This window comes from Pocillopora verrucosa, chromosome 6, assembly GCF_036669915.1.
Source record: "Pocillopora verrucosa isolate sample1 chromosome 6, ASM3666991v2, whole genome shotgun sequence".
Lineage (NCBI taxonomy): Eukaryota > Metazoa > Cnidaria > Anthozoa > Scleractinia > Pocilloporidae > Pocillopora > Pocillopora verrucosa.
In genome coordinates this window covers 19,021,565-19,162,734 of record NC_089317.1, presented here as the reverse complement: position 1 = coordinate 19,162,734, position 141,170 = coordinate 19,021,565, and the positions used below count along the sequence as shown (strand labels likewise).

The window sequence follows — 141,170 nt, the reverse complement described above, 5'->3', positions numbered from 1 at the left end:
AAAGACAAAAAAAAAACGTGCTGTTCACGCTTTACCATGGATTGATTCGATTCAGTTCTGGAGGGTATTATTTTCTAGGGAACCGCGACGAAGAAGGTTTAATTTGTTATGAATGAAATGCCTGGGGCGAAAAAAAATCTGGCGGAAAGTCATTTAGAATGAATAAAAAGATGGCTCTATTAATATCACTTTACAGCGATTCGCGATGAAGCGGGGAGTTAGGACGTTCGCTTGTATTTTCTGTAAAGAGCACAACGAGACCTTCTACTCTAATTGATCGAGAGAAAAAAAAACCAGGCAGGCAAAATCGGTTTTTCAAGTCGAGATGCAATATAATGAGAACACATAAAGCGCTGTAACTACACGCATGACCGCTTTTGCTGAAGACAAGATTTCACAATACTTGCATCACAACTCTTACAGCTACTGAACAGTGACTAATTCATCTCGGTCATGAATCCAGCCACCCACTTACTGGTTAAGAACCCGTTCATTAATCATGGTTCCTTTCAAGCCACACTTATCTAGGGTAGGCATTACCATTAACTTCACCACTAATACCTTTGGTGCCATAAAGTATCCAAAAGTACCTCTTGCAAAGATATCGAAATGAAACCCTTAACAGAAGAATCTTTGCGTTCAGGCACCAAACGCAGTTCTGCTTGGTTTTAAAACGAAACGTGACCTTCTGAGAAAAATTGGCCAAAGTGACGGGTGGCAATTAACACTTGGGATTATATTCGACAGGAAAACAGGTTGTTTTCATTACCACAAATCATGGCTAAAACCCGTAAAATAAATCAAGTTAGAAAAGAGAAAACCCCATTGACAATCGACTAAATTAGCAAAGTTTATCACTTAGTCACCTTTAACCGTCGTGGTTTTCGGCATTTAAATCTCAGAAAGGCCAAATCTGCCAGAAACGAACAAAAATAAATACACTGACACGCAATTGGAGGGAATCTCAAAATAATTTATTGAACCATCTTTGGACTGTGTTGATTACCAAACAAAACTGACAAGAGCAAGAATTCGCGACAGTTTTTGCGACTTAGACGTTCACTGAGTTGTGGCGGGAATCTGAGGGGTCTACTGTAGGCGTACACTTTTTCCCGCCTTGGGTGTTTCCATGGCGCCTTTTTTTTCATCGATTGAAATTAAGAAAATTATACAGCTACATACTTAAATATCGTGTAAGACCTTTTCTCGAAGAAGTTGTAGGAGCTAGTTGTTCTTTCAGTACTTTCGCGCATCGATCAACTTATTTACACCTTTCAGATTAATATCTACTTCGACGATGTGGTCGTTTTAAATAACGGTCTAGAGTTTCTGAAAATACTCTTAAAAGGTGGGACCAATATTTCATGAACAAAACGCTATCAGCCCCTTTCAGTCAACAGCTTACTGTGAGAACAAAGATCTCAAAGTGGTTGTCCACGTTTACAGGGTTGAAATGAATGGATTCTATAGAACACCGGACATTTGGAGAGGAAACCACACGTTTTGCAACAAAACGCAGCGAAATATCACCAATCAAACGTGCTAACCTTTTAACTATAACGACTACCCCGAAGAATTGAAACAATCGCAAGGAACTCACGCCCACCTTTAGATCATTTTACACAAGAAAAGGGTTGTGGGTGGATAGCTCTAACGGCCAACGTGATTTGTTTTTTATCGCAAACGAAAGAACTTTTTCACCCTCTATTGTTGCGTGACGGACACACAAATATTACCAAGCAGAGGAAAACAGCTTATATTGTCACTAAAGAAAAGGAATATTTCATCTATGAGTCCATATTTGCCAGATTAATATGCAGCACACGATTGACAAACAAATCAAAAGAAAGAGGGTGGATTTCGAAACAGCATCGGTAACAATATAATTTTTTTTTTCTTATGTGTAACAACAGTGTGGACGTGCTCGATCAAAAAAAACTAGATTTAGTTGACGAGTGTTTTTCGTTGACCGCGGAAACTTGAAAACAGTTAATGATAAACATCGACAATGCCACTTGAGTAATAGAATCGAAGTAAAAGTTTCATTTATTCCTAATTTCTTATCACTGACCAGACTTTTTTCCACAATTAAATTCAACTACAAGATTATCTTTCCAATCAAGGAAAGTGTGTCCATTTCTAAGTGTCTAATTTCCTGTGTTTTTCTCGTTTAGTTTCAAACTAGCGGAACTCGACGAATTTTTTTTTTACTGTTCTCCTTCTTTCATGCGAAAATTTCTTCAAATAATAAAAATCCCACCTTGAAGAGACGTGAGGTCTGTCTAACCGCAGGAAATTCTAGGTTGTTTAAAGTTAGCGTGATTCCCTCAAGAATTGAGCGAGAGAAAACCAGATTAAGTATGACGCAATTTGACAACCACGTGAAATTATAATCTCCCAGGTCGACTCCAAAATTGAACCTGTTTTGTCTGTTTATTGAAAAAATGCACTGTAATTCCTAGACGTGCATCTTCTGACACAAGGTTATTTCAAAAGGGGCTTCGCGACTTAGTAAAAGGTGTAATAAAATCCAATTTAAATAAATGTTTTTGTTCTTGACAACAAATTCGTAGCGATAGTTCTTTAACTTGACCTTGTTGATTACGTAAATCTTCTTGGCACAAGACAAGCTCAGTACACAAAAAAATTGAATGTTTCGTGACTTTTGCGCAATGAGGAAAAAGCAGACGAATGCAAGATTTTAACCAACAACTTCGAGGTAATTTTCTTCAAATCATCTATACCCTCTTGAAATACCACATAACTACAAAATATTCTAATAAAAACGGTTCAGAATACTCAGGACGAGAAACTTAGCTTTTAATCTTTGCTCAATTCAAAATTAGACACATTAAATTAAAAAGGTCACCGCCCGCGCTAAGAAAAACACACGATCAACGTAATGAAAGTTAATTAAATTTATTAGATTGCAAATTAATACAAAAACCGCACAGTTATGCCAAATACAAATTTGGAAGTAGAAACAAAACAGTTTCACGCCTTTCTCTACTACTTTATGGTGGAGGTTAAACTAATTCGGACGATGATACACACAGTGTCATTTTACCTCGGGCAAATTTTGGTATTCAAATGATATTCAGAGCAACTTTTCACCAAATTCGAGACTTCTGTCTCTGAATTCGAGTTCGTGATAAATTGTCGGACCACGTTTAATCACGGCCTTTGTGATGAGCCTACTGAGGAGTAGAGAGTCAGAGGGGGTAAATCATTCGAGCGCGAAGCGAGGATTTGGAGGAGGGGGGCGGGGGAGGAGTTTCGAGTCCGGTGATCACCGCACCGCACATCGCGCTTCTAGTAATTTCTCTTCTCGCCAGTTTAAAACGTAGGCTACGTCATTTGCAAAAATCCACACACACACACCAACACAAAATCATACAAAGAAAGCGATAAGCTGTTGTAATAACTCACTTAGAGTAACTACATTTATCCGCAACGCGAATACGTGAGAAACTCCGCAAATACTCAATTGGAAAGGAAAAGTCCAGAAGCGTAACAATTCTCTCTTTTTGAACATTGTACCTTCGCGTTGGATGTTTATTACTCACATGCTGTCGAGTTTTTTGATCATTTTATCTTCTCGAAACTAGTGCGGCGTGAAAGAAAAAGTTGATTATAAGTTATAAAGGATATCTGAATGTTATAACGGGAAAGGATCGTAACCTTTTCCAAAGCGTTTCCATTTACAACTTAAATTTCAAAGCAGGATCAGATTTATAACTATAAAACTTCACCGTGATCGAGTATTTTATTTGTACGCTTTAGGAATGGAAGGTGCGACCGGTCTCACGAATTTTTCTTAACAGGAACCGGCTTTTTGCGATTCCGAAGGTAATAGTAAAGATTGAATTCAATATTGAAAGGAGCGTTTCTCGAGGTTTACGAACTTACAGGAGATGAGTCCACAATGATTAAGAGTTTTTTTCGTCCCTGAAACTCGTTGCTTATAGAAGGGAATCTTTAAATGATACCTCGCAGGTGTAGTCAAACTCAGTGGAGAAAGGGAAAACTAAACGGGAACAACGATGGTCGAGGATAGAAAATATTAAAACGGGTTGGAAATTTAAGGCTTGAAATTACACATATACAACTGAGTTCTCTGTTCAAAAAGTAACAGTAACCTCCTCAGAGACTATACTGCTCTTACTTTCCGGTTGGTCAGCTTAGGGAAGAGTACACTAGGTTATTTACTATGTTCCGCAATAAGAGGAAAAACAAATATTAAAACTAAGATAAAAAACGTGGGTACTTCTGCGAGAAAATAGAAAGCTCGCGCCGGCGCAGTATAAATAAACTTTAGTAAAATCGTTAGCATGAAAGATTAGAAAGGGAAATCATGGGAGAGGATTTAATAACCGAGTTGCCACATGCACCATAAGTTTCGTTAAGAACCAAATAGCGTTATTCATTTAATTTAATTTCCTAAAATAATCACTTTTGCGCCCGAGTTCAAGTGGTGGTCAGTGCTTTCAGTTGGGCCGCTAATTATAACTTATGGTGTTTCATAAGAACACTTGCACTTAATTACTCCAATTACAGTTAGACACTCGAGTAAATTGGCTGAGGAGGTTGAGCCCAGGTTCAAGAAAAAGAGTTGAAAGACAATTTGAATCAGTAGCAGCCACGAATCTCTTTCATTATTTTCAAATGACCCCGTCGCTCAAGGGAGTAAGCTATAATCAACACACCTTCTTAAAATCGTCACGTACAGCGAGGGAAAAGTATTCAATATGTTAATACGATTTTGCAAAAAAGAGAATAAAACTTTAACCCACATATTGTACTTGCCACATTCTTTTCATAGTTTTAGTGATCTAAACAAACACTGGTTGCTCCTAAAACTGAGACTACGATTTCCTGTAATACGACGAGTTCCTTATTTAGATCAACCTTTTGGATCGCAAACAAACAGCCATCTGTTAAAAATTAAAGGTCTTTCCTCATTGAAGACTCCTTTCACTGCATTTCGGGGCTACATTCTGTCAATAAAGTGTTTCTCATCGAAAACAAGTAAGTGACAAGGAATCGGTTGTGCTTTGTTAAGTGATTACTAAGAAAGGAATGCTTTGTTTTGAAAATGATCAGTCCGCACTTCCTTTCGTTTCAAGGGCACCTACCAGATTCCCTTCTGACGACATTACAAAGGAATTTGAGTCGTATCATTTGAAACCTAAAATAGCTCTCCATACGCAAAAACCCATGTAACTGTTTTAGAATTTGAAAGTTCCTGTCCTGCTTTCGAATTTACAACCACAAGAAATCGTGTCCTTTTGCCAGCTATGACAACTGGTCAAACAGGATCAAAGATCCTTTTTTTTAGTTTTTTTTTTGGCAGAGTGAGAAAAATGATCAATGAGTGGTGAAAATAAGCAGTTAGGTAAATTCGATATAATAAAATCTTATTAAGTAAAGGCCTTTTTTTTTGTTATTTCTATCATTTCTTAGGAAACAACGGGCGAAAAAACCACAAGGAAAATTCTTATAGGTTTCCATTCCCTACCCCTGACTCTGTTCTGTCACGTCACTCCTAACGAGTTGTAACTCAATTCGTTTCAGCATTCGAAAGGTCGGAAATGAAGTAAATCTTTTGCGCAGAGGGCGTTAAAAATGCTGACACAACACGCAAGAAATAATCCTTTCCGTCGTCAAGCAAAACAAACAAGCTCCAGGGAGAAAATACATTTTTCCTGTCAATGGAGCTGAGGAAATGATTCAGCAACAACGAGAATCCGTTTACAACACCCTAGGTAAATAAACGACCACTTGAACTGCTGAAAAAACCGCTTACTGCGTATTAGTAAAATGTGTACTGTTATAAAATACTACACATTCCTAAATGACAAAAATCGTCTCTCGGTTCAAGCTTTTGTCGACCACTTGCGCGCATTTAACTTTAAAACGAATTCAACTACTCAACTAAATATCTAAGAGATAGTTGATAAAAAGCAAGAGGAAACCACCTCCAATAAAATCTGTTTTTGAACTGTAATTTTTGCATTCGTAAAACAACTAGAGTAGACTAGGATAGACAGGAGAGAACAGTGTTTTACCTTAACCGTGTGCAAGCGAGCGAAATTCCGCCGAAGAAACGCATTCCGCCAGATAATCGTATTCTCGGTAGATAAAACTTAACACCGTAAACTAATCGCGACTCTTCGTTATTTTATCTTCTAACTACTGACAACAACAAAAACAGTTGTCCTCTAACCCAGCGAACGTTTCAAGTGCTGTGTATCCGCCCTCTTTCATTGACATGGTAGAAAAAGTCGTAGTACTGTAAACATTTTACTGAACTTTGATACAATGGGGACATCGTTTTCAAACATCTTGGTTGGGATAACACATAACAAAAAATATTTTCAAGGACGTATTTTTCTAATTTGCGAATATGAGGCAAACAAATCACTTTGCAAAGACCAATAGATTTCGGTCTGTGTGTTATAAAACAACCCGAGTTTCATTTTTTCCAAGGAAACCCTCAAGGAGAGGGATCGTTCTATTCAAAAACTTAGGCCCAGGTTGACCGAACTATGACAGTAACGAGGCAATAAAATTGATCGCCTGTCCCCATATACCGTCGTCTTACTTGTGGTTCTTCGGAGGGAAAACGCACCATGAGACTTTCATGAATAGTTCTGTTGTGGCCCTTTTTTTCCCTTGTTTATTTTATATTTAGAGCGCCGTTCTAGACTTTAACATGAGCTTGACCTTTAAAGATGACAAATCCGGAGAGTGTGTTTGATAAAATTCCCTCGTATGCGGTAAGATAACTCCCTTTGAGTGTAATGCGGTCTTTCAATTTGGTTTAATAAGTCTCTGGGAATCGAATCAATCAATCCCTAGTAATACATTTAGCATGTTGTTTAAAACGGGACTCGTCCCCTTAACTTCAAAGTTTCTCTGCCAAAGAGGCCGAAATACGTCACATTACTGTAACGAGTTACGAATTCAGTAAAACAGCTGTTTCTCAGAAAACAGAGGAAATTCGACGGGCAGCAGCCTGTACCCAACCGAAAGATCATGAGATCAGATGGAGGAAAACGATTGTTGACAAAAGCTTAACTAACATTTGCGTGTAGAACAATATTTGTCGGGAAACAGATGTCAAAAGACTTCAAACCTTTTTTGGCTTGTGGTCAATGTTCACGGAAGTTTTCATTTCAAAGTAAGATTGCCGCCCCACCCAAAAATAATATCAAGATCGTAGGTTACACTCTGAACTGGACTGAATTCTCTGGAAAAAAGAGAAAGAAATCTTCCTTCTCTAATCTAGAGTAGCGGAATGGTCCGTCAAAATCCAGCCGCCGATGAGAAAAGCCAATTATTTTAAACTGTTCTGAAATATAAAAACGATGATAGAACAGGTCTTTTAACGGTTAAGGGGTTGATGAAAATCTGGTTGAGATGACCTACGTTCGCTATGGGTAATCATTTGATTTCACTTGCGCCACTCCGTACGGCCAAATGCTATGACAAAAATTTATGTCGCGGCTTGAGAAGTGGTTGTAAGCTACACGCATAAAAGTCAGTACAGGGTTGATTTGCAAGGAAACGATAAATAACTTTGAAACAAGCTTGCAAGTAAAAAATACATTACCCTTCTCGTGAGTCAACCTCCGATCTTTCTAGTAAACATCCTGCCCGCGCAAACAAATGTTTTATTCGTTTAGATCACGAACGTGGGACCCAAAAAAACAAAAACAACAAAAAACAATCAAAGTACCCCACGAGCAGAAAAAAAAAACCTAATTCACCCCAAAGAGGAATGGAACCTCTGAACTTCGGATTATCATGATCTTGTGCTTTTCCACTAACAGGGTAAATGTTAGTATTATCAACCTGAGGTGATAACGTAAATTAGCCACACGTAAAGAAGTTTCTCAAAGCTGAAGTTTCAAGCGTACTTAGCCCTAGCCTTTCGCTCTGACGAAGGGCTAACGCTCGAAACGTCAACTTTGAAAACTCTTTACGGAGGCCAATTTACGTTATAATCTCAATAGATAATTACTAAATTACCCAGTTTATACTCTCCCACTGAAGCAGCACCACAGTTTCTATAGAAATTTACCCCCTTTATTCTACCTGTTCTTCCACAAACGTTCGGCACATAGGTGGCGTAGAAAGCTACGCTATATTAGTTCCATATGTGGAGAAGCTCTTCTGCTTACTGATTACTGGGATCAGACAAGTCTAGTGCTAGAGACTCTATGAGCAGTCAAAACTTTTCTGATCATATCAATTAATTTCTACCGAAATCTTGCCTACTACTCTGACAAATTTTACTAAAATATCTACGAAGGTAAGGAAAACTCTTCAACAAATAAAGTTGTGCAGTCATTTTCCTCTGGTCTGCTTCTTTCTCTCTTGTTATCGTAAGCGCCCATAAAGAAAAGCCAATTGTGAAGGTTGGAAGGTCTGCGGTATTTTTGAGAATTGCCTTTGTGCAAAACGTTGATTCTTCTTGAGAATTGACTTTTCAGCGGAGAGTTGAATGCTCATATGGGCTAAACAGTTTTAACATTAATAGTTAGAAGATACTCCATGCGCTACGAGTCTGATAAGATCAGTTTCTAGTTTGCTCTACTTTTTTCGGTTAATCATTTAACCCTAAGAATGATTGGCTGCTAGTTTCATCCTAACAGTTTGTCAACCCTTAAACTCAAATTATAAAGGTCAATGAGAATATAAATATTGATGTTAGAGTGTGAAGGCGTTAGAAGCAAAGCCTTATTTAGCAGAAGTTGATCAACGTTATATCTTGTTTGCAGCATCAGAGCAGGAGCCAAACGCAACTGGCTACCCATCACAGCGAACGATGCGATTCCACATTCTAGACATTCATCCTTAGCTCAAAAATTCAACGTTCTTTAAAATGAAAAAAAAAAGGGCACCCTACACTAGAAAGCAAAAATACATGGCAAGAGGAACGTCCGCTTCTAACCATGGAATGCAACTAATAATTTTTGACGATTGGGGGTTTAAAAAACGCTCTAGACTATGAAGTACGTCAACTACTGTGTGTGTTATTTAATCTTCTTTATCTTAACCCAGATTGTAGCCTAAGAGCGACCCTGTTCTGAGGCAAATTTTGTACTAATTTACGGCATTTTGCACAAACGGACAAGCCACGTAATAAGGGCTGCAGGATTTTGTGCTGTTCTTTCTTTATCTAAACTTGGCTCGAGATCGGGAACGACCCTCTTATTGCGAGTTTCTTGGTGTGCGATTGATGACAATACACTCAAGTATTCAACCAAAGAAAAAAGATCAAACGGACAGTGTTCTGAAGTTAAGCACAAACTTAGAAGAAGGAAATTAGTCAACACAATTTTGTTCGCATCTTGCATCTCAAAAATCATTGACTTCTGGAGGACTTTTTGCCAAACAAGTTGCGCGCTTTCGCTAGAATTTTATGACGATATTAACAAGTTCTTTACGTGACAAAAGATAAAATTAGTACTTTGATAATACCTTAGCCGCCGTTTCTACCAGGACCTGCCCTCAACAATTTGTACACCCTAAAAAATCCTACGATCAAAGAGGATGAAATCCATGAATACGTTCGACTGTGACGAGTTTCAAGTTCAAACTTAGGAGAGATAGAATTTCAATCCACTATGTTCTACATTCTACTCTACTTTATTACAATCATTTACAAGCTCGTTCCTTGACACACGAACGGTAAACAGATATATAGACGTTTTGTCCTATCTGACTACATTCATGGACCTCTCCAAAGTTACTTCCCTTTCTCTTCGTAGGCTCGAAATTTCCTCTATTTTGACGGAGTCAACCTACGAATTATGCCGGAGAAGGAACTCAGTTCGGTGGAAAGACTGCTGGGCTCATTTCCCAAAAAGCGTTTAGTAATCGGGCCTAGTCATTCGATTTTAAAAATTTTTTGCTTTTCTCACTTCAAGGTTTTGTTCCATCGAGTTCTTTGCCTTCGTAATGCCAAATAAGCTGTTTTCGGCCAGCAGTTGCCGAATGGGTGAAAAATACCGGTCGTGTAAAAAGGCTACACACCAATATTGAAAGCTATCGCAAAACCTTACGGGAGTCACAGGACATTGACAAAGGGTTTTGTTAAATAGACCATATAGGATGCTACTTTGGCGGCGAGTCAGGAATCCCGGGTCCTGGCCAAAAAACTTTTCCCAAAACAGAGGCGAAGTGGGAGGTAGGACAAAAGATGCTTGGCCGGCGGCAGTCGGTGAGAGTGGCATGCCCGACAGAGAGGTCGGAAAAGGCGGATCGAGGTGGGCGAAGACATCAGAGGATTCATCAATGAGTGCATACAGAAGTATGGGCGAACATCAAAAATTTTCCCCAGTGCTCATAATTTTCTTTGGGATAGTAAACTTTCAGGAAGACACATTCCCCGCAATATCCAAGCCCTCTTCAAGCGATTTGCCGGATTCAATTTACCATTAAAAGGGTAAGAGACTTGCTCTAGAAATGGTTGCTCCTAACAATAGTGCCCCTTCAGTCTACGCGACAACTCTAGCTCTGGCAATCCTCATCCATCGTCATCATGTAACTCGAGGACTTCAAGACGAAAAATTAGTGGACAAAATCGCAACGGCCGCGACCAATTTAGTGCACGTGTTACAAGGCCCTTGGGGAAGTTACTTCTTAGTGATAGGTTAATGAGGATGCGCCGATGGATGAGACCGCAATGGATTGAATATTATGGGGTTGCATTTTTTCGGAAATTTTTGGAGGTAAGATAATTCTGGTAAGCGGGGATTTAAAAGAGGAAGATTCGCGTGCTACCAAAGCAATGATTCCAATCATAGGGTTGAATGGGAAATCTCTCTAAAAAGGATTCAAATGAATCTGCGATTGCTTCATGAACTCAACTACGCTTGGAGGTTGAAAGCCCTGAGCAAGTTGGAGGTGGACGAGACGTAGACTCTATCAGGAGAAGTCTTTTCTGTCTCCTTGCCCCAGTACTATTTAAAATGCCGTATCTGCGTTGGTGAAATTTCTTGATACACAATTGATTCCTTTCCCCCAACTCCCAAATAATACAAAAGACAAATGATGGAAAAAGTGCCTAGTTTTTCTGACAGGATCACCCAAAATGTGATATGGCGTCGTGCATGCCTTTGAGAAAGAATTTGGCCGACGGTTCGAGGGTAATTGATGTTAATTACAATCGAACGGAAGACAAACGGGCAGTAAGAACTGTGCAAAGCTCGAATCGCGGCAAAAAAAAAAGTCGTGTGTATAATCCTGTCTTCTTTTTTTCAGAAGTATCAAGGGAATTCTGCCACCCTGGACGAGCAAAACTGTGACTGGACTTCACCAGAAACTTTGAAAAGATGCGGTATCCCATTCACGTTTAGCGGGGGAAAGGGGAATAACGTTTACCGCTCTGAGCTTCAGCCAGAAACATTTTCAAAGCTAAGAAACCTACCTGGATCCATTTCGGTGTCATGCTCTAAGCCATCAAGCTGTGTGCTTGGACTAGGACTACAGAGTCCTGGGGACGAGAGAGGAGTGATGGTGGACGCCAGAGTCAGCGGTCCCATGTCTGGATCTACAAGATATAACACATCAACTTGTAACCACGCCTTTTTAAAGGCCACGGCTCTCTGCCCACGCACGAAGTAAAAAGGGTTTGTGACCTCTTCGGCATGTAGGTATGCAGAGTATGACATTATTTATCCCTACCCAGTTCCCGGATGGGATGCCATTTCAAGCTATTTAAGCCCACCACTGCTGATGGTGTAATAGGCGGCTGTGTCCGGAAAGGGGGGCCGTAAGGCACACGAGAGCCTTCTCATAGGCAGAACAGACGCCGATAGACCGCCGGTAGCCTGCCTTTATTGAAACTCCTGGGCTGTAATCAGGAGCAATTACTTATTGGTCCTTCCAAGCGATGGAAGAGCTAATATCTATAAATAATCATCATAGCTCCGTCTACCTAAACTTACCAATCATATTTCTCACCTTTAAACATTTCTTCGTCGTGGTCAATTGGCTGACTCATCGTTTGATTCATTGCCCGGTCTATGGGCTGTTCCATCGCAGAAGAGGGATGAAACGTGGTCATTCCTGCTGGCATAGGATCGTCTTCGTGCAAGCTGGCGATGGAATCGTCCTCAACACCGGAGGGGATTCCCTGAAGGACACCTGATGGATCCGGAGTAGATGAAGAAGAAGCCTTTCCCGCTGGAAGGGAGAAAACCAGAGGCAAAAATAAAAAGATGCTTAAATAAATAAATTTAATTAACACTTACATGCCACAAACCATGCACATTTTTTCTATAAATGTTCCAAAATAATGTTGTCAGTTTAAGGGGCACTATTACTGGTAAGATCACATGGCCTGAGCACAACATTGGTTGTTCAGAGTTTGCCCTAAAAAACTAATCAGATCGCTCTTACGAAAACATCAACAAAAACAACAGCAATATACTTGCTGGGGTTATTTAGGTACATTCAACAACATATCAAATATTTCGCCCAGTAATCAAGAAAATCCCTAGACTTCTCCACAGTTAAGGTCGGAAGTCGAACCACATTTTTCCAAGAATTCAACACTTTCAAAACTCCTGGGTGTTCTTGGGTAAAACAAACAAACAAACAAACAAACAATAAAAACAAAGCAAAAACAAAAAGAAAAATAAAACACCGATACACCAAAGAAAAGACAGAGAACGAAAATTCAATAAATTTTCGCTTACCTTGTTTACTTTGCGGTTTTGGTAATTCAAACTTCACCCACTGGTACTTCGTACATTTTCGCGCCCCGGGCAAGCTTTGAATCAAATACTGAATGGTTGGGTGAGAGAAACCGAAAAACTCTGGACCCGAGCCTGTATTAGAAGCGTCCCTACCCCTGCCGGGACAAAAAATGTCGTAGGTGAGGCACAAACATTTCAAATTAAACGAGCTACACTGTAAGTGACATAGGACGCAAGAAATCTTTAAGTAGCAGAGAGCAAGTTCTCAGATTTCTAACGCAACCTTCTCCTTTAACTTTCAGGATGAGTAAAATCAACAGCTTTCCACAGTCACATGTACCTGGCCTTATTGACCGCCTTCAGCACCACGCAGTGGCAAGCTGTGGCTGAAGAGGCTACGATTGGGTGGTCTGGGTCATCTTCAGGACACATCTCAAACTGGAGGCAAATAGAACGAAGCAAAATTATGAGAAAAGTGGGATCACTTTGAGTATCTGAGCAATTGCAGACCTACCCCTCCCCTAACCCAACAACAACAACTGATAATAAGCTAACAGAATTGGGTTACGAGAGGAGTAGGAACACAGTTGCCCACATACTGACATTGATCCGATACATGCAACACAAACTACAGGTATGTAAACATGACAGCTTTGGATTTTCAATAACGTTTCGAAAGTAGTTAAATAAAGACATCTTAAGTGTTTACGTGTATAAATAAATTACTTACTTAGTACTTACTTCCAGTCTGGGGGCCGTGGATACCGATCTGAGGGACCGGTCCAGGGACTTTCCTCGTTATTGCTATCTTTGGTTTCACAGTCAGCAAGATAGCTATAATAGTTTGAATAGGATAAGCGCAAGTCGCGTTGAATGTAAATTGGGCATACCTGCGGTCCGAATCCCCCATCCAGAATCTTGCAGGTGTAAATACACTTCTTCTCTGGATTACGCATACTCGGATACGTCCTGGAACTGCAATAGCCCACGGGCCAAATATAACGTTCAGAGTGGAAACCAGGCCGGTCAAAAACAATCTGTAAAGCAACGAAAGCTGTCACAAATTTACGATAAAATTAAGAACAGTGCCACCCATGTGCCGCACATTATCTAACTTGATGAGAAACATGATTAATTTTGAGCTTGGTCCTTAAATTAACCCTTAGGGTAATTTTTGCTGGGTATCTGCCGCTGGCCTCTTAGAACTCCATCCCCACTAAAGTCTATTCTGTAGCCAGACCCCAACTTGGTCTCTTTTGGTAATACGGTAACAACTTTTATAAATGCGAATCTTTCCATTCTTAAATCCATACTTAGCAGAATTTTCTTGCCGACCAAGATCCCTAAAATTTGTGCGACCCCATTCTAATAACTCTATTGACGAAGCAACCCCATTATGGTCAATCCAACATGCGACCCTATCCACGGGCGAATCCCTGATAGCCTTGAAAGTATCCTTCCGGATAATTCTTTTATTTCGGACATCTCAGGGGGGTCTATCCATTACCAATCCTGTGTCGTGAATTTTGCTCACGCAAAGACTGAATTTTCCTCAAAGAAAAGGATTCATCAAGGAATATAACCCTAGTGGGGCAGCTCAGTCCCAGTCCCTGACATAGAAAGTACAGAGATGTTTCATATGACTTACCTCGCCAAGACTGTGAACTGTGAGACCCCCCAGTACAATGGGAAAAATGGGTTTGCCTGAGTAAAGAGAGATAAAAAGGCCTGAGTACAAACATTTGAAACTTGATCGATATTCTGCACTAACATTGTTCATTTGTAAACACGTTTTCTTTTTGGTTCATTTGTTGTTGTTGCTTTTGTAGGGGACTTTTTACCTTTTGCATCCACTGCAATGGGCTGCACCTTCCTCTTGATGGCAGTGCCTGGCTTCTTTCTCTTAGGCTTCACAGGAGGAGTACCTTGATTGGCTGTCGTTGCGGCTACAGTGAAAGATAAAATATGTGAACCTTATTCTCAAACTGGGTAATGCTGATAATACTTAATTACCCTGTTATACTCTCCCACCGACGAAGCACCGAAGTTTCTTTAGAAACTTACCACCTTTATTCTCTATCAATCTGAGATCTCATTATTTCTCACATTACAGCAAGACTAACAGGCACATCAAATGTATGTTGTTTTATGGTACGTGGGTAGTATCCATGTAGCGAACAGCAATTATCTTGGGCACATAATCAAAACTGTCATTCGTATAGTGTGATCGTTCTGATCTCGTGAATCGTACAACCCTACAATATCTGCGTCAACACAGCAGTCAAAGTCTCCGCATGAGCGAACGTTGTAATGACTAGATGGCGTGCTTTCAGGCCGTCAGAACAAAGTTGTCTCACAAGAGTTACAAACAACCACACAAGCCAGTAAGACATGGTGCTTTAAAAAGCGTTTAACTTTTCTGTTAAAGCTCAAAACAAAATGGTAAATCGACAGAAAACCCGTACTTGAAAAAGCTTTGTGTTCCATAAGTCTCAAGCTTTCCTTCTCCTTAGACTTTTCTTTCCTTCTACAGATATCTAGGTGCGTTTTAATTTTTGTTCGTTCATTTAGTGAGAGCGCGGTTTCCTTTGAAATTTTGGGCGGGAAAGTGGCTCGCAGCCGGCCAGAAGTGATCCCCTCACGCATGCGCAGCGTTTGACCGCTGTGTTGATTAACACCCACCTTTTGATGATACTGCAGCAGAAGTAATAGCATTTGCAGCGCTAGGTGCGGAGTTCTCAGGTTGTGCTTTAGGCTTCTTTGGTTTAGCTGGCTTTTTCTTTTCTTGTCTCGCCGGCTTCTCCTTCTCTTTCAATCCGTCCTTACCTGTTAAAGAGGGGCAAACAATATTCATCTCCAAACCAAATTTTCTTTAAGTGTACCTATCCCCGGTCTAACCATTTAGCACGAAAAGTATGGCCCTTCTTCCCAGGGGGCATAAGTAAGGGGAAATTCTGGGGAATCCGTATGTCCCCCCTTGCATTTGAGAGATGGTTTCATACTCTAAGTTTACAAACTTATTAAAGAGGCAAAGGAACGCGAACTCCCTCCCCCTCTTTGGTAAATCCTTGCAACGCCCCTATCTCCCAACCTTAGCTGTGATAAACCAGACAAGACAAACCTGCACCCTCTGTAGCAGCCTTCTCAGCTTTTGTTGCCTTTCCTCCAGAAGACTTGGGTTCTTTCTCTGCCTTTGGTTTCACTGCGGTCTTCTTTGCCTTCACTTTTGGTGGCTTGGCCTTTTCCGCGACAAAAGGAGGGTACATCATCGGCGGTAACATGTCCGGAGAGAAGGGAGGGTACGGTGCAGCTTGGAACATCCCTGCCTCAGCAGCGGCTTGATACTGAAACAACCTCTTGAGAATGAACCTTTGAGAAAATGAATAAATAAGTGCGGAAATGAGTTGTAGATGTAATCAGGGCTGGTGACTACTTTGCATTCCTGTATTTCGTCTAGATATGTTTGTTTGGTTGCGATATTCAGACGGGCTGGCCCAATTCAGCTTTAAATCTGGTTTACATGGGGTCTGTATAAACAATAACAGGGCCAGTCTACAACACCAGGAGCTACATGTACATTCCCCACCCATTGCGAGAAGTGCGTGGGTTCTTCCCCAGCTAACCAGTACAGAGGTGGCGCAGGAGACGGGGCTTATGGATTATCGTCCTTTTCCGAGAAAATAGAATGTCTAACAATTTTCGGATGAAGTAGCAAAAGCAGCAAGTTATCTTCAGTAACTTTAAGACCCTGAGTGTTGGTCTGGTCTGAGGCTGGAACCCTCGACCTTCCTTGCGGCACTGAGTCCAGCGCTCCACAACATGAGTAAATCAAGCGCAGTAAACGGTAGAACTTACAGAAACCTTTACAACATCATGCCCCCTTTTATTAAAAGTTTGGTTAGTTAAACAACCAGTCTTAAGCCTAAGTATCTATTAAACTTAGCAAGAACAATAACAAATTACTTTACACAGATAAGATTTACCTTCTCTCTGCTTTTGCTCTTTGAAACTTTACCTCCGTTCTTTGAACTTCGTCACATAATGCTCCATTTTCCTACAAAAAATGTCATTGGAAATGGGACTATCAGTGGATTTTGACAACCCTGCTAGGGCAACGCATTCTCAGATAGCTTTCGATACTCAGTTCAAAATTGCTCACGTAGATAAGTAATGGCCGTTTTTATGCAAGAGACGTTAAAGTTGTCTAATGCCCCATTCACACCAAAGCTTAAACATGTTGAAAAGTTGTTTTGTTAAACACAGTTTAATTTTTTTTTTCTTCATAGAAACTATTTAACCGAATATTTTTGACTTGAATGTAGCACATCGGAAATACAAGTTAGCAAGTACTTGAATCCTATGGAAAATCAAGTTTTTCAGTTCTCTGCTTATAATTTTTATTCAATGAAAACCAGTTTAACAAAACATGTTTTGCTGGTGTGAATGGGGTATAAGTCGTTAAAGTCGTCTCGAGACGAATTTAACGTCTTAGACAACTTTAACGTCTCTAGCATAAAAACGGCCAATATTTATGAGTTATTGACCATGCGTGAAGTCACGATGGCTGGATGTTGGCCGAGTACTATTTTGAGTTGGTATGGACCGAGACAAAGGCGAGGTTCATAAATACGCAAAAAAAGGACGAGGCTAATATCCAGCCATCTTGACCAAACAAGCTCGGTCAATAACGAATTTTCTATAATTATTGCAAAAAAAATTTCGCTTAATTGAGAATGAAGGATAACTTGTTTATTTCGAGAGCCTGGAAAGAACGCCTGTGTGTGTTTGTAGCACAATAAACCCACAAGAGTCGTTTTTACGATTTCTTTGCTTTAACTGTCTTCTGCCGCTGTTTATGACTCCATCACCAATTCTGTCCAAAAATTACGAACTTTGTAAGTACGCTCAACGCAATTTTTTTCTTACACGGGATCTTGGCGGGCAATCCTAGGCGACAAAGATGGGCCCATCTTGCCCACTAGGGTAGCCAATCAGAGCACGGGATTCGCTTCATATTGCCCACGGGCGTTGCCAGCAATAAAATAAATCAAATAATGTCAATACTTACGAAGACCAGCTGTTTGACCAAACGTTTTATCCGAAGGTATTTTCTGTTGTAGTCAATGGGTTGTTTTGAAGTGGTAGTTTTAACAGACTGCAAATAAAAGAAGTTGTTAATGTTGTTGTTGTTTTTTTTGTGTTGTTGTTTTTTTGTGACAGTTACCTCACCCAAAATCCTGCTTTAAAGAAAAGTGTGTTTTTACCCCAGGTAAATGAATTACCATGTGTACCACATGTACACCTTTAAAAGTGTACAAGAATTGCCTTCTATAAAAATACAGTGCATGTACATATACATGTAGTTTTTAATGACAAATCTCAGAAATGTTAACCTGTAATTGAAAATTTGCACAATATCTATCAACTTCATTTTTCTGCATCAATTTATTTGCAAAGCAAAAAAAGGGGTTCATAACTTACACTTCTAACCTCGAACTCCATTTAGTTAGTAAGAATTACTGAATTTTGCATGTACATAAAACTTTGGTCGGTTATAGATGTAAGGAAAACTGAATGAACTTTGGCTTTGATTTTTCTTGCACTTGAGCTTGGTGAGTGCAGAGCTTGATTAAATGTTCATCCCTATTGGCCTAAAGGCTAGGTTTTTTCTTTTTTTTTTTTGGTAATCTCACAAGCTCAAGATAAAGGAAGTTAAATACATGTAATTATGGTTGATTGCTGATGCCTCTCAGCTTTATTTCAAACTCAGTCACCTGATCATCACCCTCTGTTGTCTCATTATCCATAGAATCATCATCATCTTCATCATCATCATCATCTTCAACCTCAACTTCCTGTGTGATTTTGTTTATCAGAATATTAAGTGTTAGAGGAGACTGACTCAACTGTTGCAGTTTAACCCCAACTTGTCAGTTATTCTATACCACAAATTGATATTGGAACAACTGATAGACCCCTCATTGATATTTTTCTATATTCTCATCACTTGTCTGCTTAATATTGTATTGATATTTTAAGGAAAATTTCTGTCTTGGTCACTCCAGGAGTTAAAGAGTTAATGAATAATTAGTCAATATTAATGTTATTAACAAAATAAAGAACTCACCATCAAGGCAAACCATCCAAAGCGATTATCAATTCTTTTAAATCTGGAGCTTTCACGAAAAGTCTATAAGGGAAAACTCATTCTAATCAATGAATAGAAAAAGAGATTGTGCATATGGATTAAAACATTAAATCCCATTTCTCACTACACAAATCCAGAAAAAGTTACTTTCATTGTGATCTACAAGTTATAAGTGAAAGAAGTTTACTTGCCTCACGATATAAGATTGATTCTAGACTGTTCAAAGCCTTTGATCTGGAATTAATCAAACAAACCATCAGTTCATGAAAGTTAAAAAATGTGTAAAAACTTTTTAAATACTGTATTTCCTTGAATAAGCACCCACCTTCTGATGGGCACTCTTCCCCAAATAAGCCCCCATCCCCTAAGCTATAGTGCCAAACAAGTGCCCCTCTCAAATTAACACCCCCCCTTACTTTCTTAAATAACAGGAATGCAAGAAAAACCTGTTTCTATTGCCACTTTATTCATAACCTTCTAAGCCTCAACTACAGTGGAATCAGAACTGGTGAATAACAAGGACCTCTCTCTATTAAGCACTCTCCTTAAAATAAGCACCCCCCCTTAAGCTGAAATTTTAAATAAGTGCCAGAGGTACCATGTTTCTAGAACACTGATATACATAAAAACTTCTGAAAACTGACATCATCAAATCCATCACCATAAAATTGAATTCTACTAGTAGTGTATAAGTACATTTAAAAAAAAACATTTTTACATTGAAAATATGTATTGAAATAATATAAATATCTTTTGTTTTCTTCTCAAAAATTGTCTCGTTTTTTATGAGCAAAGAAAAGGTATATATATTTGATATATATTTTGAATATTGCAACCTTGTTGTAGATAGGTATATATATATATATATATATATATATATATAATTTATACACATACACAGGTGAGAAAATCATGTTCATGGTGTTAGAGGTGGTACATATACATTGTAGGTAATAATTATAGCCTTTAGAGCACATGTTCAAAGAACTGACCTGGGTGGGATGAGCCCACTTTCTACAATTCTATCAGCAATATCTTTGACATGTAATTTTCCTCCACTTTGAAGCAAAATTTGCTGAAATCATAATAGCAGTACTTATCATATACAAGATTTCATTCATGAACATTTCCGAGAGCTCTGGTCACCTTTTTCAGCTTGAAACAACTGCAGTGAATGAACCTACGCATATTGAACTGCAGGAAATCAGTGAATGTTAGGTTCTCTAACTGATACTTTTGTTAAGTCTCTCTAACAGTTTCCCTATTTATCATAAATTGCGAGTTCTTCTAAACCCTTAACACATTCAATTCAGTATGTAAATTCTCTACACTGCTTTCCATTAATTTCTTAAGAAGCTGACAAGGAAAAAACCAGCTTCTTTAGCTGCTGATCATTTCCTTTAATCTCACGACCTTAATGTTTGATTGGTGGGTAATATTGTAAGGAGAAATTACATGTAGATGCAAGTCACTCTTGGGGGGTCAAAGGGCTCAGCAACAACATCTGATTTGTGGGTGATGTTGTAAGGAGAAATAAGAGGCTGGTCACTTTCAACGGTCAAACAGTTAAAAATATGCTAAGACAGGTTGTAATAGAACCAAAATGCCTTACATGTTGAGGACTTTAATAAGACACCATCAAGTTTGTTCAGAATGTCTCAAATTCATTGATATGGGGTTGCGTTCGTTTATAAAAGTTGTTACCGTATTACCAAAAGAGACCAAGGTGGGGTCTGGCTACAGAATAGACTTTAGTGGGGATGGAGTTCTAAGAGGCCAGCGGCAGATACCCAGCAAAAATTACCCTACGGGTTAATTTAAGGACCAAGCTCAAAATTAATCATCTTTCTCATCAAGTTGAGGACTTTAATAAGACACCATCAAGTTTGTTTAGAATGTCTCAAACTCATTGATATCGGGTTGCGTTCACAAAGCTGGTAGTCAGCAGATGACAAAGAGTTAAAGAAAGAAGAGGGGGAGATTAACCCTTTCACTCCCAAGATCTCATTAGCAATTCTCCTTACTGTCTGTCATACAATTCTTATGATGTTAGTTCTGAGAATTTGGTATTGAATCAATTAATAATCCCCTAACTGGTATTTTTCTTTATTCTCATCACATCTCTGTTTGATATTGTATTGATTTGGTCAGGAGAAATTTCATCTTGGTCAATCATAGGAGTTAAAGGGTTAAGAACAAGATCCAATTCACAATTTCTAAAGTATTTATGCCATTAATAAAAGGTATAAATAAAAATGGTCAAAAAAGTTCCAAATTTGCTCACTTCAGATGCTCTCAACAGGGTTTTTTCCATTAATTCTGCCTTGGTGGATTCTGCAGCATCAGCACTATTCAAAGTGAAAAGTAACATTAGCTGCAAGTTCTCTTTAAATTGTACATCTTCAAGAAACGGTTCAAACACATTGTAAATACAATCTGTAGTTCCACTAACGTTATTTTCATCATGAAATCTACAACAAATTTACACAATGGACTGTGCCTCAGTCCATGGGCCTTTGATTAACTTGGGAAATGGGTGATACAATGGCACTAGCCTACAAAGCTTTCTGGACGAATGTAAGTGCTCGGTCGGAGCTCTTCTCTAAGATAATCGTGTTCAGCTTTCGACTGAAGTAAATTCCCTCAGAATAGTAAAGCAAAACCATCCTAGCTGTCATTAGCACTTCAGTAACTATGTACGATTACCGAACTCTTACGAACTCAACCTATTTATAGCCTGTAAATTGATGAGTGGATAAGACTGGGACCGCTTACTTTCGTATGTCTTCACCAGAAATGAACAGATGAACAAATATGACAAGCATTATAACTCGATTCCTCTGAATTTGAGATTTGCGGCTCGATTCATAAACTAACACATTCATAAAACACGAAAAACACAAGCACAACACTTTTTTTAACTTACTATTCATTTTCTTCCCCTTCGGGTTGCTCGTCAATCTCTTCTGAAGTCATGCCAGAAGTTGAAAGGCCTGTATCAAGCGATGGAAACAGGGCCGAGGAGCCGATTTCTTCCGAACTAGCTGGAGACGGCGAAAACATATTCAAAGCGGTAGGCGATAACATCGTTGCGGGTGGTAGTGTAATGACATTTGTATCAACGAAAGTATTGTAAGAAACCGACAGTGATGATATATGATAACACCAGGAAAACACAGACGCTTAAGCCGCCATGTTTTGTTAAAGCCAGGCGTGGTTACCGAGGAAAAATGAGCGGAGACTGGGGATTATAAATTTGTTTAAAATTTATTTACTAATTTTACTTTTTTTGTCTGTTTAGAGCGTTCTCAAAAGAAATGGCCCTTTTCACGTACCATTCGCAACAGATTAGCATAACCAGGGTCTGATCTATTGCTACAAATCCTGCACTAGTATCGCCTAACTGGGGATTGAGGAGACAACACACTTTAAATCCAATCGCTGTGACGAGGGGCGAACGCTCGAAACGTCAGCCTTTAAACTTTTTACGGTGGCAAATTTACGTTTCCAACTCAGTTGATAACACTGAATTACACTTTAAATCAGTTGTTCACAGAAACAGAGGTGAGCCCGAAGGCTAAAGCCCCCCTACCCCACCCCCAAGAGGTCGTGTGGCACATGGCCCAAGTGAAACGTTAGCACAGTCATTTTAAGGATGTTTTACGAATTTAAAAGAATATCTAAGCAAGCAGAAGGGAAAATAAACGTTCAGAGTTTTTATTAAAAGGTAAAACAGAAAAGTAGAATTAAATGATTGAATATGTTCTCGGATCAAAACAGAAAACCCATGAGATAAATATACACTTTAATTATTATTGTTTTTAGTCGAAATGATTTATTGTATTGTATCTTAACTTCACGTCTTGAGCTACACAAAAATATCATGGAGGTTCTTCCAGTCGCTGTCTTCCTTTCCTTCATATAAATGAAACAAACAGAACACTACGCGTATGATTTGTTCTAGAAGTTTTGTGCCAATATTGATATCACTGGATGGCAGGTTGATTTCACTGGATGGCAGGTTGATGAAAATCCATGGATATTATTTTTTGGTCAATCCTAACATATATCCAAAAGAGTTTTTTTTTTAGTGAGGTGCTGTGCAATAAAGAATCAAAAATTCTCACGTAAACGAGGCATGACCCCCTAGAGAAAACACAAAGGAAATTCTTTCAAAACACTCAAATATGCGCATAACTAAAACGCTACAGTCAATTCGTGACCGAACAAGTTAACTCAAAGACTTTGGCTGTTAACTTAGAAACTCGCGGAGGTTTCCAAGATGAGGACAAAACCAGAGAGAACATTTCGTTTGATATCATTTCTCCTCCTCCTCCTCTTCTCCAGTGTTTACGCTAAAACTGCCGCAGGTAAGAAGACTGCTGAGAAATGAAACGAGTTGTTGCTTTGTGTCGACCGATTCAGTGAGTGACATGTAACTTCGCTGCGCTCTTGTATTTCTCCTTAAAATATTTATTCTTGTTATCCGTTGCTCAAAATGAATCATGCTGAAGTCTGCTAACTTGTTTACCAAAAATACTGTTAACAGGTACAAAAATTCCGACAATTTTAACAGCTTGCTGATTTATTTAATCATTAAGATAAATAGTATTTTTTTTCTGAAGTGGTGAACCATGTTGGCTTGTTGACTGGCTAACAAATTGACTGACTGATTGGCTGTTGGCAAGTCAAGCACCTGGTTAACAGATCGAGTTATTCACTCCCTTGGCTTTCCAGTCAGCTTATATCATGACATACGTTGTTGTTATTATTATTAGTTATGAACTTTATTTTCATTCATTTGCATTACGATCGTCTTTCCAATTTCACTATTTTAAAACAAATTTGTGTTCATTACCAAACGCACTTCGATTGTCCAATGAAGGTCATTTAAAACAATTTTTTCGAAAATTTCTATGGCATTTTTTCGCTAAGAAAGTGAAGCTTATGACGTGAGTCAATAATAACAACTAACACCTCAAGTGGAACTAATCGGAAAATGTTTCGAGATTATTCCACCACATGTTAGCTGAGACCGCATGTTCTTTAAATGCTTCGAAGGAACAAAAGCAATCATTCAGTTCGATGAACAACTGCACGGTTGGAAGTCACACCTCTCTCTATGAGAATATTGTCTGTAGATTTAATTTTCATTATACCATACTTAAGTGTACGTTTAAAAATAGTTGAATCTAACCATACCCATGAGAAATGACCTTTTTTAATTTAATTTGTGAGTGAGTCGAGTGTCGGTCGCCCTTTGCGCTCTCCTCGCTCATAGTTCATAACTTAAGATGCCTCTTTCTCTGCAACATTTGGCTGTAGTTTATTTCGAGTTAATGGATAAATGATCGAAAAAATGAGATCAAACAAATTTTCATACCTCTGCATTTTGGTGGCCAGGATTGCTTTACTGTTAAAGTAGTCAAGATCACAGATTTTCACTATGTTGAAGCTAGGAAAATGAAATATGTCTTTCTAAGAGTATATAAGCTGCCCTGTCCTCTTGCTCTCGACTCATTCACAAGTTCCAATGTGCCGAGAAGAAGAGGGAACCTGGGGACAAGGTTGTAGGGTTTGTGAGGTGTCTGGGAAAACTTTTCTTTCTTCTCTCTTTTACTTAAATGTTGTTATCATGCATTATTTCTTTTGTAGAGGAGGATCGAGACTTGATAATCCTTTTGGCAGCTGTAGCTTTGGCTGTTCTCGCTGTGGCTTTGATTATTCTTGTGGTCAGTTGCTGTTGTTTCTGGAAAATGTAAGTGAATTATTGGAAATTAAGGGCCGGTTAAAAATTTATCGGAGGGGGAGGGGAAGGGGGAGGATTGGTTCTTAGGAAGGCGCGATTGAATTTTCTGGACCAATCACAAAACATTTTGAAGCAAAACCAGTGAATGCAAATCGAGATCACTTTGCTTCCAGTCCTTAACTTCAAGTGTTTCTTTAATTACAGGTTAAAGAAGAGAGAGCGTGGCTATTAGTAGCCATAGAAATAACAAATCGGAACTCTACTGCCTCAAAAGCTTTTTGCTTGTGTCTACCATAGATTATTATACGTGCTGATATTGTAAAGTATCTGCTCAATACGAAAGATTGTATAATACAACTTATTTTACTACAAACTGTATATTACAATACCATATATGTCGCAACTTTTTGATGCCATCATTGAATTGGAACTATATATAGTTATGCTTTTTTAAGACTATCTTACACATCAAAATAGATCAGCCTCATCACTAGTGAAAAACTATTGCAGAACTAAAGAAGGATCGTAGAGATTGTTCATTTGCTGTAATGCTACAACGTTTAGGAGAAATTATTGCGTGAACTGCTCAATTGTAAAAAAAAGTAACTTTAACAATTTTGTGGATAGCAGGGCCGAGATTGAAAAATGCCGAGAGAAATGCCCCAGTAATGGTTGACCTCGATGAGTCCATTATTTTATCATAATGTACGCGAGAGAAGTCAACATATAAAATAGATTAAACTGAAAAACCTTGTTTCCACACAACTTGGAAGTAAAGCAACCTTTCGACTAAGAGTACTTGAATGTTAACAACAGAGCCGAAGAGTCAGCTATGAGGGGGTGATCTCGAGAGAAATCACTATTTGCGCACTATTTTCTCGGCATAAATCATAGCTGCCATCTTTGATTTTAACACCAGCGGTAGGCTGGGGAGAGAAAGAATTTGTACCCAGGGAGTGAGCGACGGACAAAAATAAAGAAAACAAAGTGACCAAACAAAAATAGAAGCAGAGCAAAAAAATACAAATAGAAAAACAAAACAAACAAAATAAACCAAAATTAACTGCATCCTGAAAGCCAAATAACAGTCAAAGCATTATGCAAGTAATGCAAGTCACCTACGGAAGGCAAGGTCCATTACGATTTTCCCTGTAACCACTCTCTCCAACTCCTTCGTAGTTAAACAGTGTTGGGTCACTTTTACCGGGTAGCTCTTACAAACTAATTCACCTACAAATTATAAAGACCCTCTGTTGCGAAAAAAAAAAGACCAAGGCCTTTCTTGTGAGAATGAGTTTAGGAGCATGGAACAGGTAAAAAAGATTCCTTTCTCGATGTCAAGGGTTTTTCTCTCACTCTAGCTTTGGGTATATAGAAAAAGGCCTTCCTGTTGCTTTTTAGGAAGTGGGTACTTACTAGGAAGTGGATCAGGGTGTTATGATTTCTAAGGACGCAGTATAATTATTAACTATTTAAACTCGAAGAGTGGTCAGCACCTAATTTTTCCCCACAGTAATACTGCTGAATCGTTCATTAACCCTTTAAACCCTAACATCAGTAGCCATACTCTCCATTCTGTTCTCAATACATTTCCTAAGGTGCTGACAAGGAGAATTTGTATAACAGTCAAGAGCTTCTTAATTGGTGAGCACTTCCTTTATTCTCATGACCTTAATGTTTGATTCAGGGATGATATTGTAAGGAGAAATTAGATGTCAGTCACTCTGAGGGGTTAAAGGGTTAAGTAGCTTGACAAATGATTTGTCTGACAATCAAAAGCTTGTTTGGTTGGTGATCATTTTCTTTTTTCTTGTGATCTTCATGTGTGATTTGGGGTTGATACTGAAAGGAGAAATTAGATGCTTGTCACTCTTGGGGGTTTAAGGGTCAAGGTCATGAGAACAAAGGAAATGATCGCCATCCTAAGAAGCTTTGCTTTTTAAACAAATTCTCCTTGTCAGTACCGAAGGAAATGTAAAGAAAAGAGTACGAAGAATATGGATACTGATATCAGGGTGAACATATCCTAAAGGCTAACGCAACTTCTAAGAGAACTGTTCTTCCTCTCACCAACTGGTAACCGACAGTTACTTATTTCTTCCTAGGACAATTTATATCCACATACACCTTTGCTTAAAAGGATTAAAAATTTTCCTTTATTCATAAAACTTTAATAACTCTATAAAAATCCCTCCTACAAAATCACCGAAGCCATGTGAAACTTATGCAGCCGTAACAGCAATATATTAAATTACATGTTAAACTCAAATTTTTCGCTACAAACTCTACAAAACAAAAGTTTGTTCAAAATAGACTCTGCTAACACTAACTCTTGATCAATGTACTCATAGGAATATTCCAGTACTTAATTTCAGTAGAGCACTACCAGCCTCCTGCCTGTGTCGTTAAATTAAAACAAAATTAAAACAGAGTGTTTGTAAAACCTCAACAAACGCAAGGTATATGTATGCAATATTTTAATTTCTGTTTTTATTTAGTGGAATTTAAACTGTTATATTTTTTTTTTCTAATTGTCTTTTTTGTTTGATTTTTTTCTTAACTTTTTCTGGTAGTAAAGATTGGTTAAATATCAATTCTTTATAAATATGACATATAATTCCACACCTGTCAAATCATTGGTGTTTCCTATAAAAGTCCAGACCCAACAATACTTAACTGAGTCCATACCAAAACTGCTTTCAGAAATCAAGCCAAATTTCCGGTTGCAATTCAGAGATGACAACAATGTAAATATATATATTAATTTTCAGATTCTCATCTTGTCCAGAGAGTTTATAAAAAGCCTACAAAAATGGCTAAGAAATAGTAAAAAGGCCTGAGAACTTTAAATAAGAAAGGTTCAATATGAACAGTTTGAGGAAACTCACTGTATAATTAGCATAGCGCAAAAAATTGGATGAACGTGATTGAAAATGTCTTGAAGAATTGCTGTTTTGTGTTGCGAAGTGACTGTGCTTTACTTTTGAGAATTCGCATGAACGCAGAACTAAAAACGGTATTAAATAAGTGCAAGTGGCACCACCAGGATCAAAATTTGGAAAAAAGAGCCCGCTAGTATTTTAAACAATTTTTTTTCCAAAACAATTTTGCGATTTACGATGTGGAGTCCACTACGTGCTTACAAAAAGAAACTGTTTTTTCTCCTTTGTGTTGAGCCTGGAGGAAGTTTCATCTTAAATATAGGATATTTAACGAAAATCACTGAACTCTTAACTAATCTAATAATTTGCTAAACCACTTAACGTTGTTTTTTTTTCTTTGTGCAACTTATGCTTCTGAGAAATAAATAAATATGATCGGCTTACGTATTCCTTTTTCAAATAATAATTTTTAAACGTCTTTTGCCGAGTGGCTGCTTTGCCGAGTCCAAGAGTGTTGTCACACGAATGACGGAAGCGGTACCATATTGCGTGACTCATCTTTCGTGACACAAGAAGTTTGTGGGAGTGACACGTGAATGGTGCTCAAATACAATGAACGTTAACCGGGAAGTTCTTGACCTCGTAGTACAAGATGGAACACACAGGCAGAAATTATCTGCTATCTTTAGCGTTAAAGGGAGAGGGTTCTGGGCGCCATTTTGAATCAAACCATTTTCTTCGTTCTCAAACCTGAGAGACCTTCTCTACCACAACTAAGACTTCTTTTGGCGGCTGCAGCGGCGAAAACGACAAAAGGCTTGCCATGCTCGCACGCATGCTTGTTCTCTTTGGCATATCCCAGTACCGATTTAGGTAAGATTGGCTCGCTGTAAGATGCAAGTTACTATTCAGTTTGTTGCACGAGCCGAGACTGGCTTTTGTGGAAGTTGTAGGAAGAGAGTCTGGTGAACGGATACCATCCAGCGGTTGCTCTTCGCTGCTACCTTCGTAACTTTCTTTGGGCATGAGGACTGGCACGAGAAATAACAAACACGTTGCAACAGTGGAGCAGGCGCCAGCAACGTAAAAGGCGATCTGATAGGACTTCGCGAGATCGTAAATAACGCCTGGGATAAAAAATACGATTAAGAATAAATAATCTTAAAAAGGACATTAGAAACTCTCTTAAAAAAAGCACCTACATTTAAGCGAAAGTTTTGTCCCGTCGAAAACAAATGTGCCTGTAACTTTTGTATCGACAGCCTTCATCCAAGGGTCAGCTCCATTTATGGGACATTTTTCGAGGTTCCGACCGAGTCCCTCGACTGGAGGACCCGTACTTGACCAATACGTGAAATCAGTGGAAGTCAAATGCCATGAAGAATACGAGACTCCAATTTTTCTTACAGGGAAGATGATTTATGCTTTGTTACGATAGTAGTAATTATCATAAAGATAATCCTGGTAAATTGTTTTAGTCCCGCTTTGAGAGTTACCCGCTGAGAACAAAGAGTGAAGGCGCAAGTTAAATCAGTGGCCATGCGTTCAGCGGGAATTACTTAAGATCTTCTGCAGATGAGAACGGGTCCAAAAGTAACTTAAGAGTGAGATGATGGGATTAATTACCTGCTAAAGGAGGACCAGCAATAGACGTTATGGCCATGAAGAAGAATTGAATGCCAATTCCAGCAGCAACTTTGTCCACTCCGACAATGTCCGCGCAAAGAACAGCCAAAAAGACTACAAAACAACCATCAAACACACCAAAGACTAACATGTACACAACCAGGCCGGCGTAAGATTTGGTCAGCGTACTCAACGTATCGGCAACCCCAATGAGTAGCATCGCCATCTGGAAACAGTATAGTCGGTTCACTCTTGGGTGATCTCCGAGTTTTCCGAAAAGAAGCCGACCAAAAGTCGAGCCTACTGACATCATGCCAACCAGCGTGGAAGACTGCGAGTTTGGTATACCACATTCTTCGGCGTACGCCGGCTGTGCGAGTAAGAAAGATAAATCAGTGTTTAATGATGGATTCTCAAGACTGACTAATGAGCAGACATCTCCTTGCTTCATCCCCAAATTAAACAAAAAGGAAAAGGAAAAAAAAAAAAAAAAAAAAAAAAAAAAAAAAAAAAAGGCAACTGCTCTCGTTTGCTAAGTGAACCAAAACAGTGGACCAGAATCTCCCACTTTCTCGCAAGAGAATGTTAACCCCTTACACCCTAACATCAGTGTGCATATTCTCCATACTGTTCTCTATACAATGTCTAGGATGCTGACAAAGAGAATTTGTTTTACAATCAAGACCTTCTTTAGATCATTTCCTGTATTCTCGTGACCTTGATGTTTGACTCAGGGGTGATATTGTGAGCAGAAATTAAGTGTTTCTTACTCCTAGGAGTTTAAGGGTTCACAAAAGATGTAGAAAATGGCAGCCTGCAGACACTGCGTCCTGCCAAAGTCAAGTTGGCATTCACAAGGTTAACCTCCTGAATGTGGAGAAAGTGATAAAACACAGAGGAAAAATATCTTCCAAAACCAAGGGAAGATAAAGGGCTGGGGCGGATCAAGTCCATGCCCGCGGTTATGCAAATTTGTCGTGAAAGACAGGTGCGTATAGCGTGCACAATACATTTCCTACGCATTTGACTTACCAAATGCACAAAAGGAACAAAATATCCCATCATAAATGCGCTCAAAGCTATGCACCAGACCAAGAAGGCTTTGTTCTTGAAGACAGTAAAGTCAAACAAAGGCGGTCTTGAGGGTTTGACGGCTTCTTCTGCTTTCTCATCCTTATGCTCAGTTTGACTGGGAACTCTGTAAAGCAGAGAACCGATGGTACATATACACAAAACTCCACCGAGCACCCTTGCCGCATTAGCCCATCCTAGATTGTTCACGACGAGCTGCATGATGGGACCCATAGCAATCGTACCTACGCCACTCCCGGCCGTAACAATTCCATTTGCCAGACTTATGCGCCTGAAAGAAAAGTATGAACAAAAGTATTTCAAAACAACTTTAAGAGCATTAAATTTCTATTAATTACGTATATTCAGTTGATAGATAATCGGCCAAGGTTTAGCCGATTATCTATCAACTGAAAAATGGTGTTTGGCCGCCGACCATCATCGATGAAAGAAAGTAGTTCTCATAAATTTTAATAATTTACCTTTCAAACCAATACGGAAGCGACCGAAGGGTTGGCAAATAGCTCATGCTCGCACCAATCCCCCACAGGACTCCAAACGTCAGGTAAAGTTTAGGAATGTCGTTGACAAACGAGGATAACACAAATCCCAGCACTCCTAGCAAACCACCAACGAATGCTACTACCCGACAACCAACGCGTTCACAGAAAGCTGACGTCACTGGCGCAAAGAGAAACATCATGCCCAAGCCGATTGAAAGAACCCACGCTGCAAAATAATAATAACAATAAAAAAGAAGTGAATTAAAATTGGCAAATTTCACAGGGCTCCTTATGGAACAAAGGGCATTAAAAATAATAAATCGAACAGCTTGTGCAAATGAAAATTAGTTTTTGTTCCACCAAATTCGTTGTTTGTGTAGTCACTCAACAATTTTAAAGGGGGCGTGACGTCTGAATATCAGACTGCCGACCGATGGATAATTTTATTTCATTCCCAGTAATAAAAAGTTCAAAAATATTTTATAAGTATCTAATAACGCAAAAAGAATATGAGTATGTTTCATTTTAGGTTTAACTAAGAAACCGTAAACTAGATCTTTCTTTACAAAAGCAAGCACTATTCCTGGTGCATTTTAGCCTACGTGTACCCACACCCTCCCCCCACCAAGGAAAATCGGAAGGATGGGGGGGGGGGAGGGTACAGTTACACGGCTACACCGGGGCTAGGTGCATTTCCATTGATAGCGCAGGCGATTACGTGCATCGTGAGTGAGAGAAGAGCAAAAAGTGATGTGAATCATTGAAAGTGTTTGTTTATTTCTTTCCCGACGTGGTTTCCAAATCAAGGAGATTCACATTGCTAGACGATCACGGAATTTTATATAAAATTCATGGCGCAAATTTATTTTTTTCCTTTGGTTTCAACTTCTTGATTCGATAATGGCAAAGATTTTAACATATCCCACACAAAACAAGTAAGGTAAAATGTGGGTTTAAGCGCTAGGAAAGTATCTTCGAATTTCGTACGTGCTCAAATTCCCTCATAAGACTACGAGGGGAGTTGCTTTGTAAACAACCCTAGTTTACCTCTAAGGAAATTCATGACTTATCCAATCAACGAATTTCGCTTGTCTCTACGGAAATTTATGACTAGTCCAATCAACGAATCTCGTACGTGCTCAAATTTCCTAATTAGACGACCAGGGGAGTTGCTTTGTAAACAATCCTCGCTTGTTTCTACGGAAATTCATGACAGAATCAAAACATCAAAACGGAACTCTCGAGAAAGAAAATGGATTGAAAGCAATTTAAGATTAAGAAACAGCAAATTGCGTGGCTTTAACCACTAATGACGAGAAGATTAGAAGCGACAACGGACTGGTTTGAAGTGGTCACGGATAAAGTTTGCCACACGAGATTAAAAACAAATCCCTAAGAAGCTTTTTCATGGTTACTAAGGAAATCTTGAGAGTCAAGGGAAATGTATCGACTGAAATATACGAATAGATTGCTGGAGTTCCTCACACACGAAATAAATAAGAATAAAGAAACATCATTATGTATATTCGCTATACTGTTCTCTATACATTTCTGTGGGCACCAGCTAAAAGAATTTGGTCAACGATCAGGAGCTTCTTTAGTTTTGGATCATCTCCTTGATTTTCAAGACATCAATGTCAACACAGTGGGAACAGTGTTAGGAGAAATTAGATACTAGTCATTCTTAGGGCGAAGTAAGGCTTGAGGTAACGATGATTGACAAGGATTACAAAATGATAGTAGGAGGTTAATTCTGTTTCGAGCCTAGTGATGCATGCAGCCGGAGTTAATCCCGGTTTCCACAGCATAAAACTACAAGAGTGTGGCTTTGTCCTCCTTAATGAATGCCAGTCCACCGTAGGTTGCTGTAGTTAGTTTTACTGTTTTAAAACTACTGTAATCAATTTGTCATTAAAAGTTTTACTATTCTAACGCGCTATAGCCAATGCTACTGCTGAAAGATATGAAATCTTGCTGAGATAAGGCGGCAATAGCTGGTGAAACAAAAGCTTTTCGGTTCACATGTGTGAAAGGGCTTCCTTAGGCGTCACTCAACGCATCAGTACAAACTCGACGGAGGGTATGCCACTCAAGTTTTCTCATTCTCTTTTTTCTTGTAAGGATATCTTACATTAAAGGCACCGTTTTCCGGTACAACTTATTAGAAGCGCTCTGTTGAGATTACTTCCCTCCTTCGCGGGTGTCCTTCGGGGTAAAAATTCGTACGCGCGCTAGTTTCACTAAAATCCTAGCAAACTATACGTCGGAGGAAAGCTTACTAACGGTAATTTACGATTAAGATAAAATTTAAGCGACTTTTCCTTTAAGGAAGAGTCAGGGGCCAGTTAGGCGTGAAAAGACCCAGGGTTCTTCTTCTGAAGGGTATCAGATGCCGCAGCACGAGCAAAACTGGCTGAACAGTCTTATTCACAAGGCATCAATCAATTAATCAGGCTTTTTCGATATTCTGATTGGTTATCTAGATATCGGCATCTAAAGTTGCAGTAGCTAAAAACATGCGAGACGTGTTGCGTAAATGGACACCACGGGACGAATATTTCAAATAACAAAATTTCCCGACACACTTTCGTTTTTCATTATTCCTAGAATGTTTCGGCGGAATTTGAAGAAAATCGGTTAAATCTATAAACCCTATAAATTCGCTCAAAGTGGTTGTATTCTTCCCAAAATCAAGTGCGAGATTTTAGCTCATAAAGGTTCGCAATCAACTCACGCCACGCCAGGAGATTATTTCGCCTCCTAAAACCGCAAACCAATGGGACAACGGAACTTCCTGGTGTCAATGACGATGGCTCAAGATTTCCAGGGTAAAGTAATTACCCCATTGCAGTAACTCTCGATCGCTCCGTGGAGCGTTGAGGAGGACGACACAATAATAGGCAAAGTTGCCAAAGAAGGAAAAAACCGTGCCAAAAATGGAAAAACCAGAAATGTGTTATCAGATCGACAGACATATTTAAAAATTACGATTTGTAACGAGCCCCAAGATGAGCGGTTGCCGCGAAAAATCCTCTTGTGGATTCCTGATTTATTAACTCTTATTTGAAAATACGTTTTCCCAAATAACTCGGGCGCTTTTAGAGATATTAGAAAATATTTTTATAAAAACGTCAGTTTAGTCAAGTAAAAGAAAAAATTGATTTCTTTGGCCTCTGAAGGTGGGAAGTAACCTTAAATGTCAAGACGCTTTATTTTTTTTAAAATATCGTCCGATCCTCTCGCAAGTTAAACCTCAAAATCCCAGACGTGACAGCAATAAATCGTTCAGCTGACAGGCTAAGATTTGAGAGGAGTGCTGTAGTTTGTTATTTTGGTCAAAAGCTGAATTCTCCTAACCGATCTTGGCAAATATACCCCTGCCCCGCCTCCAACGCTTGCTGGATTATGTTCAACCATAGGGTACCCATACGAACAGTGTAATTGATGAGACAGAAAAAGCTGCTAAGATACTTCGGAGCTGAGTTCGTCTCGCGCTCGAGAAATATACACAAAAATGAAGAGAGCTTCCTTTTAAAGAGTTAATCCGCCTGCTTAAACAGACCAATCTTGTTTTTGATATTCATAAATACGAAACGCAAAACAAAACAAGATTGATTGATTGGTGCGTGCAATTGACTTTGGAGCTTGCGGAAAAACAAATATTTCGACATGTGTTCTAACATAACATTATTACGAAGTCTCCTGCAAAATGCGGCAAGGTTACACTAGAAAATAACAGCTACACATAAGCAAGATTCTAGAATTGATATTGCATGAGTGGCTTGTCTATATAAATACATCTGTTGTTCTGACAAATGACAAATGCATCTTAAGGTACAAATGTACATTAAGTGGTCCTACGTTGCCATTGGCTGAAAGAACAAAGCTAAGATTTCTTTAAAAAGCGCAAGTTGCAAAGATATCGTTGCATCATCGCAAGTGCAAAGAACATTTTGCGGGCTCTAAGAAACTTGGATTACTGAGAATAATTTAGCTTTAGAATAATCGATCGTTAACTTTGCTAAAAACACAAGCCAAATGTTGTCAAAAAACTGTCAAGATTTGCATTTGATAATAAAACCTGGAGTTGTTATTGTTACATGCAAATCAGGGGCTGTTTTCGACTCTCAACGCGTGCAGGTTATATAACAAACCAAAACCCACACTTTAAACCAAAATCCGAAAATGTGAAGGTGAAAACCAGGCAGGGAACAGAATTATTTCCTAACAGACCGAAAAATTATTTTATTCTGTGGCCAATACGCAAGAAATGGGAAAAAGCACCAGCCAAGATAGTGAATGTTGTTAACAGTGCTTTGTTTTGAAGTCCGATATGCAAAGTTATATCTGGCCCTGGGAGAAGGTCAGGGAAAACAGGGTATTAAGGACTTAACAAAACCGTATTTACCTCTAACAGAAAATCGCAAATAAACGGTGTTTTAGGTCAAAGAGGGACTCCCCTCTTATTCATAGCAAGGGTAGAAGTTGTTCTGCAGTGCGTTATACAACAGCGAGCCGACAACACAAATTGTACAAAAATAGATAATTCACAGTGTTTTGATAGCTCAAAAGACCCGTGAGTGTTATTCATATCGGCAGTAATCGGAAACTGCAGATTAGATGTCGCAAGAACGAAAGGAGTATATAGAAAGCGTAAAATGGTGCAGACGTAACCAGCAATCACAACGAGCTCTCACAATATTTTTTGCAACTGGAATGGGCAAAAATTTCAACCTTTCTTCAGCCCTCGGCAGAGACTCAATTAAAATTTGCATAACGCTAACCTTGGCTTTGCAAACTCACTTCCGGTAATTATTTGCTCTCGAGTTTGTTAACAAACGCAACTTTTTTTTACCACATAATCTCTCTCTCCTTTCGTATCGTCCTTGAACCACTAGCGATTTGACAAGCAGAAAAAATCAAATACGGTCCCATTAGAGTACTGGATAATCTAATCAACGGCAGATGGCTAAATTTCTGACATCGAATCATTGCGCGTAAGATTTTCGCTCTCGATCGCAACTCAACTCTGCCGATGACAGCTAATACCGCAAGATGCCATCTCCTTCTATTCACAACGGATAGTTTAAATTTCGGATATATTTAAACTGTTAAGGAGAAACACTATGGATGGCGTTGTTGATTCAAAGCAAAGAAATTATTGGTCGGTTTGACGTATCCGGTAATTTCGCGGTTCCTTCCAAAAAAAATTCGTCCAGTGTCGCAAATAATTTTTCCTCTTTAGCGAAATCGCATCAGCGTAGAAAGATGGGGTAAAATCCGGCGAATTTAAGACGAAGGAACTGACCACACATCTGATTTTCAACTTTTTTTTGCTATTTATATAAACCAGTCCTCTACCACAATTCAAATGACATTTCGAACGGAACAAGAGCTCTCAACAGCGTGTTCATAACGATAAGAGACTTACCGATCGTTTAAAGATTGAGGATTGAAGTCATATTAAACATAATTGCCACACTGTACCTGTTTCTCCTTTGCTTTGCTTGAATTCCTCTAACAGTGCCTTGTAAAGAATGCCGGTGTTGTTCTGTATTCCCAACACGACGAACTGAGCGATGAAACCGGCAAGACAAATGCTCCATCCCCAACCGCCATCCGGTACGGATTGGACCTGTATTTGCACTTGAACTTTTTCGATTTCTTTGCTTTCTTTCGTATTCTTTCCCATGATGTCGGTTTATCGTAAAGTTCCTTTAAAAGAGAGCTTCAAGACCTGACGATGTGATGTTGTTCACCGCTCTCCCACAGCAAGCACCTTTCCCCAACCGACCAAATATCAGGTGGAGCAAAATTTTTTCTTAGCGCTAAGCATATGGAAACTCTAGATAACATATGACGTAACGAAAACCCAGCGTTAGAAACACCCTGCCATTGGCTAAAAATATGGTATGATCAATTGACGAATGACAGGCCAGCTCTATTGTTTGAAATAACATTCGCCCTTCTCGAGAACGACGCTCATGAGTTTTTCATGTGACCGTAGGTAAATACAGTGTGACATGTAATTTCGCATCTTTGGCTTGTTACTTTCTTGCTCACTGTGGATTCACAAAAAATTCTGGCGGGCTTCGCATGCAAACAGTACCTGCTCTGACAGGCTTTGCTTGTGACGTAAACAACACAGCGCTTCAGTTGGCGCTGCCCTTAAGCTATGAAAGAAATAAACAAGTATAATTTTAAAAAAGCCTGGGCTTCTTGTATAATGCAAACCCATGTATGTTACATGTAGGCCTAGATATAGAACGCGGAGAGGCGAAAGTTCCAGAATAGCTATCTCCTGACTGGGGTTTTCCCTGAATCGCGGACTATTTCGGATCATGATATAAAAAAAAAAAAAGAAAGAAAAAAAAAAAAACCTTCTTCGTAATAAGATCCCTTAGGCAATAAATTATTCATAGAATCTGTCACGAAATGAAATCAGTCAGCGAAAAAAGCAACTCTCCCTGATTCGTGAAAACCTTTTTCGGCATAATGCCCTCAAAAACTTTCAACCCATCCCTGATTTTCCGTTCGAGCTTTTCTTCGAGCTGCATCATCGAAGAAATTCTATTCGAAAAAATTATGCTTTGAATAAAAAGATAATGATGTGCAATTGAAATATTGTGGGTTGTATTTCCGCATAGTTCGAGTAAGTGCAGTTTTACATTAACGCCAATAATCACTACTAATTCAGCGACGGCGGTATATTGCTTCAGCCTTATATCATGATCAAGAACAATAACTCTTTAATTTTGAATTAAAAAATTAGGAGAAAAACGTTCCTTTTAGAGGAAAGAAAAAGATGAAAAGAGATAAAGTTTGGCCTTATCGGGGTTAACGTATACATGAACACGTTCCCCAAAATTAAACGCCGGAGGAAAAATAATTCACAACATTTTAAAATAAAATCAGTTCTCGCGATCGTAAAATTCAATTGAAAGTTGAATCATTATCGAGAACAATAATTCTTAAATTTTTGAATAAAAATGAATTGACAGGAAAACGATCTATGCCAGAAATTCCACCTTTATAGGAGTTAAATAAATAAGAAACCCTCGTATTTCGTCAATTCTGGATTGATGTATTTCCGTATCAACACGTTCTGAAAAATTTAACGTTTGGGGGGAAAGAATTCATCTTAATAAAAAGTAAAATTAGCTTTCGTGACCGCCATAAAATTAACTGTTTCTTGCATCAGAAGAGCACGTGGGCAGATACGGAAATTCAACATTTCTCGGAACACGGCACGCGTCTCAACTTGGTCCACCAGACCTCCCAAAGTTTATCGGCAGAAATTTAACCTTTGAAACCCAGCTAATGATGCAATTTTTATTTCACATAATGACTTCGTTCGAATGGACGGAAATCAAACAAACGCAGCTTTATTTTTCCCCGAATGTTCACGTGATATGTAATTTACGCTGAGTAATACTTTTTCTAATCTCGGTTAAAATTGGACTGACTTTGATAAATGAATAATTTCGAGGAGAGCGTAAAAAGGGTATTTAGAGTGCTTTCGTGATTATTGGAAGAGATATATATTGAAATCACGTAAGAAATCGTCGCTTTTAGTTTCTCTAATTTGGAGAGAAAATTAATATCAAAATTATTCCAGTACAAAGGTTAACACCGAATTTTAAAACCGACAGAGAAAGCAGAAGACAAAATTCAAAGTCAGTTCTCATTATATTGATTCAATATCGGATAATGTTTTCCAAAAACTGAAAGAAAAAAAAATCAAATGGGCCAGCAGTTTCCTGGAAACCTTCGGGTTGTTCACATGCATTTAATCTCAAGAACACGTTTATCGCTCAATCTTCCTCAGCAGAAAAAACAAGGTGGACTTTGCGTGCACGAAAACATGGTGATATAGGCGACTTCTAGGTCGGTTTGACATGGTAATCGACAAGTCCTGGAGGAATAAATTAAAAAGGGCATTTTATAGGGCTAACATAGGAAATATGAGAAGCTGAAAGTTTGATTATCATCGTTTCGTAACCACTGTCGTTTCGTACTTAGCGAGGTCGAACCCAGTCAGCTGAGTCGTTTTGTATCTATACAAAGGGTGTTTTCCATGATTAAAAGAAGGAAAGAATAAATGAAGAAACGATAATAACCGAATTTATTACCGTCGATAACAAAGGAAGAAAAAAATTACATTTACACTGGCTGCTATTGTTAAGAAAAGTCATAAATATAAACGATAGATTATTCAACCGGGGAGGGGGTACATTTGATCGTGTAATCTGATCATCCGGATGAGGGTAGTCCTTACAGGGACTATCGTCGGTGGTGGTGACTGACGTTTGAGCAACGTAGGGGAAAGTCATCATCACAGTTGGGTTGGACTTAGTAATCCTACAGCTAAAGCAATAAGTAGACCACAGCCATATCTCTATTCGTTTATTCTCATTTAAGAATGCCCAGATACTTAAAGTTTTCGTGTTGTCAATTAACCCTTCAACTCCCAGAAGCGATTGACATGCAAACTTCTCCCATTAATATTCTTACATAATCCTGCAAACAGATAATGAGAATACCCATATTTATCAGCTAAAATTTGTTATCTTGATCTAGCACCAAATTCCCGTTACTAAATTTTAAGGAAATCTGTAACAGATAGAGGGGAGAATCAACAATCAGATCTTGGGAGTTAAAGGTTTTAATTCCACCTCATATTCCGTTCCGTCATGATGAGACCTCGATGAGATCATTTTCAAACATTCGGAAATTTTAATGCTGCTGACTAAAAAACCGCAGTTATTTAATGACGTATGGCGTACCATAGTCAGAATTAAAACAAACTTTTCAGTCAAGAATAAATTAATCACCAATACGTAAACACTACGATTTGTTGCCAGAAAATGGATACGAGATAGAGCATTAGAAGCTACAAGTAGAAAGCTAGTAGACTACGAGCCGTCCCTTCTTTCCGGCAAAGTCCGTCAAGCGAGTCAGAAAAAAAAGTGGAAAAAATGGCCTCAGCGCGTCCTGCGGAACTCTGTGAGTGAGGCGCATGACTTTTCGCACCGCAAAGCAGGGACTACTCGGAAACAGCGGTCACAATAAGCTAAACTGGGGGATGAATAGATAAATAAATAAAGAGAAACCTAGAACTTGACTAAAAATGCCTAGAAACTGCACAAATGATGAAAAAAATAACTTAACAAATATCTTTAAACCTAGAAATATATTAATTTTTTCATGCTATGTATGTATATGACAAACACTTCCGCAAAGAGAAATCATTAAAGAAGTTGAATGCAGTGGCGAAAAATGAACTCTCGTTGATATGAGTATTTTTGCATCCCCGTCTGAGCCATTCCAAACATATCTCTATCCCTTTGCCTCCCTAAAGAGATGAACATGTATCTTCTCCTTGCAATATGTATACATTTAAACAAGCAAACAGGTTATGGGAATTGAAAAACTATCAGCTGATGCGAATTATCTCAACATAGGCCAAGATTTTCTGGACTGGCATTGGTGAAATTGTGTAAAACTTCAATGGAAGAAACCTGATCAGATTATTGGGGTTCTCTTAGGACTGGACCAAATATGTTACACGCAATTTTTCATTTGTCGGAAAAAAACCCATTTTGGAAAGAGCAGAGTGCTCGGCTATCTTCCTAGAAAATCTGGCTTGGAATTTTAGAGAAGGCCATCATGTAAACTGCAGAACAGGTTAAGTAAACGAACGAGAAACCATAACTGCAGGCTAAACAATTTCACTAGGAGACGCAGTGGACTCCGGGTCGAGAGGTCTGGGTTCGAGACCTGGCCGGTTCACCGTGTTGTGTTCTTGGGCACAACACTTTCCTATTAAAGTGCCTCTCTCCACCCAGGAGTATAAATGGGTACTGGCTAACTGTTGGGGAAGCCTTATGAAATGCTGAGGGATAATCTTGCGATGGATGAGGTTATTACGAAGGAAAAAGAAAAAGAAAACAATTTGCACACAACTTCATTTCGAAAGTGAGCGTTTTTGAATCTCCAAAGCGGTGCATGAGACACATCCAGACAACGCTGATTTTTTCCTTTTTCTCCATTCAATCCGTGTACCTCCCTTTTCATGCAAAACTCAAAACGTTTGATACTCATATCATTTCTAAAAATTCATCGCAAGAATTTTCCCTTTTTCGTTCTTGAAGTCTAGTACAGCTACCTGATGACTCGATGCCTTCCACTGTCACGTGTATTTCTGTAGAATATATTCTGTGTTTGTTTTCAAGTCCGCTATTCGTCTGTCCAGAATTCGTTCCAGTTCTTTTTCCCGCCGATTTTCCTCCGCTAAGAAATCCGATGTAATAGAGGATCGCCTGGCACCAACCGGGGTGGCCGCACGCTGAGGGAAAAAGATGACAGGCGAACAATAAAAAAATAGAATGAGCTGAATTTTGTATGCAGGACTCGTACGTTATCATGCCTTGATGGCCACGAGAAGTGATCGACATGAAAATTCACAGATTCAAATTCAACATCCATAGAATCTAGCAAAACGTTTGGAGGAATAGACGAACTCGTTAGTTAGAAGGCATTACCCTGATAAAACATTAAATTCCCCTAACTTATTTACAGGGAAATAACTATCAGTCTGGGGTAGAATTACAAAACATATCTTAACAGTTAATTGAAGGATTAAAAAACAGCCTGAATAAATTTTCTAGCAATCATTTAAGAATAACCACAGAATAAAGGAAGGTGGCCAGAATAAAAAGCATGCTGAATTTTTAAATAAACTATCCTTTACGAAAAAATAAAAACCGTTTACAATTTTCACTCTCTGTTTAATTCCCATAATTCATTTTTCTTTAAATACCTCGGTATCTGAAGGACCTGGGCCTGCAGTCAGGTCAGCGTACGTCAACGCTTCGGTGTCTGTGTAACCGCTTGTGGTGCTAGTGTGACTTAAATCAACAGGCCTTCTAGGGACATATTCAGGGAGGACCTTGCTGGTTGAGGACATTAAAGGATGTGGTACACCTGAAAGGATTGAATTAAGGACCATTCACAAGTGCCAAACAAATCTTAAAGATGAACTGAGAGTAGAAACTAGAGGAAGAGAGGATAAGCAGTAAGCACATGGGTTATTTCTACACTTTTTTCCCAAGGAAGCAAAACCAATAGCACAGGACGACATAAGCAACAAAACGTGCCTTCATAAATCAAGCACAGGTTTTCAACATAATGAAGTTTATTTGAAAAGAAATCGTTACCACTGTCTCGATGCTCCGATGCCTCACTTTTCAGTCGTTCGTTTTCCATTTGCAAACTGTGTAGTTGCGTTTCATATTTTCTTATCTTAGCTTCAAGGCGACCCTCTAAAGATGCCACTTTACGCTCAGACTCTGACCGCAGCTCGCTATGGCGTCTGTTAGAAAGGAAAATGGAGTTACTATACACTTGGCACTTTCTGGCAAACCTACTATCTGATTAGCTACATAGCAAATGAGACACTTAAGTGAAAAGACTGCAATTGTGCGATGTTCATCTTTTCGTTGCCATGTCACCTCGTCCGCTCTTACTTACCCCTTTCTCGCACAAACAAACCAAGTCTTGTTACAAAAAGAACAGCATTGTTTCGCGAGACAATTCTAACCACGAAGATTACGAGTTGACATTTAATTAGCGTGGCTGAGAGAAGTGAATTTATGCGGCGTGATTTTTTCCTTTCTGCAGGAATTTATCTGTGCGGGTTGCAACATCCGCAAAAAAAACCCCTAAAATTTCATGCTACACACCATTTCCTTTCAACCAATGACCTTACTCAACACATGCTATTACTCTTACCACGGAAAGTCTTCCTCACCTGAACTCGTTATCCTTGATGTCCGCCAGTACATCTTGATTCTTTTTCAAAGCGTTCCGATACTTGTCTTGATATTTAGCCTCCAAAGTTGTAAGCTCTTCGCGGAGCGTGGCTACCTCTGTACGTAAGTTTCTGTTATCGTCCTAAACACAAAAACGGAAGAGAAGAGTAGCCACGGAGGTTTCAATGGTCTACGCTCGGTGTATTTGGACGAGATACAGGGAAACTGGTTTGAGTTAACGGTGATTAATTAAGATAAAAACCAAATTATCTCACCTCAAGCTGGCCAATGAGCTGCAGATTGCCACTGTAAAGGTCAGATAAATCCTAGAACAACCAAATGCAACGATCGCATCATACGGTTTGAATATTTGAATAAGCGTGTATTACACTTGTCTACATTTAATAAATGACAATTCAGAGAAAGGATTTAAAGAAATTATCCGGTTTACATGTAAGAAAACATTGTTGACTCACCGTTAACTGATCATTAAGTGCAGTGTCGCGCAAATGTCTGTTTTCAATTCGCAAAGCTTCTAGCTGCGCGTTCGTAACCTAAGAAATACAGAAGAAATGTTGATGAAAGCCCGTATTTTGAATGAAATGGCGAAGCAAACGAACGGTTGCATAACAGAAATGATTTCGAAGTAGTATGTTGCGATTAGAGTCTATCCCACTCCACTGGCTTTCGTGGGCACGCACTCCACGTGCACTCCACGTGCACACCAAAAACACGCTAATGCACAAGGCTTACCTGTAGTTCAGCAGCTGCTCTGTCGTGTTTAGCTGCGGTTTCTCGAAGATCTTTTTCCATTCGTTGAGCCCGTTCCGTAATGGATGCCATTGCAGAGTCCCTAAGAATAAACAAATTGACATAAACCACAAGAAGGCTGCGAGGCATCTGCAAGAAGGATATTTTATTTCAGGGGCGGCAAAACACGTTGGTCATCATCATCGTTGTTGGAAAGCCATGCATTTGGGAAGCGGGGAGAGGAGAGTTATGCAAGATATTACCAAAAATGAGTGCGGGCTTGGGGGGCAGGGAAATCGGGGCACTTCACTATCACATTACTGGCCTACGAGATTGTATTATTATTATTTATTAATCTAATTAACTTTTTATTGGCAAAGTGGAAGGTAAACAACGGTAGCCTTCCAAACCCCCCCCCCCATTCTGTTGTTACGCCCTTCCGTTGTTGGACCTTTTCCCACGAATAATAAATAAAATTCATCTTAAGAAACTGAAATCTGTGAAGCAAAATTTAAAAAAAAGAAAGTTTTCTCCTTGATATACCTATGACTGTACGCGCGTGCTATTTGTAATTTGCACTTTTGGTAGAACTTTGCACTTGTTTTACATGAAAAACGCACTCGTTTTCAGCCAATCAGAAGCGCACAATTTTTTCCAGGTTAATTATTACTACAAAAACGAACGACGGAATTGAGAAGAAATCAATACAAGCAAAAGGTACCTTTTATGGAGTTCAGCAGTCATGTTGGCAATCTGTTCCTTCATTCCCTCCACTTCAGCCTGATGACCGTCGTCTCCTGATGAAATTCTCTCTTTCAGCTGAAGATTGTATTAAGTATTTCTCGTGAGTTACAATCAGCCAGAACTTTCGTTATTTGACTAATTCGATAACAAAGAAACCGAAATGGGAAAGGGCCTACTCAGTATTTTCGCTTTCTAGAGCAGATCAAGCGATTTTGTTATCTGACAACTCCAACTCGCGGTTTGTTTTACAAACTTACAGAAAGACTTCTAGAAGCCCTTGTGTCATTCAGTTGGTTTAAATTGGTTTTGATGTTGGAATAACGCTGCCAAACGGGAGAATTTTCATTGTTTACTTCTCTAGAGCTCGTCAGTAAAGAAAACAAGACAATACAATTGAAATGAGTTAAAGTTTCAAACTGTCAAACTAAACTCCGCCACTTTAGGGTTTTTTTTTTGGAAAGCCGCCTTCTTATCGAAATAATTTCCTCTTCGATGACCGTAGGGAGGTTAGAAGCAAAGTTATTTCAATCTTTTCAGTACCAGTTAAAACTTATCAGTTGTATTACGAGCAATCCCTCATTTTTTGCGAAGTCTGTCTCGCGAGTCAATTGTTAATTTGTTAATTGATGTCCGCGTGTTGCGTAAAGCCCTGGAAGTGAGGCGCATCAAAAGTAGCCTCGGCGCGGGGCAGTGCGCTAACCTAATTTTTTTTCGCTGATTATTTTTGGACGCGCTCACGCAACGGATGTAGCCGAAAGAAGGTTCTCATAAGCTACCAATTAGTTACTATTCACGTCTAAGAAACTTTGCTGCTGCGTCGGTGGGGTTTACAAGATAATCTGGTTTTATTAACTGAGTTGATAAAGTAAATTGGCCACCGTTAGCCTTTCACTATTCCCTTGATCCGACGAAGGACAAACGATCGCAATGTCAGCTTTAGAAGCTCTTTACGGTGACCAATTTACATCATCAGCTCAGCTGATAAAACTAAATTATCTTGTGTACACACTAGTTTTGTTAAGTGCCTGGTTGTCATACCTTTGAATTTTCCAAAAGGAGCTGTTTTACGTCATTGTCCTGAATGAATTTCACCTCTTCTTGCTACAAGTTTAAAAGAAAGCATCCGTATTAACCCCTTACCCTCTGACATCAGTATGCATATTCTCCATACTGTTCTCTATACATTTCCTAATGTGCTGAAAAGGGGAATTTGTTTCATAATGAGTAATTTCTTCCGTCGGTGATCATTTCCTTGTGTGATTTAAGGTTGATATTAAATGGAGAATTTAGACTCCAGACAATCTAAGAGTTCAAAGGTGTTAATGAATCGCTTTTTAACCTCTCCAGATTTCTTTAGCAAGACATCCAACTCATCGACTCAAAGACCTATCCCAAAACATGACACAGAAGTAAACATAAATTACAGCGTCAAAAGAATCCCGTACCTTCCTGCAGAGTTCAGCTTGTAGCTTTGAAATTTCATTCTTGCTATCTTCCAGTCTGGTTAAAAGAAACATACGTAGTTCTTACATAAATACTGACAGAAAAGTAAGAAGAAACGTAAGTTTGCCTTTTTTTGTAACCTTACTTTTGATTAAGGTGACTCAGCTCATCCTTCTGATATTGACCGGCGTCAAGATGCGACCTGAGATCAGTGTTAAACAAAAAACAATTTTAAGATAAATTTTAAAAACTGCAAAGTCAGAGTGTATACTGTAAAATACCACTTATAAGCCTCCCACTCATAACTCCCCTTTTATGCCCCCCACTTATAAGCCCCCCCTTTATGTCCCCACTTAAAAGCCCCCACCCCCCACACCCCCTTATAAGCCCCCTCTAATTTTTCGTGTTTTGAGAGATAGGAACTCTGCTGTGAGTTAGACATCAAACTTTTGATAAAGGGAGAGCAAAAATTAACTTCAAGGGAAGAGTCTGAACTTCCGCTTTGCTACGTTCCACTGTTGCTCGTGTTATTAGTTTTAATTCTATTCCAAATAAATTGAAATTAATTTGATTTGTTGTGACGTTTTAAAGCGTGGTCAAAAACCAGTAATCTGCACTTTTGTAGCTCGTTTCGAAGCCCTTTTTCTGGTCCACTTGTAATATAAGTGAAACAATCGAATAAGGCGTATGTATTGAAAGTCAACAGACGTTCACTTACTGTATTTCCATCCTGCTTGTTCTGAGATCTTCCTTCAGTCTCCTCACCTCAATATTTTCTGTTCGCTTGCCCACCTCTTCAAGTTGTCTGAAAGTCAATGAAAACAAAACTTACTCAAAGACTTTCAACACTGTAATGGCATGACATTTCCCATCAGAAAGAAACGCAAAGAATCTGTTGGTGTTTACCAACTATATTAGCTATCAACATCACTGGTTCGGGCTGCACAAATAATGTTGCTAAAAATACAAAATGAGACGTCAATGTCCATGCGAGTCATTCTCGATTTACTTCAAATGGTATTTGCCAAAAAAATTTATCTAAGTTTTGAAAAAGGCAGGAGACATTTGATACATAACAATTTCTCTGAGTTTATGCACTTGACGTTGCAAGGGAAATTTGGTACAGCGGCGGAGAGTGTGAAAAGTTGTGGACTGTCTCCGATTGGCTGCATGTAGTTCTGAACATGCGATAGCTCAAAATTGAGTTGGGCATATGCCACTCTGCAAAATACCATAAACTTGTCTATCAGTATAAATCTATTCGCGCACTCTCGCGAATCTGATCAGCTACGCAACTCGGTACCTATTCCCTGATAGACAGTGAGTAGCCTAAAAATATGCAATCTTAAACAAAACTAAACACGAAAACAAGAGTGTCTTGTTTTTGAGTTTTCAGCTTTTAAAAGATTCATCTTAATACTCTCTCTCAATAATTTCTATGCATGATAGTTGGAAGGGGCGAAGATATCGATATCTCATAAACTACGTTTTAGATTAGCGGGTTTCTTGCTCATCCTGCATATCAATAAAAGTATCAGTGACTGCGTTTCTCTGGAGCAATGAGCTATGTCCTTTCTCGAAACTATTTCTGTAGAATTATACCTGATGATCTCATCTTTCATTATCAAACTCTCTTCCATTTTAGACATGTCCTCTGAGTGCTGCCTTTGGTCGTCCTCTGCTGCCTGAAGTCGAGGGAAAAAAATAGGTCTGCAATACGTACATAAACAAATCGACTACTAACAACTTCGTCTCCTTTTAACCGAAAGACAAAGACCGTGGCGCAAGGCAAGAGGAATCGGCTTACGTAAAATTCCCTGCACCGCATTTACTATCGACTTGCCTACTCAACCTTCTGTAAGCAGTAATAATAATAATAATAATAATAATAATAGTAGTAATACAATAATAAATAAAAAATAAAAACCTACTCTTATGAGATCATCTCTTGATTGTAGTTCTAACCGTAGATGGGCATTTTCTTCCTCAAGACGCTGTGAGAGAAATAAAAATACGAAAAAAAAAAGATAGAACGGAATTCATTTCTCATATGTACGTGGCGCATAAAGTAAAACGGGAAATATTGATTAAAGACGTTTGGAAGACCAAGGCTTAACCTTTAATTTTAGATTTTTTAGTTATTTCTCCCCTCAAGCCCCAATGCCTTTCCTGTGAATGAGTACTGAGTATTTAGTCATCTATTAAACCGACGCTTCTAAGCTCTCAAGCCTGACTCTTCATAAAACCTGTTCTTCTGGATAATATGTTAATATTAAAAGAAGGAGTTGAAAGAAGGTAAACACCATGCAGCTGGGAAATAATACTACCTGAAGAGATGATCGTGTCTTCCTGAGTTCGTCTTGCACCTTGGCAATATCAGAGGCTTGCTCTCTATTGGATGCAAGAGCTTCCTCCAATGAACTCTTCAACCTGACAAGGAAATAAAAAAATTTGCTTCAAGTTGTTGGAAGTGACTCCCGCGAAGGGTGGGGGAGGGGAGAGGGGAACGGGGGGGGGGGGGGGTGAAGAATCACTAACAGATAGCACAGAGAGTAAACTTACTGCTGAACAGTATCCTCAGAATCGTCACATTCACCTTTAGCACGTCCAAGCTAAAATCAAACAGCAGTACAAATTCATGTACACATCTCTATTTCATGTACACGCATATGCGTTCGGTGAATGACAAAAAGATAATTAAAATACACGCATTTGCGTGTGTACCTCTGTAGGCGTGTAATTTTTTTACCACACACGCGTAACTACACGCGCTTTCAATTCTCACGAATTACACGCGTTTTACGCCCGTGGGGTTGCTGCAGTACACGCGAGAGGTACTGTACATGCGAAAATTTACTCTACCGGAAGTACACACCACTAAAGCATCTCAGCCAATAAGTTCTGAAGAACATATCAGCAAAGATTATTTTGAGAAAAACTCCTTGTTGAGTCTTCACCAATCTACTCTTAACATGAATTCAAATGCAGAAGATAAACAGTTTACATGACATACCTGGGAATGCAGCGCAGCCATCTCTTGTTGATGGTCACGCTCAAGGTCTTCCATCATCTGTCTTCTCTTGTTCAGCTGTGCTTGGTATCCTAGTAACTGTTGCTAAAGTATTCATTGAACATATGCATAAAAATCATTAAAGAAATGAAGATGAAGGCGATCTTCGCAGTAATGAACACTACTTAAGCAAAAGTGAAAATAAGGCCTGAATTTTTACGAGATTTGAACCCATGGCCTCTGCGATACGGATGCAGTGCTCTACCAACTGAGCTAACAAGCCACCTGTTGACTAGTAATAATTGGTAGTGCAATGCACTGGTATCGCTGAGGTCGTGAGTTTAAATCCCGTACAGACCTGAGTTTTTTTCAGGCCTTATTTTTATTAATGCTCAAGTAGAGTTCATTACGGCGAAGATCGCTTTCGTATTCATTTCTTAAAAACCGCAGTTCACATATGTGATTTTCATGTATTCACAGTCAATCGTAAAGAGGAAACGTCATCTAAAAAAAATTCACAAAACAATTTTTTTTAAAATTATGTCATCAACTTATACATCGACATGATAATTCATATCCACGGTAGTAAACAGTGGTTGAAAAAGACTTATCTCAATTAAAATTGTATGACATTTACGGTAACCCTATTGAGACTAATTTTCCTGCCCGTCAGTGCACTAAATACCATTCAATTGAACTGGATTACAGGGTGTTGAGGGTAGGCCCCCCCTTCCTTTTTGTTACCCTCGATAATGTGGTACACAAATTCACACCTGCATCAAATCACTCTTCTCGATCAAAGCTTTCTTCTGACTCTCCAGCCCTCGGATGCGATCATCTCTTGCTTTCTTTCCACCTTCCAACTCATGCATCTCGGCTCTGTATTCCTACAGTTTGTAACGCACACTACTATTATGTGTTTTCCCGTAGCTGGCCTTATAGCAACGTCTACAAACAGCATTAAAATGTATGGAAAGCCATAACGATGAACAGGGGTAAATCACAATTTTTCCCTACAGTGGGAAATTTTATCTGTAGTCAAAAACATAAGGATATCTTTCTATAGGTCTACAATCGGCAACAAAATCGTTGACACATTCAACCCCTATTGATTCAATTTTATCTCTTTTGCCCTTCTTAAGTTGACCTATTTCCCGCCCCTCTCCCCCCCCCCCAAAACAATGTTGTATCGTGATTCCTGAACCTTAAGCTACATACAGGCAACATTGAATGGGTAGTGGGCATACTTATGGTCACTAAGGCTTTCAATACAGGATTTTTGGAAACAGGAGAACATTAGGACAAGGAAGAAAATCTCATCCAGTATTTCTTTCCATCAATTTCCAAGGGTTATTTAATATTCAACAATACCTCTAATCTTTCCTCCAGTTTATCCATTTCAGAATCTCTGGACTTCAGATCAGCTAAAAGCTATTACACATAAAGTAAATATATAGTTATGTTACTAACGGCTTAGCAACTAACATTCAGGCATTTATCTAGTTTTAAAAAATTTATGGAACTCAAGTTAATAGGGGCCAAATCTAGAAATACACCTGTAATTGCATAGTGAACTAAAACTATTGATTGAGGACAACATTTCAATGTCCTCTTGTCACACTAGTTAAACTTTTTGACCACTTAGAGTGACTGGCATCTAATTTCTCCTTACAATATCACCCCTGATTCACACATTAGGGTCATGAGAGTTTAGGAAATGATTGCCAACTAAACGAGCCCTTGATTTCTAAACAAGTTCTCCTTGTCAACACCTTAGGAAATGTTTAGAGAACAACAGCATGGAGAACATGCATACTGTACTGAGGGTGTAATGGGTTTAGGAGTGAAAATTTCTGAAGATTTATATTCTCACATGATAGATTCTCTTACTTCTCCTAGTTTTATATGGACTGTCTACCCATAGGGATACACAGAGCTAAGCTATATCACAGATCTCACTGTAAACTATACCTGGTCTCTCTCCTTTTCAACATGCAAAGTTTGTTTGTTGCTTTTCTTTTGAAGTTTTTCATGTTCATATTTCAGATTGTCAACCTGATAAAACAATTGGTAAAATTACAGTAAGCTACGAATAAAACCCAAATGTTACTAAAAAATTAAAGGTGCCTCATATAATCAAAAGTAATGTAGAGTTTCAATCTTTTAAAATAAGGAAAGCCTGAGGGGGGCTTAGATTGGGAGGGGGGGTTGGGAGGTTCGGGGAAAAGGCTTAAAATATGATTCTTTTTTGTTGACAGGTAGATGGGCCTAGGGCTTCTGCATACTGCAAGTGGAGGGGGGGGGGAGATGAAGGGGGGGGCTTATAAGCAGCAGTTTACAATACCCAAGAACTGACCTCCTGTCAGTAAAGGCAGTATCACAGTGAGTAGTGTGGTGCAAACTTTCCTTCCTAGATGAGACTGAGGCAACTCTTAAGGAATCAAAAACTCCCAGCTGATACACTTATGGTAGTTTTCAGGGTTTATATTCTCCTTACTACTTTGTGACCTTAACTTTTTAACCCCAAAGAGCGACTGGCTTCTTATTTCTCCTTACAATATCACCCTTAAATCAAATGTATAGGTCATACTTGAAAGGAAAAGATCACTAATCTAAGAAGCTCCTGGTTGTCAAACAAATTCTCCTTGCTATTACCACAGGAAATGTAGAGAGCTCAGTGTGGAGAATATGAATATCAATGTTAGAGTGTAAAAGTCAACAGAAGTTTAATTTCTAATGGTGCTCTTCAAGGAGTGGGGCTACGATTTTTGAAATTTGCTTTCGCCACTAAAATTATAAAGTTTGTATTTTGTTGACTTGAAAAACATTTAGATCACGTCAAATAGGGATGGTCACAGACACACCAGGACCCCTCTGGCTGACTACACAGACCTGTGCCCTTGGCATTCACCTACCTCTTGCTTGAGATGCATAACATGTTCTTCATACTCAGCCACCAGATCTCTTTGAGTTATGTCCATTTCATCTACTTTCTGTTGAAGCCCACCAATCTGTTTGTCAAAATCCACAAATGTATGGTCAACATTAAATTTTAACTTCCAGAAGTGATGAACTAATTTATGCATAATTTCTGCTGTGATTATAGAGATGCACGCACTCTGATTGGTTAAGGATCGTGTTCTGAAGGTAATTATAGCAGGGGCACTAAATTTCAAAATGGCTGCCTTGCATTTTGTCAATTTTACGCAGAAAATTATAAATGCAATAGTACAAAAATACAAATCTGAAGAGTTCAAAAGATGCTACTAAGTTTGGAGTAAAACTTTTCAAAAGATATGAAGTTTTCGCAAATTGAATTGAATAAACCTGTGAAATTCTAGTGAAAAGTGCTGCTTATCTCAATACAAGGAATCAAAACAACTGTAACAGAATGGTTTAGACAACAACAACAACATTTATTTAAACATGATAAAAAATTACAGCTGAGCTGATCTGGTGGTGTATTTAAAAGTTAAAATATAGTTTACAAGTGAATAAAAAGCTTAAAAACTAATTAAAATTTAAAAATATCTAACCTATTTTAAAAAATACACAACATATCTGTAAACTAATCTATTTGCATTAAGTTCCGCACTAAAGAAAATTTTTAAATGAGCTTTTGCTTGAGATTACATGCATATAACAACAAAAGGAATTTACAACAGAATTGGAATTTACAAAAAAAATTGAAAGCACCCACGAGTCTGAGCAATTGTAAAAAAAACAATTACCGGTATTTGCCTCAGGCTCCTTGTTGAATAATCCCCTCAACTTTGTATTGAGGATTATTCAACAACATTCACTTCACCTTCAGCAAAAATTGCTAAATATCATGAATACATAATTATGAATTTTGAGATGAACGAAACTCTCTTACAGGAAGCCTGACCCCTTAAAATCTATCACAATGATTACCAGAGACAGGTGAGTTTTATATACACTCAGAGAAAAATGCTAGGTCCTATGATCTAAAAAAAAAATTTAAATGGTAGATGTACTGTAGTTGTATGTTATTTTGCTGCACCTTCATCACAAATTAATTATTTTCATTGATAAAAGAAGAAAATAATCAATACAACACACTGACCTCCTGACACTTCTGCTCCAATTGGACTTTAACAAATTCCACCTCTTTGGTTTTCTTGTCCAGTTGTATTTGAACAGCATGTACATGAGTTTCCCATTCTGCTTTCTTGGCAGATACCATTAGATCAATTTGCCGCATTAACTGAAAACAAAGCAAAGTATATGATGGCATCATCATCATTGTCAATGGGGAAAAAAAAATGGCCTGTGTAGATCATCTTTCAGGATATATCTCATATTTGATTCCATAAGATATACATGTTGTGGTTCAAATTTTTTCAAAGTTTAAACTTCTCAAATCATTTTGATTGTTAGTTTCCTTTGTCCTGCAAAATAATATAATAAAAAGGAAATGAAATCTTTCAAGCTAGTAAAATTTGAACAACACATGTATGGTATACAACACACACATGATTTGAACTTTCATGTCTTCTCTTAAAAGATACTTGAAAAAAATAATATTAAAGCAATAAATTTGAATCCCTGAAATGCCCAAGTTTGAAAATATCTAACCTGTAACCTGCATTATATAATGAATTAGTTATTCTTTTGCAGATTAAAACTGTAGTGGTTTTTTTCGAGAAGACCTCCATCATAGTTACAGCAAGCAATCTCACTCTATTTTGAAAGAATTCTTCCATAAAAAACTTCTTGAATGAAAATATCTGGTACATCTGCATACAATTTGATGGACTTTCATTGTATGTAACTGCTTCTCATAGGTGAAAGCATTTTACCTGTAGTGTCTTTGAGGGCATCTCTGGGTAAGTGAGATTTAAGAGTTCATGGAAACCAAGTACATGTACTTTGTAGAACAATGTTTAGTACTGTAATCAATATTAATGATTACAAAGGTTTTCTTTCATTATGTAAATAGGAAACTGTTAATTGACAAAGCCACAAGCATAATCTCAAACACTCTGTTATTACATTTTGCTTGTCATAAATTTATTTCATGACACTATGATTATACCAATAGAGACTCGATTGCCAGTTTGTGTAATTTAAAATCTTCTAGTTTTTTCAAAAAATTTACTTGTTCTCATATTTTAGTGATTCTACTGACAATTAGTATTTTGATTACAATACTTAACTTTATTTAAAGTATGCTGTTTATAAGAGAAAAAGTACCCCAAAGAAACTAAAAATTGTGGTTGTAAGTAAAAGTTTACAAAGAAAATGTTGAATTTAAAAAACAACACATATTACTATGCTGTATATTTCCTTTTCAGTACATCCAACCACCAAACTTAAAGATATTGTCCATAGTGGAGCTTTTGAAGCTTTGTGCTGAGAATATCAAATAATTGGCAAAGTATACACATCACATGTACATGCATCTCTGTACATTGTTGTATGAATTGAAAAATATTGAAACAATTCAAAAAGCTGTGAAGCAAATTATAAAGCTGTGAAAAACATCTAATAATAATTTATAAATAGTGTTAAAAAATGTTTTTAGCAGCATTATTTCTAATAGTCACTCTTTATGATGATTGCTTCTTACCTCTCGCAGTTCTTCCTCACATGACGTCAGAGAACCTTTTCTGATCAAGCTAAACAAGAACAAACAAGACAGGGTTAAATAAACTTTTTTTTTTATAAAAGATGGACCCATTTTGTCTAGTAATATATATATATATATGAAAAAATGTTTAAAACAACCTCAATATAGATTCCTTGTGTAATTAAATTACCAAACAGATTCTTTGTTGCTATCTGCCTGTTCAGTAATAGGTCACAGACAACAAAAAAATGTGGTTAGGGCAAAAAAGTGGCAAATGAGGTGCAGCCAGGTGTGTCACTTGATATACAGTCATGTTCCTTCTGCATTTTGACATCTCTTGTAATCTAATACTGTACAGACCCACAGCAACAGGCAATCAACAGTTGTTGCTAACAGTGATGTGATCTATGTGTCTGTCCTCTATTAGATCATCAGAACCAATCAAAAGGCATGTATAATGCAGCTAGTCAGTAATTACAAAAGTGTACATTAATTATAGCTGTTTCTCTCTAATATGACCCTTTCACCCCCAGGAGTAATCCAAAACTGATTTCTCCCTTCATTTCTCAATAAATTAACAGGCACAAACTAAGGCAACAGGACAAGTAAAAATTATCATCAAGCTAAAACATATCATTTCACTTAACAAAAAATTCAAAGAGCTGAAATGATAAAAAATATATGGCAGACAATAAAGAGAATTGATATTTACAAGACGATTTGGGAGTGAAAGGGAAGAGAAAGAATCAGTGGGTATTGCAAGTCAGGGCAAGCTCTTAAGAACTGTAAAGTTTTGTATAAATATCTCTTTCAAATAAATTCATTTTCACAATTTACTCTGACTGACTGGTATTTCTGATAACAGTAAAAGCATACCGATCTGGAAAGATATAAAAAATATTCATGATGATCATAGATGATATCATATAGTAAGCAATTTAAAACCAACAACACTGTCTGTTAATTATCACACTGTTGTTAAACCAGACTTTCGTCAAAAAATGTAGTAAGAGTACAAGGAAACAAGCTGTAAAGTTAAAAGGAAGAAGAAAAGAAGAGAAAATTACTCACAAACCAAAATTAACCCAGAGATTTTTGTGTAGAAGGAACAGAATTCTCTAATTTGCAATGCCTATCAGACACCTTCTAGATATGGAAAAATGGAATTCAAGTTAAAATCATCTCACCAATTTTATTTGCATATTTTTTGTGAAAAAGATTCTGGTTTTAAAGATGAAACAAGGAAAATGAAAGAAAAAAACTTCTTTGACATCATTTTGTTCTGAAATTCATTTGAACCTTCACCAGATAAATTGTGTTTCTTAACAGTTTAGCACAAGCTGCATTGTTCTTCTTAATGAGGCAAATAAATTATTCATAGATTCAATAAAGAATAATACTGGGAACAAAACATTAAAACACCTGGCTCAACCAAAATTGATGGACTAGACCTTAAGAAAGAAACTTTCAAGCAAGAATTTACAATTTCATTTTCTTCACAAATACGGCTAACAGAATTATGTTATCTCCATCAAAAGTATCAAAAGATGCAAGCTGCCGATCACCACGTCGTCCTCGGAAGAGGCTCCTAAGCTATGAAATTCAATCAGATGAGAGTCAAACCAAGCAACAGTGGTCAGATGGGGTAAGTTGTACACTGTAATTTTAACAATCTTTCCCCAATGAGAAAAATTAGAGTCATTGTTTGATTGAATTATGTACACTGAATACAGAAATACAGCTTAGGTATAAAATAATGCACAAATGTATGTAATCCAAGTGGTGCATTGTAAATGCACTTTATTCATTAGGCTTTCACAGCATTAACTGCATGTTACTCTTCATCCTGTTACATCTTCAATAGCTAGATTTCTGTAGTTTCAAGCCTTCATTATCAGTGTTAAATATATAATAGCTAGACAGTATGTAATAGTCAACTGTATCTACAGACCCTGAGGGTAAAACACACAACAGTATACATACTGATAAACCCAAGGCTTATGTTATATACAAATGTTAGTAGCTCATTATGCAAGAACACTTTACACCATTTAACTTTATCAAGTAAGATGAGAACATGATCACAATTGTTGCTGACCCAGGGCTTAGATTGTTTCTAAGTATGTAAAAGGCAATGTCTCTAATCTCTAGGGTGACCACTTAATAAGGTTCCACAGAAAAGGATTATATATAAATTTTTAATAATGTCAAGTTTTGATATAACAAAACCTTACTTAAACAGAATTACTACTAAAATTTATTTTGGGTGATAAACATCAGTTGAATTTTACTGTTATCTTTTTTAAAAGATTATTCTTAGCTTTATTTAAGTGGTTGCTCTTCAACTGAGTGTTCAATACAGTTAGCAAATGGTGACTATGACCACTCAATAGATGTGGCTGCTTTAAATAGAGTTGAAAATCATAGTAATGAAGCAGAAAAATTTCTGGACTTTGACAACTGACTGCATAAAACAGGGTGACCCCCTAATACAGAGCCCCTAAATTCAGGTTCGACTGTCGTTGTAAAATTCCACCCTCAAAATGTCATGTTTCTGAGTTGACAGTCTTGCGTAGATTTAAATTCAATTATTTTTAATCTGCTCTTAAATATCCACCAAAGCAAAGGCTGATAAATATATATTTGGTTGCATAAAACACAAGATTAAGTATTCACAAAAGGATGCAATGTCTTAAATACCAAATTTGACTGAGTTAAACTAAAAAATTTGACAAAAACTTAGAAAGGTAACAACTTTGACCAAATGGCAAATTTGATGAAATTGTTTACAACAGTCTCACAAATTTCTCACAAGCATGTCTAAGATTTTGGCAGTGGAATAGTTAGAAAAGGGGAAATATAACAGATCTGTGATTTTTTTTTTCAATGCATACAATTGAGGCATTTCAGAACTTAAGTGATATTCTGGGGCTTTTCTTCATAACCAATACAAATTTCTCTGAAGTTTTTCTGCGCAATTGTTGAACTCTTTAACCCGTAAGAATGACTAGCATCTAATTTCTCCTTACACTATCACCACTGAATCACACATTAATGTCATGAGAATAAAAGAAATGATCACCAACTAAAGAAACTCTTGATTGTTAAACAAATTCTCCTTGTCAGCACCTTATTATATGTACAGAGAACAGTATGGAGAATATGAATACTGATGTTAGGGTGTAAAGGGTAAATAACACACTATTAGCAGTCCACCAGTGACTCTCACTGGTGACTTAGGATGATACATGCAACTTTCTTAGGTCAAACTGACACAATTTATACAAATTGTATCAAGGAAAAATTACAAAATTAACAGTTTTTTTATTTTTGTCAAAATGGTCAGGGTTTAACTCTCTACATCCTAACATCCATATGCAAATCCTCCATACTGTTCTATACATTTCCTTAAGTGCTAACAAGGAGAATTTGTTTAACAGTCAAAGCTGCTTTAGTAGGTGATAATTTCCTCTATTCTTGTGACCTTCATGTTTGATTCATAGGAGGTATTGTATAGAGAAATAAGATGCTGGTGAATCTGAGAGGTTAAAGAGTTATGGCATTAACCCTAACATTCTGGAGAGATAAAGGTATATCCACACGTATTTAACGAATAGACTCCATGTAGCTGTCCGTCTCTCTAGTAATCATCAGATAGCATCAAAATGTGGTAAGAATCAAAAAGTGGCACTTAGGGCACAGTTAAGTGAGTCACTGATGTTCTTACTAAAACTTTTACACGTAACCTATATGACAAAGTACACATCAACATTCCACGGATATGAATAAGTAAAACAAGCGGAAGTCCCTACGATGCATGAAATGTAAACAAACATTGTTTCCCTTAAAAATTATTCAATTTCAAAACTTCAGCAACTGTAAACAAGCAAGAGAGGTACAAGTATAGTACCATCATGTGCAAATCCTTTTTGGAAGGAAACCATAGCTTATAATTACCTTTCAGAGAATATGTCTGTGAACGTCTCCATGTCAATAAGGCTTCGCGATTTCTGAATATTTCGTCTTTTTCTAATTTTCATTCATTGTGGCCTCTGGATTAAGATCCATTCTAGTCAATCGACACCAGCGGATTGTCTGAGCTTCCTGCAAATCAGACAAAATTGATCCGAAATCGACTTTTCAAATTACTATCCGTTTTCCACTTGATCGAGCTCTGAAGACCACTCTTCGGTCTACGACTCGAGCATGACACTCTCTTGTTGAGATATCGAAGCATTAATCAATGTGAAAATGTTTCTATGATAGTTTCTGGCCGGTTTGTTCCATTTTTCCCGAAAAAAAGACGAAATCTGAACGACTTATTCCACTACCAAACGATCTACAAACTGTCAATTCAAAGAAAGCGCGTCTATCGAAAAGGCAACCAGGCCTTCTATTTAATTGCCAGGTTGCTTGGAATCACAACAGAATATGGCGTCCCCAAAATTAAATCAAATGGTTTGTTTTGTCTTTTTTCTTTTAGGGTATTCATGTTTTTCTTAATCTTTTGTATCAATTGCAGATAATTTTAATGTTAACCTTTATTTTTCCAAGACTAGGTATGGTAGTAATGGGCATGCTTTTTGAAGGTGCGAAGCGATACTTTCCAACAATTGACTTTAAATTTGTTTTTGTTTAATCAAGGAGAAAAAGAGATTGCAAGGATTTCTAAACGAGATGTTGAGAGTTGGATGTTTGAAGGTACAAAAGGATTGTCTTGAGGCCGTTCCTGATTGTATTTTATTTGAATATAAACAGTGCGATGAATGCTTACTCTTTTAATTTGTAATTAATTTAACACGAGATCCTTGGTCTTGCATGTGTTTGTTTCGTTCCACTTTCTAGGGTTTCAAATATTTCGCTCTCTATCTACGAGGTCGAGAAGAGTTAATATGCAGAGTCCTAAATGAACCTATGGTGAGATACTTATGTTTTCAAAGAGACTTGTCAATCTCGACAATGTAATGATATGTTGCAATGTGGAAATTATTTTGAAACATGAATATCCCCAGTCATCATGACTCGAATCGATCAGCTCTCTAGGCATTATTTTATGTTGGCACATGATATCCTTTAGAGATAAGCCTCCAGGGAGACAAGAAAAATCTTGCCTTTGACAAGCCTTCTATCTTATTGAGTGGCCTTAAAAACTTAGAAGGTGGGTCTTAAAAAAATTAGAAAGTGGGGAGGGGGGGAAGAGATTGCAGAATGGGACCCTTCTGCACCTTTGACTCCTGCATTCCATCCCATATTAGTTCAGACTGCTAATACACATGATGAAGTAATTTTTATGCAATCTTTGTTTTTTTTCCCATTATCTTCACTGTCCTCTCATCGTCTGATCCCCCCGCTGCCTATTCTCCCCATGATCCAAGTCCATTGTTCTCTTCCACTTAAAAGCTGACAAAAGTTCTTGAAGTTAACCTAAAACTGTATGTTATATTAATGTTCTCAATTGGCAAAAAGTCATTCAGGGGAATAATATTAATAATATAAGATGTAATTAAAAGTGGAAAATAGAAGACTATGTCTTTTGTCTTGGTTACTCCTTTTGAGTATTTTTATTTTGGTCATTTAGAACCTCAATGCTGATCAATTTTATTTTTGCTGTCAACTTCTTTAAGTCTCCAGAAATCTGGTCATACTATACTTCACCTTCTTCTGAAAAGACCAGAAAAGGAACGCTAAGTTTTACATTTGACGACCAGACCAGTTTACCAAGGAATGAGTAAGTATCCAAGGTTAGGATGATGCTATAATATTTGTGATTCGATTAAGATTTGTTCGCCTTCTTCTGAAAAGATGAGAAAAGGAACTCTAAGTTTTAAATTTGACAACCAGACCAGCTTACCAAGGAATGAGTAAGTATCAAAGTTTATTGTGCTGTAATATTTGTGATTTCATTAAGTTTTGTTTGAAAATATGGATCATCTTTGTTGAATGAGACTGAAATTTTTTAAAATTTTAAAGACTTAATTTTTTGAAATCTATTCTCCAAGTCAGACATTCCATTCTTCTTTATAGACAATCCTTAATCATGTCTGCAAACACTCAAAAAAGGTAACAAAAGCTCATTAATTCACTCTTTGCTTTTTTGCAACAGTTCTAGATGTGCCTCTTAATTAAATATCTTTCAAATTTCAAAATTTATTCTAGATAACACTCAGATGCTTAACAAATTTATTGCTCATTCTAGGAATATTAATTTCAATTAACTTAAACTAACCTTTACAGCTATTTAGAATAACCTTCTAAATTGCTTATTGTACAAGAGCATATTAAACTATTGCTTAATGGGCAAGTACATGTTTAGTTTTGTGAAATGAGATTACACCCTTTAGCTGGAAGTTGTTTGTATATAGTTTGTCAAATTCACCTGTTTTCTCCGTCATATATAGAGGTTCAGGATACAAAAAAACTTCTCTCAGTTACGATAAATCAATTTTTGAGTCTCACAATAATCAGTCTCACTAATATATAATTATACCAATCAGCAGGACTCAGTTGTTCAAAGGCTGATTAACATTAACCCAGGGTTAAATTTTAACCTGGGTTTCTTTATCCCTTTGTTCCAAAGCCTTCCTCGTATAATTTTCTTCATTCTTTAAAGGGTATCCAATCATCACTTTGTAGACTAAATGAATTGTACTTAATCTTTTTTCAAAGCTTTCAGATCTGAAATCAGATTTCATACAAACCCTTGGTTATCTTAACCCAGCTTTGAACAATGGGGCTCAGACTGTCAGACTCTATGTACAAATAACATGTTAGTATGAGTGCATGGCTTGTGCAAGTTTTGCTTTGGCAGCCTACAAATAACAATAATGTCATTTCTGTTGCTCTTTGTATAGTTTAAGTGGATATGGTTTCATGGATATTGGTTTACCACCAGCAAGTCCTAGTGAAAAAGATATTGATTTAAAGGTATATGGTATATTAATATACTTCAACATATATTACAAGACAAAGAAGTGATCTTGTGAGTTAAAGGGTCAATGTCCAAAACACCTTTTCCACCTTTTAACTGGCTGTCATGAAAGCTAGCTAGGCAAATGGTTAGGTTATCTCAGTCTAAAGTCACATTAGAAAAATATCACCTGAATATTTGCCTAACTTTCGTCAAGTTAATAAGAATCAAATTAATGGTTGATAGGGTGTACATTTAGATTTTTAATGGTTAAAAGTCAGTTATCAGCATTGCAAATGACAAACTGGAATGTCATTCTACCACAAGAATCCAGTATAAAGAATGAAATAATTAATAACCTCTTCGTTGAAGGATCAGATACTTAATTATCAATTAGGATTAATTTACATGAAGTACCTTTTTATTATTATTTTAGGATGACAAATCAACCTTATTCCTTATTGCTGCTTATGCTCGGTACAGCTGTCCATATGTGTGGGTGAGTGGAGGCTTACAAATGTCAAACTACAGTATTGTTTGTTTGGTTTGTTTTCTTTCTAAGATTCTTTCTATTTCTGAGTGAGTTAAACTTTCAAGTTTGCAAATATCACTCTTGTAGGTTTCAAATCAACTAAAGAAGTTAGACATCACATTCATATTTCTGAACACATTTACTCCATTTTGATTTGTTTGAAAACCCTTAAGTATTGTATCTTTTATAGAGGCCATTCAAAATTCACAACAATATTGGCCATTTAACTTTAAAGACAACCACATATAGAAGCAGAAAATGGTAAGCCTGTGGGTTTAACAATCTAAAACAGGCAAGATGAGTCCATTTTGTCTGCTTGTTTAGAGCAAAGGATTTAGCTTGCTTGCATCTAGTAATCATGAGATTGAAAAAATTGCCCAAAATACATGCTTTATGTTGTAGGTAAGATCAAACCATGAGAGACTAGTGGCACTTTCTAATGATTCTGGCAAAGAAAAAATGAAGGATAGTCCATTGAAACTTAAGTCCACAGCAGAATGGAAACAGAGAGGTATAGCTGTATGTAGGTCACAGAGCACAGTATGTTCACCCACTGCCATATAAGACATCAACTTGCCCATTACTGTAACAATAAATTGTAGATGAACTAAATGGAGTTAGGAAAATGGAAGCCAAAGGCTTAGATAGATCTCTGTTATCTTGAGAGAATTGAATCAATAATTTGCATATATGTTTAAGATCTATCAGTGTTATGTTATAGCAATAATTATTATAATTGCCTTTAGTTTTTATGCAATGGAAACATTGCTAGCAAAAATAAGTGACATGTTTGTGAACAATAAGAGTATAGAGAATGTCTCAACATTTAAGGAATGTATGATTTATAGCAAATATATCATGGTGGTACTGACTGCAGTAAGAACAAAAATAACAGACGTGTCTTTCGAATAATTTGGTCTTATATATTTTACCTATTCAAAGATAGACAACTAAGTGAAGTTTTTATGTCAGAGTTATACATTAACCCTTTACACCCTAACATCAGTATTCATACTCTCCATACTGTTTTCTGTACATTTACTAAGGTGCTGACAAGGAGAATTTGTCTAACAATCAAGAGCTTCTTCACTTGCTGATCATTTCCTTTATTCTCATGACAATAATGTGATTCAGTGGTGATGTTGTAAGGAGAAGTCAGATGCTAGTCACTCCTAGGAGTTAAAGGGTTAATTTTAGTTAGATAATTTAAATTTCGAGTTGTGTGTCTAACAGGTAGTCATTAAGTACACATACATACGTCCTCACATAAAGTTTATTTTTCTTAATCAGACAGCAAACTCTGGGACATTATCGCTGAGATTGTAAAGCTGTGTATGTACCCAGCTCCTCTCAACCCATTTGCCATTGATTTCAAGTATTTTGAAGGTCTGCCATTGGTTCAAAGAGTCATTGCAACTGGTGCCATGGCTCATTTCTTGCAGAAGGTTGTTGCATCTGGTGACCATGCATACAATGCCAGAGGTGAGGAATGGAGAAGATCCATCATATGTGTTTCTTGATAGTTACATAAGTTTCAAAAGTCTAGGACTGACTCAATAGAGATTACCAGAGTTGCTAATAAAGGACAAAAGCAGCTATCAAAGTTGTATAATAAGCTGAATCCTACACACATCTTGAGTGGTTCTTGTGGTCTGTTGGAGGACAGAGGCATGGACAACATCACCATTCTTTTTTTTGTTAACATGTAAGACAAAAAGATTCCACGTTACTGTGGGTCTGTACAGTCATAGTTCAGAGAAGAAGCCAAAATATGGTAAGAACATAAGTGAAACAAAAGGTGCACTTTTTTGTTTGTACCATATTTTGATGTTATCTGTGATCTATTATAATTGTACAAACACACAGCACCATAGAATCTATTTGTTAAGTGAATCACCTAGGGGATTACAATATAATTCTGAAGTGCTGATCTGCCAAGCCCTTGTGGTGTATACACCATGCTCAAATGAAGGAAGTAAGGATCATTTATCCATTATTTGCCCACATTTAACCACTGACTATTCCACCCACTTAACATTGAAAGTCTGAAAATTATAAAATCAGTCGAGTACTTCCCATGTCATCAGACATCTACCATATTCAAATCTGTGTTTATTTACATATGGTTTATAAATAATAATGTCAGTGGTATTGCTTATAGCTGTCACTTAAAATAAATAACCAATTTTTTACCACTTAACTTCTCTTTCTTATACAGTCTTTGATGACTTAGGAGAAATCACAAGACGTCATTTTAAGGACTTGCAGACTGTTGTGCGGCAGAGAAGATTGCAAGAAATTGAACAAGCTTCACCACAGAATCCAGTACAATATAATACACAGCCCCAAGATACCCAGTATTACAACACTCGGCAGCAAAAACAGCAGACAAACTATTACCAAACAGGACCAGTGCAGCAGTCACTTCAAGCATCAGGCTACTCTGGCCAGTATCAATCTGGGAAAATGTATTAGTCTGCCTCAATTTCATTAAGACACAGACATAAGGGCAGCCATGTGGTCTTTTTGTAATGATTTTCATGAGGAAGAAAATGCACCTGTAAATTGTAAGATGATAATTGGTAACATTTTTCTAGGTTGGATACACTGTAAACTCAACAGGTATTATAAATTAGCACATAATTTATGTTTTTCTATTGTGAAAATACTACTTCCATATAGCACTTGCAGGGATGTGTTTAATTTAACTCTGACTGTAAGATTATTTTATTCCTCAATTAGAAGATAAACATGAGATTTGTATTGGTAGATACTGTAGTTTTAAGTCATTTGTAAAAGCCAACAGAAGTGAAGGCCAAGCCTTCCTTTTGGTTTTGTTAGATTCTTGGTGTATTATTCTTTGGGAAAAGTAAACATTTTCAATAATTCTTACATAGTACATCTATACATTGGTGGCAAATATTTTTTTGACTCACCATTTACTGTATGAATTATACTGGCAAGTTGTTAGGAAGTGTGGTCACCAATCAGAACATGTAGGATCTGTAACGGAATGCTAAAAAGCTTTCAAGTTACAGTTGAACCTGGACTACCTAGACTTATGGGGACTGGGTTAAATGGTCTGGATAACTGAGAGTCTGGATGATTGGAAATATGAATTTTCATGAGCCAAAAATAAAACTGAATTTGTATTGAACAAAAATTGCTTGACATACCTGTTGTGTCATTTGTTGATTTGTGATTCCTGTGTGTTCTATAGTGAGGTATTAACTGAAAGTACTCACTACACTTAAATAGAAGGAGTGAGTTCTTTCCATTAATACCTCTCTAAATTACACACAGGAGTCACAAATCAACAGAATGACACAACATGTTTGTCAAGCAACTTTTATTCCAATACAGGTAAAGATATGGCATAATCTAAATCCCCATATATTCTCTTACAAATGTATCAAGCTTGGGTTGCCTGTGCTCCCTCAATCTCAAAAGGAATTATCCTTGTTGTCTGCCATAAATTTTTCCTTTAGTAAATTCTGAGACTTAAGAATCAAATGCTAATCCCCTTTTTCATATTTTTCTTCAATCTCATCAACAGTCTGCTTGATCATGATCATCATAATAATCATTGCTTGGTGTGCCAGTAGGTGCATAAGGCCATCACATTGTCCACCCAACCCCCCTTGTTGCCTGTTGCCACCTTGGCCACATCTCAGCTCTTCCACCCTGCCTTGCCTCTCTCTCTAGCGAAAGTCCCTCTCCAAGTGGTCTTTGGTCTCTCTCTCACCTTTCAACCTTCTGCTGTCCACCCCAATGCTGTAAAACAGTTGTTCACACCCTCTCTCCTGAGTATGTGTCCTAACCAGTTCCACCTTCTTCGCATCTCACAGCTAATGCCATAAAACAGTTGTTCACACCCTCTCTCCTGAGTATGTGTCCTGACCAGCTCCACCTTCTTCTTTGCATCTCACAGCTAATTTCATTGATTTCTGCCATTACTCTTGTTTTTCATTCTTTGCTGCCATCTAATCCTCAGTATCTGTCTTAGGCACTGGCATTGGAAACTGTTCAGTTTTCTTTCATTGGCCTTTGTGATCTTCCTTGCTTCACAACCATATATCAGGACCGGTAGGACTAAAGTCTTGAACAGGTGTACCTTGGTTCTCCTTCTTATTCCTCTGACTGCCCACACCTGCTTGATATTGTGTTGATATTGTAGAGAGAAATTACTCAATCCCACATTAATCACTTCCAGGAGTGATAGGGTCATTACCATAGTTTCTTGGTTATAAGGCGCACCGTTTTTTCGAGAAAATTTTGTCTTTGGTTGGAGAGTTAGTACTGAAATTGGGGTGCTTCTTATAGCCAAGTATTTTTGCAAAACAAAATCTTAAGATCACAATTTTAGCAGAACTTACTGTTAAAAAGGCAAGAAAAGGAAACCAATTGTTGAAAGGAAAAGGAGAAAAAACAGAGCTTTTTGGTCTAAGGTGTAGCGAAGATTGTGTAAAATTCAATCCTCTATTCCTAGGAATTAAAAAGGAATACTGCTTTTAGAGCACTGATCAGCTTCTATATTCACCCCTGGAAGTGACCAATGAGTAATTTCTCTTTACAATATCAGCTCCTGAGAAGCTTAATAGAGTATTAATGGTTTTCAAGAGCGCCAGTACCGAAGCGTCGTGGAGAACATATTTCTATGTTCGCTATCGAACGAACTGCTCCTTGTTTTTATGCGATTTCATGAAGATGTGTTCTTGCCTTTCTTCGGTCTTGTTCTTTTACGTTTCGGTTTCACTTCCTCTTCTTCAGTTGGTGGATCCGGTGGAACAAGTCCTTGAGAAAAGTCGTAATAGACAATAGTGGAATCAGCCTCATAGAAAGCCATTGTTACTTTGGAGCTCACGCGACTACGACATGCATCTGCTCCTTCCTCAGTTTCTTCTTCGCACAGATTAACTTCCTGAATAATATCATGAATTTCCTCTGTTGTTAATGTTGTATCTATCGTAAGCGGAACTACAACATCAAACTGGGATTTCTTGGTCCGCTTTCCAGTTATGTACACTAACTTCAAAGACTCGCAAGGATGAATGCAAACCTTAAACCAGTGCTTGCTTTCACATAAGTCCAGGTACACACCGATAGCAGCTCTTGCTAGCGGCATCTTCTCGTTATAAAATCCATACGATTGTATTTCTTTGAATTTTGGATGCGCTTCCAACCAATTTTCCCTCGTAACTTTGTGCTGAACCGTGCTTGTGGACGCCATTAAGACAATTTCTGCCAGGCGTGTAAGGCTAACCGCGTAGAACTAGGTACGAGTGATCCCATGTTCCAAGATGGCGGACCGTCGAGAGTCAGGTGTGATATCTTTTAGTACTTTTTGTGACAATAGAACTTTTCTTAAATGTTGGTTGTTGATTATCAAACAGGGAGAATCAAAGACATATCTAGCAGAAAAATTTTGGATAATGAAACCCGGAAAAGACGCCAGAAAAGACAGCTTGAGGCCTTAGAGAAAGACAACGTTCAAGATGATCCTCACGCTCACCTGACGATAGTCCCTGCCAAAATGAAAGTTCCGGCTTTTAACGACACCATGGAAGGTAATTCTTTGAAGCAAGATCTTCACATATGTGGAAAATTGTTTGACATGTGGCCTATATGGTTCATCCTATAGATAAAAGAAAAAAGAGGAAATCCAAAACAGGAGAGTTGTTTAAACAGGTGCGTAGAAATTTGAGGTTGTGGTAATGTTTTCGTAGGTAGTGGAGCTAACTTTCCCACTCATTGAGCTCTTAAGCAGGGACTTTAATGAAATGTTTCAAATAGGGAGGGGAGAGAGAGAGATGAGGCGAAGCCTTAAGTGGGCCGGTATCCTTTTCTGCAGGAACAGCAGTGCTCCTAGTTACTTCATACTGAGGAAACAATGATAAGTTCAGAAGTTACACCGCATTTCAATTAGCACCTGAGCTCTCAAATTGATTTGCTGATGAAGGGTGAGATTTTGAACCGCATAATCTCCAATTGTGACGCCCTGAGCATCACCTTTCTTGGATATGGCAGATATGAGGGCATGCTTCCCAGGTGGAAAACTGTGAAAAATTGAAATAGAAAATTATTTTGAGTTATGGATACATGGAAAATAATCGACAATTGTGTGTGATAGTTGCTGTTTTTGTTGTTTGTTCCCCCAGAGATTTCGAAGAACATTTGCCATGCTTTTGGAGGAGGCAGTGAGTTTTTTTGGAACAATTTTTATTCTGATTGAGAGCTAGAATAGGCTTAAGAAAATGGATTAGCATCATAAATGTAATTACTATAATTTTATTCTTCTTGTAGACAGCATGTACACATAACTTCCATTTCTTCCATTTCCCTCTAGTTTGTAAATTTTCTGTTAATCCTTTACACCCTAACATCAGTATGCATATGCTCCATACTGTTCTCTAAGCATTTTCAAAGGTGCTAACTAGGAGAGTTTATTCGACAATTGAGAGTTTATTTAGTCTGTGATCATTTCCTTTATTCCTTGAGACCAAAATGTTGGATTAAGGGGTGACATTGTGAGGAGAAATTAGATGCTTGTCACTCTTTAAGGTCAAAGGGTCAAGATGTTTGTTGTTATGTCATTGTTGTTAATTTTTCAGTGTTTGCTGGCTTGTTTGTTTGAATTTTTTGGTAGCAACAAGAAGCAGAAGCTGGTGAACCCTCGTATACCTCAGCCAAGGTACCTCCCTCAAAATTCCCAGAGAGACACTTCTGTGCTGTGTGTGGATATCCTTTTTTAAAATTGTTGCTCATGTTTTAGTACCCTTTTTTTGAATAACTGTATTTCCATGAATAAGGGCCTGAGTGCTTATTTAAAATTTTTGTCAAAAGGAGAGCTTATTGGAAGAAGGGTGTTATATAGTGCAAGGCACTTGTTTTTCTCTTGGGCTGATTCTACTGTAGTTGAAGCTTAAATAGTCATAAATAAAGTGGCAATAGAAGCAGGTTTTCTCATATCCCTACTATTTTAAGAAAATGAGGAAGGAGGGGGGGGAACCTTATTTTAGAGGGGCAATTGTTTGATATAATGGCTGAGGGGGTGGGTGCTTATTCAGGTGAGGGTGCTTATTAGGGCATAGGCACCTATTCAAGGAAATATGGTATTCTTACCTTCAGCATTATCCTTCTATGAAACTGTACAGAAACTATCCTTACACTGTAACCAACTCTCTGATGGTCCTTTTCAAGTTATGCTACCCAACGTATGGGTGCAAAGAAGACTAAAACAGTCAGTAACTTTAAGCACTTTGGAAAGGGATGAAAAAAATGAGAGAAGGTTAATACCCTGGACTTTCAAGCTATGCACAATAAAAAGATAGTGAGGTTTATTTAGTTAGGCTTGGTGTTTTTTTTTTTAAAGAAGCCTATGAAATGTGCTTCCTTAGAACAATTTTTTTCCATTGTTCTGACAACAAGATCAGCTGTTTGGGTTCTTACCATCTTTAGGGGGGTGCAGAGGAAAATAAAACTTCCCATTAAATGAAAGATGAATCCTTGACTATCCTTCACATTTCCCTCAAATTACACTTGTGTGTCCTGTGGATCAAGATACTGTTGCGTGAAGTGTCTGGGAACACACCAGGACACAAGATGCCTAAAGTGGACAGTCTAGCCAGCTGCTCCTATTAATATTTGCCTCTATGAAAGTTTCCCAACAATTCACGGTCAAAAACAAAATCTTCAAGAACAGTAGAAGACCTCTCATTCAACGAGTGACCATGGTCGTGATGAATTGTTTTAGGAATGCGTCAAGCTTACAATTGCACACCCCGTAAACAATGTGCAAGAGTGATGTAGAAAATGTTCCAGCACTTTAGGTCAAAGGTGTTTTTAAAGGATCATGGGTACAAAGACTCACCTTCCTCCTAAGTAACTCCGACAGATTATACAATATGACTGTGATACCAGTTCCCTTCAAAAAGATGCCTTGAAATCTGCGCTGTTCTTACTCACATCTTTCTAGCATGATTTTACATTTGCAGATGTAAGGAGAAAGAAATTAAAGGAACTCAACTTACTATATAGTTTATGTGCTGTATTCCACTGTTTTTGTCTGACTATCAAAGCTTGTTGGCCTTCCCTTAACCCTATAACTCCCAGATCAAATTTGAAATTCTCCTTACTATCAACCATGCAATTCATATAATGTTAGTTCTGAGAATTTAGTATTGGATCAACTAATTATCTCCAAATTGATATTTTTCTCCATTCTCATCACTCATCCGTTTGATATTGTATTAATATTGTAAGGAGAAATTCTGTCTTGGTCACTCCCGGAAGTTAATGGGTTAAGAAGTTCTGGTCAAAGCACCGTAACTATAACAATGGTAAAAGGTTGCAACAACAGATCTTTACCACAGGTAGTGAAACATAGAGGCCCAAACTAAACCAGAAGTACCCCCACAAAATTAGTTTTTGACGTAGCCATGATGAACTAAGTTTCAGTTTGAATTTGTCATGTGTTTTGTTTTCCAAGTCCTTCAAGAATTTTTGCTCTGAGCAGTGTATGTTAAATGCACCACCTGAGCGAATATCCCTCAGTTAAAACTGCGTTATATCCGTAGATATTCCCTGAATAATATTCATCAATTATTCAACCCCACATTTAGTGTGACAAGGGTCTACCTGTGAAATTGTCTTCATGCAGGAAGATTGTTTGCCACTATCACAGATAAATTAAAGACGAAGGACTAGAGGGGACCATCAAATTCGTTCACAAAGTCGCTCTGAAAAGTCAACGTCATGCTGGTCGTAAAATTACGGTTCCATTCACCGGAAGGAATACATATGCATCTGAAGTATGATAAACAAAATAGCCTCTAATTGGCTTGGAAATAAGTTCGTGTTTTATCCGTCCCTCGAAATTCACATGCAGTTTTCCTCGAGCTTCGCTTCATGTCGTCTTTGGAGAGATGTCCGCACGAGCAAAACATATCTTATTAATGTGCAACCTTCTACAGATTTGCTTGCGTCAGGATTAGGCTCCAAAAAAAACCAAGCAATTGAAGGACGATTTGTGCCTACACTCATTGCGTTCAGCGGATATCTATTAGGGATCTCGTAGTTGCAGGGAACAGAGGACTTCAAAACCGGCTGTAAACACAGCCAGCACGGCATCTGAAAATAGAGCAAAGAGGGAAGTGCAAGCTACTTCAGCTTCTCCCGGTTCTGAGGATCGTTTTAAATCTCTATGAAGTGTAGTTTACGTAATTTACGTTTCCACCTGAACGTGTCGACAAACGGTCAAGAGACAGCATCAGCGAATATCTTCCAACAGATCTAAGGAACGGTGGTCGGTGTGTGTGGTTTGACCACAGGACTACGAGCACCGAATGAAATGGTAAGTATAAGAGCAAAAAAAAGCATCGCGAATGTCTAAGGAAAACTCCTATTGTGTGAAAAAAGAGGTAAATGTAAATACGAAATGTGAAAATTCGGGGCGTAATGTTTTGAGACAGGATTATCATACTGTGGCGGAAGTATCAAATTTACCCCTGGCTGACTGGTTCCGACCACCTCTTATGTCTTACTGAACATTTTCCTTAGTGTGCGAGCTTAATTACAGTAATATTTTATAGATCAGTGGCAGTGTACTACGAGACTGGGTTTTCTTCGAATAATAATTTGATTAATTGGCGACCACCAAACGTAGTTCGAACTTCAAACAAACCCCTGAGACACTTTTCTTCATATTGCTAGGTAATGTATCTTTGTGCCATTATTTTGGATATTATACAATTAACAAAGGATTTCACGTGAACATAGTAACGTTGCGAGATAAACGTTGAAAGATTGAGCTTTCTGTTGTTCTTCAGACTTAATCCATAGTTCAAATGTGTCATGAAATTTGATGATCACATTTCAAGGCAGTCTAATGCGAAATTTATAAATAAACACCGAACAGAACTTTGATCGCCTTCATCCAAAAAAATTATTCGCAAATGCAATGAGGAATTTGATCTTTTCCTTTCAATTTCTTGGGTTCCTTTGAAAACTTCATTAAAAGATGAACTCCAAGTTAAAGTTGAAAAAATATAATTAGAGACAGTTAACCACTTTCTCGGAAAAGCTCATTCGGCATCATTTCCGTGAATGAATGACGAACGTTTCGCGATGATCCAGAAAAACAAAACGAATTGTTCTTGTTAAGACGAGTGCTTTTCTAAGATAAATTTTTGAAAAAACTAGAACAGGATGTGTGATGACAGTGGCGTTAGTCTAGCAGCGGTTCTCCTTTTAGATAGGAGATTATTTCGTGACGCAGTAACTGCATTGATACATGTATCAACTGAGTTTATAAAGTGAATTGGCAACCATGATGATGAATTCAGCCGTCGATTTCGACAGATTTCTGTTCTCTCTGGTAGTTACTGATCGCCACTGGAGTGCTTTCTACGGTGGCTGCATGATCAAGTTTATTCGAGAGCGACAGACTCTTTGACATTCTGGGCAGACGTAATCAACACCGTAAAAAAATTATAAAGCTGAAGTTTCGAATGTAAGCGAATCATTCGCCCTGAAGAATGTTTAATACTAACTGCAGATAATCATACCAATCAGTGTGAAAACGCGTTGATCTTTATTCTGATGCGTTTTCCAGGAGTTTTCTACGTTTTCAGAGGACAAAAAGGACATCAAAAGAAAACAAGAGGAGCTGTACAAGTATTACGAGAGTTCGCAAGATTGTTTAAACTCTACGGATGAACAGGTTCGTGCCCTTTTGGAACAGGACATCGCAGATCTCAAGGACAAAATCGTTTCCCACAAACGGAATCTTAAGAAGGAAGAATACATCGTGTTCGTTACAGGTTTGTGATAGACAACATATCAAATTGTCAACGGTATTTAAATTCCCTTCAGTTTATATTACCTCTGTTGTTTATTTTATTTTCCAATTTTTCTTGCTCATTTACCAGAAGATTATTAACCGGGAGATTATATATATCTTGGATTATATATAGTTTGTTTCAATTTTAAATTATCACTTATCGACTTATGGACTGAAATTTTCTGCTAGTTCAACTGTAGATATATCTACTTGCACATATTTGCAACAAATTTAATTTGAAGCAACAAGCAAGCAATCATATATTAAAATACTAGCAAAGGAGAGGTGAAGGATTAATATCACCTGGTTCCCTACCCCTCCCCTGACCTAACGTTAACCCTGACTTGTTATCAGTGGACTGTTGTTGGGTTAGGGAAGGGGTAGGTGCGCTATCAGTTGACTGTTATTGGGTTGGGGGAGGGGTAGGTGCGCTGTTACTTAGATACTGACATTGATCGTATTTATTCACTAATCGTGCTATATTTTGCTTTAAATCGCATATTTTTCCCAGCCAACGAGGAAGCTTTACAACGACTAATCGCTTGTTTAAAGAAACCAATCAAATTGCAGGAAAATGAAAAACAACTTTTGCAATTTTCTACAAGCCAACTGACTTATGGATCAACACAGCATTTGTATAGACTAAAAAATGCTGTATTTTGCGATTTCAAAATGGATGTAATAAAGTGGTTATTGAACGTCGTGTCGTGCAATTTTGGTCTGAAATGAAACTTGTTATTTCGAGTCAATTCAAACCCGTTTAATTTTGAAATTATGCATATGATTTCGGACCAAATTGCACTCCAAAGTTCAATTATACCATTATTAACAGCAAAAGAAATTAAAGGGAGGTTAGAAATGTCTTACACCCAAACAGTAAGGGAAATTAATCTACTTATATTTTCGTAGGTGAGAGATGTTTGGAAAAAAGCAACCTACTGAATCTGATCATCGACGAACAGCTTTTTCCTTGTTTCGTTGTCAGCACCTCGTCCACCGTCTTTGAACTAAAATATGGAACTGAACCCAAGCTTGTTGCGCACGAACATTCTGACACAAAAGTTTCCACAGAAATTCTCTTCCAGAGTGAGTCACTTGGAACTTTGCAGCGAGGTTGTCTGCAACAGCTCCTATCCACTATTTTCAAAGGTATTGGTGGGGAGAATTCGACTGAGGATCCACGCTACGAAAAGATCGAACTATTTTTGCCTCACAAACTTCTGAAGGTAGGTGATGAAGGAACGGAAATTGTGTTCCGTGTCTGAAGTACATTGACCAGTCACATATATAGTGCTCAATCGAAAGATTTAAATAAATTTGCTGTCGCTCATGGCATGCCTGTGAAATAACTAGCCAGCCGCATACAAGCTACAGTTTTTGAGTTGAATCGTTTGATTAGGATAACCACACGCTATGCATAAATTAACCTATCGTATGTCCTCCTTTGAGGGGAGGAGTGCATATTAGAAGAAGGGGACTTGATCGAGGAAGGAAGGGGGGGTTTTGAATTAGGGCAGAAAAACGACAAAAATAAAAGTACAGATGACGCACATAAAGGAACTCTGCAAACAAATGGAGATAGAAATAATTGGAACGGCTAAGAAACTATTATCATGTGCTGATTCGCTGCAATTAAAGCTTGAAGAATTATAATTAAAAGTTGCGATAGATACGGGTTTTCCTCGTATCCCTACTATTTACAAATTGAGGAAGGACGGGGGACGCTTATTTGAGATGGGCGCTGGTTTGACACTATGGCCTAAGGGATAGACGCTTATTCGAGGAAATACGGGTAGGCGTAAGTAGTAGGCGTTTGATGGTGGCTTTGGGAGCTCGAGTATTGATCTCTGAACCTCTCTACGATCGGCCTTGCCTTGAAGAAGGGAAAAACTGCAAAACCAGATCACCGATGTATCCATTCATCACTCTTTCCATGTATTCCTCCACCCTTTCAGCCAACCTTTTTTTCCATTTATGTAGTCTGCAAAAAGTGACCAGGAGGCTTCAAATGCGTAGAGATACATCATCGACGTCGTTGTTTATTTAATTCCCTGTCTACTTCCCTTTTGCAAGGCAAAATCTTTGGGATTAAAATCGATTGACTAGATTTTGTTTATGTACTCATTGTTATATTATCTCTTTCAGGAAGGGATTGTTATAGTTGACATCCCAGGGACTTATGAATCCCCCATCATAAATGAAAAAGCAAAGGCGTACCTTTTGGAGGCCTCCGCATTCATCTGCTCCATCAATGGTGTAGATGGCGAGGGAATACATCGAGACGAGGTAATTGTTATGAATTGTTAGCAATTAAGGCCTTTATCATCAAAAAGACTTAAAAAACACACAAACACAAAAAAAGTAAAAACTCACATGTTGTGGGACTTTCCCATAACGTCCGCCTTAAGGGAAGGGGGAATTATTTTTTTTCGTCAAAAGTAGCTGATCTACGGAAGCAGTGGTGGTGAAAAGCTTGGAACATTTTTATCTTCACCGTGCGCTTAACTTCTCCTCAGTCGGTGATTTAATGGTTGTTGTCGAGAAGACATTTTCGACAGTTGCACTTTAGTGGCCGCTATTGTCCAGAAGAGGGGTTGTTGTCAAGAGTTTAAAATAAGATTAATAGAATAGACCATCCTCGGGACAACATGTATAAAAGGGGCACAACTCATGTTTCTTTTAACTGTTTGTGATCAGGTAGAAAAATACATCGAACACGCCAAACAGGTCAGTGCATTTCTGTACCAACAACTGAAATCTTCGTCAAATTGCCCTCTTTTGGTTTTCACCAAGCGGGATCAAGTACTGCAACAAGAGGCTTATAGGATTAAGAGTTGCATTATAAACCATCTCACAGAGCGTTGGCCCAGTGAGGACCCAGAGTCACAAATCATTTTCCTTTCACCAAGCAATGAGAGCAACGCATGGGAAGCTCCTGATGATGCTAAATGCGATTTACTGATGAATCGTATTTCATCCACGGTTTTAAAAAGCATTGAAACAAACTTAGAGAAGCAATGGAGGTAAGTTGTCTCAGACTGATAAAAGCTGAAATTGAAGATTGGCTTAAGGCTTTTCTGAGTGTCCATTAGGGGTTCAAACCAAGCAAACTTTGCGAGGGTTCCACCCTTCCCCGATACTAATCACATTGTAGAATTGGCAGTCGAAGAAAACACAGGAAAATGTATGCTCGGAAGGGTTTTGAACCTGTGTTTCCTGCGCTATCAACTGAGCAACGAAGCCACATGTTTGGGAGGGACCAATTTTAAGGAGTTTCTCTGGGTCGTTCTCAGTTGAGGAATTTGATTGCGGTTGATATCTCGAACGAAATGGTCCCCTCGGATGAACTGCAGTTGAAGAAATTTCAGAGAATAATTTCGAATTGGTTATTTGTTAATTGACCCACAGGTCAAAAGGTGATTCACACAATTAGTTTGTAGTAACCGGCTTTGCTGAATTTCTGCTGTTCGCGCTAACTCGTGATGTACTATTTTGCAGGTGGCTTTACCACCTTCTTTCACGTATGGCCTATCGCACCAAAGTAATTCGACGCGATTGTTCAGAGGTGATGAGGTTTGTGGCTGAAAATCAGCAGGGCGCGGTAGAAAAAGAGCTGACCACGACAATCAAAGCCTCGGCTGCCCGGGAATTGTTCAAATTCCTCAACTCCCCAGAACTTCAACAATATTTTACTTCGTGGTCATTAGACAATGTTCCAGACGTCGGGGGTGATTGGAGTGTGACAGAGGAGAATATTAAAAAAGCATTAGTGAAACGACTTCAGGAGAAGATCGAAGAGTGGGAGAAACAAACCAATGTTTTCTCAGAATCTCGCACTTTACTGACACAGGACTTGTTCCGGAATTTCGAACGTGTTGAGCGACAGAATCAAAATGTTCAGAGCCCCCCCAAAGCGGACAGTGTAGCCAGCTCATCGTCATCATCAAGCGGTCCACAGACTTCAAGAAATTTAAGCTTGACAGAAACAGTTATTATCGGAGTCACAAGTCCCATCTGGGTTCCTGTCGGTTTCGTTGCTTTTTTGTTCAGTGCTCCGGTAATTGGAACCATAGCCGCCAAAGAAAGGTTTGGAAATCGGAGTAAAACAAAAGAGTACAAGAAAGACAAGTGCAAGTTCATGGCGGAGGCCTCTCAAGAATATCTCACAAAGATGGCTGACGAACAACAAGTTATGTCCCTCGTCGAGGAAGAGTTAAAAACTGAAAAACTCTTGATACAGCAGAAACGTTTACTGCAAGATGTTAGAGATTTATACATAAAAATTTCAGATTTAAGAGGAAAGATGGCCGACTTTGGCATCAAAGAAGTAGGTACCATGGACATCAGTTGCGAGGACTTAGAATGGAAAGACGACCGAGGATCACCTCTCGGAAGTGGCTCTTTTGCTTCCGTTCATCGAGGAACCTTAAAGCTTCCTGAGAAAGAGAAGCCCGTGGACGTAGCACTGAAAGTATGGAAAAAGGCACTGACTAGTGGCAGTGCAATAAACTTCCTTTCTGAAACAGACACCCTAAGGTTAGTTTCTATTAGTATGTTGTATGATAGAATCCTTGTTATTTTGTTAATATGTAGTTTTACAGTTCTTTCTTTTTGTTGTTCATTGTCATGTTTGGTTCACCTTTACAATCTGATAGCCTTGACTAAGCACGCACTTAATACTCACTTAAGTCGCTGGCGAACTCACCCGAGATGTTAGCGAAAGGGACGGCGGAGCTTATTTTAATTCGACTGATGAGGTTTGAATACGAGTGCCGGGGACGCTAGTTTGTAGAGGATCTTGGGCCGATTTCCTCCACAAAATTTTTAAATACACTCCTCCTACGTACGTCATACTAAAAGCAAAATAAACGACTTCTGCTCACTCAAGTTGTCAGCCAATCCACCTGAATTGCGGGCGAACTTACCTGCGTTGTAAACAAAAGTTGTAAACCAACCAACTCAGGGTGCTCGCGAAATCACCGAAAGTTGTTAATGAAGTAACCTGAGACGCCACCGAGCTAACCTAGGTAGCTAACCAAGGCAGACTCACTTATCCTAATTTGTTGGCGACTGAACCAACTTAACTTGTTAGCGAACCAAACTTAGTTTTCAGCAATCTCGGCTAGTTGTTACCAAACCAAAATAAGTTATAGGCGAACAAATCTGAGGTATTGGCGAACTCATCTGTAAGTTGTTGATGAGCCCAACTAATTCGCTACTGTACAAACCTGAGTTCTCCTAAGTTGAGTTGTTAGCCTGCAAACCTAAGTTGAGTTTTTAGCGTACCATGTGAGCGAACTCAGTTAAGACTTGAGCGAACCAACTTGATACGTTAACAAACTAGCATGAGACTTCAGTGAACCAAGTAACTGTGAGTCGGTTCCCTAAATTATGGTTGGTTAATTCCTTGCAGTCTGTTAGGTCGATTCCCATGATGCTTTTTAACGCCAGACTATGGTTCTCTATCGTCTACAGGAAGTTGGCTTTTTGAAGTCTTATATCTTATCGGCCTCACATTGGTTAGCTTACGTCATTGGTTAGATTTTTAACTTCTTCGGTTAGTTCCTTAACGTTTTATGACCAATCGCCTAATCTTAAATTGGTAGGGTAATGCCTCAGATTGGTTCGCTTACCTCCCATGTCTGGGATTGCAGACATCGTTTAAATGACTCAGTAAATTAGCGTTTACTTGCAAAAGGAGCTGGAGAAACTGAATGTCATGTTATGAATACCAATTTGACAAGTCTCTGAGTTCTTCCTGAAGTGAACGTCGGACACTAGAAGGTGTGCATGGAAAGAAAATACGAAGAATTTCTATGCAACACCTCGACGATACTAGGACACGAACTTTGATCGCCAGTTTTAGTTCGTTATGAGTGTGAGAACTTTCTCAGACTAATTTGCGTAAGGTGTTTTGACGGGTGTCATGTGTAGAGGTGATGAACTGTCAAAAGAGCGGGGACGACCAGCAAACAATTTTTTCGGAGCTCAATTTCTTATTGTGCCTTTTTTAGGAAGCTGAATCATCCCTTCATTGTGAAGATGTATGGCGCAACACTCCTGAAGGAGAAGGGTGAATCGAGACCAATCCTTGTCATGGAACTCTGCAAGGAGAACTTGATGAAGCACATTTTCCGAAATCAGGACAATGTACCTGGTCTTTCTACAACAACTTCTGCTGCAAAAAACGTGATCGGATGGGCAAAAGACATTGCCAATGCTTTGGAATTCATACATAATAAGGGCATTATTCACAGAGATCTCAAACTGGAAAACACATTGGTAGGTAGGAGATAATCAGATGTGTCCACCGAGATAATCAGATGCGTTCACCGATGCAGCAGCACAGTATCTTTAGACATTTACCCCCTTTATAGAAGAAGTTACTCTATCATAATTGCTGCAACCACTTACACTTGCCTCAGCCTTTTAACTCTTTACGTTGACCAATTTAGGTTATAAACTCAGTTGACAACACTAAATTACCCTGTTAACTTCTTTCATGGTTTGGTAGGTGAACCTTTTTTGTATATAAATATCTATCAAGTTTTCTAGATAATTAGCAAGCTCTTAACAGTTTTCACAGTTGGATATGACCATTGTAACACGCAGACACTACAGCGTTAATATTTAAGAGTAAAGAAAGAGTAGTAAAGTAGGTTACTAATTTGATAATCATTGTTTGCTTTACATTTTAGTTATCGTATGATGATGTTGTCAAAGTAGCCGATGTCGGCCTATCTAAAGAAGAAGACATGATCACAGGTACTCAAATGGGAACTCCAAACTACATGGCTCCAGAGGTGGCGTCCTTCAGACGCTACGACCGCAAAGCGGATATATATAGCTTTGGTGTAATGCTATGGGAGATGTGGTATGGTAAGAGAGCCTTTCATGGCATTGCTCCCGAGGATCTCCAGGAACAAGTGGCTCAAGGTGTAAGACCTGAGCATGTTCAAGACAGTAGGGAGCCTCCAAATGAGTGGCGAGATCTGATGCAGCGTTGCTGGAATGGGGCACCAGATCAACGACCAATTTCTACAGCATGTCACAAGGAGTTAACCAGACTATACGAAGAGACCACCCTACCTCTCTAATATGCCGATCGAACCGGAATTTCTTTTTTGATAGGAAATGTGGTCTTTAAAAAACACCCTACCCCTAAAAACCTACCTACTAAAAAATTGTAAAAATGTAGTTTTACTCGGTCATTTTTGAGAGGAAGCATATCACAAAAAAAAACTTGTATTTGAAGACCTTTATCCCAATCCGTTTTATAAATTGATATTGTATAGGTTTTTAACTAAAGAAATGTCTACTTGCATATGTCATTCGTTAAATTTGAGCAAGAAATGACGCATTGTGCTTTACAAGCATGAAACGTCTTTGACGATCCACGAGGTACAAGGTTCCAACAAGAGAATATAGACTGTTTATATTCCGCTGGTTTTAATCAGTAAAAAAAAAGGACATTACGAATGAATTAAGTAAACAAAAAACAAGACAGCAACGATAAAGAGAGAGGACGACCAAAGTTTGAGCCCTATAAGAGTTTGGGCTTGAAATATCGATTTGCCTAACCTCAGTTTTTGAGGACCTGCGACCTGTGAGGACGTACCTGTACCTATACTTGAATAATTCTTCTCGAAATTTACTTACTGCGTGACTAGTCACGATGACTGTTAGACACTGCCGTCAGTGGCAGGGATCCGTGACAATGCATTACCGTAACCAGACCCTCTGTGTGAATTGGACTGTGATAAATGAAACGAAACTGTTAAAGGTTTAGGTTTTTCTTTTTCCGCAATTCTCAAAGCTTCTTTAAGCTTGAAACTGATGAAATTTTGATCATAAGTGTTCAAGTTGTTGATTTGCAACATGAGTGCATTACCAGACATCGACAAGATCGACGACATCTTGGAGATGGCAAGCACAATGACGACACTAAAAATTCCGTCCAAAGGGTTGAAAACTTTGGACGAAATGAAAGAAAAAGTGAAAGAGGCACTCCAGTCGTCAGAGAAGAAGTCAAGTTGGACGGCAAAGGAGGTGAGAACCCTACAGTATCTTTATAAATTTGAACAACCAGCAAACTCGATTTCATGATAAACGACATTTTCAGTGCAATGGCGGAAGTATCTAGATGTTACCCTTAATAAATGGTAGACGCAGACCATATCATGAGATTCAGTAACAAATTGTTTAACATCTCTGTCAACTCTAACTTAGCCATCGTTTGCGATTTAATCCCATGCATGGCAATTTATTCAATGATGGCATCTCAGAAATGAATAGTACAAGAAGAAACCATGGGCGGAAATCGTAGCATTCACCCGCCAAATGTTTCTCTAAGTTCAAACTTAACAGTACGTAGAGCAGTCTAAAAGGCGGCTTATTACTTATTGATACTTCCATAAACGATTTCTTACAACTGGGTGTTAGCAAAATGATTGAAAATAAGAAATTGTAAAGTTTTGCTTCAACAGTCAGTGGTTATCATGCATACTAATGTTCGTAATTTAGCAAGCTTGATTGAGCAACGATCGAGTCTTGAGGGTTCAAGTTGATAAGACGGCTCTTATAACATCGAGGATTGATAAATTTTGGTAAAATCTGCCTAATTTTGCTTTTTCCTTGTGCTTAGTGGTTGTAGTTCGAAAACATTTTAATCATTTGGGAAAATGTTGAAGATTGTATCAGGTTTACATTTCTTTATTTAAGTAATCATGAGTAACGTACCGCAAACAATAGCCTACAGATGGTTGCATTGCGGCAGTCTTTTAGCTTAAACCAGCCTAATGAATCTATTCCCTAAATTAAGCTGCACTTAGAACAGCGATGTGTATTTAGAAGTAATGTTATTAGTCACAAGGATTTCCAAAACGACTGTAAAACGGTTAAATTAACCAATTAGGCCGAAAAGTAATATTAATTAATTTACACAGGCGAATGTTGATGCACAGCATTTGTTTTACCATGTACCATTTATCAGGCCTTTTCAGTGTTGACGGAGGCAAAAAAAGAAGACAAGAGAAAACGAGCAACCTTGCTAAATTTCTATGAACGCACGGATGTTTGCTTGCAAAGTATGGATAGAAAAGTTCATGCCCTTTTGGAACAGAACATCGGAAACCTCAAGGAAAAAATCGCTTCCCACAAACAAAATCTGCTGAGAAAAGAGTACATTGTTCTTGTTGCAGGTTTGTTATATATAAACAATTAGACTACCATTGCTTTGAAATTTTAGTTTCGGCAAATTCCTCACCCAATAGACTTAAATTCAAGACTGACAAAGAAAAGAAGGCTTCATTCAGTTATTATACTAATCCAACGTCAGCTAATTAGTAAGCTAGTGATCGAACCATGAAGTAAAATAAAACTATATTTCTATGAGGGAATTACACTCAGTATATTTCATCCTTCCTTAATTGTGCTTTCGTGTAATATACTCCCTTAACTAATATTTACCCTTTACACCTAAAGATCAGTTTGCATATTCTCCATACTGTTCTCTATACATTTCCTAAGGTACTGACAGGGAGACTTTGTTTAACAATCTTGAGCTCCTTTACTTGATGATCATTTCCTTAATTTCCATGACCTGAATATGTGAATCAGAGGTGATCTTGTAAGGAGAAATTAGATGTTTGTTACTCTTAGGGGTTAAAGGGTTAACAGTGGGAACTTTATTGCTAATATCTTCTAATCCATCGGCAGAAATATTGGACAAGATGGCGGCCGCGCTTGCGCATTTCGTCCATAATGGCGTCCAAATAATATAAGAAACTGTAGGGAAATTTGTAAAATTTCTAAAATATAGCAATCAGGAGCTCATGGTCCCGTCCGCTCTCGATCGAGACATATTCAGTACTGATTCTGCTATTCATCAAACCTCTCAGTGACTCGATAAATAAAAACCACTTCCCGAGCCAGTTCTTTTGTCATTGTCCATTGACCTAAGTCGCCATACAGTTCTTCAAAATCCGTCGTTCTCCATCCCAAACACTCGCCTATTACAGGAAAGTGCATCCATGAAGTCAACTGCTCTCGATCGAATTGACCGCTACTGAGTTCGAAGCGTCCAAATATCCTGAAAATTGCCATTTTCTCCCATCAAAAAACTTCCCAACGCGCCAGAATATCCCTTATTTTCCATGTTGAGTAAGTGACGAGACGCCATATTGAAAACTATGACTGAAATGGTTTAACACGAGCAAAGCTGATCTTCGAATCGTCGGCCATATTTGTTTATGTTCTTGCTGGTAAATAAATTAGTTCTCAGGTCCTTTTAGTACAACATCTGAATTAGACAACTCTTATTAATGGAATAAAGATCACTAATTCGTTTATTCATCATTTTTCAATTATCTGCTACTTGGTTCTTGTATGCCATATGGGGCTCCACTGACCTATCCTTCTACCTCACAACTTTTTCCAAACATCCTACTCTTAGCACACAGGCCCCCCTTTCAAACCAGGTTGCAACTGAACTAGGCCAGCCTGATTGATAAATATATACAATACACTTATGAAAAATTGAGTGTACAAAGTGGGAATCTGTTGGTCCAGACCAACTAATGCCCCATTCACACCAAAGCTTAAACATGTTTAAAAGTTGTTTTGTTAAACACAGTTTAATTTTTTTTTTCTTCATAGAAACTATTTAACCGAATATTTTTGACTTGAATGTAGCACATTGGAAATGCAAGTTAGCAAGTACTTGAATCCAATGGAAAATCAAGTTTTTCAGTTCTCTGTTTATAATTTTCATTCAATGAAAACCAGTTTAACAAAACATGTTTTGCTGGTGTGAATGGGGTATAAGACTATTTATTGATAGTTTCTTTAACGGAAGTCTTGACTTTTGAGCGTGGCACATAAGATGGCAAACCTCGAACTGATACCTGGGTGAAAGCTATATAATTGTGGACTGCAAGAGGAATAGTTTTTTTTATGAAAACGAATTAGAAGAAGAAGGGAAATGGTGTTTTGTTTGGGATTCCTGGTGGAAACGACCGGGGAAGTAGATTCTCTTGTTCGACGTAACTGAAGTAGAATCGACCCATTCTTACCAAAGTTTTTATTTCTTCCCTCCCTATTTTCACCTGTTTATACTTACCAGGCGAAACAAGTTCAGGAAAGAGCACTTTGTTAAATCTTATCCTTGGAGAGCAGCTTCTTCCTTACTCCGTTCTGAGTACCACATCCACCATCTGTGAACTAAGATATGGAGATACACCAAAGCTGGTAGCGCACTTTAAAAACAAAGAATTAGGGGATACCACAAAGACTGTCGTCTTAGACGAGCCATCTGAAGCCTCCGAGCAGAGTTACCTTCAACAGATTTCCGAATTCGTCCACCTAAAGACTAACAGAGAAAAGGGCTCAGATTACGAAAAGATTGAGTTGTTTTGGCCACACAATCTGTTGAAGGTTAGATATGAGCAAGCTCAGTAATTATTCCGGGTCTTAGAATTGACCTTTAGAAACATAATGTTGATGTCAGCAAGCTTAAGAATGTTCGTGCATGAATATATTTTACGATATAAAACTGTCTTTTATATTCCTTTATAACTGAAATTGATATTAGGGATGTTAGAGAAATTTTAAGTCTCCAAATTCCTAACTTTCCCCAAATCATTTGCCATACTGCATAGTAACTGCTTACACACGTTGTTATTTGGAATTCTACTTGGTTTTTGTTGCTGTTTTGTCACAAGAACTGATTGTTGACATCTCAATTGGTTGTTGTCATCTCAAATGAATAGTTACACACATCTCTTTTGATGTATCCTTATTACGGTAACTAATTATTGAGTAACAGCAGTATTGACTGAAAGTCACGTCCGCCTAAATTCTGATGATTAATTCGGCTAAGGATGTCAAAATGTCACTTTAAAGGAACAGATATTGAGGACATTAGATTGAGAGTTGAGAGTAATCCGGACTTAATCTCGCTCTGTGATTGGTCCAGAAAGCTTATGCCAATTCATCGAACATGCACATTCAAAACTAAAACCAATCGCAACTGACTCGCGTTTTCCCCTGGAAAGAGTTTTTCGCTTGTTTTTTCTTTGGGTTAATTCTCTAATTGGTTGTTGTGATTACTTTGAGTTTGGTCTTATGACAACCAATCGAAACGCACTCTAGAGAGGGATTCTCAAGGACAATGTTTTGCTTCAATGACTGTGAATATATGAAAATCATGTATGTGATCTGCGGATTAAGAAATGAAAATGAAAGTGATCTTGCAATAATGAACACTTCTTAAGCAGTAGTGAAAATGTGGCCTAAAAAAATTCAGGCCTGTACGGGATTTCAAGACTGAAGATCGAAGCAAAGATCGCTTTCATATTCAGTATTTTGCTTGTTACATCTTTTAGGAAAATATCGTAATAGTCGACAGTCCAGGAATTGGCGAATCTACCATCATGGATGACATAGTTAAGGGGTACCTTCCAGAGGTTTTCGCATTTATTTACGTCATCAAAAGTGACAACGCCGGTGGAATACAGCGAGATAGGGTAAGGCACTTTAAACTGATGTAATGCATTGACTTCTTATTGCAAAAATAATTAAAGGAAAAATGTGCTGCAAAACCCGTATCAATTTTTGAATCTGCTATTTTAAAGATGTGTGAGAGTAAGTTAATTGTTCAAAATTTCGTCAAATGTGCCAGAAGAAGGAACTTAACGAACATGAGTTGCTCCTGCAGAGCGGTTGCGCGAGGCATTTTAACCGTTTTAGAAAAGGGCAACTACTGAACTAGCCAGGAAAAGTCGACAAATAGCTGATTCTGTCTCTTTGCCTTCAGGTGGAAAAACTTATCGAACACGCCAGACAGGTATCTCTTGACAAACAAAGGGAATCTTCCTCAAATTGTGCCCTATTCGTTTGCAACAAGTGGGACCAGGTACCGCCAGAAGAAACTGATGAAGTTAAGAACTATGTCGTGACGAAACTCACGCAGTGCTGGCCTTCTTTAGATCCAAAATCTCAGATCATTTATATGTCAGCAAGAGAAGCCATTGAAGCTCAGAAGCTTGGAATAGTCACGAAAGAGTTTGCTAAACTAATGAAAAGTATTAAGTCCATGGTTTTGAAAAGTATTGAAGCAAGACTAGAGATTCAGTGGAGGTAAATTGCTTTGAATCCTTAGCAACAAAATGATTATTGAAGAAGTGGCATCTGTTGGAAATGTCTTTTGGGTTCTGAGAATAGGAATGAAAAAAATTTTCATTCTGATTGGCTACGTGAAATGCATTTTTCAGGAAACAAAAAGCATAGGCCGAAGGTAATTAAGTGCATAAAATGTTAACTTAGTGCGAAAAAAGCCAAGAAACTGTTCATCCTGGCAATGTTTTGCATGAATAAATATGGTGACGAAGTATAAAAGTCAATTGAAAAATTTCCTTTATTCTTAGGTGGCTTGACTATCTTCTTGCACGTATGGCCCTCCACACGAAAGCGTTCATTCGAAATTCGTCCAAAGATCGTGAAAATATGATAGATAGGATGATGTTTATCACTGACCGACTTCAAGGTATTGAGAGGCAGCAAGGTACAGTAAGCAAAGAGCTACAGTCGTACCTCGAAAAAAAGACAGACCACGCTGTGACAACACTGTCCAGATACCTCAAGTCTCCAGAGGTTATGCAGCAGTTTTCTTCGTGGACATTAGATGACGTTCCAAAGGCTGAAGAAAGCTGGGAACTGACTCAGAACTATATCCAAAAGGCGCTGATGAGGCGACTTCGAGAAACGATAGAGGAATGGGAAGAAAAGAACCAAGTCTTTTCCGATGCTCGCGCCTCTTTGATTCAATACTTTCAGGAGAGGTTCAGCTACGTCGAAGGTCAACTTCGAACGTTGGAGGAATCTGTTCTAGCCGGAGATGCTGTCAGCTCAGCAGGTGGCCCGCTTGCATTGGATGACTTTAGCGTCGCCGAAAAAGTCATCATCGGGGTCACAAGTCCAATTTGGGTTCCAGTTGGTCTGGTTGTCCTAGTGGTCAGTGTCCCGGTAATTGGCGCCATGGCAGTTAAAGAGAAGTTGGAAAACTGGAATAAAACAAGACAGTACAACAAAGACAAGTGTGCCTTTATGGCGAAAGCTTCCCGAGAATATCTGAAAGAAACAGCGGAAGGACAGCATTTAAAGTCGTTCGTGATGGAACAGCTTAAAGAAGCTCAGGTTTGTCTTAAGCAGGTCTTAGATCGGATCCCTCAGCTCATAGAAGCAGACAAAATGTTGTGTCGACAGTTGAGAGATGATAACCGTTCTAAGAAGGAAGTAGAAGACTTCTACAAACCGTTACAAGAGATGAGTGTGCTAATAAGGGATGAGATGGCCCTGTTTGGCATCAAAGAGGTCCGCAAAATGGACATCAGTTGCGACGATCTGGAGTGGAAAGACGATGCACTCCTTGGAGGTGGAGCGTTCGCTGCTGTTTATCGAGGAAAATTGAAGATACGAGGAGACGATAAACCCGTAGATGTTGCTGTGAAAGTGTGGAACGACGAGCTCGAGGTTACTGTTGGTGACTTCCTTTCTGAAACAGAGTTACTCAGGTTGGTTTTGTTATTTTATGGATCTTGAGATGTTATATTGTTTACGAAAGAAATCCCAGTTGCTAAAACCTTGAGGAAGCACTAAATATATTCTGGCCGGTAGCTGATGTGATATTTTCTTAAACGTAAAATTCTTTTCTGTTCAAGAAGCTCATCGTAATAAGAGGATTTATTCTTATTACATGACGTCTTTCTGAAGCTTTTAGAACACTCAGAATCTTGATATATTTTAACGCACATCGGGATATTAATTAGGAAAAACCTTTACAGTGAGACATACAATAATTCATTTCCCAACAATTCATTACCGTTGGAACTCTTTAAGTGGTACAAGTATCTAATTGCTCCTTACGTCATCATCACTGAATAAAGCATCAAGGTCACGAGAATTAGGGAATGATTACAGTATCAGAAAATGTTTCAGATAAAAGCGTAGAGAATATGCATACTGTCTCAAAAGTTTAAGCTGTTTACGCTACATTTTCTTTATGTAGGAAGCTGGATTATCCCTTTATTGTAAAGTTCTATGGTGCGGCACTACACAAGGAAGGGGAGCAGTTGAAAGCAATACTGGTGATGGAGCTCTGTAAGGAAAACCTGATGAGGCACATTTTCCGGCATAAAAGCAATATACCTGGAAAGTCGTCAGCTGCTACAGCTGCGAGAGATGTGATCGGATGGGCAAAAGACATCGCCGATGCTTTGGAATACATTCACAGACAAGGTATCGTTCACAGAGATCTCAAGCTGGAAAATATATTGGTGAGTTAAAAATTGGGACTAATGGTTATTGTGACTATTTATAATTATAATCATCTTCGTCCTTCGAGACCCATCTCGCACCTCATCGGATTCTAATTTGCTCGCCTTCACCCAGTATTCCTGCCTTCTACGTGGGAACCCTGTGGCAGACCACGCTATAAATTCGATTGAGGTACGTTGTAGTCAGATATGGAAATTAGCCGCGAGTTTGTGTTTCTCGCTGAAATCGGGTTGCATCCTGGATTTTTAACAATCGAAATCTTTGGACTTTGGTATTAAAAATGTGTTAAAAAAATGTTTATCTAATTTTCCCGCAGCTGTCGCAAGAGAATATTGTCAAAGTAGCCGATGTCGGTGTTTCTAAAGAAGCCAAAGCGATCACAGGTACCTTGGCGGGAACTCCTGTGTATCTCGCTCCAGAAGTGATCAATTCTTGTTTGTACGATTACAAAGCAGACATCTACAGCCTCGGCATAATGCTCTGGGAGATGTGGTATGGTAAAAGAGCCCTTCTTGACGTGGGAGGAAATGTGCATGAGTTTTTCGAAAAAGTGGTTGGGGGTGCGAGACCTACGCATGTCGAAGGCTCAAAGGAGCCTCCAGCTGGTTTGCAGGATCTGATGCAGCGTTGCTGGGACGAAAAACCTGATAATCGACCAGATGCGAAAGACTGTCACGAGAGGTTGACTCAACTCTATCAGGAAGTTGGCGCACCATCTTCGTAAACACTGGTTATTAGGCAACCACCTTGAATTTGTTTACTTTTTAAGTGTAGACTGTTTTGGAGCAACAGTGATTTAAAGTGTTGTAAGATATCCGATATGACACTTATAGCTAATATATTAGCTTCACCCACGCCAAGTTTCCCGTTTCAAACTTAGTTCGTACATCATAGAAACCTATTCTGGTTTCAGTCAGTGCTAAGGACTTCTATCGAGATCAGTGTCATTTAAGATGATTCCGTGAGGCCTAAGCGCACAGCTGTAGGTGGCACCTCTGTTGCTTTGTCTTTGAGACGATCTTTTTTTACGGTACAGGGTTGTCAGTCCATTGCCCTGCTCTTAGCCTAAAAGTGGCCTCGTTAGGCATGAAAATTAACGCAAGAAGTGTATGAAATACATAGATTCTTACGCAGTGAGTTGACGGAATGCAGGAGTGGTGCATGGCAGTTCTCTAAATCTCTGCAGGATGATTGTCATAATTTGTATACAGTCTTTATGTCCTGGTGTTCTCCAGACCTTGCAAGCGAAAAAGAGACTAGCGAAAGTCTTAATCAAGCGACCGTTCTCTTATGTTAAAAAGGCATAGTCCATTCATATTGTCATAGTATCGTTAACTGATATAAACATACAATAGTTTCAATGATGTAGTAGATTTCTTTTAATAAGAGCTGGCTATCATGAGTATTAATCTCCTTAGGACCTATTTTTTGGGGGCTTTTGACAAATAGTTGGCTTGTTACTACTTTGAACGAGGAACAACAACAATATTCTGAAGGCGAATATTATTCTGTCAGCTTGTATGAAAGCTTTTACCGGATTTTAGAGTCAGTTTTACCATCTGGTGTAAGACACTTGTGATCGTTTACTCGTAGAAAAAATTTCCTATAAACGGAATCTAAAAATGGAAGAATGCATTGTGTTCAATAACCACCGTAGTTCCCCCGTTGAGGGGAGGAGCGCATATTAGAAGGAGGGCACTTAATCGATAAAAGAAGAGGGGGCTATTTAAGTTAGGGTAGAAAAAGGACAAAAACCAAAAGAGCCAATGACGCACATAAAGGAGCTCTACAAGCAAATGGAGATAGAAACAATTGAAACGGCCAAAAAACTATTCTCCTGTACTGATTCGCTGCAGTTAAAGCCTGAAAGATTATAATTAAAGTGGCAATAAATACGGGTTTACCTTGTATCCCAGCTGTTGACCCTTCAACTCCCCTGAGTGACCACGACAAAATTTCTCCCTACAATATCAATACAATATCAAGCAGACAAGAGATGAGAATAACGAAAAAATATCAGTATGGGGAATAAAAGTGGATCCAATACCAAATTCTCCAAACTAACACCACAAGAACTGCATGGGAGACAGCAAGGAGAATTACTAATGAGATCTTAGGAATTAAAGGGTTAAAGAAATTGAGGAAGGACGGTGGACGCTTATTCGAGATGGGCGCTTTTTGGACATTATGGTCTAAGGGGTGTACGCTTAGTCGGGGGAGGGGGCCTTATTCGAGGAAGCCTTGAGTAGTAGGCGTTTGATGGTGGTTTGATGTTGGGAACTCGAGTATTGATCAGGAAGATATTTCTCTGTACCTCTCTGCGATCGGCCTTGCCTTAAGGAAGGGAAAAACTTCAAAACCAGATCACCGATGTACCCTTTCGTCACTCCTTCCATCGATTCCCGTATCCTTTCAGTCATTCTTTCTTTTTTTCTATTTATGTAGTCCACAAAAAGTGACGAGGAAGCTTTAGATACATAGACACATCGTCGACGTCGTTGTTTCTTTAATTCCATATATATTGCCCTTTTACAAGACAAAATCTTAAAGATTAAAATCGATTGACTAAATTTCGGGGTTGTTATAGTTGAGATCCTAGGAACTTTTGAATCCCCCACCAAAAATGAAAAGACAAAGGCGTACCTTCAAGAAGCCTCCGCATTCATTTCCTTCATCAGTGGTGTATATGACGGAGGAATGCATAGAGACAAGGTAATTTTGTACGGTACAACAAAAGATTTTTTAAAAAAATCTACAAACAACAAAAGTAAAAACTCACATGTTGTGGAACTTTCCCAAAACGTCCACCTTACAGGAAGGGGGGAGTTATTTTTGTTTTTTTGTTAACCCTTTCGCTCCCAAGATCTCATTGGTAATTCTCCTCAATGTCTGCCATACCATTCTTATGATGTTATATAGTTCAGAGAATTTGGTATGAGTGTTTGAAGAAATTGCAGAGAATAGCTTTGAATTGGTTATTTGTTAATTGATTCACAGGTCAAAAGGTGATTCAAACAATAAGTTTGTAGTTACAGGCTTTGCTGAATTTCTGCTGTTCGCGCTAACTCGTGATGTTCTATTTTTTAGGTGCTTTATTACCTTCTTTCACGTATGGCCTATGGCACCAAAGCAACACTACGCGATCCTTCAGTAGCAGAGGCGATGAACTTTGAGACTGAAAGTCAGCAGTGCGCGGTAGACAAAGAGCTCAATTCGACAATCAAAACCTCGGCTGCCCGGGAATTGTCTAAATTCCTTAACTCCCCAGAACTTCAACAATATTTTACTTTGTGGTCATTAGATAATGTACCAGACGTCGGGGGTGATTGGAATGTGACAGAGGAAAATATTAAAAGAGCATTAGTAAAACGACTTCAGGGGAAGATCGAAGAGTGGGAGATACAGAACAATGTTTTCGCAGAATCTCGTACTTTACTGACACAGAGCCTGTTACGGTATTTCAAATGAGTTGAGCAACAGAATCAAAATGTTCAGAACTCCCCTAAAGCGGATACTGTAGCCACCTCATCAAAAACTGGTCCACAGACTTCCACAGACTTTGACAGAAACAGTCGTTATGGGAGTCACGAGTCCCATCTGGGTTCCCGTCGGCTTCTTTGCTCTTTTATTCAGTGCTCCGGTAATTTGAACTATGGCCGCCAAAGAAAGATTGGATAATCGGAGTAAAACAAATGAGCACAAGGAAAACAAGTGCAAGTTCATGGCGGAGGCCTCTCAAGAATATCTCACAAAGATGGCTGACAAACAACAAGTTATGTCCCTCGTCGAGGAAGAGTTAAAAACTTAAAAACTCTTGTCACAGCAGAAACGTTTACAGCAAGATGCTTGAGACTTATACATAAAAACTTCAGTTTTAAGGGAAGGATGTCCGACTTTGGCATCAAAGAAGTAGGTACCATGGACATCAGTTGGGAGGACTTAGGATGAAAAACGACCGAGTATCACCTCTTGGAAGTGGTTCTTTTGCTTCCGTTTATCGAGGAACCTTAAAGCTGGACGTGGCACTGAAATTGTGGGAAAAGGCACTGAATAGAGGCAGTGCCATAAACTTCTTTTCTGAAACAGATACCCTAAGGTTAGTTTATTCAGTTTTACAGTTGTTGTTGTTTTTGTATCCACTGTTATGTTAGCGAAGGCGACGGCGGAACTTATTTTAATTCAACTGAGGAGGCTTGAAAACGTGCGCCGGGGACGCTAGTTTGCGGGGATCTGGGGCCAATTTCCTCCCCTACGTACGTCAGGCTAAAAACAAAATAAAATGGGGGGCTAAAGTTGTTGACGACTTCTGCTCACCCAAGTTGTCTGCGAATCCACCTGAGTTGCGGGCGAACTCACCTACGTCGTTAACGAAAGGTGTAAACAAACCACTGACTCAGGTTGCTTGCGAAATCTTTTAAAGTTGTCACTGAAGTAACCTGAGTTGCTACCGAGCTAACTTAGGTTGCCAGCAGACTCACTTCTCCTATTTTGTTGGCGACTGAACCAACCTAACTTGTTAGCGAACCAAACTTAGCTGTCAGCAAACTCGGCTACTTGTTAACAAACCAACCTAAGTTGTTAGCGAACTAATTTGAGGTATTGGCGAGCTTATATCTGTAAGTTTTTGGCGAGCCCAACTAACTTGTATTGCACCAACCTGAGTTATGAGCTCACCTAACTTGAGTTGTCAGCCTGCAAACCTAGGTTGGTTGCGAACAAAGCTACGTTTAATTTTTAGCGTACCATCTAAAGTTGTGAGCGAACTCAGTTAAGCCTTTAGCGAACCAGCTTGAAACGTAAACGAACTAGCATAGGACTTCAGTAAACGAGGTAACTGTGAGTCGGTTCCCTAAATTATGGTTGGTTAATTCGTCAAGGTCTGGTACTTCGATTCCCCTGATGCTTTCTAACGCCAGACTGTGATTCCTTAGCGTCTACAGTAAGTTGGCTTTTTAAAGTATTATAAGTCTGATGTTGGTTCGCTTACGCCTTAGGTTGAAATTCTAACCTAATCTTAGTTTGGTAGGGTAATGCCTCAGATTGGTTCGCTGACCTCCCTTGTCTGGGATTGTGGGCATCGTTTAAATGACTTAGTAAATTTGCGTTTACTGTAGTGCAAAAGGAGCTGGAGAAACTAAATGTCTTTAAGGTAGTAATGCCGACCGAAACCCATTTCTGTATCTACAAAATTTTTTTTTTTCATGTTATGAATACCCAATTGAAAAGTTTTGAGTTCCTCCCAGTGTAACCATTGTACACTAATTTGCGTAAAGTGTTTTGACGGGTATCATGTGTGGATGCCGAAACTTGGACGACCAGCAAACAATTGTTTCAGAGCTCAATTTCCCATTGTGCCTTTTTTAGGAAGCTGAATCATCCCTTTATTGTTAAGATGTACGGCACAACACTTCTGAGGGAGAAGGGTGAGTCGTGACCAATCCTTGTCATCGAACTCTGCAGGGAGAACTTGATGAAGCACATTTTCCGAAATCAGGACAACGTACGTGGTCTCTCTACAACAACTTCTGCCGCTGCTAAAAACGTTATCGGATGGGCAAAAGACATTGCCAATGCTTTAAAATTCATACATAATAAGGGAATTATTCACAGAGATCTCAAATTGGAAAACACATTGGTAGGTAGGAGATAATCAGATGCGTGCACAATGATGGAGGTCAAGGGTTCTTTCGTCCTATCATAGCAGGACAATAAAAATAGCCTCTGTCGAACAAATGCTATAAAATTCTCGATGATAGTTTGGTGGGTGAGTGGCCGGAGGGGTTGATGGACTCGGAATCTGAGTCGTACAGTCTCGTACTACGCACGATAGACTAGTCACCTAATGGAGTAACTTCTTCTATAAAAGGGGTAAGTTTCTAAAGAAACTGTGGTGCTGCGTCGGTGGGAGAGTATAACAGGGTAATTTAGTGTTATCAACTGAGTTGATGACGTAAATTGGCCACCGTAAAGAGTTATAAGGCTGACGTTTTAGCCCTTCGTCAGAGCAACTGATGAAGGGGTTAGTTCACCGATGCAGCAGCACGGTTTCTTTAGACACTTACCTCCTTTAGTCATTTGTCTTTTAATTGCTGCAACCACTAACTCTTCCCTCAGCCTTTTAACTCTTTACGGTGACCAATTTAGGTTATAAACTCAGTTGAAAACCCTAAATTACCCTGTTAACTTATTTTATGGTTTGGTAGGTGAATCATTTTTGTATATAAATATCTATCAAGTTTTCTAGATAATTAGCAAGCTCTTAACAGTTTTCACAGTTGGATATGACCATTGTGACACGCAGACACAACAGCGTTGATATTTAAGAGTAAAGAAAGAGTAGTAGAGTAGCTAACTAATTTGGTAATCATTGTTTGCTTTACATTTTAGTTATCGTATGATGATGTTGTCAAAGTAGCCGATGTCGGCCTATCTAAAGAAGAAGACATGATCACAGGTACTCAAATGGGAACTCCAAACTACATGGCTCCAGAGGTGGCGTCCTTCAGACGCTACGACCGCAAAGCGGATATATATAGCTTTGGTGTAATGCTATGGGAGATGTGGTATGGTAAGAGAGCCTTTCATGGCATTTCTCCCAAGGATCTCCAGGAACAAGTGGCTCAAACCACATGACGCACTGTGCTTCACCAGCATGAAACTTCTTTAACGATCCACGAAGTACAAGGTTCCAACAAGGGAATATAGACTGTTTATATTCTGCTGGTTCTAACCAGTAAAAAAAATGACACTACGAATGAATAAAGTAAACAAAAAACAAGACAGCAACGATAAAGAGAGAGGACAACCAAAGTTTGAGCCCTACAAGAGTTTGGGCTTGAAATATCGATTTGCCTAACCTCAATTTTTGAGGACCTGCGATTTCTGGAATATATCGCTTCTCTTTGAGAAACATTATCAATAATACTAGCACTGATTGTAATCAACAAAACGTCATTTCCTGTAACTCTCTCGATGTACCTATACCTATACTTGAATAACTGTTCTCGTAATTTACTTACTGCGTGACTAGTCACGCGAACTGCTAGACAAGCTCAGACAATACCGTTAGTGGCATGGATCCGTGACAATGCACTACCGTAATCAGACCCCCTGTGTGAATTGGACTGTGATAAATGAAACGAAACTGTTAAAGGTTTAGGTTTTTCCTTTTTTCGCAATTCTCAAAGCTTCTTTAAGCTTGAAACTGATGAAATTTTGATCATAAGTGTTCAAGTTGTTGATTTGCAACATGAGTGCATTACCAGACATCGACAAGATCGACGACATCTCGGAGATGGTAAGCATAATGGCGACACTAAACATTTCGTCTAGAGGGCTGAAAACGTTGGACCAAATGAAAGCAAAAGTGAAAGAGACACTCCAGTCGTCAGAGAAGAAGTCAAGTTGGACGGCAAAGGAGGTGAGAACCCTACAGTATCTTTATAAATATGAACAACCAGCAAACTCAATTTCATGATAAACGACATTTTCAGTACAATGGCGGAAGTATCTAGATGTGACCCTTAATAAATGGTAGACGCAAACCATATCGTGAAATTCAGTAACAAATTGTTTAACAGCTCTGTCGACTCTAACTTAACTATCGTTTGCGATTTAATCCCATGGCAATCTATTCAAAGATGGCATCTCAGAAATGAATGGTAAAAGAAGAAACCGTATTTCCACGGACGGAAATCGTAGCATTCACCTGCTTCCACAGTCAGAGGTTATCATGCATACTAATGTTCGTAATTTAGCAAGCTTGATTGAACAACGATCGAGTCTCGAGGGTTCAAGTTGATAAGACGGCTCTTAGAACATCGAGGATTGATAAATTTTGGGGAAATCTGCTTCAATTTTGCTTTTTCCTTGTGCTTAGTGGTTGTTATTCGAAAACATTTTAATCATTTGGGAAAATGTTGACGATTGTATTAGGTTTACATTTCTTCATTTTCTTAGAAATGCTTGCGTAATTTCTGTAAAATAAATGACCACCAACTTAAAGCCTGGAGTGACCTGATGCTTTTCTACGGTAAAAGGAAGCCACAAATGTGTTCTACTATTCGAAATTTTCCGCGAAGAGTTGGAGTTCTTTCCTGCTGTGGCTAAACATCAAAATTTGCTTTTGCTCACATAATACATGCATATTTACATATGTAATCATGGGTAACCTACCGCAAACAATAGCCTATCGATGGTTGCATTGCGGCAGTTTTTGAGCTTAAACCAGCCTAATGAATCTATTACCTAGATTAAGCTGCGCTCAGAACAGCGATGTGTATGTAGAAGTGATGTTATTAGTAACAAGAATTTCTAAAATGACTGTAAAACGGTTAAATTAACCAAATAGACCGAAAAGTAATAATTAATTTACACAGGCGAATGTTGATGCACAGCATTTGTTTCATTTTGTGCCATTTATCAGGCCTTTTCAGTGTTGACGGAGGCAAAGAAAGAAGACGAGAGAAAACGAGCAACCTTGTTCAGTTTTTACGAACGCACGGATGTTTGCTTGCAAAGAATGGATGGAAAAGTTCATGCCCTTTTGGAACAGAACATCGGAAACCTCAAGGAAAAAATCGCTTCCCACAAACAAAATCTGCTGAAAAAAGAGTACATTGTTCTTGTTGCAGGTTTGTTATATGTAAACAATTAGACTAGCATTGCTTTGAAATTTTAGTTTCGCCAACTTCCTCAACCAATAGACTTAAATTCAAGACTAACAAAGAAAAAAAGGCTTCACTCAGCTATTATACTAATCCAGCCTCAACTAATTAGAAAGCTAGTGATCGAGCCATAAAGTAAATTAAAAGTATATTTCTTTGAGGGAATTACATTCAGTATATTTCATCCTTCCTTAATTGTGCTTTCGTGTAATATACTCCCTTAAGTAATATTTACCCTTTACACCCTAAGATCAGTTTGCATATTCTCCATACTGTTCTCTATACATTTCCTAAGGTACTGAAAGGGAGACTTTGTTTAACAAACATGAGCTCCTTTACTTGATGATCATTTCCTTAATTCTCATGACCTGAATATGTGAATCAGAGGTGATCTTGTAAGGAGAAATTAGATGTTTGTCACTCTTAGGAGTTAAAGGGTTAACAATGGGAACTTTATTGCTAATATCGTCTAATCAAACTTGATAGTCACACGAACACTTTTTCAATTCTACGGAAACCCTGAATCTCACAACATTTAACTTTTATTGATGGACTAAAGATTACTCATTTATTTATTCGCAAATTTTCAATTATCCAATTTGCTACTTGGTTCTTGTATGTCATAAGGGGCTCCACTGACCTGTCCTTTCACCTCACAACTTTTCCCAAACATCCTACTCTTAGTACACAGGCCCCCCCATTCAAACCAGGTTGCAGCTGAACTTGGCCAGCCTGGTTGATAATTAAATACAACACACTTATGAAAAAACGAGTGGACAAAGTGGGAGTCTGCTTGTCCAGACCAATTAAGACTATTTCTGATAGTTCCTTTAAAGGAAGTCTGTCTTTTGAACGTGGTACATAATATGGCCAACCTCGAGCTGCTATCTGGGTGAAAGCTATATAATTGTGGACAGCAAGAGGAATAGTTTTTTATGAAAACAAATTAGAAGAAGAAAGGAAATTATGTTTGGGATTTCTGGTGGAAACGACCGGGGAAGTAGATTCTCTTTTTCGACGTAACTGAAGTAGAATCGACCCATTCTTACCAATGTTTTTTATTTCTTCCCTCCCTATTTTCACCTGTTTATACTTACCAGGCGAAACAAGTTCAGGAAAGAGCACTTTGTTAAATCTTATCCTTGGAGAGCAGCTTCTTCCTTACTCCTTTCTGAGTACCACATCCACCATCTGTGAACTAAGATATGGAGATACACCAAAGCTGGTGGCGCACTTTAAAAACAAAGAATTAGGGGATATCACAAAGACTGTCGTCTTAGACGAGCCATCTGAAGCCTCCAAGCAGAGTTACCTTCAACAGATTTCCGAATTCGTCCACCTAAAGACTAACAGAGAAAAGGGCTCAGATTACGAAAAGATTGAGTTGTTTTGGCCACACAATCTGTTGAAGGTTAGACATGAGCAAGCTCAGTAATTATTCGGGGTCTTAGAACTGACCTTTAGAAACATAATATTGATGTCAGCAAGCTTAAGAATGTTCGTGCATGAATATATTTTACGATATAAAACTGTCTTTTATATTCCTTTATGATTGAAATTGATATTAGGGATGTTAGAGAAATTTAAAGTCTCCAAATTTCTAACTTTTCTCAAATCATTTACCATTCTGCGTAGTGCTTGCACACGTTTTTATTTGGAATTTTACTTGGTTTTTGTTGCTGTTTTGTCACAATAACTGATTGTTGACATCTCAACTAGTTGTTGTCATCTCAAATGAATAGTTGCACACATCTCTTTTGATGTATCCTTATTACGGTCACTAATAATTGAATAACGGCAGTATTGACTGAAAGTCACGTCCGACTAAATTCTGATGATTAATTCGGTTAAGGATGTCAAAATGTCACTTAAAAGGAACAGATATAGAGGACATTAGGTTGAGAGTTGAGAGTAATCCTGACTTAATCTCGCTCTGTGATTGGTCCAGAAAACTCATGTCAATTCATCAATCATGCACATTCAAAACCAAAACCAACCGCAACTGACTCGCGCTTTCCCCTGCAAAGAGTTTTTCGCTTGTTTTTTCTTTGGGCTAATTCTCTAATTGGTTGTTGTGATTACTTTTGAGTTTGGTCTTATGACAACAAATCGAAACGCACTCTAGAGAGGGATACTCAAGGACAATATTTTCCTTCAATGACTGTGAATATATGAAAATCATGTATGTGATCTGCGGATTAAGAAATGAAAATGAAAGGGATTTTCGCTGTAATGAACACTTCTTAAGCAGTGGTGAAAATATGGCCTCAAGAAAATTCAGGCCTGTACGGGATTTCAAGATCGAAGATCGAAGCAAAGATCGCTTTCATATTCAATATTTTGCTTGTTACATCTTTTAGGAAAATGTCGTAATAGTCGACAGTCCAGGAATTGGCGAATCTACCATCATGGATGACATAGTTAAGGAGTACCTTCCAGAGGCTTTCGCATTTATTTACGTCATCAAAACTGACAATGCCGGTGGAATACAGCGAGATAGGGTAAGCCGGACACTTTAAATGCGAAATGCATTGACTTCTTATTGCAAAAATATTAAAGGAAAAATGTGCTGCAAAACTCGTATCATTTTTTGAATCCTTTATTTTAAAGATGTGTGAGAGTAACTTAATTGTTCGAAAATTTTTGTCAAATGTTCCAGAAGAAGGAACTTAGCGAGCATGAGTTGCTCCTGCATAGTGGTTACGCGAGGCATTAATAAACCGTTTTAAAAAAGGGAAATTACTGAACTAGCCAGAAAAAGTCGACAATTAGCTGATTCTGTCTCTTTGCCTTCAGGTGGAAAAACTTATCGAACACGCCAGACGGGTATCTCTTGACAAACAAAGGGAATCCTCCTCAAATTGTGCCCTATTCGTTTTCAACAAGTGGGACCAGGTACCGCCAGAAGAAACTGATGAAGTAAAGAACTATGTCGTGACGAAACTCACGCAGTGCTGGCCTTCTTTAGATCCAGAATCTCAGATCATTTATATGTCAGCAAGAGAAGCCATTGAAGCTCAGAAGCTTGGAATGGTCACGAAAGAGTTTGCTGAACTAATGAAAAGTATGAAGTCCATGGTTCTGAAAAGTATTGAAGCAAGACTACAGATTCAGTGGAGGTAAATTGCTTTGAATCCTTAGCAACAAAATGATTATTGAAGAAGTAGCATCTGTTGGAAATGTCTTTTGGGTTCTGAGAATAGGAATGAAAAAAATCTTCATTCTGATTGGCTGCGTGAAATGCATTTTTCAGGAAACAAAAAAGCATAAGCCGAAGGTAATTAAGTGCATAAAATGTTAACTTAGTGCGAAAAAAGCCAAGAAACTGTTCATCCTGGCCATGCTTTGCATGAATAAATATAGTGACGAAGTATAAAAGTCAATTGAAAAATTTCCTTCATTCTTAGGTGGCTTGACTATCTTCTTGCACGTATGGCCCTCCACACGAAAGCGTTCATTCGAAACTCGTCCAAAGATCGTAAAAATATGATAGATAGGATGATGTTTATCACTGACCGACTTCAAAGTATTGAGAGGCAGCAAGGCACAGTAAGCAAAGAGCTGCAGTCGTACCTCGAAAAAAAGACAGACGACGCTGTGACTACACTGTCCAGATACCTCAAGTCTGCAGAGGTTATGCAGCAGTTTTCTTCGTGGACATTAGATGACGCTCCAAAGACTGAAGAACGCTGGGAACTGACTAAGAATCATATCCAAAAGGCGCTGATGAATCGACTTCAAGAAACGATAGAAGAATGGGAAGAAAAGAACCAAGTCTTTTCCGATGCTCGCGCCTCTTTGATTCAATACTTTCAGGAGAGGTTCAGCTACGTCGTGGGTCAACTTCGAACGCTGGAGGAATCTGTCCTAGCCGGAGATGCTGCCAACTCAGCAGGTGGCCCGCTGGCATCGGATGACTTTAGCGTCGCCGAAAAAGTCATCATCGGGGTCACAAGTCCAATTTGGGTTCCAGTTGGTCTGGTTGTCCTGGTGGTCAGTGTCCCGGTAGTTGGCGCCATAGCAGTTAAAGAGAAGTTGGAAAACTGGAATAAAACAAGACAGTACAACAAAGATAAGTGTGCCTTTATGGTAAAAGCTTCCCAAGAATATCTGAATGAAGCAGCGAAAGAACAGCATCTAAAGTCATTCGTGATGGAACAGCTTAAAGAAGCTCAGGTTTGTCTTAAGCAGGTCTTAGATCGGATCCCTCAGCTCATAGAAGCGGACAAAATGTTGTGTCAACAGTTGAGAGATGAGAACCGTTCTAAGAAGGAAGTAGAAGACTTCTACAAACCGTTACAAGAGATGAGTGTGCTAATAAGGGATGAGATGGCCCTGTTTGGCATCATAGAGGTCCGCAAAATGGACATTAGCTGCGACGATCTGGAGTGGAAAGACGATGCACTCCTTGGAGGTGGAGCGTTCGCTGCTGTTTATCGAGGAAAATTGAAGATACGAGGAGACGATAAATCCGTTGATGTTGCTGTGAAAGTGTGGAACGACGAACTCGAAGTTACTGTTAGTAACTTCCTTTCTGAAGCAGAGATACTTAGGTTGGTTTTGTTATTTTATGGATCTTGAGATGTTATATTGTTTACGAAAGAAATCCCATTTGCTAAGACCTTGGGGAAGTACTAAATATATTCTGGCGGGTAGCTGATGTGGTATTTTCTTAAACGTTAGATTCTTTTCTGTTCAAGAAGCCCATAGTAATAAGAGGATTTATTTTTATTACATGATGTCCTTCTGAAGCTTTCAGAACACTCAGAATCTACATATATTTTAATGCACATCGGGATATTAATTAGGAAAAACCTTTACAGTGAGGCATATCACCATTCATTTTCCCAACCGTACCGTTGGAACTCTTAAGTGGTACAAGTATCTGATTGCTCCTTACATCATCGCCACTGAATCGAGCACGAAGGTCAAGAGAATAAGGGAATGATTGCAATATCAGAAAACGTTTCAGATAACAGTATAGAGAATATGCATACTGTCTCAAAAGTTTAAGCTGTTTACGCTACATTTTCTTTATGTAGGAAGCTGGATCATCCCTTTATTGTGAAGTTCTATGGTGCAGCACTGCACAAGGAAGAGGAGCGGTTGAAAGCAATACTGGTGATGGAGCTCTGTAACGAAAACCTGATGAGGTACATTTTTCGGCATGAAAGCAATATACCTGGAAAGTCGTCAACTGCTACAGCTGCGAGAGATGTAATCGGATGGGCAAAAGACATCGCCAATGCTTTGGAATACATTCACAGACAAGGTATCGTTCACAGAGATCTCAAGCTGGAAAATATACTGGTGAGTTAAAAATTGGGACTAATGGTTATCGTGACTATTTATAATTGTAATCATCTTCGTCCTTCGAGACTCATCTCGCACTTCATCGAATTCTAATTTGCTCGCCTTCACCCAGTTTATATATATATATTCATTTCTAGTCGGCCTTTCCTGACGACTACCCATTTCTAATTTGACTCAATTTTTTTTTCAGTCGAAATCTTTGGACTTTGGTATTAAAAATATGTCAAAAAAATGTTTATCTAATTTTCCCGCAGCTGTCGCAAGAAAATATTGTGAAAGTAGCCGATGTTGGTGTTTCTAAAGAAGCCAAAGCGATCACAGGTACCTTGGCGGGAACTCCTGTGTATCTCGCTCCAGAAGTGATCAATTCCTGTTTGTACGATTACAAAGCAGACATCTACAGCCTCGGTATAATGCTCTGGGAGATGTGGTATGGTAACAGAGCCCTTCTTGACGTGGGAGGAAATGTGTATGAGGTTTTCGAAAAAGTGGTTGGGGGTGCGAGACCTACGCATGTCGAAGGCTTAAAGAAGCCTCCAGCTGGTTTGCATGATCTGATGCAGCGTTGCTGGGACGAAAAACCTGATAAACGACCAGATGCGAGAGAGTGTTACGAGAGGTTGACTCAACTCTCTCAGGAAGTTAGCGCACCATCTTCGTAAACACTGGTTATTAGGCAACCACCTTGAATTTGTTTACTTTTCAAGTGTAGACTGTTTTGGAGCAACAGTGATTTAAAGTGTTGTAAGATATCCCATATGACTCTTATAGCAAATATATTAGCCTCACCCGCGCCAGGTTTCCCGTTTCAAACTTAGTTCGTACATCATAGAAACCTATTCTGGTCTCAGTCAGTACTAAGGACTTCTATCGAGATCAGTGTCACTTAAGATGATTCCGTGAGGCCTAAGCGCACAGATGTAGATGGCTACTCTGCTGCTTTGTCTGTGAGACGATCTTTTTTTACGGTACAGGGTTGTCAGTCCATTGCCCTGCTCTTAGCCTAAAAGTGGCCTCGTTAGGCATGAAAATTAACGCAAGAAGTGTATACATGTGAAATACATAGATTCTTACGCAGTGAGTTGACGGAATTTAGGAGTGGTGCGTGGCAGTTCTCTAAATCTCTGCAGGATGATTGTTATAATATGTATACAATCTTTAAGTCCTGGTGTTCTCTAGATCTTGCAAGCGAAAAAGAGATTACCGAAAGTCTTAATCAAGTGACCGTTCTCTTATGTTAAAAAGGCATAGTGCAGTCATATTGTCATAGTATCGTTAACTGATACAAACATACAATAGTTTCAATGATGTAGTAGATTTCTTTTAATAAGAGCTGGCTATCATGAGTATTAATCTCCTTAGGACCTATTTTTTGGGGGCTTTTGACAAATAGTTGGCTTGTTACTATTTTGAACGAGGAACAACAATATTCTGAAGGCGAATATTGTTCTGTCAGCTTGTATGAAAGCTTTTACCGGATTTTAGAGTCAGTTTCACCATCTGGTGTAAGACACTTGTGATCGTTTACTCCTTGAAAATTTCGTATAAAGCATTATGTCTTTTAAATATATACATAAAATATGATGCAGGAAGGTCAGAAATCTCCTATCTACTTCTAAATAATCACAGAGATAGAGTTGTAAGCACAAAAAGGGTCAAATGACGTGCACAGAAGCTCCTTTGGAAGGAATTTCAATACTGAGCAGCGTACATTTTCATGACGGAATTATGTGATCAAACTTGGGAAGAGAAAACAAAGTCCCATCATTTTCAATTAAGAATTGATAAACGAAGCATTTACGAAGATAATTAGACTTACATGTTTCTTAAGATCGCAGATTGTAAAGGTCAAATAGAGACGTAATCCAGTTATTTCTTCCTTCGATCTTCCAACACCTTTTACTTATACTTTGAACTCTATGGATGAAAAAGTACGAGCCCTCTTGGAACAGGACGTCGGAGATCTCAAGGGCAAAATCGTTTCCTACAAACGGAATCTAAAAATGGAAGAATGTATCGTGTCCATTAACCACCGTAGTTCCCTCAGCGAGGGGAGGAGAGCATATTAGAACGAGGGCACTTAATCGAGGAAGGAAGAGGAGGCTTATTAAGTTAGGGCAGAAAAAGGACAAAAGAGTAAATGACGCACATAAAGGAACTCTGCACGCAAATGGAGATAGAAATGGTTGGAACGGCTAAAAAACTATTCTCCTGTACTGACTCGCTGCAGTTAAAGCTTGAAAATTATAATTAAAGTGGCAATAAATACGGGTTTTCCTTGTATCCCTGCTATTAACCCTTCACTCGCATGAGTGACCAAGACAAAATTTCTCCTTACAGTATCAATATAATATCAACCAGACAAGTGATGAGAATAACGAAAAAATATCAGTAAGGGGAATAAAAGTGGATCCAATACCAAATTCTCCAAACAAACATCACAAGAACTGCATGGGAGACAGCAAGGATAATTACTAATGAGATCTTGGGAGTTAAAGAGTTAAAGAAATTGAGGAAGGACGGGGGACGCTTTTTCGAGATCGGCGCTTTTTTGACATTATGGTCTAAGGGGTGGACGCTTAGTCAGGGGAGGGGGCTTATCATCACGTGGGCGCTTATTAGAGGAAGATCACCGATGTACCCTTTCGTCATTCCCTCCATCGATTCCTGCATCCTTTTAGCCATTCTTTTTTTTTCCTATTTTTGTAGTCCACAAAAAGTGACGAGGGAGCTTTAGATACATAGACACATCGTCGACGTCGTTGTTTCTTTAATTCCCTATGTATTGCCCTTTTAGAAGACAAATCTTAAAGGTTAAAATCGATTGACTAAATTTCGTGGTTGTTATAATTGACATCCTAGGAACTTTTGAATCCCCCACCGTAAATGAAAAGGCAAAGGCGTACCTTTAAGAAGCCTCTGCATTCATCTGCTTCGTCAGTGGTGTATATAACGGAGGAATGCATGGAGACAAGGTAATTTTGTACGGTCTAACAAAAGATTTTAAAAAATATATACAAACAAACAAAAAAAGAAAAAACTCGCATGTTGTGGAACTTTCCCAAAAGGTTCAACTTTACAGGCAGGGGGGAGTTATTTTTGCTTTTTTTGTTAACCCATTCAATCGCAAGATCTCATTGGTAATTCTCCTTCAAGTTAATGTCGGCCATACTATTCTTATGATGTTATATAGTTCAGAGAATTTGGTATTGGATCAACTAATAATCCCATAATTGATATTTTTCTTTATTCTCGTCACCTACCTGCTTGATATTGTATTGATATTGTGAGGAGAAATTCTGTCTTGGTCACTTGTGGGAGTGAAAGGGCTAATATGATTTAATGGTTGCTGTCGAGAAGTAATTTTTTGCAGTTGCACTTCAGTGATCGTTGTTGTCTAGAAGAGGTGGTTGTTGTCAAGATTTTAGAACAAGATTAATTGAAGGAGCCATCCTCGGGACAAAAGGTACAGAAGGGTGTGTATCGTATAAAGGTCGACCATTGCTCGAGGTTCATCCGAAGGCACAACTCATGTTTCTTTTAACTGTTTGTGATCAGGTATAAAAAATAAATCGCATACGCCAAACAGATCAGTGCATTTCTGCACCAACGAATGAAGTCTTCGTCAACTTGTCCTCTTTTGATTTTAACCAAGTTGGATCAAGTACTGCCACAAGGGGCTTACAAGCTTAAGAGTTGCATTATAAAGGATCTCACAGAGCGTTGGCCCGGTGAGGACCCGGAGTAACAAATCATTTAGATTTCATCAAGCAATGAGAGCAACGCACAAATCCTCGGAGAAACTTCTAATGATGCTACATGCGCTTCACTGATAAATGGTATTTCATCCATGGTTTTAAAAGGCAGTTAAACAAACTTGGAGAAGCAATGGAGGTAATTTGTCTCAGACTGCTAAAGGCTTTTCTGAATGTCCGTTAGGGGTTCAAACTAAGTAAACTTTGCGAAATTTCCGCCCTTCCCCGATGCTAATCAGATTGTAGAATATGGAGTCAAAGAAATTGCGAGAAAGAGTCCTGAGTAAAATGTAATGAAGGGTTTGGAACCTATGTTCCCTTACTACCAAATAAGCAACGAAGCCACATGTTTGGGAGGGGCAAATTTAGGGAGTTTCGCGGAGTCATTCTCAAATGAGGAATTTAATTGCAGATAAATTAAAAAAGTAAATAATGTCTCCCAAGTGAACTGCAGTTAAAGAAATTGCAAAGAATAACTTCGAATTGGTTATTTGTTAATTGATTTACAGGTCAAAAGGTGATTTACACAATTAGTTTGTAGTTACAGGCTTTGCTGAATTTCTGTTGTTCGCGCTAACTCGTGATGTTCTATTTTTCAGCTGCTTTACTACCTTCTTTCACATATGGCCTATCGCAACTCTACGCGATCTTTCTGTAGTAGAGGTGATGAATTTTGTGACTGAAAGTCAGCAGTGCACGGTAGACAAAAAGCTGAACTCGACAATCAAGGCCTCAGCTGCCCGGGAATTGTCCAAATTCCTCAACTCCCCAGAACCTCAGCAATATTTTACTTCGTGGTCATTAGACAATGTATCAGGCGTCGGGGAATTGGAAAGTGACAGAGGAAAATATAAAAAAAAGCATCAGTGAAACGACTTCAGGAGAAGATCGAAGATTGGGAGATACAGATCATTGTTTTCTCAGAATCTCTCACTTTACTGACACAGAACCTGTTACGGTATTCCAAATGAGTTGAGCGACAGAATCAAAATGTCCAGAACTCACTTAAAGCGGATAGTGTAGCCAGCTCATCATCAACTTATCCAGCTTGAGAGAGATAGTCATTATCAGAGTCGCGGGTCCTATCTGGGTTCCCGTTGCTCCGGTAAATGGAACTATGGCTGCCAAAGAAAGGCTAGATAATCGGAGTTAAAAAAAAAAAGTAAAAGATAGACAAGTGCAAGTTCATGGCGGAAGCCTCTCAAGAATATCTTACAAAGATGGCTGACAGACAACAAGTTATGTCCCTCGTCGAGGAAGAGTTTAAAACTGAAAAATTCTTGTTACAGCAGAAACGCTTACAGCAAGATGTTAGAGATTTATACATGAAAACTTCAGATTTAAGAGGAAAGATGGCCGACTTTGGCATCAAAGAAGCAGGTACCATGGACATCAATTGCGAGGACTTAGAATGGAAAGATGACCGAGGATCACCTCTCGGAAGTGGCTCTTTTGCTTCCGTTTATCGAGGAACCTCAAAGCTGCATGAGGAAGAGAAGCCCGTTGACGAAGCACTGAAAGCGTGAAAAAAGGCGCTGACTAGTGGCAGTGCAATAAGCTTCCTTTCTAAAACAGACACCCTAAGGTTAGCTTATGCAGTTTTACAGTTTTGTTTTTTTCTTTGTTCATTGCTATGTTTAGTTCACCTTTACAATCTAATGGCCTTCACTGAGCACGAACTTGACACTCACCTAGTTCGCTGGCGAACTCACCCAGGATGTCAGCAAAAGGGACGGCGGAGCTTATTTTGATTCAATTGAGGAGGCTTGAAAACGAGCGCCGGGGACGCTAGTTTGTAGAGGATCTGGGGCCGATTTCCTCCACAAATTTTGAAATACATTCCTCCTACGTACGTCATACAAAAAACAAAATAAAACAAGGGGCTAAAGTTGTTGTCGACTTCTGCTCACCCAAGTTTTCTGCGAATCCACTTGAGTTGCGGGCGAACTCACCTACGCTGTAAAAGAAAGTTGTAAACAAACCACTGACTCGGGTTGCGTGCGAAATCACTTAAAGATGTTACTGAAGTAACCTGACTTGCTACCGAGTTAACTTTGGTTGCCAGCAGACTCACTTATCCTAATTTGTTGGCGACTGAACCAACCTAACTTGTTAGCGAACCAAACTTAGTTGTCAGCAAACTTGGCTACTTGTTAACAAACCAACCTAAGTTGTTAGCGAACTAATCTGAGGTAATGGCGAACTCATCTGTAAGTTGTTAGCGGGCCCAACTAACTCGCTACCGCACCAAACTGAGTTATGAGCTCACCTATTTTAAGTTGTTTGCCTGCAAACCTAAGTTGGTGGCGAACAAAGCAAAGTTGAATTTTTAACGCACCATCTTGAGTTGTAAGCGAACTCACTTAAGACTTAATTGACCGAACCAACTTGTGACGTTAACGAACTAGCTTAGGACTTCAAACGAAGTAATTGTGGGTCGGTTCCCAGAGTTATGGTTGGCTAATTCCTTAAGGTCTGGTAATTCGATTTCCCTGATGCTTTCTAACGGAAAGTGAAGAGTTCTGAGTTCCTCCCAGTGTGACCATTGTACTCTCCTTTTCGTAAAGTATTTTTACGGGTGTCATGTGTAGAGGTAATGAGCTACCGAGACTGGGACGACCAGCAAACAATTATTTCAGAGCTCGATTTCTTATTGTGCCTTTTTTAGGAAGCTCATTCATCCCCTCATTGTAAAGATGTACGGCGCAACACTTCTGAAGGAGAAGGGTGAATTGAGACCAATCCTTGTCATGGAGCTCTGCAGGGAGAACTTGATGAAGCACATTTTCCGAAATCAGGACAATGTATCTGATCTCTCTACAAAAACTTCGGCTGCAAAAAACGTGATAGGATGAGGAAAAGACATTACCAAAGCTTTGGAATTCATACATGAACTAATCCATAATAAGGGCATTATTCACAGAGATCTCAAACTGGAAATACATTGGTATGTAGGAGATAATTCAATGCGTGCACAGTGATTGAGTTCAAGGGTTCTTTCGTCCTCACACAACAGGACAATAGAAATAGCCTCTGTTGAATAGATGCCGTAATCACGATTTTTATCTATGTCAATGATAGGTAGGTGGGTGAGTGGCTGGATGGATTGATGGACTTGGATTCTGATGGACTCGGAATCTGAGTCTTACAGTCTCGCACTATGCACGACAGACTAGTCACCTCATACAATAACTTCTTTTATAAAGGGGGTAAGGTTCTAAAGAAACTGTGGTGCTGCGTGAGTGAGAGAGTAAACCAGGGTAATTTAGTGTTATCAACTGAGTTGATAACGTAAATTGGCCACCCTAAAGAGTTATAAGGCTGACGTTTTAGCCCTTCGTCAGAGCGATTGACGAAGGGCTAAGTCCACCGATGCAGCAGCACAGTTTCTTTAGACACTTACCCCCTTTATTCATTTGTCTTTTAATTGCTGCGACCAGTAACTCTTGCCTCAGAATTTTTCAATGCAGTCGCTCTGACGAAGGGCTAACGCTCGAACGTCGGCCTTTTAACTCTTTACGGTGGCCAATTTAGGTTATAAACTCAGTTGAAAACACTCAATTACCCTGGTTTACTCTCCCACTCACGCAGCATACCAAAGAAATGAATACTTGTATATGTCATTCGTTACATTTGAGCAAGAAATGAAAAATGAAAATAGTTACTCGCACTATGGCCCTCGGCCCTTTTTCAATTAGCTCCATTCCTAGCCAAAGGGACGAGGAGGCGATCTCACCCTGACAACCAAACGACATGACGTACTGTGCTTTACAGGCATGAAACTTCTGTGACGATCCACGTGGTACAGGGTTCCAACAAGGGAATATAGACTGTTTATACTCTGCTTGTTCTAATCAGTAAAAGAAATGACATTACGAATGAATAAAGTAAACAAAAACACAAGTCAGCAACGATAAAGAGAGAAGACAAGCAAAACTTGAGCGCCATCAGAGTCTCGCCTTGAAATATCAATTTGCCTAACCTCAATTTTTGATTTTCTCGATTTTTGGTATATAACGCTCCTCTTTGACAAACATTATAAAAAGACTAGCATTGATTGTAATCAACAAAACGTAATTCCCTGTAACTTTCTCTATGTACCTATATCTATATTTGAATAATTCTTCTCGAAATTTACCTATTGCGTGACTAGTCACGCTGACTGCCAGAAAAGCTCAGACAATGCCGACAGTGACAGGGATCTGTGTCAATGCACTACAGTAATCAGACCCCCTGTGTAAATTGGACTGTGATAAATGAAACAAAGGTTTAGGTTTTTCCTTTTTCGCAATTCTAAAAGCTTTCTTAATCTTGAAACTGATGAAAATTTGATCATAACCGTTCAAGTTATCGATTTGCAACATGAGTGCATTACTAGACATTGACAAGATCGACGACATCATGGAGATGGCAAACACAATGGCGACACTTAAAATTCCGTCCAAAGGGCTGAAAACGTTGGACCAAATGAAAGCAAAAGTGAAAGAGACACTCCAGTCGTCAAAGAAGAAGTCAAGTTGGACGGCAAAGGAGGTGAGAACCCTACTATATCTTTTTAAAATATGGACAACCAGCAAACTCAATTTATAAACGACATTTTCAGCACAATGGCGGATTATCTTGATGTGACCTTTAATAAATGGTAGACGCAGACCATATCGTGAAATTCAGTAACGAATTGTTGAACAATCTCTTCATACTAACTGAGTCATCGTTTGCGATTTTATCCCATGGCGATCCATTCAATGATGGCATCTCAGTAATGATTAGTACTTGAAGAAACCTTATTCTCGTGGACGGAAGTCGTTGCACTCGTCATTCACTCGCCAAATGTTTCTCTAAGTTCACAGTACGTAGAGCAATCTAAAAGGCAGCTAATTACTTATTGATACTTCCATAAACGATTCTTACAACTGGGTGTCAGCAAAATGATTAAAAATACGAAATTGGAAAGTTTTGCTTCTACTGTAAGAGTTTATTATGCATACCGCTGTCGTTAATTTAGTAGGCTTCGTTGAGCAACGATCGTGCTTTGAGGGTTCAAGTTGATAATACGGCTCCTAGAACATCGAGGATTGAAACATTTTGGAGAAATCTACTTCAATTCTGCTTTTTCCTATCGCTTTGTGGTTGTAGTTCGAAAACATGTTAACCATTTGGGAAAATGTTGACGATTGTATCAGGTTTACATTTCTTCATTTTCTTAGAAATGCTTGCATAATTTCTGTAAAATAAATGATCACGGACTTAAAGCCTGGAGTGAGCCGGTCAAAGGAAGCCACAGATGCGTTATACTATTCGTAATCGTCAGCGAAGAGTTGTAGTCCTTTCATGCTATGGCTAAACATCAAAAATTGTTTTTGTTCACACAATACATGCATATTTACCAAAGTAATCATGGGTAACGTACCGCAAACAATAGCTATCGATGGTTGCATTGCGGCAGCTTTTGAGCTTAAACCAGCCTAATGAGTCTATTCCCTAAATTAAGCTGCGCTCAGAACAGCGATGTGTATCTAAAAGTGATGTTACTAGTTATAAGGATTTCCAAAATGACTGTAAAACGGTTAAATTAACCAATTAGGCTGAAAAGTAATAATTAATTTACACAGGCGAATGTTGATGCACAGCATTTGTTTCATTTTGTGCCATTTATCAGGCCTTTTCAGTGTTGACGGAGGCAAAGAAAGAAGACGAGAGAAAACGAGCAACCTTGCTCGGTTTCTACGAGCGCACAGATGATTGCTTGCAAAGTATGGATGGAAAAGTTCATAACCTTTTAGAACAGAACATCGGGAACCTCAAGGAAAAAATCGCTTCCCACAAACAAAATCTGCTGAAAAAGGAGTACATTGTTCTTGTTGCAGGTTTGTTATAAATAAATAGTTTGACCGCCACTGCTTTGAAATTTTAGTTTCACCAACTTCCTCAACCAATAGACTTAAATTCAAAACTGACAAAGAAAAGAAGGCTTCATTCAGCTATTCTACTAATCCAACCTCAGCTAATTAGAAAGCTAGTGATCGAGCCATGAAGTAGAATAAAACTATATTTCTTTTAGGGTATTACATTCAGTATATTTCATCCTCTCTTAATTGAGCTTTCGTGTAATATACTCCCTTAAGTTATATTTACCCTTAATACCTTAAGATCAGTTTGCATATTCCCCATACTGTTCTCTATACATTTCCTAAGGTACTGACAAGGAGACTTTGTTTAACAAACATGGGCTCCTTTACTTGATGATCATTTCCCTAGTTCCCATGACCTGAATATGTGAGTCAGAGGTGATCTTGTAAGGAGAAATTAGATGCTTGTCACTCTTAGTGGTTAAAGGGTTTATAAAGGGAACTTTATCCCTAATATCTTCCAATCAAACTTGACAGTCACACGAACACTTTTTTAATTCTACGGAAACCCTGAATCTCACAACATTTAACTTTTATTGATGGACTAAAGACCACTCATTCAATTATCAAATTTGCTACATGGTTCTTGTATGTTGTAAGGGGCTCCACTGACCTGTCCTTTCATCTCACGACTTTTCCCAAACATCCTACTCTTAGTACACAGGCCCCCCCCCATTCAAACCAGGTTGCAGCTGAACTTGGCCAGCCTGGCTGATAATTAAGTACAACACACTTATGAAAAAATGAGTGGACAAAGTGGCAATCTGCTGGTGCAGACCAACTAAAACTATTTATTGATGGTTCCTTTAGCGGAAGTCTGTCTTTTGAACGTGGCACATAATATGGCCAACCTCGAGCTGCTATCTGGGTGAAAGCTATTTAATTGTGGACAGCAAGAGGAATAGTTTTTTTTTATGAAAACGAATTAGAAAAAGAAGGGGGAATGGTGTTTTGTTTGGGATTTCTGGTGGAAATGACCGGGGAAGTAGATTCTCTTGTTCGACGTAACTTAAGTAGAATCGACCCATTCTTAACATGTTTTTTTTTCGTTCCTCTCTCTCTATTTTCACCTGTTTATACTTACAGGCGAAACAAGTTCAGGAAAGAGTACTTTGTTAAATCTTATCCTTGGAGAGCAGCTTCTTCCTTACTCCGTTCTGAGTACCACATCCACCATCTGTGAACTAAGATATGGAGATATACCAAAGCTGGTGGTGCACTTTAAAAACAAAGAATTAGGGGATACCACAAAGACTGTCGTCTTAGACGAGCCATCTGAAGCCTCCGAGCAGAGTTACCTTCAACAGATTTCCAAATTCGTCCACCTAAAGACTGACAGAGAAAAGGGCTCAGATTACGAAAAGATTGAGTTGTTTTGGCCACACAATCTGTTGAAGGTTAGACATGAGCAAGCTCAGTAATTATTCGGTCTCTAAGAATTGACCTTAAGAAACATATTGTCGATGTCAACAAGCTTAAGAATGTTCCTGCATTAATGTATTTTACGATTTATAACTGTCTTTTATATTCCTTTATAACTGAAATTGATATAAGGGATGTTAGAGAAATTTAGTCTCCAAATTCCTAACTTTTCCCAAATCATTTGCCATTCTGCAAAGTAACTCCTAGCACACGTTGTTATTTGGAATTTTACTTGGTTTTTGTCGCTATTTTGTCATAAGAACTGATTGTTGGCATCTCAGTTGGTTGTTGACATCTCAAATGAATAGTTACACACATCTCTTTTGATGTATCACTAATAATTGAGTGACAGCAGTATCGACTGAAAGTCACGTCCGACTAAATTCTGATGACAAATTCGGCTAAGGATGTCAAAATGTCACTTAAAAGGAACAGATATAGAGGACGTTAGATTGAGAGTTGAGAATAATCCGGACTTAATCTCGCTCTGTGATTGGTCCAGAAAACTCATGCCAATTCAGTAACTAATCACATTCAAAATTTAAACCAATCGCAACTGACTTGCGTTTTCCCTTGAAAAGAGTTGTTCACTTGTTTTTTCTTTGGGTTCTCTGATTGATTGTTGTGATTACTTTGAGTTTGGTCTTATGACAACCAATCGAAACGCACTCTAGAGAGGGATCCCTAAGGTCAAAGGTCAAATCGCATGTGTGATCTGCGGATTATGAAATGAAAATGAAAGGGATCTTCGCAGTAATGAACACTTCTTAACCAGTAGTGAAAATATGGTATCAAAAGAATTTAGGTCTGTACAGAGCGTGAAATTAATTTTTCTCTGATAGCCACTTCGCTCCTAAATTTTTCAAAGTGGTAGCCAATTCAAAAAAAGTCGGTCGCCATTTTTAAAGACAAACAAAACCTTTTTTTAACGATGTCAGCGTTCTAGATAGACCCTCCAAAATAAAGTTTGGTGAAAGATCTCTAACGTGCTACAAAGTTCTAGATAGACCCTCCAAAATAAAGTTAGGTGAAAGATCTCTAACGTGCTACAAATTGGACACTAGGATGGATGAATTACAACCCTCAAGGTCACCCAAGTTCAAGATGGTGTCTAGTCATCGATTTAAATGCATGTGCTGCGTTTTGGAAACAAACTTAATGAGGAAGTTTGCAGCGGCTTTATCTTTGCAAATCCTTTTAATTCACTTTATCTCTAATTAAGGTTATGATGAAGCATTCTAGTCGCCATTTTGGCGACTAATTTTCAGGATTTGTTCGCCAAAGTGAAAAATTAAGTCCCAGTGGCGCCTGTATTAGGCGCAATTTCACGCCTTGCTGTATGGGATTTGAAGATCGAAGCAAAGATCGCTTTCGTATTCAATATTTTGTTAGTGACATCTCATATTTTACGTGTCTTTTAGGAAAATATCGTAATAGTCGACAGTCCAGGAATTGGCGAATCTACCATCATGGATGACATTGTAAAGGAGTACCTTCCAGAAGCTTTCGCATTTATTTACGTCATCAACAGTGAAAACGCCGGTGGAATACAGCGAGATAGGGTAAGGCACTTTAAAATGCGAAATGCCCTTTCATTGCAAAAATAATTAAAGGAAAAATGTGCTGCAAGACTCTTATAATTTTTTTAATCCTCTATTTTAAAGATGTGTAAGACTAACTTAACTGTTCAAAACTTTTCGTCAAATGAGCTAGAAAAAGGAACATAACGAACGTGAGTTGCTCCTGTAGAGCGGTTACGCGAGGCATGAAAGCCTTTAGAAAAAGGTAATGCCTAAACTAGCCAAAAAGAGTTGACAAATAGCTAATTCTGTGTCCTTGCCTTCAGGTAGAAAAGCTTATCGAACACGCCAGACAGATATCTCTTGACAAACAAAGGGAATCTTCCTCAAATTGTGCCCTATTCGTTTGCAACAAGTGGGACCAGGTGCCGTCAAAAGAATCTGACGAAGTTAAGAACTATGTAGTGACGAAGCTCACGCAGTGCTGGCCTTCTTTAGATCCAGAATCTCAGATCATTTATATGTCAGCAAAAGAAGCCAGTGAAGCTCAGAAGCTTGGAGTGGTCACGGAGGAGTTTGCTGAACTAATGAATGGTATCAAGTCCATGGTGTTGAAAAGTATTGAAGCAAGACTACAGATTCAGTGGAGGTAAATTGCTTTAAATCCTTAGCGACAAAATTATTATTCAAGAAGTTGCATCTCAGTTGAAAATGTCGTTTTAGTTCTAAGAATTGGAATGAAAAATATCCTTATTTTGATTGGCTGCGCGAAATGTATTTTTCAGGCAACAAAAGGCATAAGCCAAGGTAATAAAGTGCATAAAATGTTAACTCAGTGCGAAAAAAGCAAGAAACTCTTCAGCCTGGCTTTGCATGAATAAATATAGTGACGAAGTATAAAAGACAATTGAAAAAAATTCCTTTATTCTCAGGTGGCTTGACTATCTTCTTGCACGTATGGCCCTCCACACGAAAGCGTTCATTCGTAATTCGTCCGAAGATCGTAAAAATGTGATAGATAGAATGAAGTTTATCACTGACCGCCTCCAAAGTATTGAGAGGCAGCAAGGTACAGTAAGCAAAGAGCTGCAGTCATACCTCGAAAACAAGACAGACCACGCTGTGAGTACACTGTCCAGATACCTTAAGTCTTCAGAAGTTATTGAGCAGTTTTCTTTGTGGACATTAGATGACGTTCCAAATACTGAAGAAAGCTGGGAACTGACAAAGAATTACATCCAAAAGGCGCTGATGAGGCGGCTTCAAGAAAAGATAGAGGAATGGGAAGAAAAGAACCATATCTTTTCCGATGCTCGCGCCTCTTTGATTCAATACTTTCAGGAGAGGTTCAGCTACGTCGAAGGTCAACTTCGGATGCTGGAGGGCTCTGTCCTAGCCGGAGATGCTGTCGGCTCAGGAAGTGACCCGCTGGCATCGGATGACTTTAGCGTCGCCGAAAAAGTCATCATCGGGGTCACAAGTCCAATTTGGGTTCCAGTTGGCCTGGTTGTCCTGGTGGTCAGTGTCCCGGTAGTTGGCGCCATAGCAGTTAAGGAGAAGTTGGAAAACTGGAATAAAATAAGACAGTACAACAAAGACAAGTGTGCCTTTATGGCGAAAGCTTCCCAAGAATATCTGAATGAAGCAGCTGAAGAACAGCATCTAAAGTCGTACGTGATGGAACAGCTTAAAGAAGCTGAGGTTTGTCTCAAGCAGGTCTTAGAACGGATCCCTCAGCTCATAGAAGAGGACAAAATGTTGTGTCAACAATTGAGAGATGAGAACCGTTCTAAGAAAGAAGTAGAAGATTTCTACCAACCGCTACACGAGCGGAGTGTAAAAATAAGGGATGAGATGGCCCTGTTTGGCATTAAAGAGGTTCGCACCATGGACATCAGTTGCGACGATTTGGAGTGGCAAGACTATGCACCTCTTGGAAAAGGAGCATTTGCTGCTGTTTATCGAGGAAAATTGAAGATGCGAGGAAAGGATAAACCTGTAGATGTTGCTGTGAAAGTGTGGAACGAGGAGCTCAACGAAGATACTGCTAGTGACATTCTTTCTGAATCAGAGATACTCAGGTTGGTTTTATTATTTTATGGATCTTGAAATGTTATATTGTTTATGAAAGAAGACCCAACCTACCTAAAACCTTGGGGAAGCACTAAATATATTCTGGCCGGTAGCCAATGAGATAATTTCTTAATCGTAAAATTCTTTTCTGTCCATGGATCTCATCGTAATAAGGGGATTTCTTTTAATTACAGGATATTTTTTTGACGCTTTCAGAACACCCAGAATCTAGGCACAGAATTTAAGGCACATCGGGATATTAATTAGAAAAACCTTTACGGGGAGACATATCACCATTCATTTTCCCAACAATTCATCACCCTTACAACTCTTAAGTTGGACTAGTGTCTTATTGCTCCTTACATCATCACCGCTGAATCAAGCATAAGGTCATGAAAATAAGGGAAATGATTACCAATAGAAGAACTCTTGATTGATAATCAAAATTTTCTTGTCAGTATTAGAAAATGTTTGGATGACAGCATAGAGAATAAGCATACTGTTTTATGATTGTAAGTTGTTTTACGGTACATTTTTTTATGTAGGAAACTGAATTATCCCTTTATTGTAAAGTTCTATGGTACAGCACTGCACAAGGAAGGGGAGCGGCTGAAAGCAATACTGGTGATGGAGCTCTGCAAGGAAAACTTGAGGCACATTTTTCGGCATGAAGATAATATACCTGGAAAGTCATCAACTGCTACAGCTACGAGAGATGTGATTGGATGGGCAAAAGATATCGCCAATGCATTGGAATACATCCACAGACAAGGTATCGTTCACAGAGATCTCAAGCTGGAAAATATATTGGTGAGTTAAAAATTGGGACTAACGGTTATCGTGACTATTTATAATTATAATCATCTTCTTCCTTCGAGACTCATCTCGCACTTCATCGAATTCTAATTCGCTTGCTTTCACCCAGTTTTCCTGCTTTCCACGTGGGATACCTGTGGCAGACCACGCTATAAATTGGCTTGAGGGTCGTTGTAGTCAGATGTAGAAATTACCCGCGTGTTTCTGCTTCTCAATGAAATTGGCTGGGGTTGGATGGGCGACCGTACATGATATCCTGTGTTGTCTAGTTTGCGATTTAATTCCTGTACATTGAAGGATGAGCATTAAATTCATTGTTTTCCACGTAAAACCAGTGTGAATGAAGATAACGACTAACGTATCCCAAGTTAACACCTCCAGGCGTCTCGTTCTCACTATGTCTTGCCTTCTTTTAAGAGGTCTCGTCTGTTTCGGGTTCCACTTGGAGAAACCTTCAGTATTGTAATCCCTCGGTTTCTACAGGACAATTTTTCTTAATGGAAATCACAAGCGGTTAAAATGTTTATCGTGTTATCGAAAACTAACATAAACAAAACTGACTCGACTTAGAGGAGTTAAAAATTTGTATTAAAACTGGTTATGATGCGTTTCAAGGATATTTTGAAAATAGAGACAGATTTTAAAAAAAAATTTAATAACAGCGCCTGATTCATCTCTGTTCGGCCTTTCCTGACGACTACCCTTTTTTAATATGACTTAATTTTTTAACAGTCGAAATTTTTTGACTTTGGTATTAGAAATATATCAATTTCCATGGAATTTATCTAATTTTCCCACAGCTGTCGCAAGAAAATATTGTCAAAGTAGCCGATGTCGGTGTTTCTAAAGAGGCCAAAGCGATCACGGGTACCATGGTGGGAACTCCTTTGTATCTCGCTCCTGAAGTGATCAAGTCCCGTTTGTACGATTACAAAGCAGACATCTACAGCTTCGGTATAATGCTCTGGGAGATGTGGTATGGTATCAGAGCCCTTCTTGACGTGGGAGGAAATGTGCATGAGTTTTTTGAAAAAGTTGGTGAGGGTGTAAGACCTAAACATGTCCGAGGCTCGAAAAAGCCTCCACCTTGTTGGCACGAGCTTATGCAGCGTTGCTGGGACGAAAAACCTGATAATCGACCAGATGCGAGCGAGTGTTACGAGAAGTTGGCTGAGCTCTATCAGGAATTTGGCGCACCATCCTCATAAACACTGGTTATTAGGCAACCACCTTGAACGTATTTACTTTTCAAGTGAAGACTGTTTTGGAGCAATAGTGATTCAGAGTGTTTTAAGATATCCCATATGACTGTTATAAAAAGTAGGTTAGCCTCACCCCCGCCAATTTTTTCTTGGTCCGTACATCATAGAAACCTATTCTGGTCTTAATCAGTGCTGATGCTAAGGACTTCTATCGAGATCAGTGTCATTTTGGATGATTCAGGAAAGGCTTAATTAAGCGCACAGGTGTAGGTGGCTCCTTTGTTGTTCGTCTGTCAAATGATCTTCTGTTACGGTACAGGGTTGTCAGCCCACTGCCCTTCCCTAAACCTAAAAGTGGCTTCGTTAGGGATGAAAATTAAAGCAAGAAGTGTATGAAATACATAGATACTTACGCAGTGAGTTGACGGAATGTAGGAGCGGTGTATGGTAGGTCCCTAAGTCTCTGCAGGATGATTGTTGAAATATGTATACTATTCTTGTGTCCTGGTACTCTTAGACCCTCAGACCTTGCAAGCGAAAAAGAGACTCGAAAAAGTCTTAATCAAGAAAGAGAGAGAGATAAAGAGATAGGCGACCGTTCTCTTATATTAAAATGGCACAGTCCAGTCATATTGTCATAGTATCGTTAACTGGAACAAACATACAACAGTTTCAATGATTTGGTAGATTTCTTTTAATAAGAGTTGGTTACCATGTGTATCAATCTCTTCACAACTTATTGTTTTGGGGCGTTTGTCAAATAGTTGACTTGTTACTATTTTGAACGAAGAACAACAAGAATATTCTAAAGGCAAATGTTCTTTCAGCTTGTATGAAAGCTTTTTGCCGGATTTTAGAGTTAGTTTTACCATCTGGTTAAGACACTTGTGATCGTTTACTCCTAGAAGATTTCGTAGAGAGCATTCTGCTTTTTTAAATATTAAGACTAAACATAATGCTGGAAGGTCAGATATCACATATCTACGTCTAAAGAAATCACAGAGATGGAGTTGTAAGCACAATCAAAGTGCTCTGTGACCTTGTGTGAAAAGTGAAATTTACTGTCTATCTTTGTAAATATTGGAAAATCAAGGCAATACTGTCTTAATGAAAACATTAAGGATCCCCTCTTTATCAAATGAGACAAACGGGAACGAGTTTTGATATAACTAAGCCCATACTGCCACCGTCATTTTGGATTTCCGCCTGGGTAGATTTTGGTCACGTGCTAAGCAACGCGTAATCAAGAATAAGATAGAATCTCATTTCAGGCCTATTTATCAATTTTTTGGAGTATAACTTTTGCATTTCAAATTTTCTTGAAACTTGAAAGAAAATTGTTCTTAAAAATTCACTGAAAATCGGTAGCCAAAATTATTTGTTTAAGTGTTATTTGATTTTCGTGTTAACCTGTAATTTCGTCAGTCGCCGGCACCTTTTGTGGCTTCACACAGAAAAAACACACGATACGGAATGTAATGATCGATTTTGTCCCCAATCTCACGCCATAACAGAAAAAGCTTATGAACACCTGTAAAATCCGAGCGCTTCGGAGTAAGTGATATTTTTAATGAATCTTCAGGTTGTTTTCAAGTTCAAGGATTGTAAATTACAATTTTATGAAAAACGAAGGTTGCTCTCTTATTTCAGTGTAAATCCTCGCACGCCTGACAGTCGCTGGCACCGCTTGTTGAAACCAAAGCGAAAAAAAAATTAAACTCTTTTAAGATTATCATTGGCTTCTTTTTCACCCCACCACTATTCTTAGCAACAAAGGTCGCCATTTCGTTTGTTTATTACTCGCCAAAAACTATCAAATGCACTCAAAAGCCTAAAATTGAAAAAACGTTAACAGGAAGCGACCAATCGAGCGAGCGAGGGAGTGCCATTCTCCACATCATATCTACAACTCACTCTTACGCATGCGCGCAATTCACGAGTTAAAAAGGGTTAAATGACGTGAAAAGAAGTTCCCTTGGAAGGTATTTCAATACTGAGTAGCGTACATTTTCATGACGGAATTGCGTGATAAAACTTGGGAAGAGAAAACAAAGTCCCATAAATATAGTGTCTAATAAAGCTTTTTCACCACCGGTCGCTGGTCTTGTTGTCGGTGGTCTGTCGCTTTAGTGTCAGCCAACTGCCGACAGTTGGCAGACTTTCGGTGGAGGGGAGCTGTTCTTCACAATTACCTAATTATTTGGAGAACCACACAACACGGTGATGTTTACGAGGCGTTCCTTTCCACGTGTAAACCCCATGTGAAATAATTTGCTACTGTCTGAAATGGACAAAAAAATTTAACTCTAGAAATTTTTTAATTTTGTAAAATTAGAAAAAGGCTTCGTTTCTATTTTTTACTTGTAATTCATCTTGATTTAAACCCACCCACTGAAATAGTTGGGGAAATTTCACTTCCATATTTATTTGACTTCCTCTGCTCACTGCATCTTGATTTAACAACTCCGTAAGCCCCTTTCACTTCCTACAGTCCTGCAAGCGCTTTCAGATTGCTGCGATTTTATAGCAATCAGCGATCAACCAATCTCGATATTTTAAAGAGTCCTGCTTTTAAATTTTGTATACTTCTTCTACTTCTACTCTATTGCTCCTCAACTTCGATCCTCTTTGCATGATTTAGCAAAGGGTGAAGGTTGGTATATGATGATAAATTATTTGATATCCATAAAACTCATCATGCAGACTTGATACTAACTTTGTGATATAAACACTACGTGAAAAACGTTACAATAAACTATATTTTAGCTCTGAACCTAGTGAGATTCTCTTCAAATTATCAGAGTTCAAATTGGTGGAAATGTGTCCTGGTAGAGCATGGTCAACCTTTGACGACATGCTGTGGCATCTGGTCTTTTGTCTGCTTCTTCATCCAAGCAACCTTGCATTAGATCTTGCAATGTAGGCGGAGGTTTCTTCCTGTCTTGGTCGACTTGCGTTGGTCTATTACGTTCAGCATCCTCACCATAAACCGCTCTCACGTCTCCCTCTACATCTGTAAGGGCTCTTTTTCCATACCACATCTCCCAGAGCATTATGCCGAAGCTGTAGATATCGGCCTTGCTATCATAAAACCCTGATTTGATCACTTCTGGGGCAATGTAAAAAGTTTCCTTCATTGTTCCTGTAGTCATCTTGGCTCCTCTAGAAACACTGACATTAGCGACCCTGACATCATCTTCATGTGACGGCTGTGAGATAATGCACATAACAAAAGACAGAAGTAGAAGACTCTTTAGGCTTACTAGAAAGCTACATGTGTTTCTCTTTTCTGCTAAGCCTGCGGTGGTTCTCGTCAAATGCAGTATAAATGTAATCGCAGAGTTAGTGAATGTTTGGGCTGTTTTTTTGTCATATGCCACTCTGAAATATGATATGATCCGTGTGCCATTTTTCGTACTTACCATGATGTTTTCCAACTTGAAATCTCTGTGAACAATGCCCTGACTGTGTATAAACTCGAGAGCATTGGCGATGTCTCTCGCCCATCGAATTACACTTCTCGCGGCACCAGGTGTTAAGGACAGACTAGGTATATTGTCCCGATTCTGGAAAATGCGTCCCATCAAGTTTTCTTTGCAAAGTTCCATCACAAGAGTTACTCTCAACCGTTCTTCTTCTCTAATCAGTGCAGCACCATAGAAATTTACGATGAATGGATGATTCAGCTTCCTAGAAAAAATTTAGATTCATGAATTACCTTTAGCCCAATGTCTTTGAGACAATACCACTCTTTCTTTCATCGGTTAATTGTTGCCAAGCTATGATTTCATTTTGTTGTTAAATGTTTTCATTTTGTTTCATTGTTTCAATTTCTTCTTGTAACAAATGTAAACTTTCAAAAAAGTAAAGCCTTGGGTCCAAAAAATTACCTACAAAACAAAATAAAAAGTTACAAAGACAATTGAAACAAGGGAATAAACAAAGGGCTAGAAAAGGATAACAAACCAGCGCAAAAGACATGAAATCTAAAAATGAATTAAGGAAACCAACCTCAGTGTCTCTCTTTCGGAAAGAAAGTCACTTGCATCAAAATTTTCCAGTTCACTATTCCACACTTTCACAGCCACTTCGACGGATTCATCTTTTCCTCGTATTTTTAATGTCCCTAAATGCTTCCCTACCGAGAGGTGAAATTTTATGGATACTTCCTGAATGCCAAAAACGGCCATTTTTCTCCTCAATTGTAAACTTCTCTCATGTATCGGTCTGTAAATATCTAGTTCTTTCTGTGAGCTGCTGTCACTTGTAAGTTTCTGGCACAATAATCTGTCAGCCTTTATGAGCTCGGGAATGCAATTTACAACCTGCTCGAGACAGACTCGAGCCTCCTTAAGCTGTTTGACCACCAAAGACTTCAGGTTCTGTTTTTTAGCCGCTTCAAGTAGGTATTCTAAAGACACTTTTGCCATGAAGCCACATTTGTCGTTTTCGTACTTTCTTATTTTATTCCAATTTCCCAACTTTTCTTTCATAGCCACAACCCCAACTACTGGTACGCTGAGAACGAAGGCAACCACGCCAATTGGAACCCAAATAGGACTTGTGACCCCGATTACTACTTTGCTAGCCACAGAAAATTTCTCAGAAGGCAGACAGTCATTTGCTAGAACAGGCACGTCTTCTGCTATAACGAAGCTTTCCAGGTTTTCAAGTTGTTCCACGACATAGCTGTATCGCTGTTGAAAGTGCTGGATTAGAGAGCCGCGAGCGCCGGAAAAGACTTGTTTACGTTCCTCCCATTCTGCAATAAATTCTTGAAGTCGCTTCGTTAATGCTTCTTGGATGTAAATTTTGGTCACTTCCCATTTCCCCATCGCCCGTGGAGTATCGTCCAACGTCCACGAAGTGAATTTTTGCACAACATCTGAAGATGTGAGATACTTGGACAGTGAGGTGACAGCGCTTTCTGTTTGGTTTTCGAGGTAATCTTGTAGCTCCCTACCAACTGAATTCTCCTTCTCCTCAATGCCACAGAGGCGTTCATTTATCAAAATCATTCTGTCGAAGACTTCCTGACGATCTTTGGATTGGATTAATGAACGCTTTCGTGTGAAACACCATGCGTGAAAGAAGGTGATAAAGCCACCTAAAAATATAATGTAGATTATTTCACTTTATTATTTACTAAAAAAATGGATATAGCTTTGAAAGAACCCTTTGATCGGCCACCCAAACTCGGAATATACTTTGCTATTCACCTCCGAGCTACTCAGGAGTCTCGCACTCCCGAAAATATTGAAATCGTTGCAAGAATAAACGAGTTAAAATCATCTTGTTGTGCCATACTGTCTTATGCTTATGCCCACTTATCGCGGCTTGGAAAACATCCACCATCTGCCACCTCCACCTAGGTAATGGTAGTTAGTTAGTTTTACTCATTAATCAGTACACTGCATTTAGGACGTACCAATAGAGTTGAAAATGACACTTGCGTGTTTTATTGTGTCTCGTAAAGACTCAAGAACGCTTACCTCCATTGGACGAACAGTCTTTCTTTGACGCTTTGCAAGACCATGGACTTGATTCCATTCATCAGTGCAGCGAACTCTTCTGTGATTATTCCAAGTTTGGGCTTCTCTGGCAGTGGTGGAGGACATGTAAATGATCTGAGATTCAGGGTCTACGTTAGGCCAGCAGTGTTTAAGTTTTCTGACGATGTGATCCTTAACCTCATCAGTTTCTTCTGATGGCACTTGGTCCCACTTTTAACAAACGAACAGAGCACAAGCTGATGAAGTTTCTCTGTAGTTTTCAAGAGACACCTGTCTAGCGTGCTCGATTAGCTTTTTCAGCCAGAATAAAAAGTAAAATAGAAGAATTTCTTGCGAAAAAAGGAAAAAAGAACGCCTCTGTAGGTCCTCTCTGTGTGACTCTCTTAAACAAAAAATCTTCAGTGGAGTATTGTCAACAGAAGAATGGAAATCTATCAATATTATCTCCATGATGGTTCGGTTATCAATTGATATCCTCTATGCACAAGAAGGTCGGAGAGGACGCCAAAAAAGGAAGAGTACGGCGAGAGGAACGCGAAAGAGAACAAGAAAAGGCATAAGTAAAAAGTCGAATATCTAGCGGAGAACAACGCGAGAGGGAAAAACAAAGACGCTCCAGAAAACAGACTGAAAAGCGGTCATCAACAAAGAGAAGCGAACCACAAAGGATCCATGAAAGAAGAGGGGGTAAGTCGTGTCTTATCTGGGTTTCCTCTTACGCTGAGGCCCAGAAAAATTAAAACCTTTTCTTAACAATCGTCGTTTTAGATATAATTCAAATCACGTTTTGGTAAAACAATGACTTTAACATTCATCGCTTAAAAACCCTCGTGCCGGTTCATCGCTCGAATAACATTTCAAACTGTTTATATTCTTTAAGTTATTTCTTGTCCTATCGTTTGGAACGTTTATTACAGTCGTGGTGTCAAGGGAAAATAATACATCTTACGGATTTTGTTTTGCCTAGAAAGTTTTCAAATGACAGCGAACGGCATGAGAAAGTTTCTACCTCTTTTTCTCTTCAGTCAACCATAGCAGGATCTACTCTATTCATTTAAAAAAATCGCGCTTTGTCGAATATGTGTTGTTTTGCCCTTAGGACGAAGTGATGACCTTTCCCAAAATTGAAATAAAATGAGATTGAGTCAGCGATTTTCATGTTTACATTAAGTCTGACGCGGTAATTTGATTTTGACAATATTGTCAAGTGAGAACCCCTCAAACATCGGGCCGCAAATGTGTGGTACAAACAAACTCACAGGTAAAATGGAGTTAGTCTTACTGCGGGATAAGTGAATTTCATTATTTGGTTATGGTACTTTTCAGTGCTATGTTTTCATGCTTTCTACTCGATTCGTTTGAACTTCAGGAAATGGTTTCAATTGCCTCACAAAACATGGAGCCACTTTCTCTTCGCTCTACATTGCGAGGCGGACTTACTGATGCTCGGGTTGTGATGAACATGCTTGCGATACGATAGTTCTTTTCCTTATGCTGGAAACTAATGAACCAATCTCTGAAATTGATGGTCATCACATTTTGCAGGAAGCGTCCGAGCTCAGTGATCGGGTTCCTAGCAATTTGAGCTCACAAGCACGCTGGTAAGCACATGTTTAGCGTAAATAATTGTTGTTTACACTTTTCGATTTCTGTAACCTTCTTGGATATTTTCTGTTGAATTGATTGAGTGATAATCTCGGAATTTCATAGGTGATTACGAACGATAAATTCGTATCGGCACCATAATTTCGGGAAGTTTTGTTAACACATTGTCTGTTTACAATTCGCGAACCATTTCTGTAACCTGGATGGATATTTTCTTTTGAATTAATTGAGTCACACCCTTGGAATTTCATCAGTAATAAGGAACGTTAAATTAGGAACGTTAAAACCAAAGCAACAAATGAGGCACATACAGGAAACTATACACGATTGACTCTCAATAAATTGGCCTGGCATAACTTATTGATTATTTTATTATTATTTTGTGGCCCCAAAAGTCCGGCTTATGAGTCTGATGGTACTAAACTTGATATATTTGATACACAAGGCACCTTTCAAGGAGGAAGGTTAGAATAATATTGCTTTTATGACTATATATTGCACCAGGTTTACGCATGTGGGTAATATGCTTCTGCTTTATTTTGTTGTAAGGGGTTTCTTTTTATGTAACATATATCTATTCTTTAATTTCCTCCCAAACCTGCTTGCAAATAATCAAATTTTATGTATGAGAAGATAAAAAAGAAGTGTTGCAGAGCTCTTTTTCCAGACTGAATTCAGGTGAGAACATCAATAAACTAGTTGATGTCATATACTTCCTCTAAATCTTTAATTTTTTGCCCTGGTTTTTTTCACAAAGCCTCTTCTATATCACTGTGCCAGCTAATCATTAAAATCTCAGTGAATAGATATGCCATATTTTAAAATTTTTTTTAATTCCTCTTTAAGTTTCTGGCATCTACTATTTTAAAATTTATAACTGGCACTCCCTTTTCATCTTTGGAAGGATGTAATACCCATTTCTTTAACCCTTTAACTCCCAAGATCTCATTAATAATTCTCTGTATTGTCTGCCTTTGAATTCACGTGATGTGAGTTTGGAGAATTTTGAATTGGATCAACCAACAATCCCTTAATTGATATTTTTCTTTATTCTCATTACTTGTCTGCTTGATATCGTGCTGATGTGTAAGCTAAGAGAAATTTTGTCTTGGTCACTGGTAGGACTTCAAGGATTAAAACGGGGGATTTTATTACACTGCATGTAATGATTAAAGTATTCTTATGCTTTCAAATTTAAAAAAAAAATGTGATGAGAATCTGCATGTTATGAAACAATTACAATGGAAAAACCTGTTTCTGGAAGCTTAATATGTCTTTAATGTTTAAATTTTCATGGGAAATGCTTTCTTTGAAAGCAGGAATACAGAGGTTTTTAGAGCTGTTAGAAATAAGCTGTTAAAAATAAGCTGTTTTCAAGTAATGAAAAGCAAATTGACAATCATACCATAATGCTTGACATGCTTTACTCATACTTGTCAGTTGTGTGTACCTTACTGTTTATCTATTCACTAAAAGGAGACTTGAACACACAAGCTAAAAGAAACTCATTTCATCAGGTAAAAACACTTCGGGGATAGGGGTGGTAAAAACGAGGTTTTTGGGACCGAATAACGATGCTCTCACGACTTGGAAAGTGACCAATTCGCATCTCAGTCAGCGGTTATTCGACTGTGCGACATAGTGTCTCAAGTATTGAATATTAGGGAGCTTAAGCAACCACGACAGTGATGCCGAGGAGAAAGTCGATTGAAAATTGATTGATATTTTTCTCAATAATTTCATTGGCTAGATGGATTCTGTTTCTAAAGGGGTACTTCCTTCCAGCTTACCATAATATTTTACAAAAAAAACCATTAATACTGCCACAAAGAGCTATCCTTCTACTCATGTTCTATATGGAATACTTCGCTGAAATAAAAAGTTTTGGTCATGAGCGAGCGGAAAGTTGTAGTGTACTTCCGGAATACTTTTGAGAAATAAATTTACTGTAAATTGAAAGGCCAATATCTCCCATGTTATGTCGATTGACAGTGAACTATTTAACTTGGATGTAGAGCTCTTATAGCAGGTTCGACAGGAGAAGTAAAAAAATGGGCAACTTCTTATCACGAGAGGAAAAAATTATACAAGTTGCTTAGGTTTGACCTTTGTACGACTATTAACCGCTTCTAGCACGAACAATAGCAAAGGAAAACATTTTAAGTTATCGTTAATAATCGTGGCAATGTTAGCATTTTTTGCTTCTAAACAGCCATTTACTGACTTTACTTCTTTATTTATACTTGCAATATCGTTTTAACGATTTACCGAAAAGGATCTGCTTTCGCTAATGTAAATAAACAAACCCTCGAAACAAATCCTATCTTAGTCACAAAGGAACCGCGCTCTTGTAGGGATACATCACGCACAATACGCGACTTTGCTAATACTGGGGTTTAGCCGAGCATGTGCCAGGTCGCTCAAGGCGCACGTTGTTTCGTGCAGCCTCGATGTTTGTTGTTGTTTTAGGAGATGCAGAGCCAAAAAAAGGTTGCTGGTGACTATAAAATATACATGGTGTGCCTACTTGTCGCCACCGCTTACTGGCATAAATAACTGAAAACAAAATCTAACATAACACTCCTATCTTGTTTATTTATGATTCTATTAGCTGTTTCGATTTTTATATTACGCCTGGGTGTTACTTTTTGACACGAGCTCAGGTTTTGGGTTGTGTTTCCCCACCCCCATTTATGTATTAGCTAGTCACGCAAACAACTGATACCGACAAAAATAAAATTCACCCTTTATAAAGATTGATTTTATGTTTGAATTGCAAAATATTAGACATATATGCTTTTTGTGGTCACTAATCGTTGTTTCTGTGGCAGCGAAGCAGTTAAAAGCGGGTTGTTGCTTCAAACGCTATTGAGATCTATCGTATTCAGACAGGATAGCAAATCATGATGCTCTGGGAAAAAATTTTTTAGGGACCTTTTACATGATATCGGAATAAGTGTTGTTCAAGAACGAGTTCGTACCGGTTGCCACATGGCACCAGAGTAAAATTTATTTGAAATTAGTCATTTCTGAATGAGTTTATCGGGGTTTTCATTCCAAAACGAAACACCCATTCTGGACGACCTTTTGTACCTGTATAATGTAAACGTGGTAGGACTCTTATATTTGTATGAATCCTCTTACGAGCGAAGGAAGCATAGAAAAAGACGAGAAGAACATAAAGTAATTATTTTTACAGGCTAAATTATCTGGCATGTAAACGCGGTATGAAATTCATTTCGTTCCGGAACGAAACTCATTTCGGAGATATGTAAAAGGTTGGGGGCGACTGGGCAAATCACCTTTTTTTTAATGGGGGGCAAATCTTTGTCTTTAAGTGCTGACCGGTGGGAAGAAGGCGATTGGAAATGGGTGAGGAAGCTTGTCGTACCTTTTAGGGGTCAAAATCAGCGATCTGGTACCTTTATGAACATTTTGCATGTAAAATCAATAAAACTTATTCAAATACTGTGTGTCCGTTGAAGTTTCGGCGATTTGTGCCGTTTTAAGCTTGCTTTACCATCACTGTTATTAATGTCAAAAGGCGAAGTCAAGGCTGCACACTCCGATTTTGACCGTTGTCCACGCGCAGGTGGTTTGCACACCAAAAATCCTGATCGGCACCTCGCCTTAATCTATTGTCTTGATCAGATTCCGGATTCCTACGTCAAACTTGCGAAAAGCTACGATACCTTAATATTGATCTTAGGTTCGTACTTGAAAATTTGTTCTCTTTTAATATAAGCTTTTTACCATGATTTTAAAAGAAATACTCCATCCCCAAAGTTCCCAAAATGAAATCTTAAGATATTTATCTTTAAACTTTGCCACTCTTAGCTTTTCTATGATTCGCTTCGTGGTCAATTTCACTGCATCTCTTCTTCTTCGATAGCATTTTAGCGAAAATAATCCAAGCTTAAGTGCTCACAGCAAACTCCGCAGACTATTCAAATTTTGTCCGTTGTTTATCTGTGTAAGTTTCACCTCGCTGTCTTATTGGTTGATCAGGACAATAGATTAAGGCGAGGTGTCTCTGTGGAGATGGGGTAAGTATTGTACATTGACCGACTACTCGCGATAGAGAGAAAATTGACTCTGTACCCAAGTTTCTTCCACATAGCCAGAAAGAAGTGAACTCGGAAATTCAGGTAGAAAACGCTTGTTTCCAGCGAAATGCACGGGGAGTTTTGGTATTGACACATGTTCCAGGGTGCAATGATCTTAGATCGTAAAATGTGGCTGAGAAAAATGCCGATCGGGAGGATCATTATGCGGATTTTGGGGATGAAATGTTACGATTTGCTGTATTTATGAAACTTTTCTCGAGATCACTTACGTCTTGCCGAGATCGACCGTTGCAAATTACAAACAATTTGTCAGAGTTGAACCAGCGTATTAAATATCTGACGTCACGCGACCCAAAGGGTTGTCTACTTGTCAAATTTCGTATTTCATTAGTTAGAGTTGCTAAGATTAGGACATTTGGCCTAAAGACACCTACGTTATATGCAGTTACAGCAGAGGCTGCCGAATTGAATAACAAAAAAATTCTCAAAAAGACGCCGTGTTTTTCCAGCCAGAGGACAATCATGAAACGAGAATGAGAGAAAAAGTTTAAATTAAAAAACTTGCAGGTTCAACACGATTGGAAATTACTTTCCTTTTTAATTTTCTATGCTAAACAGAGGAGGTTGCAACGTTAGGGAAAAACTGTGGGGCAAGTAGTCATACCTGGTGACTTTAAGAGAAGATATAAGAGAAGCCATACGATTCTGGTGGTTGTTTGACTGACTCACTGTTCTCACGCGTATACTCTTCAAACGAGCGATGATGTCTTAAAACGCGAAGTAGTTTACTGATATCACTTTCTAAATTATCCCTAGCAATAATTACCCAAGACCTCGGTCTCAGTATCTGCGGTGGGTAATCTTCTGCTTTTGTTGTACAACTGCTGATATGGTGAGAATTCTAGAAGTCCTTGCATGGTTAGTAACTTAAGTCGGAGTATGTTTATGACGTCAAAGATATAATTATCGACTTCTTGATACAAAATCTTCGCAACTTCTTCATCAAGAACATTTTGACGCTTTCTCAATCCAACTCCAAAAGTTGTCCTCAAAATGAAAATTATGATAATATATCGCACCCTAAGTAATCGATATAACTTGATATTGTGTACATGAAAAAAATTTTAGATAGCTTTTCACAATTATTCAGCCGCAAAGGGCACGAATAACGTGCAAAAAATAGTTCATTTAAACCCTACAGATCTCATTGTGCGTTTCTTAAAAACAACCGCGTTCAATCAAACAACAATATTAAAATGCTTTTAAGGTCGTTTGCATGCTGTTCAAAGCCAACTTTTAGGTGTTTTATTTTCTTTTGCTCTAATTACCTCTTTTATTCTCTGAGTTTACTCTCCTCTTTATTGTGCTACTTAAGAATTGCATTTTTCTAAGCTATTCAGAGTGAAAAAGACCTCTTCGTTGTTCACAATTATCAACAATTAAAGCGAAATTGGTAACTTGAACCAAATGCACCATGGAAAACAGCTGTTTAGTTAATTGCGGCGTCACGACATATCAGCAAGCTACCTTTGACACCTTTGATAAAGTTATATCCATTTGTTGATCGGTTAATTCAAAGGTTTTAATCAACGTGCGCTGGTTTAAGAGTTGTAGGTCAATGCAGTGATTTCTTCAGAAGTAGTCACGGAAGAGAAAGCTGATACGAGGTGGTTCAAAGAACCATCAAAGAATCCATATTATAGATAAGACAACTTTTTAACTAAAAAGATATAGGCATCAAGAGGCAATCAATGGAAACTCTACAAAGTGTTTTAAACTTTAAACTTGGAGTAACATTCCTGAATCGAGCGGCAGCTTCATTTCATCAACAGCTCAGTTCATAAATAATTCTGTTTGAAGCAGCCTTTAATTTTATCTAAGGTTTATTCCTGATCCGTGACACTTAGATGAATTAACCTCGCATTGCTTATCGTCCTCGCCTCTCTTGCTGTCCAACTGGATTTTTTCGGCAATATTGTAAGTTTCTGTTTCACCGCGCTTTTCATTTCGTCTAATGTTTTCAAGCCTTTATGCGAAACTCCCAAACGCGCCATTGTTTGAACCATAACTACGATGTCGTCGATCTCGTCTACAGCTGTTGCTGACAGATCCATCTCGCATATGCAAAGAAATAACTGTTTTGAGAGCTGTAGAAAAGTAAGATTCAATCAATCCATATCAATACTACGGTGTGAGTTCTTTGAAATGGATTTGTTTCTAGTCAATGAACAGTCTCGAAGTTTCAACGATAACAACCGCCTCTACTCAACCGTGAAAACCTAAATCCGAGATAAAGCAGTAGCGTAAATATAAAACCCCGTATGTGATAAACAGCCCAACAGAACGTTACCTAGAAGGTGCATAGTTACGTCCTTCTCTCTTTTCTTGAAACTGTTTATTGTTCAAGACATCCTAAAGAGCGTACGCAACATGAGTGCGTCGATAGACATTGATGAAATCGACGATATTGGGCGAATGTCTGAGCTAATGAAGTCTCGAGGTATATCGACAGAAGGGCTGCAGACATTAGACCAGATGAAACAGAGGGCAAAAAAGGCACTCAGAATATCAGAGGAGGTAAGGATGTAAATATATACGGCTGTGTATCGATTCAAACCCAGGGTACACTGACATTGCCATGCTGCTGCAAAATTATTAAGAAATGAACTTAAATACCGGGCCTATGGTAATAAGAATCGGTGAAGTTATCGCCCGAAATTATCAATCAACTGTCATGCGGCCGGCCGTACGTTACAGCAATCTAAAGCGAAACCAATAGACACCAATAATTTTATTAGTTGTCGAATGGTTGTCCAACCAAACATTCTCCAGATTTATAGCTTATTAATTAAACTACTAAAGCTCTTTGTTTAACGTTTATGATTTCGTTATTTCAAGCGTAAATCACTCAACGAAATCACCTAGAAGGGTGGAACTTGATAATCCGCTTAGCACGGTTCAATGGACTCCCAAAATTGTATTCAAAGCGAATATGTTTAGAATGTCAGGCGTACATATTGTTTCTCCTCCCTCGCCAAATTTGTAAAGAAGAACTTCTTTAACGAGTGCCGGTTGGACTTGGGCTCAAACTCCGATTTAGAGCTATGATGATAGGCTGTTGACAAATTTATCAGGACTCTCATCCGACGTTATTTACCGCTTTATATTGGCACTAACCGCCCTTCTCTTACAAGTAAATTCCTTTAACAGTTTCTGCTTCTTTGATAGAGGGAACCTCACCGTTTTTCTGGGTGGAGGATGGGTGGGAGATAACCCATCGATATTTTCACTTACACCGATATGTGATCTTGCGTGATAAAGGAAGGGGGGGGGGGAATTTACGAGGTCTGGAACGCGGGAACAATGTTCTCACAACTTGCAAAGCGATTAATACGCATGCTAGTCAGCGGTATCTTTAAACAGCTTAGGACCGTTGTTGTTCCTGATGTTTTAAGCAAATTTTCGAAGATAGGAAATGTTTTCTTTAGATGGATTGTATGATGTCAGCGTCAGTTGAAATTATATTCTATTGAGCGCGACTTATAATTCCGGATTAGGAAAATGAGCGAAAATTGAAGGAAACGACGGTAAATTACTTCGTGTTAAGACATCACTGGTCGATTTAAGTGTGTACACGTGAGCAACAACAACCAGAATCGTATGGGCCGTTCTCTTATATCTTCTCTTGAAGTTGCCAGGTATGATTGCTTGCCCACCGTTTTTCCCTAATCTTTCAACCTCCTCTGATAAGCGTAGGAAATTCAAAAGAAAGGCAATTTTCAACTCGCGTTTGAACCTGTAATTTTTTAAAACTTTTTCAATTTGGCCATTCTTGTGTCATGATTGTCCTCTGGGTGGAAATACACGACGTCTATTATTTCATTCGGTAACCTATGCTGCAACTGCATATAATGTGGATGTCTTCAAGAGAACTTGAGATAATACCTGGATTTCATTTCCACATCATATTTATAAATTCCAAACATCAATCAAGTTTTCTCTTTAGTTTAAAAGTTGAGTTGATGTTGTTATTTGCTATATCAAATAGGTTCAAAACCTTTAGATGGTATTTTCTCATGTTTGCTATTAATTGAATTTACTGGAAGGTGGAGTTGTTGCAACATGTTAACATGAAATTCAACAATGAATTTTATTGATATGTAAAAAGCTTTCAAAGTCTTTGTATTATATTTCAACCCAACCATTTTCCACAACTTGTAAACACCATTACAGAGTAATTAGTCAGGGAAATGGAAAATTTGTGGCGTGTACACCATGTTTGAACTGCCATTTCCATAATAAGCTGAAAGGATTGAGGAGAGTGTATGTGGGAATGAGCCCTCTTGTCTGTATCATTTATTTGCTAATTTCCCCTGTTGGCAATGTTTTCATGAGGTTGGGCTTTTAGAGCAAAGGAACTGAGGATTTTCGTAGGCAATAACTTTTTTCAAACCTGGAAACTATCATCGTGAAAGCCATACTTGTTCCTGGTAACTCATTCTTATTCTGATGAACTAGTTTTAAGAAGGATAGTATTTTATTCCATAATGTGATACATAGGCTGCGCAAAAAAATTTAATTTGACTCTAGTTTTATAGCTAATACCAATCCCTACACATAAAAAAATGTTAGGAGGATCAGAGGAAAAAATATAAAAAAAAATGCTAAAAAATTAAAAAATCTGACCGATTGACATGATGAGTCTTTACAGTGTTGTTGTCACACAATAACTCGTTCGCGTCTGAAGCTTTTATAGTTATTGGCGATGTTTACCTTGCTTTATTCGCCATGAGATCCTTATAAACTTTGTTGGAAGAAAAAAAAATGGTTTTTGACTAAAGATCTTTTACTTTTCTATATGTTTAACTTCTAATAAGTTTTACTGGATTGAAGACCAACTCGCCGATGTCTCTACTCGATTTTATATGTCGGCGAGTTGGCGTTGGCGAGTTGAACCGTCGGCGACTTGAACCGTCGGCGACTTGAACCGTCGGCGACTTGAACCGTCGGCGACTTGAACCGTCGGCGACTTGAACCGTCGGCGACTTGAACCGTCGGCGACTTGAACCGTCGGCGACTTGAACCGTCGGCGACTTGAACCGTCGGCGACTTGAACCGTCGACGACTTGAACCGTTGGCGAGTTGAACCGTCGGCGACTTGATCGTAATTCACTTAATTGTTACAGTGGAGTTCACTCCTTTTTGAGGCAATCTTCAGCTTGATCATCCTGTTACATGTGAAAACATCATCATCAATGTTACATTTGAAGGCATAAGAAAATTTTAATCATTACGATGTAACGGAATCTCCCATTTTAACCCTGTTAGTCCCATTAGTGACCTGGACAGAATTTCTCCTAACATTATCAGTACGATATTAAGCAGACAAGTAATGAGAATAAAGAAAAATATCAATAAGGGAATTATTGGTTGATCCAATTCCAAATTCCCCAACCTAACATCACGTAAATTGTATGGCAGACAGTATGGAGAATTCCCCATGAAATCTGGATAGTTAAAAAGTTAAGACACATAATGTAGTCATATGTACCAGAAAGACAGCGAATAAATGTAACATACTCAAGTAAAGTGTTCTTTTGGACAATGAAGTTTCAAACTCATTGAAATTAAGTTGACTACATGATTCAGATCTCAGTTAAAGAAATGTGTAATATCTCTTTACATGGATGAAAAGAGAATGCCATTTATGAAATTTAAAATAGTAAATGCCAATATCTTAAAAATAGAACTTAAAAAACTATTAAAATATGGCATATCTATTCACTGAGATTTTAATCATTAGCTGGCACACAGAGATATAAAAGAGGCTTTGTGGAAACCAGGGCAATAAAATAAAGATTCAGAAGAAGCATATGACATTAACTAGTTTACTGATGTTCTCACCTGAATTCAAACTGGAAAGAGAACTCTGCAAAACTTCTGTTTTATCTTATTTGCAAGCAGGTTAAGGAGGAAATTAAAGGAATGGTTACATGTTATATAAAAAAGACCCTTAATATGTTGACAAAACTTCCCTAAATTATGGTGCCGATACGAACTTATCGTTCATAATCACTTTTGAAATTCCGAGACTTTACCTCAATGAATTTAACAGAAAATATTCAGGAAGGTTACAGAAACGGATTCTCGAAGACGGCTCTTGAATTAAAAAACTGTAAACAACAATTATTTACGCTAACCATGTGCTTACCAGCGTGCTTGTGAGCTCAAATTGCCGGTACCCGTTTAATTACACGATCACAGCTCGGACGCTTCTTGCAAAATATGATATAGAGATTGATTCTTCAGTTTCCAGCATTAGGAAAAAGTTATCGTATCGCAAGCATTTTCATCATGACCTGAGCACTAAGTACGCCTCAAGATGTTGAGCGAAAAGAAAGTGGCTCCGTGTTTTGTGAGACAAACCATTTCCTGAAGTTCGAACGAATCGAGTAGAAAGCATGAAAACGTAGCGCTGAAAAGTAACATGACTAAACAATGAAATTCACTCAGTAGGACTAACTCCATTTTACCTGTGAGTTTGTTTGCACCACACATTTGCGGTCCGTAATATAATTCTCAGATGTTTGAAGGGTTCTCACATGACAAAATTGTCAAACTCAAATTATCGCGTCAGACTTAATATCAATATGAACATTGCTGACTCAATCAAATTTTATTTCAATTTTGGGAAAGGCCATTACTTCGTTATCAGGGTAAAAAAAACACTTCGACAAAGCGCGATTTTTTAAAATGAGTAGAGTAATTCCTGCAATAGTTAACTGAAGAAAGAAAGAAGTAGACACTTGCGCTCGCCGTTCGCTTTCATTTGAAAACTTTCTAGGTAAAAAAAATCTGTTAGATAACTTCTTTTCCCTTACCACCACGACTGAATAAGACATTCCAAACGAGAGGACTAGAAATACCTTGAGGAATCCAAACACTTTGAAATGTTATTCCACAGATGGCCCAAGCTCACGTCTCGAGAAAAAGTTAACTATTAATTCATGAAAAAATCTAACATAATACTTTTACCTTGTTTATTTATGATTTTATGAGCTGTTACGACGATAACGTTATGCTCTACCACATTCTAGCCAGATTTGAGTTCCAGTTTTTATATCTTCTCCATCTTATTTTATCAGTTGCATGACAAGCGTGACATATAAATTCAAAGATGTATCAATCTCCGAAATACCAAGAGATGGATTTTTTTTCCTCTTTGCACGATATCTAGAAAAACCTTTCAGGAACTACTGCATTTAGAAAACTAAAGATCCATCAGTGATTCCTTTGCCGGCCGAAGTCAAAGTCAATTTGATTGACAAGCTATATACTGATCTAGGTAATTATCCCTTGTGTAAGCGTCTCATCTTACATGCTAACATGGAAATTTGCTTTTCATTTAAATCGTTCGCTGGCGGAACTTGTGGGTTTAGTTATCGAGAAGACCGAGGTTGCGTATCTCAAGTCGTCTCCTTGCATAGTTTTAAAAAAGACATCTCAAGTCACTCGCGGAGTTGCAAGTTTTCAGATCCAGAAAATGAAGTTGATTTTATTTTGTCGCTTGCCGGCATCTTCGAGACGCTAACAGGTATCGATAATTTTAAAATTTGCCCCACACATAGATGTTGGGTAGAGTTGTGGTTCCAATAGTAGATGTAGAGTGCCTAAAGAGGTGTCCGGCTATTGCAATATGGTAAGGTTAAGTCGATTCCAAAAGCCGATAGGGAAATTGGCAAGCGTGTATCACAGGTTGTACTCAAGATGTCTGGAAAATTCATACAGCCTGGCTCCGGTAAGTAGGCTACTTACCACCGTGAGAAAAATTACTTGTCCCCTCAGACTTAAGTCTCAATTGGGAATTGGTCAATAGGGTACCAAAAATCCAGACAGAGGTGGAGTTTTCTCTACTAATGTCTGAACACTTTATTGGCTTCCCGCCGTTTGGCGAAACGCATAATTATGCACACGGTGGTAAAGTGCCCTTCCACACAAGCTACTAGACGCTGACAAAACTTGTCTCTCTTCAACCAAAATCACATCAAAATTGGTCCTTGCTAAATTTCAAGTGTGCTGCACGTATCATCACTCCCGGCGGATACATTTACATAACAGGGCGGGGGTGCGCGACGGGACTTTTGAAAACGACCGTTATAAAATCAATAGGAACCTGAGTCGTATCTGTGTGGGAGTGGCAACAGTTGATGTCTACCCCTAAAAAGTACCAATTCAAAAGCAAAAAATCGAAAAATCCCAAAAATAAAAATTCCTTGATCGATGTGCTCTAGAGGCTCAAGTCAGATCTTGAAAATCGTCCTAGTAATGCTTATTTCAGGTATTTTATTGAGCGCAAAAAAAAGACCCTAAAACGTACCAGCTAGGTCTCTGGTTTTTTTTTATCCCTAAAAGGTACGACGAGCATCCTTACCCATTTCCAATCGCCTTCTCCCCCCCCGGTCAGCGCCTAGAAACAAAGATTTGCCTCCTGTGAAAAAGAAAGCGATTTGTCCCCGTCGCCCGCCACCTCAAAAATCTAATGTTCCGTCCCTAAGATACTTTTTTACATAATTCAAAATGAGTTTCGTTCCGGAAGGAAATTAATTTCATAACGCGTTTACATGCAAGATAATTTAACTTGCAAAAACAATCATTTATGTCCTTTTCTGTCTTTTTCTATGCTTACCTCGCTCCTAAAGAGTATTTATACGGATATAAGAGTCGCACCGTGTTTATATTATACAGGTACAAGAATAAGTGTTTCGTTCTGGAATGAAAACCCCAACAAACTCATTCAGAAATGACTCGTTTCGAATAAACTTTTTTTCTGGTATCATGTGGCAACCGGTATCAACTCGTTCTTGAACAACACTCATTCCGATATCATGTAAAAGGCCCCTAAAGTTTTTATTCCAAGAGCATCACGCCTTGCTCTCCTGTCTAAATACTATGAATTTCAATAGTGTTGAAGCAAAAACCCGCTTTTAACTGCTTCACTGCCACTGAAACAACGATTAGTGACCACAAAAGGCATATATACTGATATTTTCAATTCAACATAAACAAAAATCGCTATACAGGGTAAGTATGAATTTGTGCGATTAAAAATTATTGTGTGACTAGCTTATGATGTAAATGGAGGAGGGGAAAACACAACGCAAAACCTGGGCTCCTGTCAAAAAGTAATACCCAGGCGTTATATAATAATCGAAACAGCTAATAAAATCATAAATACACAAGGTAAAAGTATTATGTTAGATTTTTTACAAATTGTAGTGATTTATGCCAGTAAACGGTGGCGACAACTAGGCACACCATGCATATTTCATAGTCGCTAGCAAGTAAATTTTGCCGGACTTTGAGTTTGTCTCAAGATAGAACAACACAAATACACAAGGAAACTTTTACAGTAACTTTAAAACATCCTTTTGTCTTTTAAAAGCTCGAAGGTCAGTAGATTCTGTCATATCGGTCATTGTTAAAACTTTGTTTTGATGTTAATTTTTCAACATAGGAAAAGTATGTCGGAAAAAATATTCACCAAAAAATAAATATTTCTTTGCCAGCTCCAGTAATGATAGGGGATTAAGTTTAGATGATAAAAAAAAAAAGGATTATGTTGACAGAAATACCGGAGGTCAAGTTTATTCGTTACATGAGTTCACAACTCGGGTAATATTCACGGTGAAAATTTGCATATTTGAGCGGTCGAACGAAAAAAATCATTTCTCGAAAAACTAAAATATATTTTCACGCACGCATTATATCAAGCACGAACATCTCGCGAGTCGTTTTGTGGTCAACCTGTATTTAACGGTCACTCCGCCATTTTTCCTGGGTGACCGCTAAATACAAGTTCGATTGTAGAATAAAATGTGCATGCAAGGAAAAAAGCTCGTGCCTACGCTAGCTTGATCAGTCAACACACTAAAACGGGCTTTTTCCAAAGAAACCACCTTATGAAGTAATTTTTGTCTAATATTGAGTGACCGACATGGAAAAATAGTATAGCAAGTCTAGCAAGTCTTATTGTCATATTGATAATTTTGCAAATAAATCTATCTAATCAATCCATGCTCCATTTAATAGGTCTTTTTAGCGTTGACAGAGGCCAGGAATGAAGTCGAGAGAACACAAAGGCTCTTGCTAGAATTATGCGTGAGCACAGAGGCCTGCCTAAATATGATGAGTGACAAGGACTACGCTCTTCTGGAGATGGGAGTCAAAAATCTCAAGAACCAATTGGTCTACCACAAACAGAGATTAGAGAGAGAAGAGCACGTCGTGCTTATTGCAGGTGGGTTGCTGAAAAAAATTTTGAAAGCTCATAATTACGTAGAAGTTGTAGCATGCGCGCGTGTTGTAACTTAAGTTTCCTGCTAGCAGCTCCATTCGCCCTAAGGCAGACTGTCTGCCACAAGACGACGCCACTAGCTTGCAAAGGAGTAGCAAGAGACAAAACACGAACTACTTGACGGACACTACTTATGTTGCACAGTTTCAAGTCAATGTCTACCAGACTTCAATTTAAATTGCAATATATTCTCCGTTTTAATTATGCCTTCGTATCCGTCATAGCCAATATTTTGGATTTAATCGCGTCTAATCTGTAGAATGAATTTTCTCGGCTTACCACGAAGCGAGACTCATCATACAGTAAGTCGTGTGAAGCTCAATTTTTATATAAAAATAAGAAACAAGGGCCGTGCACCGGCTCATGTTGACAGACGTCACGCAGCGTTTTCCATACTCGTCTGCTCATTCGTCGTAAGAGGTTTGCTCAACCCGTCAGGCCAAGAGAGCAACTTTTAGACTGATTTCACTGAGAAGTCAAATCTTTCATATGAGTTCATACCTTTACAGAGTATTTGAGAAATTTGCTTTTCCCGAGTGATAAACGATTTGATGTCGTACGGCCGAAACGCCGACGCTATAAACTCGAAAGACAGAAACGTTGCATATTATTGTTGTTGTTTTGGTTGTTGTTGTTTTCTTGTTTCAATTTAATTAACTCATCTTGATCACAAAACATTTTCTCTTTCAGAAATGTATAAACTGTGATTTCTTAAACTAATAAAAACTGACGACGAACATTTTTCATCATATGTATCATCCCTTTTATGTGCGGGAGATAAGTCAAAGTGGCTCCCATGTTTTCCAGACTTTGCGCTTCAGTGGAGTAAATTTTTTTAAAAATTTTTTGTCATAGTAACGCTTCTTTTGTCTTTAGGCGAACAGGGCTCGAGGCAGTTTCCCTTTAACGTCTAGATTCTTGTCATTTATGGTCGTAAAAACGATGTAAATTTTTGATAAGAACCTGTTTTGCATCTTTATGAGAAATTGGCACTTTAAACTTTACCAGGACTTATCGTAGATAATGATCTGGAAATTTAAACACAACCAATTTCAAATTTTTTTTTAACCTGGTGATTTTTCTCGACAGGTGAAAGAGATCCGAAAAAAAGCACGTTGCTGAGTCTGATTCTTGGGGAACAACTTCTCCCTGACTCTTTTCTTAGCACCTCTTCCATTATTTGCGAACTAAGATATGGAACAACCCCTAGGCTGATAGCACACTATAAATACGCAGATCCTGAAACAGGCCTTTACTCAAAGACAATCCAACTTAGCGAGATGGCCGTGAACTCTCAA

The 141,170-nt window shown here is 38.5% G+C and overlaps 11 protein-coding genes, 3 long non-coding RNA genes, 1 other non-coding gene and 2 pseudogenes across 20 annotated transcripts in view; 11 read left to right on the top strand and 6 right to left on the bottom strand.

Annotated features, from left to right (window-relative positions):
• LOC131793930 (uncharacterized) overlaps positions 1–701 on the bottom strand; it is a 2,740-nt gene extending 2,039 nt beyond the window's left edge. Inside the window, exon 1 of the long non-coding RNA XR_010717989.1 lies at positions 1–701. This exon is cut by the window's left edge and continues 452 nt beyond it. This is a non-coding gene — a long non-coding RNA (uncharacterized lncRNA).
• A 9,424-nt stretch (positions 702–10,125) lies between these two features.
• On the bottom strand, positions 10,126–22,068 carry LOC131792501 (uncharacterized). The gene is made up of 18 exons (XR_010718027.1): positions 21,788–22,068; positions 21,146–21,209; positions 19,854–19,936; positions 19,053–19,095; positions 18,841–18,903; positions 18,488–18,568; positions 17,782–17,868; positions 16,697–16,767; positions 15,835–16,082; positions 15,396–15,539; positions 14,555–14,659; positions 14,362–14,417; positions 13,604–13,750; positions 13,054–13,151; positions 12,714–12,868; positions 11,977–12,198; positions 11,440–11,563; positions 10,126–10,304 (listed from the first exon to the last, which is right to left on the bottom strand). It is a non-coding gene; the product is annotated as an uncharacterized protein (transcript).
• Positions 12,085–15,947, top strand: LOC131792509 (uncharacterized). 2 transcript variants are annotated; one of them, XR_009340854.2, is made up of 4 exons: positions 12,085–12,219; positions 13,016–13,347; positions 14,543–14,849; positions 15,810–15,947. It is a non-coding gene; the product is annotated as an uncharacterized lncRNA (long non-coding RNA). The 2 variants fall into 2 exon arrangements; XR_010718028.1 differs by lacking the exon at positions 15,810–15,947 and having other exon boundaries at positions 14,543–15,159.
• Positions 22,069–23,071: 1,003 nt separating the features above from the next.
• LOC131793890 (uncharacterized) lies at positions 23,072–25,040 on the top strand. Its single transcript, XR_009340924.2, has 3 exons — positions 23,072–23,231; positions 24,517–24,619; positions 24,815–25,040. It is a non-coding gene; the product is annotated as an uncharacterized lncRNA (long non-coding RNA).
• Positions 25,041–27,816: 2,776 nt separating this feature from the next.
• Positions 27,817–36,510, bottom strand: LOC131794026 (monocarboxylate transporter 10-like). Its single transcript, XM_059111536.2, has 5 exons — positions 36,180–36,510; positions 30,672–30,918; positions 30,151–30,481; positions 29,119–29,488; positions 27,817–28,619 (listed from the first exon to the last, which is right to left on the bottom strand). Exons 1-5 carry the CDS (start codon positions 36,382–36,384, stop codon positions 28,237–28,239), a joined length of 1,536 nt encoding a protein of 511 aa, XP_058967519.2. The 5' UTR covers positions 36,385–36,510; the 3' UTR covers positions 27,817–28,236.
• Positions 36,511–38,882: 2,372 nt separating this feature from the next.
• LOC131792525 (centrosomal protein of 63 kDa) lies at positions 38,883–58,419 on the bottom strand. Its single transcript, XM_059109917.2, has 24 exons — positions 58,003–58,419; positions 54,046–54,094; positions 52,540–52,680; positions 51,368–51,463; positions 50,424–50,507; positions 49,824–49,883; positions 49,226–49,339; positions 48,456–48,557; positions 48,005–48,054; positions 47,770–47,872; positions 47,374–47,436; positions 47,045–47,127; positions 46,161–46,247; positions 45,588–45,644; positions 45,445–45,499; positions 45,038–45,100; positions 43,977–44,074; positions 43,259–43,358; positions 42,982–43,059; positions 42,781–42,831; positions 42,505–42,647; positions 41,912–42,066; positions 41,515–41,678; positions 38,883–41,040 (listed from the first exon to the last, which is right to left on the bottom strand). Exons 1-24 carry the CDS (start codon positions 58,083–58,085, stop codon positions 40,885–40,887), a joined length of 2,235 nt encoding a protein of 744 aa, XP_058965900.2. The 5' UTR covers positions 58,086–58,419; the 3' UTR covers positions 38,883–40,884.
• Positions 58,420–58,433: 14 nt separating this feature from the next.
• On the top strand, positions 58,434–64,376 carry LOC131792541 (uncharacterized). 2 transcript variants are annotated; one of them, XM_059109938.2, is made up of 10 exons: positions 58,434–58,503; positions 58,690–58,746; positions 58,891–58,962; positions 59,670–59,773; positions 60,070–60,105; positions 60,897–60,969; positions 61,389–61,451; positions 61,887–61,995; positions 62,775–62,966; positions 63,703–64,376. In XM_059109938.2, exons 1-10 carry the CDS (start codon positions 58,477–58,479, stop codon positions 63,957–63,959), a joined length of 990 nt encoding a protein of 329 aa, XP_058965921.2. In that variant the 5' UTR covers positions 58,434–58,476; the 3' UTR covers positions 63,960–64,376. The 2 variants fall into 2 exon arrangements, with proteins under 2 accessions (XP_058965921.2, XP_058965931.2); XM_059109948.2 differs by lacking the exon at positions 60,070–60,105.
• On the bottom strand, positions 62,575–66,714 carry LOC131792548 (tRNA-splicing endonuclease subunit Sen15-like). The gene is made up of 2 exons (XM_059109959.2): positions 64,421–66,714; positions 62,575–64,042 (listed from the first exon to the last, which is right to left on the bottom strand). Exon 1 carries the CDS (start codon positions 66,712–66,714, stop codon positions 66,184–66,186), a length of 531 nt encoding a protein of 176 aa, XP_058965942.2. The 3' UTR covers positions 62,575–64,042; positions 64,421–66,183.
• Positions 66,715–66,770: 56 nt separating this feature from the next.
• LOC131793364 (zinc finger HIT domain-containing protein 1) lies at positions 66,771–69,512 on the top strand. Its single transcript, XM_066167956.1, has 6 exons — positions 66,771–66,806; positions 66,878–67,051; positions 67,126–67,172; positions 67,643–67,681; positions 68,131–68,224; positions 69,008–69,512. Exons 1-6 carry the CDS (start codon positions 66,785–66,787, stop codon positions 69,106–69,108), a joined length of 477 nt encoding a protein of 158 aa, XP_066024053.1. The 5' UTR covers positions 66,771–66,784; the 3' UTR covers positions 69,109–69,512.
• Positions 69,513–70,341: 829 nt separating this feature from the next.
• On the top strand, positions 70,342–79,430 carry LOC131793428 (uncharacterized). Its single transcript, XM_059110847.2, has 8 exons — positions 70,342–70,836; positions 72,097–72,304; positions 73,234–73,550; positions 74,470–74,610; positions 75,022–75,347; positions 75,823–76,860; positions 78,339–78,606; positions 79,023–79,430. Exons 1-8 carry the CDS (start codon positions 70,834–70,836, stop codon positions 79,419–79,421), a joined length of 2,700 nt encoding a protein of 899 aa, XP_058966830.1. The 5' UTR covers positions 70,342–70,833; the 3' UTR covers positions 79,422–79,430.
• Positions 79,431–80,200: 770 nt separating this feature from the next.
• LOC131793408 (uncharacterized) lies at positions 80,201–89,541 on the top strand. Of its 3 annotated transcripts, none has more exons than XM_066167953.1 (8): positions 80,201–80,373; positions 81,317–81,524; positions 83,447–83,757; positions 84,708–84,848; positions 85,139–85,461; positions 85,749–86,894; positions 87,389–87,656; positions 87,974–89,541. In XM_066167953.1, the coding sequence occupies exons 1-8, from the start codon at positions 80,203–80,205 to the stop codon at positions 88,379–88,381; spliced, it is 2,976 nt and encodes a 991-aa protein (XP_066024050.1). In that variant the 5' UTR covers positions 80,201–80,202; the 3' UTR covers positions 88,382–89,541. The 3 variants fall into 3 exon arrangements, with proteins under 3 accessions (XP_066024050.1, XP_066024052.1, XP_066024051.1); XM_066167954.1 differs by having other exon boundaries at positions 80,322–80,373; positions 81,270–81,524; XM_066167955.1 differs by lacking the exon at positions 81,317–81,524 and having other exon boundaries at positions 80,265–80,373.
• A 2,001-nt stretch (positions 89,542–91,542) lies between these two features.
• LOC131793418 (uncharacterized) lies at positions 91,543–94,290 on the top strand. The gene is given in 4 exon segments (XM_059110835.2): positions 91,543–91,597; positions 91,600–91,753; positions 93,022–93,292; positions 94,045–94,290. Coding segments are annotated over 4 exon segments (726 nt in total).
• Positions 94,291–94,755: 465 nt separating this feature from the next.
• LOC131793328 (tyrosine-protein kinase Fer-like) lies at positions 94,756–103,919 on the top strand. Its single transcript, XM_066168130.1, has 8 exons — positions 94,756–95,077; positions 96,083–96,290; positions 97,424–97,734; positions 98,684–98,824; positions 99,120–99,442; positions 99,731–100,876; positions 101,366–101,633; positions 101,891–103,919. The coding sequence occupies exons 1-8, from the start codon at positions 94,907–94,909 to the stop codon at positions 102,296–102,298; spliced, it is 2,976 nt and encodes a 991-aa protein (XP_066024227.1). The 5' UTR covers positions 94,756–94,906; the 3' UTR covers positions 102,299–103,919.
• A 551-nt stretch (positions 103,920–104,470) lies between these two features.
• On the top strand, positions 104,471–108,246 carry LOC131777575 (uncharacterized; annotated as a pseudogene).
• A 1,348-nt stretch (positions 108,247–109,594) lies between these two features.
• On the top strand, positions 109,595–118,963 carry LOC131777570 (dual serine/threonine and tyrosine protein kinase-like). Of its 2 annotated transcripts, XM_059093876.2 has the most exons (8): positions 109,596–109,924; positions 111,051–111,258; positions 112,387–112,697; positions 114,144–114,284; positions 114,569–114,891; positions 115,175–116,323; positions 116,861–117,125; positions 117,932–118,963. In XM_059093876.2, the coding sequence occupies exons 1-8, from the start codon at positions 109,754–109,756 to the stop codon at positions 118,337–118,339; spliced, it is 2,976 nt and encodes a 991-aa protein (XP_058949859.2). In that variant the 5' UTR covers positions 109,596–109,753; the 3' UTR covers positions 118,340–118,963. The 2 variants fall into 2 exon arrangements, with proteins under 2 accessions (XP_066024226.1, XP_058949859.2); XM_066168129.1 differs by lacking the exon at positions 117,932–118,963 and having other exon boundaries at positions 109,595–109,924; positions 116,889–117,064.
• A 2,174-nt stretch (positions 118,964–121,137) lies between these two features.
• Positions 121,138–124,296, bottom strand: LOC131777574 (uncharacterized; annotated as a pseudogene).
• Positions 124,297–131,872: 7,576 nt separating this feature from the next.
• Positions 131,873–141,170, top strand: part of LOC131777565 (uncharacterized) — a 15,100-nt gene continuing 5,802 nt past the window's right edge. The window contains exons 1-3 of the mRNA XM_059093873.2: positions 131,873–132,095; positions 139,608–139,815; positions 140,962–141,170. The exon at positions 140,962–141,170 is cut by the window's right edge and continues 102 nt beyond it. Coding sequence (XP_058949856.2) covers positions 131,949–132,095; positions 139,608–139,815; positions 140,962–141,170 — 564 coding nt within the window. The 5' untranslated portion in view covers positions 131,873–131,948. The remainder of the gene's footprint in view (positions 132,096–139,607; positions 139,816–140,961) is intronic.

Coding starts and splice junctions, on each gene's coding strand:
- LOC131793428 (XM_059110847.2), top strand. Junction 72,305..73,233: donor ATACATCGTGTTCGTTACAG/GTTTGTGATAGA, acceptor ATATTTTCGTAG/GTGAGAGATGTTTGGAAAAA. Junction 75,348..75,822: donor AACTTAGAGAAGCAATGGAG/GTAAGTTGTCTC, acceptor ACTATTTTGCAG/GTGGCTTTACCACCTTCTTT.
- LOC131794026 (XM_059111536.2), bottom strand. CDS start 36,384: ATGGGAAAGAATACGAAAGAAAGCAAAGAAATCGAAAAAGTTCAAGTG. Junction 30,919..36,179: donor GCAAAGCAAAGGAGAAACAG/GTACAGTGTGGC, acceptor ATTATTTTGCAG/CGTGGGTTCTTTCAATCGGC. Junction 29,489..30,150: donor TTGTTCCTTTTGTGCATTTG/GTAAGTCAAATG, acceptor TTACTCGCACAG/CCGGCGTACGCCGAAGAATG.
- LOC131793328 (XM_066168130.1), top strand. CDS start 94,907: ATGAGTGCATTACCAGACATCGACAAGATCGACGACATCTCGGAGATG. Junction 99,443..99,730: donor AGACTACAGATTCAGTGGAG/GTAAATTGCTTT, acceptor CTTCATTCTTAG/GTGGCTTGACTATCTTCTTG. Junction 100,877..101,365: donor TCTGAAGCAGAGATACTTAG/GTTGGTTTTGTT, acceptor TTCTTTATGTAG/GAAGCTGGATCATCCCTTTA.
- LOC131792541 (XM_059109938.2), top strand. CDS start 58,477: ATGGCGTCCCCAAAATTAAATCAAATG. Junction 58,504..58,689: donor CCCCAAAATTAAATCAAATG/GTTTGTTTTGTC, acceptor TGTTTAATCAAG/GAGAAAAAGAGATTGCAAGG. Junction 61,452..61,886: donor ACAGCTGTCCATATGTGTGG/GTGAGTGGAGGC, acceptor TTTATGTTGTAG/GTAAGATCAAACCATGAGAG.
- LOC131792525 (XM_059109917.2), bottom strand. CDS start 58,085: ATGAAAATTAGAAAAAGACGAAATATTCAGAAATCGCGAAGCCTTATT. Junction 54,095..58,002: donor ACAGACATATTCTCTGAAAG/GTAATTATAAGC, acceptor GTTCTTGTTTAG/CTTGATCAGAAAAGGTTCTC. Junction 45,101..45,444: donor AAGCTGAACTCTGCAGGAAG/GTACGGGATTCT, acceptor TTAAACTTGTAG/CAAGAAGAGGTGAAATTCAT.
- LOC131792548 (XM_059109959.2), bottom strand. CDS start 66,714: ATGGCGTCCACAAGCACGGTTCAGCACAAAGTTACGAGGGAAAATTGG.
- LOC131793408 (XM_066167953.1), top strand. CDS start 80,203: ATGAGTGCATTACCAGACATCGACAAGATCGACGACATCTTGGAGATG. Junction 81,525..83,446: donor GTACATTGTTCTTGTTGCAG/GTTTGTTATATA, acceptor TATACTTACCAG/GCGAAACAAGTTCAGGAAAG. Junction 85,462..85,748: donor AGACTAGAGATTCAGTGGAG/GTAAATTGCTTT, acceptor CTTTATTCTTAG/GTGGCTTGACTATCTTCTTG.
- LOC131793364 (XM_066167956.1), top strand. CDS start 66,785: ATGGCGGACCGTCGAGAGTCAG. Junction 66,807..66,877: donor GGCGGACCGTCGAGAGTCAG/GTGTGATATCTT, acceptor ATTATCAAACAG/GGAGAATCAAAGACATATCT. Junction 67,682..68,130: donor CCATGCTTTTGGAGGAGGCA/GTGAGTTTTTTT, acceptor ATTTTTTGGTAG/CAACAAGAAGCAGAAGCTGG.
- LOC131777570 (XM_059093876.2), top strand. CDS start 109,754: ATGAGTGCATTACTAGACATTGACAAGATCGACGACATCATGGAGATG. Junction 109,925..111,050: donor CAAGTTGGACGGCAAAGGAG/GTGAGAACCCTA, acceptor GCCATTTATCAG/GCCTTTTCAGTGTTGACGGA. Junction 114,892..115,174: donor AGACTACAGATTCAGTGGAG/GTAAATTGCTTT, acceptor CTTTATTCTCAG/GTGGCTTGACTATCTTCTTG.